Source organism: Cupressus sempervirens, chromosome 5 (assembly GCF_028749045.1).
Source record: "Cupressus sempervirens isolate cs-2001-9-10 chromosome 5, ASM2874904v1, whole genome shotgun sequence".
Lineage (NCBI taxonomy): Eukaryota > Viridiplantae > Streptophyta > Pinopsida > Cupressales > Cupressaceae > Cupressus > Cupressus sempervirens.
In genome coordinates, this window is record NC_143122.1 from 274278341 (window position 1) to 274422519 (window position 144179).

Below are 144179 nucleotides of genomic sequence, written 5' to 3' on the forward strand. Positions count from 1 at the left end.
AAGGGTGAGGAGGTTGAATGCCCACTTTGTGTAACAAATGTGAAGGCACCACAAAAACTAGAAGATCAAAAGTCTGTCAATCTGGATGAGTGAGCTAGAATTACACTCACATGTCTTCCTTTGACCACAAGCTCATAGTAACTCTAGAGAAAATATCTTTAAGGGTCCTTATGCCACATTTTAAATTTTTTTAGAGCACTAGCCTTGTGCACCTTAGCTAGGGGAACACCTTGAATAGCAAATAAAGGTGACCACCATAGATTATGCTAGTTAAAGAAAAGCCCATCTCTAAATCCATTACCAACCTAGTAAAGCCAAGGCTTAACTAATTCCCAGGCTTTCTAGATACTCTTGGCAACAAAAGTACCCTAAATTTGAATAGGTTCAGGGGTAATCAGAAGGGTTTGAAACCAAATCCCCTTCTAGGCTGGTCGATGAACTGGAAAGCCTAAAGAAATATAATGCCTTAACAAAATCTTCTAGGCTTCATTGCCAAAAAGAGCTCAAATCACCCATCTGGCACATAAAGAAAAACCTTTCTTCTAGGTGGACAACAAGCCAAGGCCACTAGACTCCTTAGGAAGATAGTAGAAATCATAGGCAACTCTATGAAAGCCCTGGTGAGAAACATCTAACGCCCAAATTAAGTCACATAAAAGGCATTCAAGTTTGAGATATGAGGCCTTTGATGGAGCCCACTAGGAAGAATAATAACCATGGGTGGCAGATAGAACTTTGGAACAAATCTAGAATTTGCCTACAAGTGAAAGAGGTTTGGTGATCCAATACTCTAGCTTCTTCTCTATTCTGGCAAGAATCAGATTCCAAAGCTCAACAATTGAGTCTTGGAAGGTGAAGGGGATACCCAAAAAATGAAAAATTTCCCCATGTTGAACCCATTTCCATTGGTATTGCTCAAGCCAAGTAGGAAAGGTAAGATTGTCTATAACAAAGGGTTTTGTGCTACTAAATAGTAGACCTTGGAGCAAGATAGAATGTGTCAAGACATTGCAAAGCAGAGGCAATATTATCTTCATCCTCAATGACACTAAGGAAAGAATCATCTAAAAAATGACCATTCACAAGCTGATCAGGGGAATCAGGAAGGGAAATACCTTAGAACCTTCTTTGGGAGATGGAATTTGTCACCAAATACACAAAACCTTCTGCTACCAAGACATATAGGAAGGGTGCTAATGGCCAGCCTTGGAAAATTGAATGATAAAGTCAAAATGCTTGAGACTAATGGCCATTAATGGAGATGTAAATAAAGGCATCTCCAAAGAGCATTTGGACTGACTTCAAAAAGCTAGGGCCAAACCCAAGAGCTTGAAGCATGGCTAGAATGAAAGGCCACTCAATCCTATCATAAGCTTTAGCAAAATCAATTTTGAGAATGATGGCATGTTTCTTGGAATGACAAGGCCATTCCATCCCTTCCCACACAACAATTATATTATCCAAGATATAACATGACTTGATAAAACTCATTTGTTCAAGGCAAATGATCTGAGGAAGAATTTGATAGATTTTGAGTAAGAGAGCCTTGGTAATGATCTTATAGGAAACATTCAACAATGTGATGGGCCTCCAATTACAGATGTCTTTAGGGTGGCCCACCTTAGGTATGAACTTAATGTTCCCTTTGTTAATAAGATTACCCAAAGAAAAGGAATCATATGCCTTGATATAAACCTTATGTAGGTTTGGACCAATCTCCTACCAAAATGCTTTGTAAAATTCACAAGGGAAACTATCACAACTAGGGGCCTTATCATCCACCATGGAGAAGATAGCTTCCTTGAGGTCCTCCAGGGTGAGCTTCTTCTCACAGAACAAGTATTGTTCTAGAGCATGTTTTTTAGGTGTCACAACCAAACTAGCCTATAATGCTTGGTCCTTGCCCACTAAGGAACCTTGAGCTATGAAAGTTTTTTCATAGTGGAAAAAAAAGGGTTGATGAATATCCAGAAGCTCACAAAAGGTATACTAAACCTTCTAAATGTACTTGATCCCTACCATAGAGTGGTGTGCCCTCAATGCATTAAAGAATTCATTGGAAGCTTGAACGCCAACCTCCAGCCAGTGAAGGTAGGCTTTGAGTTGAGCTCACAAAGCAACATAATTGTCTGCAACTTTTTTTTGATGGAAAAAGTTGGAAAGCTAAACCTAAAGATCAATATCAAACAAATTCATGGCAAGAGCTTTAGTGGCCATATGGAGATCTTTGATAGTGGCCTCATAGGATCTCTTGTAGTACATAGCCAATTACCTCCCATAAATGCAAAGAAACCTCGTAGTACAGGTGATGGCATCATTCCACCATTGGATCCACCTAGAGGATGAGTGGGGCCTAGGTTCAAGGTTCCAAGTTTGTAAAATATGGGCAGCAGTGGGTGGATGGGATAATACAGAAGTATTAAGGTAAATTTGAGTTTTACAATTATGAGGAGGGATAGAATCCTAGGTAATGGAGAAGTGGATGGGAAAATGGTCTGAAAGAGTCATGTCACGGAGTAGAGTGATAGGTAGCAGACTCATGTGAGACAAAGGAAAAAAGGACTAAGAAAAAATCATAACACAGTCCAACCTTTTAAGGATCCTGTCAACTCCATCTCGAAAGTTGGACCATGTGTACTAGATGCCATCAATCCAATGGTGATGAACATTGGGATAAAAAGACCCAACTTGCTTCACATGTAGAACCAGGCTTCTTGTACACTAACTAACCATCAAAAAGGTAGAAGGCCCACTTTATCAACAACCATCTCAACCATATTAAAATTCCAACAAAATAACCAGGTGGCAGGTGGAAAAGAATTAGCTAGCCACCTCCACAAGTGTGAGTAGTCAATTGCAACATTAGAAGCATAGATATTGACAATGCCAAAATAATGATTTTGAAAAGAAGAAAAACTAACACCATCTGGCCATACCACATGGCAAGCTGAGTTCAGAAGGAATTCAGAGACTTTAACTTCTTGCAAATACAGAACATCAATGTTTCCAAGCCTATGCTTGGTATCATGAATAAAATACTTTCTAGGGAGGTCAGTTAGCCCCACACATTCCATGAGAGAAAATTCATCATAAACTAGCTTGCATATTCTTCTAGTCCTCAAGTAAGGAAAAATTGTTATGCAAGAAAGTGGAGGGTTCAAACGAAGAGTCACCCAAAGTGATGGCTCTTCATGTATTGCCTTTAGGGTGGCACAACTTATCAAGAGATGAAGAAGAAATTATAGAAGTTTCTTGAGGTGCCCAAACCCAGGCAACTCGTACCTCCAACTTAGTTGTCCCCTATAATATAGTGTTTGAAATAGGTGGTGGTGGAACAACTAGAGGAGCCTCTGGTGTCGACGGAACAAGAGGAGCAACACTAGAACTAGGATGGATAAGTTCTTGACTAACAAGGTTTGGCTTAGCAATACCCTTGCCTTTCTTCATAAGTGTTGTCCACTCATCTTTTTTAATAGTTGAAATCAACTTGGGCTCCTACATTGCAGAGTGATTGTGCTCAAGAAGAGGATAATCCTTGATCTTTTGACTCGTAGATTGATAGCCAAAACAAGTATTCGAGAGATTCAAGTAAATAACCTTTTGAGAAAAGGTGGTAGCACCAATCTAAATTTCCACAGTCTCTTTAAGGTCCCTAGAAAGGTTGATCTCAACATAGACCCTCTGTTGAGGAAAAGCATTAAAAAAAAAAAATTGGTTCCACGCAAATGACTTTGCCCATAGTTTGGGCTATTTGAATGAGAAAAGACTAGTAAGGGATGGGCAACCTAGGGAACTCTACCCAAACTGAAACCCTAAGTTTTTGGTCATCCAAGATGCAGAAGTCTCAAGACCATCTCTGGAAATTGAGCAGAGATGTGCAAACTATCCATGGCCCATGCCTGGAAATACTATCAGCCTGGGAGGGGTTACCATAATGAAACAAGAAAAAATCCTTGGTGAGCTTTTGAATCCCTTCAAGGTGAATCCCCTGGGGAGAGCATGCTTTGGATACCCATTCACATAGTGTTCTTTTCGATGGAGTGTGACCCACAACATACTCAATAAGGGTTTGTGTTTCTAGCCATTGGCAAGAAGATTCAAAAGAAAAAATATCTAGAACCAAGTTAGGAGAGGAATTACCTCATGAAATACCTTGGGCACAAATTTGCATGGGCATTTTCTCAGTGGGGCCATTATCACATGCAGTAGAAACTTTGTCACTAGTAGTAACTACTAGGTCAGAGAGGGCCAAGGCCATTATAAGCTAAAATAAAATCCCACACTAAATTTGGAATGATAGGTAGTAATGCAGAAAGGCCTTAGACGTAGACCGTAGAAACCCTAGCAGAGCTCATTGTGCAACCAAATTCATTCTTAACTTTATTACATTATTCTAGTACTTTAATTATTAATAAATTAAACTAAAATAAAATTATTATAAAATTTAAAATAATAGATTAATTTCTTTTGACTAGAAATACTCTATCAATTAATAGAATTGGACTTGTTTATGTTATAACTTAAGTGGGTAAATTATTAATAAAAACTACAAGTTAAAACAATTAATTATTTTATTTTTTATGTTTCATTATAATTATAAATAATTATTTTATAACTTATTATCTTTAAATTAAAAATATTAATCTTAATTTAATACAATAATAATACAATTCTTCATAGTGCATTCTAGAAATCTATTGTATATCTTTAATAACTAAAATTATAAAGTAAAAGTATTAATATGTTTAATTATGTATTTTTTCTATGTTTAATAATGTTAATTTTGTTGAAAATAAAATTATTAAAAATATATATACCTCAAGATTAATTATATATTTAATTTTTAAAAATTATTAATTATATAATACTAAAAATGTAATTATAAATAAAAAGTAATCTAATTCCAATTCTCTACCACAAATGTTCTGATTAGGATCTAGGACTATTACAGAGGAACACTTAACATAATTAAATAAAGTTAATTCAAAGCATTATTTAGCAAATTAACATAACTTAAATGCTTCAATGAACAAAAAATACACTGAAATAAAGAGTGTAGAGAGATAGAAGATAAAACACAATTGATAACAGAGATTATATATAGGTAAGACTGTCATGCCCAAAAATACGAGGGCAAACACACACACAAATTTTGTTTTCTTAATAAAATTAATCGTAATAAGGTTCACTAAGATTTTAAAACTACTAATTCCAATAATTAAATGACTTCATATTTTACAAATTTCAAATTACACTTTAAATATTACATCTTTAGAACAAAAGTAAAAAACATAATTTATCATAATTTAAGTTCCATTAACTTTGATCATTTATTAATCTATTTACACAATATTAATCAATAATAAAAAAATTCACTTATTCAAAAAGAACATTTTAAAAATACAAATCTAAACGTTCGATGAAGAACTTGATAATGAGATGACGTTTATCACAAAATTTAAACAAACTTTATTAAAACCTTATTCTAATATCAATATGGTTGAATTAGGGATCTATTCTAAAGTAATAATAATATTAATGATAAAAGTAATATATTTAAAATTAAATAAACTAAAATCTAAACTAAAGTAACATGAATAAAATTTAACTAACTTAAATAAAAACTAACATAAATACCTTCTAACTATATCTAATATAACTAACTAAATTTAATACCATCTATCTACATTTAATAAAAGAAAACTAACTAAAATTAAATGATACAACTTACTAACAAAAAAAAACTTTAATAAAACAAGTAAACTAACATAAGTTTTAACTAATCATAATATATAACTATCCTTACAAAAACTTTTAAATAACAAATCAACTAACTAAATACTAACTATCCTAACATTATTACTAACCTAGCACTAATACTAGTCTAAATTAAATCAAACTAAATCTTACTAAACTAAACTTAGTTAATACCACTCATATTTTAAAAAAAACTCAAACACAAACCAACCCTACCACTTACCCCCATGTGCTTCCCAAGTGCTTGACCAAATAAGAGGCACACTGCCCAAGTGTACTAAGCACTGACATAGCCTTTCAAGAGATGTGGTGAACAAGATAAAGAGAAAGGAATTTTGAGATACATTAAATGCAATTTCCAAGGGAACTAAGGACATTGTGCTTCCTCCCATGCACTATGCTGCTCCATACTGACTATACTGTGTCAGTCTTGACCCCACCTCCTTGTCATAAGTGAGCAGACCAATGTTGGCGCTCAAGGATGAAAGGCTATGGTTTTAAAATAAACAAAATTTATTTATTTATTTATAATCCCATCCATACAGTGATGTCATGCACCCAAGTTGACAGGGAAAAGGGATGGAGTGATGTCACTCCAACATGATGAGATTTGACTTTGTTCCAAAACCTTTTAAGACATTTCCAAAAGCTGGTGCCAACTAAACGGAAGATAGTTAAATGCATAAAGTAAAGTGGATAAGAAAAGATATTAGATTTATTTTTTTTATAGAGATTTATTTATTTATTTGTTTACTTAGATATTGAAAGCAAGTTATATATTTCTTTTAAGGATAATAAAGATTGTTCAATATTCTCTGTCACGAGGGGAAGAATTTTAATTTGTTCTCCATACAAAAACCAGAGAGGTTTTTACTCCTGGGAATGCACTTTTTTTTTAAGCCAATTTTTATCTAAGTGTTGACATGTTTTTACCTCTCTCTCTCTCTCTCTCTCTCTCTCTCTCTCTATATATATATATATATATATATATATATGTATATATATATATATATATGTATGTATATATATATATATATATATATATATATGTATATATATATATATATATATATGTATATATATATATATATATATATATATATATATATATATATATATATATATATATATATATATATATATATATATATATATATATATATATATATATATATAACAAGTAGTGATTTCTACCTAGTAACAACATTAATCCCTTTTAGCAAGCATGCTAATACAAGGAAGTGTATAAGGTTATATTTTCTTTTCTCTCCTAAAATTTTATGTTTTATCAATCATCATACGACAAAGATATTTGTCCCTTTTATTCAAAATTTAAGGTGATGCAAAATTTCTTATTTGAATTTGATTTTTCCAATTATATATTTTAGCAAGGAGAGAGACAAAGTTTTTTTCCCACAAAGTGGGATTATTCATTTCCTCTTAATGCAAAAACACATTGAATTGGAACTTCACATATTCAACTTCTTTTTCTTAACATTATTGAAAGCTTGATAATTCATAGTCCGAATGCATTATCTATTGAGATATTTTCTCACATACCTATTCATAATTTGAAATCACATAAGAGCAATACAAGGAGATTTTCATAATCTTTTTCTTTCTCTATTATTCTTCCTAGTTCAAGGCTCCATCGAGAACGAACTAGTAAGAAAACTCGATGTCTTTGCCAAATACATCAAAATTTAAAATACATTTTTACAATATTACAATTCAATTGAATTTTCTCAAAGGGCTTTTTCACAAGAGAACTTTTTCAATGTCTTCAATGCATCAAGGGAACCATGGGAGAGACAAGAACCAACATGATGACAAAACAACACAATAAGATGAACAATTCAAGCATGCATTCCCAATCCGTTTTTGCACAATAGGTTCAACAGTGAACCAAAATAGGGGGGAGGTGGATTATCTCAATAGGAGATGTCAATCACCATACCATAACATAGCCTTTTTTAGGGCCAAAATTCAAGAACATTGGTTCTTCTATAATGCCCTTTCAGGGCCAATATAACAACGGTGTTCATTCCTTCCCTTCTTCAAGAATTCAATTTTTTTCATACAAGGTATGGGGTGACAAGTAGGGGCTCATACATCCTACCCTCTTTCCCTCCTCTCACCATGAGAGGAGACTCTACACTATTGAGGTCCAACTAAGGACCTTCCCCAATACATGGCCACTTCTTCCCTATCCAAGGGTGAGTGATGCCATAACCATCCCCATGAAATCCCCTCAAAACACAAAACATCAAAGTAAGCATGAGAATAACATCAAAAGAAAACAAGTTAAGATCCCTCCTAATCAACCCCAACACACAAGCAAGCAATACAAACACAACACAATGCTTTATGCATGATTCAAGCAAGATTCAAGCATGAATAAATGTAGGAAACAATTCAAAGAAGTAAAGAACTCCTACCTTCACCAAAAGAGTTATGGAAAAAATGGTGGGTTGAGAAGAGCTTTTCCTTTTCTTCCTTCAATCTTCAAACTTTCTCCAAAAACTAGAGATTAGGTAACAACCCCAAAACTACTCCAAAATGCCTCTAAGTATGATCCTTAACTCAACTACACTTCACATCAACTCAAGATGGAGTTTAAGTCACCAACACATGGAGGAGATAATCAATTTTTGCAAGCAAAAAAATAGGGTTTTTGAGTGATCCTAAAAGTCAACCTAAGAGACTAAGGGGTTGAAAAGTGTTTCCCACCCACATCCTTACCCCTAGGATACCTAAATTTAATATTTTTAGGCCTTATAGACTTAATAGAACCCAAAAAAAGCTAGGGTAATTTTAAGACCAATTAACAACCTTCCAAAGAAGACAATGCAAGATAGCACAAAATTAACAAGTAGTTCAGTTCTATCTTTCCATTGAGTTTTCTCGACTAAATTTTTTGCACACTTATTGCACACATGAGTAGATCAAGAAATCACATGCATTATGTAAATTATGTATCAGAAAAAATCACATAAATTAAAGCATCCATTTTCTAATAATCAATTGTTCATCTCATTCTATTCATTAAAATTTGAAAAATTAAGGTGTTAGTTTTTCATTCATTCACTTCATCATCATACATGTTTATAAAGCATTAAATGATGAAACAAATATCTGAAAGTAAAGCATCACACATCATAAATAGCATAATAATGTTCAGTGCATCAACTAATGTTCTAATATATCAAGTCATGAGTATCAAAATAATAATGTATCATTGATGCTAGGATGGGTCGGGGCAAGGCCTCACATCTTCCCCCATTGGGCATGAACTTTCTCTTGGAGTTGATAAAAAAGATATTGGTACTAAGATCGCATATGTATTTCATCCTCCCATGAAGTGTGACCTCATCATCAAAATGCCACTGGACTCTAACCTGGTCCAGCTCTTGACCTCAAAGTGCTAAGGTCCATCGGGCAATAATACGGATAGGCTCCAGCACTAACTGGTCGTCCGACTCCACCTGTAAGGCATCCCAATCTATAATATGAGACTCATCATGAATTTATCCCCTAAGTACTAAAATGTGAAACACATTGTGTATGCATGACAGGCTAGGTGGCAAGGCTAAATGGTAGGCAACTAGTCCTATCCTCTCTAGGATCTCAAATAGTCCAATGAACCGGGGTGCCAACTTAGAGCCCTTTTTAAAGGGGATCAGACTCTTGTGTGGCTGGACCCTCAAGAAAAATCTATCCCCAACCTGATACTCTTGATTGATCCTCTTCACATCATCATACTTCTTTTGTCGGTCATGTTCCTCTCTCAGGCGCTGCCTAATCAGAGTCACCTGCTGCTCCATCTCCTTAACTAACTAAGGACCAATAGATACTTGATCCTCGATCCTATCCCAACTCAAAGGTGTCCTGCAAGGTCTTCCATACAAGGCCTCATAAGGTGGCATACCTATGGAGGAATGGTTCCCATTGTTATAGGAAAGCTCGACAAGGTGTAGGTATTCCTCCCACTTGACATGATGGTCCATCACGTACATACGCAACATGTCCTCCAAAACTTGATTCACTCGCTCGGTCTAACCATTATTCTGAGGATTGTATGTTGTACTAAAATTGAGCCTAGTGCCCAATGTTGCCTACAACTCTCTCCAAAAGGATGAAGTGAACAGCGAGTCCCTATTAGAGATAATCTTATGGGGAACACCATGGAGTCTAATAATATCCCACAGAAACACCTAGGCTATGTTCTATGTGTAGCCTTGGTCAACATGTCAACTTTCACCAAAATGGCATCATGGCAATGAGATGACAAAGGGAGACCAATAATAAAGTCCATAGATATAACATCCCACTTCCACTCTGCAACCTCATGAGGCTAAAGGAGCCCACCAGGATGATGATGTTCTTCCTTCACCCTCTGACACTCGAGGCATCACAACTATTTTAGCAATCTGCACTCTCATGCCTAGCCAATGATATAACTATCTCAAATCTGAATGTAACTTCTTAACACCAGGGTGTGCTACATAAGGTTCTCTATGAGCCTAAAGTATAATGAGCTTGTGCAAACCCCCAATAGAAGGTACATACATACATCCTCTATGATGCAAGAGTCCATTAAACTCCAAGGAATACTCTGAATTCTTCCCTTCCAAGGGCATCTAAGCATGCACCACCTAACTCTACTAGCAAGTGCTGAAGAATTTGCTCTCTCAAATCGGTACTAGCAGTCATAGATGATAACTCATATCACCTTCTACTTAAGGCATTAGCAACTACATTCTCCTTCCCCTTGATGTAATGAACATCAAAATTGTACTCACAAAGGAACTCCATCCAACTTTGCTACCTAGCATTAAGGTTTGGCTACCTGAATATGTACTACAAGCTCTGGTGATCATAATGAAGCTCAAATCTATGACCTAGTAGGAAGTATCACCACCTCACTAAAGCATGAACCACTATTGCAAGCTCTAGATCATGAGTAGGGTAGTTGAGTTCATGAGTCTTCAATTTCCTAGACTCGAAGGAAATAGGTTGGCCATCTTGTATAAGCACTGCCCCAATAACATCCAAAGATGCGTTGTTGCACACCACAAAATTTGCAGATGGATTTGGTAGTGCAAGAGTTGGTGCACTTTTGAGGGCTCTCTTGAGCTCTTGAAAAGCTCTATCACACTTCTCTATCCACTCATACTTCTTTCCCTTCCTTTCAAGAGATGTGATGGGATGTGCCAATCTAGAGAATCCTGCAATGAAGCGTCGATAATAGCCTGCTAGTCCCATAAAGCTCCTCACCTCAGTGACACTGGTGGGTACTGACCAATCCATGATGGCCCTAATCTTTGATGGGTCTACTGATACACCATCACCTAATATGACATGACCCAAATAACATATCTCAGGTCTAAAGAATGCACACTTTGAAAAGCTACCAAACAACTGGTTCTCCCTCAACTTCTGCAATACCTATCTCAAGTGCTCTTCGGGCTCCTTCTCATCACTAGAATATATCAGGATGTCATCCAAGAAGACAACCACAAACCTATCCAAAAAGGTACAAAATACTCCATTCATGAGGCTCATGAATATAGCGAGAGCATTTGTGAGGCCAAATGGTACCACGATGAACTTGTAGTGACCATATATAGTAAGAAAAGAAGTCATAGGGATATCACTATCCACAATTCTCAATTGATGATAACCTGACTTGAGATGAATCTTTGAAAATACTCGAGTACCCTACAACTGATCAAAGAGGTCATCAATCCTAGGAAGGGGGTAACAATTCTTGATGGTTACTTTGTTCAATTGTGGATAATCAATACACAACCTAAGTGATCCATCCTTCTTCTTTATGAAGATCACTGGTGTGCCCCAAGGTGACACACTAGGTTGGATATGCCCATTCTCTAAGAATTCCTCCAACTGAAACTTTAGTTCACTAAGCTCATCAATAGTCATGTTGTAAGGTGCTCTCAACTCTGGCTCTGCCCCTAGCATAAGATCAATATGAAAATCCACTGCTCTAGGTGGAGGCCTACCAGCGAGCTCTGAAGGAAAAACATCTACAAACTCTTGCAATATAGGAAAATCATTGAGGGATGGCTCCCCCTCTGAATCTTTCTCCCTATCACTGATGGTGATAGCAAATAACTGACATCCCTTTCACATGCACCGTCTAAGCTGCATAGCAAAAATCATACAAAGGGATATGGGTCTCTTTACCCCAAGGATCACTCTATAGATATGATCACCATCCACACATTCCACCCTCTTCTATCGATAATCCATCTTGGCACTGTGGGCATAAAGCCAATCCATACCAAGAACAACATCATAAGAACCTAGAGGGGTAATGCATAGATCAGACATCATACACATGTCTCTAATCTAAATCGAGCAACTATGCACCATGGAACTAACTGACACTCTGGCTCCTGAGGCTAACTCTACCTCCCAACTGATATCCTATCTAACTACCACTAGTGTGCAATGCTCCACAAAAAAAGGAGATATCAATGAGTTAGTAGCTCTAGAACCAAATAAAATAGTAACCATGCTACCTTGTATACTACCTGTAGCCTCAATAACTGTAGCTTGATGCTCAGCCTGGTGGTTATCAACCACTGTAAAAACTCTATGGGATTTGCCTACATCACCAACTGTTAGCTCTGAAAATGCCCCTTTCTAACCACTAGAGGATTGTCCCTGAGGAAACTCTCTAGAAATATGTCTGATGGCACCACAAGTGTAACATGGTCCTCATGTATAAGATCGTGCACCCTATGATCTAGACTGTTGTGGGCCTCCTGACCTACTAGATCCACTAAAACTAGCCCTATAAGGTTGTTGAGTCTTTACTGGCTATGACTATGGGGTCTGTACTTTTTGATCCTGCCTCAGACCCTATGAATGCCACTACTTGGGCTTGGAGCCCTGATAACTCTATGAGGGTTTCGGTTGCTGTTGTTGAGGTTTCTGCTGCTGAGACTTTTGGCCCTTAGAGGACCTTTTTGTGTAGTTATGATTCCCTTTCCAAGGGGGTTTCTGCTAGGTAGAGTTTCAATTCTGAGATTGATCCCGTGACTCCTGTCTACCTCGAGTATCCTCTACAACTAGTGCAACCTCATCGACCTATTTGAAAGTAGTAGGAAAGACCATATGAACTGGACCTTGAAGGGAGAAATTTAGGCCCATGATGAATTGATGCACTCATAGTTTCTCATCCTTCATGTACTTGACATAGTGAAGGAGCTCAAGAAATTTTCTCTCATACTGAGCTACGATGAGACCTCTCTGATGTAGAGAGTGGAACTCCTCAATCTACTTCTGTCAGAAGTGCTCAAACAAGTGCCTCTCCCTGAATCTCTCTAAGAATGACTCCCATGTGAGGGTATCCATGCTCACTCCTCCTATAGTCTCCTCTTGATGACACCAATTGGAGGTGTCACCTCTTAGCTGATGGACTACAAGACGTGCCTTCAGATTACTCCCATAAGGACATAATCCAAAGCATCACTGAAGACTCTATAACTAGGCCTCTACTACTATCCCCTCTATGGAACCAATGAAGTGTGGTGGTTTGAGTCATATCAACTCTCTGATATCATCTTCTATATGCCTAGGATGTTTGTTGAGTGGTGGTCCTCTCTAATGTATCAACTCACCCTCATGCTCACACTATCCCTCAACCTGCCTAGGTGGGGGACTCCTACTCCTCTCTCTAACTCTGGCCCTACCTCCTTTGGGAACCTATTCTTCCCCTCTAGGAATTTTTTGCCTTGGTTGTACTATAGGTGCTACCCTCTGCTGGACTATGCCAATCAATACCTGCAGGGCATCCAAAATATCTTGATTTGGATTCGGTGGTGGAGGTGGTGGTGGTGGTCTATCCTCTTGTCTTCCTCTACCACCTCTCACCCTATGACCTCTATCTTGTTGGTTTCTCTAAGTAACAAGAAGCATCCTACACAATTAAAATTTTACTTAAATTCAAAAGCATAATGGTTTTAGGTTCCTAGTGTTGAAACATGAGCTCTGATACCAAAATGTCATGCCCAAAAATCCGAGGGCAAAAAAACACACAATTTTTTAAAAATAAATAAAATTAATCGTAATAAGGTTCACTAAGGTTTTAAAACTACTAATTCCAATAATTAAAAGACTTCATATTTTACAAATTTCAATTTGCACTTTAAATATTACATCTCTAGAACAAAAGTAAAAAACATAATTTATCATAATTTAAGTTCCATTAACTTTGATCATTTATTAATCTATTTAGACAATATTAATCAATAATAATAAAAATACTTATTCAAAAAAAACATTTTAAAAATACAAGTCTAAACATTCGATGAAGAACTTGATAATGAGATGACATCTATCACAACATTTAAACAAACTTTATTAAAACCTTATTCTAATATCAATATGGTTGAATTAAGGATCAATTCTAAAGTAATAATAATATTACTAATAAAAGTAATATATTTAAAATTAAATACACTAAAATTTAAACTAAATTTAATACCATCTATCTACATTTAATAAAAGAAAACTAACTAAAGTTTAACTAAACTTAAATGATACAACTTACTAACAAAAAAAAACTTTAATAAAACAAGTAAACTAACGTAAGTTTTAATTAATCATAATATATGACTATCCTTACAAAAACTTTTAAATAACAAATCAACTAACTAAATACTAACTATCCTAACATTATTACTAACCTAGCACTAATACTAATCTAAATTAAATCTAACTAAATCTTACTAAACTAAACTTAGTTAATACCACTCACATTTAAAAAAAAACACAAACACAAACCAACCCTACCACTTATCCCCATGTGCTTCCCAAGCACTTGACCAAATAAGAAGCGCGCTGCCCAAGTGTACTAAGCATTGATTCAGCCTTTCAAGAGATGTGGCGACCAAGATAAAGAAAAAGGAAGTTTGAGATACATTAAATGCAATTTCCAAGGGAACTAAGGACATTGCACTTCCTCCCATGCACTATGCTACTCCATATTGAATGTATTGCATCAGTCTTGACCCCCTCTCCTTGTCATAAGTGAGCAGACCAAATTTGGTGCTCAAGGATCAAAGGCTATGTTTTTAAAATAAACAAAATTTATTTATTTATTTTTAATCACATCCATACAGTGATGTCATGCGCCCAAGTTGAAGGGGAAAAGGGATGGGGTGATGTCACTCCAACATGATGAGATTTGACTTTGTTCCAAAACCTTTTAAGACATTTCCAAAAGCTGGAGCCAACTAAAGAGAAGATAGTTAAATGCATAAAGTAAAATGGGTAAGAAAAGATATTAAATTTATGTTTTTAATACAAATTTATTTATTTGTTTGTTTACTTAGATATTGAAAGCAAGTGATATATTTCTTTTAAGAATTTTTTATATATATATATATATATATATATATATATATATACATATATATGTATACATATCTATACATATATATATATACATATATATGTATACATATCTATACATATATATCTATACATACATATGTATACATATATATCTATACATATATATCTATACATACATATGTATAGATATATACATATATATATATATATATATATATATATCTATACATATATATATATATACATATATATATATATATATATATACATATATATCTATACATATATATATATATACATATATATATATATATATATATATATATATATATATATATATATATATATATATATATATATATATATATATATATATATATATATATATATATATTTTACAAGGAGTGATTTCTACTTAGTAACAACATTAATCCCTTTTAGCAAGCATACTAATACAAGTGTATAAGGTTCTATTTTCTTTTCTCTTCTAAAATTTTATGTTTTAGCAATCATCATATGAAAAAGATATATGTCCCTTTTGTTCAGAATTTAAGGTGATGCAAAATTTCTTATTCAAATTTGATTTTGCCAATTATATATTTTAACAAGGAGAGAGCCAAAGTTTGTTGCCCACAAAGTGGGATTATTCATTTCCTCTTAATACAAAAAAACATGGAATTGGAACTTCACATATTCAACTTCTTTTTCTTAACATGATTGAAAGCTTGAGAATTCATAGTCCAAATACATTATCTATTGAGCTATTTTCTCACATACCTATGCATAATTTGAAATCACATAAGAGCAATACAAGGAGATTTTCATTATTTTTTCTTTCTCTATTATTGTTCTTGGTTCAAGGCTCCATCAGGAAAGAACCAATAAGAAAACCTGATGTCTTTTCCAAACAGATCATAATGTAAAATACATTTTTACAATATTACAATTCAATTGAATTTTCTTGAAGGGCTTTCACAAGAGAACTTTTCCAATGTCTTCAATGCATCAAGGGAACCATGGGAGATACAAGAACCAACATGGAGGTAAAACAACACAATCAGATGAACAATTCAAGCATGCATTCCCAACCCAATTTTGTATAATATGTTGAACAATGAACCAAAATATGGGGGAGGTGGATTTTGTCAATAGGAGATGTCAATCACCATACCATAACATAGCCTGTCCGGGGCTAAAATTCAAGAACTTCCATTCTTCTATAATGCCCTTTCGGGGCAAATATAACAAGGGTGTTCATTCCTTCCCTTCTTCAAGAATTAAATTTTTTTCATACAAGGTATGGGGTGACAAGTAGGGGCCCATACACCCTACCCTGTTTCCCTCCTCTCACCATGAGATGAGACTCTACACTATTGAGGTCCAACTAAGGCCCTTCCGACATACGTGTCCACTTTTTCCCTATCCAAGGGTGAGTGATGCCAAAACCATCCCCATGCAATCCCCTCAAAATACAAAACATCAAAGAAAGCATGAGAATGACATCAAAAGAAAACAAGTTAAGATCCCTCCCAATCAACCCCAACACACAAGCAAGCAATACAAACACAACATAATGCCTTATACATGATTCAAGAAAGATTCAAGCATGAACAAATGAAGAAAACAATTCAAAGAAGTGAAGAACTCCTACCTTCACCAAAAGAGTTATGGCAAAAAATGGTGGGTTGAGAAGAGCTTTTCCTTTTCTTCCTTCAATCTTCAAACTTTCTCCAAAAATGAAAGATTGGGTAACAATCCCAAAACTACTCCAAAATGCCTCTAATTAAGATCCTTAACTCAACTAGACTTCAAGTAAACTCAAGATGGAGTTTGAGTCACCAACACATGGAGGAGACAATCAATTTTCGCAATCAACCAAAAATAGGGTTTTTGAGTGACCTTAAAAGTCAACCCAAGAGACTAAGGGGTTGGAAATTGCTCCCCACCCACATCCTTACCCTCAGGGTACTTAAATTTAATATTTTTAGGCCATAAAGACTTAATAGAACCCAACAAAATCTAGGGGAATTTTAAGATCAATTAACAACCTTCCATAGAAGACAATGCAAGATAACACAAAATTAATAAGTGGTTTAGTTCCATCTTGCCATTGAGTTTTCCTAGCTAAATATCCTAAACACTCATTGCACACATCAGTAGATCAAGAAATCACATGCATTATGTAAATTATGTATCAAAAAAAATCACATAAATTAAAGCATCCATTTTCTAATTATCAATTGTTCATCTCATTCTATTCATTAAAATTTGAAAAATCAAGGTGTTAGTTCTGCATTCATTCACTTCATCATCATACATGTTTATAAAGCATTAAATGACGAAACAAATATCTAATAGTAAAGCATCACACATCAGAAATAGCATAATAATGTTCAGTGCATCAAATAATGTTCTGACATATCAAGTCATGAGTATCAAAATAATAATGTATCATCAATGCTAGGATGGGTCGGGGTGTGGCCTCACATAGACTATGTCTTTAGGTCCTACTCCAATAGGGGGACTGATTCAATTAGCTCCAAAAATAATTGCAAGGACTAATACCTCCTTTTATATATAAAATTAGCCATAATTAGGCTAAACCAAATCATAACAAAATTAACCCCCCTAACCAACTCCAAGTTCAAAATAGTCTTGTAATATTTTATGGTTTCTAACCTCATCTCATTCAGAGAGTTTGTTTTAACCATTTTACAAATTAAAATAGGAATTGGCAAGTTGTTAATGTTTAAATTAGTAAATGTGGCCAAAAAAACCAAATGGGTAAATGGTGCAATTAATGCCTGTCATTGTAGGAGATGGGTGGTTAGGAGTTCACTCCCACCAACCAATTTTTTATATGAATCGACACCTATAAATATCAAAGGTAATTGTGAGGTTTAGCAATTAAGGTGGAAGATTATTTAAGAGGTGGATTTCAACTATAATTTTATATGAATTAAATAGTAAATTTAATTGTGAGGTTTAGTGGCTAAGGTGGAAGATTATTTAGGAGGTGTATGAGTTCAAATTTAACTACCACCTAATTTTTCGAAAAATAAGTTTCAAATTCCACATCAGCTATTCGATCACACCATCAACTGACTAGAATGATGATGTCATCATTTAAAAACCTTTTACCTTGAGTTTCAAATTCTCGTAGCTTCCACATACAGACTTCACTTTTGATGAAACAAACATTTTTGGAAAGCTCCCAACATTCTTATCAATTTGAAATCCATTGTTGACCACTTTTAAAATATTTTTTCACCATTTCACAACATTTGTACTTGGTTTGACAATCTTTGGCCAGCCATAACTTTGGCATCCAAGCTCTAATTTTTCTAATTCAAGTTGTGTTGGGGTTAGAATTGCAAACAATTTGTAGTGATGTTGATTCTTAGAGCATTGGGGATATTTCAATTTTTACTTATTTCTATCCCTCAAATCAAGCCTCACCATTAAAAAGTTTTCAAACCTCCAAAAGTTTGATTACTCAAAAAGTAGTGAAGGTATAGTTCCCTCACTTTACCAATCTCTATCTATCTTGCCTTGCTTGGATGCATCCCTATCAATCCCACTCAGACATATTCAATTGGTCCTCTTTATGAAGTTCTGACATTTCGTTCAAGAATAACATCTTCTAGAAATTTTGACGTGTACTCCGATGAAAGATCATCAATAGATGGAACATGAATATCTATGTCTTCATCCAAGATCATTGGAGGCTCATACAACTTTAGATTGTCAGCATTGAAAGTTGAGTAAATTTGCATGTATAGAGAAAAATTAAGGTGGAAGGCATTAGTACCAATCTTTTCTAAGATCTCAAAAGGACCATACAGGATAGGATTGGGTTTCCTTCCTTCACCTTGCATTCTTTCCTTTCTGATATGTAACCAGATTCTATCACCAAATTGGAAATGGTGATCGATGTGATGCTTATCATGGCAAGCCTTGTTTTTTTTTTGGCTCTATTGCAACTATTCTTCTACTATCTGGTAGATTTCTTGGACTTTCTGGATGAACCTAAAAGCTTTTTCTGCATCATGGCATCCATCTATAACATCATCCTTCCCAAAATCAAAATCCATTGGTGTCTTACACAATTATTTTGAAGCAAGTATCAAAAGGAAACCTCTTTGTAGAAGAGTGTGTCGCATAGTTGTAAGCATGTTGCACATAGTGGAGATTTTCATCCCACAACATAGGATGGTTACTGCAGTAACCTCTAAGTAGATGAACAAATTTTTTGTTTACTACCTATGTCCGTCTGTCACTTTGCAAATGGAAGGTTGTACTCTTCTTCAACTTGGTATCCATGAGTCCCCACAAAGATAATCAAAATTCCCTCAAGAATCAAGAATCTTGATCTAATAAAATAGAAGTAAGTAACCCAAAATGAACCCATACAAATTGAAAGTACAAATGAGCTATCAATTTAGTAGTGACATTCTTTTTACAAGGCAATAAAATACACATTTTGTTGAATCGATCAACTACTACATACAAATAATCATGACCCTTCCTAGACATAGATAAATGCCCCACAAAGTTCATAGATACACTTTCCCATCGATGGGATGGTATAAGAAATGGTGTGTACAAATCCAATTTCTTATTACTTGGTCTGCTAGTTGCACACATTACAAATCCTTTTATATACTTAGTGACAATTTCTTGCATATGAAACCAATAACAATATTTTTGTAATTGAGCCAATGTTTCACTTACCTCGAAATATCCCAAAATGAAAGAGGTATGTGCTTCCTAGATTATAGGTGCTTGTTCATCATTAGGAATGCATAATTTTCCCAAGTGGTAAAACAAATTACCTTGCACATAGTAATCTATATCTTGTACATGTTCTCCCTAGATTAAAGTTGCATAGATATCCTTAAAGTTCTCATCATTACCATATTGTTCCTAAAAACTTTCATGAACAAAAAAACTATTATGAAGGATTATCAAAGAATTCTTAATAGGAGGCCTAGAGAGCATATTTGCTACTTTTTTATGTGAAACCTTCCTATACTTAATTAACAAATGAAACTATTGTAGAAAACCCATCCACCTAAAGTGCCTACTTTGTTGCAACTTAGATTGTGAGTGCAAATATTGAAGTGGCTGGTGATCAATGTGGATTATAGCTTCCTTTCCCATTAAGTAGTGCTTCAAATTTTTAACACTTTGAACTAAAGCATAAAGTTCCTTATCATAAGTTGGATAGTTACTTACTACTCTTGAATACTTTTTTTTTAGAGTGTTAGTAAACTGGTTTACCTCCTTGCATTAATATAACTTTGATGGAAAGCCCACTCGCATCTATCTCAATTTTGAATAGTTGATGTAAATCAAGTCTAGCTAGAACTAGTGCAATGGTCAACTATTCCTTCAAAGTATTGATAACCTTCTATATTAGACCTCTCCACTAAAAAGTTGCCTTCATACTGGTTAAAGCATGCAACATTGATGCAATGTAAGAGAATTTTGTAATGAACTTCCTCTATTATTGAACTACAGCTAAGAAGCTCCTGACTTCTATAACTATACTTGGCTTAGGCCACTTTATAATATATTTGACCTTCAAAGGGCCTACTTTCAGTTGACCATCCCCTAAAAAATAGCCTAAGTACACTAATGATGTCTTAGCAAATTTTCATTTAGACATCTTTACATAAAGATTTTCTTTTCTCAATACATCCAAGACTCTTTTTACATGAATTACATGATCATCCCAAGACTTACTGAATACAAGGATATCATCTAAATATACTATTAGAAAATCATCAATAAAGGGATGAAAAACATTATTCATGACTCTCATAAATGTAGCAGATGTATTACAAAGCCTAAAAGGCATAACCAACCACTCAAATAGTCCCTATTTTGGCTTAAAAATAGTTTTCCAAATATCATTATCTGCAATTTGAATTTGATGATATCCACTACATAAGTATAAATTAGTGAAATAAAGTTCTTCAACTGATCAAGTAAATTATCTATTCTGGGAAGAGGATACTAGTTCTTTATCATTATCTTGTTCAGAGCCCTATAGTCAATGCACATTCTCCAAGTCCCATCTTTCTTTGGAACCAACACAATAGGAGAACCACAAGGAGCAGTACTTAGATGAATAACTCCTTTCTCAACCACCTCTTGAACCTAATTTTTAAGTTCTTCATTCTACAGAATTGATAAATGATACATGCCAATATTAGGAAGAGGCACATCCTATTGCAACTAAATTTCATGTTGAATCTCTTTCTTAGGAGGAAATCCTTTTAGTTCTTGAAACAAGTAATCATAAGTGGAAAAAATATTGACCATTTTAGATTTATGTTTAGGATCACACCCCTTGAATGGTTTAGATGTTCCATAATCTTTCACTTTTACAAGCATTAATACAAGGCTCTTACTGGAACTGATTACCCATTTCATCTGTCTAGCATTAACTAGGGCAAGATTACACTTTATCTTATGTGCTCATACAATATATTCCAACTTATCTTTGAAAAGATGGTATTTTTTCTCCCCTCTAAAAAGATAGCCTTTTGATCATATAGGTATGGACTCCCAAGCACAAGACCACAAATATCTAAAGGGACTACATCAACTTCTACCTCATCTACATAGTTTGTAGTGATAGAAAATCTCAGTTTACATTTCTTAGTTACTTGTAACTATGCATCATTACAAACCCATCCAAGAGGATATTTTTTTGAATGAGGTCTTGTAATCAAGTTAAGCTTTTTAACAACTTCTTCAGATATAAAATTAACTTTTGAGAACTCATATCAAACAACATATCAACCGTAGTATGTTTCGTAGCAACCTAAATATGAAACAATTCATTCCTTTGTTATAATAATTAGGAGAAGATCCTTTACTTATACTTGCACTTATATTTGAAGAACTTGTAGCTAGAGAAAGAGATATACCTTTTTCTTTACCTTGGATTTCAGCAACAACAATCTTTGTCTCATCTCTAGAGTTAGATCCAAGATCCTATTGAATTACAACATTAATCTTTTGTTTGCCTTTGTTTCAACCATATCTCTTTGGCCTCTTTCTTGGGTGCAGCTTCCAGCACTTAGAATCATCATGCCCTTCTTTCTTCAAATGTGAGCATGTGGGTTTTTCACCCTTTTTCTTTACTATAGTTGTCTATTTACCTTTGGATTTACCTTCAAACTTACATGGATTCTTATCAATCCTATCAATGAAAGTACCCTTACCCCTTGACTCTAAGTGTATTTCCTATACACTTACTTCATCTAGATTACATGGATTCAAAACCAAAATAGAATGTCTTAGGTAAGAATGAAGACTAGCTATGTACTTGAGCAAAGTGTCTTAGGTATGTACAATGGAACATTTAATGAGATAGTCTTTTGTGAAATTCATGGGTGTACTCTTGGACAATTTGACCTTTCCCTTGCCTAAAATGTGCTAGTTCATCATTAACTATTGCATATGGCCTAGGGGATCAAATTGCTTCATTAAAGCACTAAAAAATCTTGGCCAAGACAAACTAAACTTACCATATTGTGAAGTTTCATCACAAGTCCTACTCTTCCACTAGATTAGAGCTATACTACCTAACCGAAGAGTGATTAACTAAATTCAATCAGTATCATCTACAAGGTTTTGAGCTCTATAGTAGACTTCTACTTGGTGAATCGAGTCATCTAATTTCTCAGCATTTAGCTCCCCACAATACTTTGGCAAGTCCAACTTTACATCCAACTTGATTCAAGGCTTATGTCCACTCTTAAAAATGTTAAAAGACTCAAAATGGGTAGAAGAAGGAGAAGAGAGGTAAGAAGGAGAAGAGGGAGAAGAGGGAAGTGTGTTTGGAGGATCATTATCACCTTCTTTCTTTTTCACTTTTCCCTTACGAATTGCATGTCTTTCTATCTTTTCTTCTCTTTCCCATACCAAAACTTCTACCATTGTCTACAAATTCTAAAGAGCCTTCTAGATACTCTTATCTTTAGAAACTTGTCCATGACCTTTTTCTTCCATTTGTGATGATGGTTTAGTCCTTCATTTTTTGATCTTAGGATTGTATTCCTCAAGATTTCCTTCTCTTTTCTCAATCTAGATCTTGTTAGCATTCAAATCTACAACACTAGTCACACTAGAGCTCTAATACCAAACTTGACCTAATTAGGATCTAGGACTATTATAGAGGAATGCTTAAAATTCTTGCATAAACTTAATTCAAATCATTAATTAGAAAATTAATATAACTAAAATGCTTAAATGAACAAATAATAATAAGGTAATGACTAAAATAAAGAGAGTAGAGAGACAAAAGAAAAAACACAATTGATAACTGAGTTTTTCCATAGGTCGAACTACATCTCTAAGTCCTACTCCAATAAGGGGACCAATCTAATTAGCTCCAAAAAAAAATTACAAGTGTTTATAAGATTTTCCCTTTAAACATAATGGTAACATTATTCTCCAATGTGTAGGAATATTCAACAAGCCTTCAAGTTCATAATCTAATTCTAGTCACCTAGATGGTTTTTCAAAGAACTAATACCTCTTTTTATATATAAAATTAGCCATAATTAGGCTAAACCAAATCATAAAGTGGTGGTGGAGACAATTTGGAGTTTCCCATTTTCAAGTAGCCAATTAAATATTGGTTAGAAGGAAAATTTAGTATTTATTTGAAGCTAACTTTAAGTCTATGCCTGTAAGTGAAAAAAGTTGGAGAGGGGTGAGTACGTAGCTAGAGTAGGAAATTAGGGAAGTTTTTAAAGTAATTATTATTATGTGGTTAGTTAGGATTATTTTAGTAACTATTAATGATGTTTATTAGTTAATAAACAAGTTAGGATTTAAGTAATAAGAATTTGATGTGTTTAATAGATATTTTTTTAGAAAGGAAAGTTGACCAAAGAATGATTAGATTAATGGGTTAGAGCTAACAAAAATTAGGGTATGGTTGTTCTAGTTTAGGAATAAAGGGATTTTATTTAGTGTAGTGACATTTGTTTTTTTATTAGTATGAAAATGAAATTTTATAGTTAGGATTTTAAAATCAATAAAGCTTAAAATGGTGTGTCACATATAATTAGTATTTAATGTTCATTATTTTGTGCTTGAAATATGATTGGAATTAAGATTATTCTACTATATTAGTGTTAGTTTTTGCTAACCATTGGTCTAGTTGGCTATTATACCCACTTTTCAAAAATGTCAGCTCTTGATCTATAGGCTTGAAACAACACAATAACCTTTCCCTTGAGTTTTTGAACCTCATCTGGGCACTCTAAGGCCTCCAACAATGAGCTTGGAGATTTTTCTTAAAAATTTTCCACCAAAAATCCACAATAACTTCTCTGAAACTTAAGCTAGAGAAATGAGATTTTTATGATAGGTTTATAACACTAAAATGAACCTTCCTATAGAAAATGAGAACATTGTGAGCTTGTATGAAAAACTTACTAAAACTAGTAAGCTCTCATAACTATCAACCCCCTTTTGTACTAGTCCTTATTAAAATAGAAAAGACTAAAAATAATATATTTTTGGGTGATGCAAGATTACTCTTACAACTAGGATGCTCCTACATCAATAAACCTAGGTAGACATGTAGCTAATGAAGTTTGACTTTTGCATATTGTAATTTGCAATAAGGATTATAAATTGTGAAATTATAAATTTGTTACTTGCTTTCTCCATTAAGCATTTCATATTATATAAAATTTAAGATCCTCTTCTTCCTCCCAGTAATATTATTCAATATATCACCATAGCAAAAAGAAATAGTGAGAATAGTTCGTGAATCATTGTATACTTTAGAATGATCTAATATCATTTGTTTCCATTATTCAAATTCTTCTTCATGTCTCCAATTTACATCAAAAGTTATCAAATGCAATCAAACATGATTGTAGATAAATAGAAACAATAGAATACCTTAGGGAGGAATAATTTGAGGAAATCCCATAGAAAGCCATTCTTTCAAATACTTCATATACTACAACTAAATTTCATAAATAAATGATTTTTACTATCGCGTCCTTTTGCATTTCCGTAAACCAAGAGATTCACATAGTTAGTTGTCATACAATCATAGCTTAATGTTGGGATTGACTTGGCTTATAAAATATTTTAATATTCTCTACTAATCAAGGCCAACCATGCGAAGGTTGAAGCTCATTCCCACCTGGCTAACATATAAATTCTCTATTAACATCTAAAATTCATTCATTCTATTAATAAAATCTAACATTCATGAATTATTGCATGATAACATTCGTTAACAAAATAATTTCATTAGAACATTCACATTAACATTGAAATGTAAGATTCATTAAAACATTCACATGAACATTCAATAGAACATAAATAAAACATCTATACATAAACATGAGTCATTATCAAATAAGTTACATAAGTAGACATGAATCATTTCTTTTTTCTTTTTTCCTTTTTTCATCCTTCCCTATATTGTTGTAGAGGCATATTCATGTCATCATCAATATTTCTTGTCACCCATAGATGTGCACTCATTGTCCTTTGCAAAGTTTAGTCCCTATAGTTAAAGATAAAAGGGTTAAATTTTGAAAAATTGAGATTTTAAACAACATTGTAGCATTCTTTACCTTGTCAAACCACATCATCTTGACTGTTGGCTTGGACCTCAATACACTCATCATCTACATCCCCTGTAAGTACAATACAAAATGTTTTCTTAATCCCAACACTTATTATAGTTAAATTTATATTACTACACCAAAATCAATTAAAAATTTTTACTTGTATTGATAATTCAGAAATAAAATATTGAATATAACATGTTTACTTGTATATACATTGATATTATCCCTCATCCATCTCATGATTAGGATCATTGTCATCATTGACATTGTCACCACCACTATGATGGTCATCATCACCATCACCATCATCATCATCATCATCATCATCCTCTTCCTCCTCATCATCGTGATCAATAGCAGCATCATTTTCTTTAGGAGCATCATTTTCTTTAGGAGCATCATTGACTAACTCTCAATCATGACCACTTCTTCCTTATCCTTGGTATCTTCTTCTTCCATCATATTATCATCTTTCTCTTTAGATCATGCATAACAACAAATGACCAACTTGGTTTATGTGGAACCTCTAAGTAAAATATTTACTCACATTAGCTTGGAAGAAAATAGGTCTCATCCCCAATTGGCTCAAACAACCTTGCATTAATCATTGGAGATCCATTCTCATGCCAAATAATAGTTCTATTAGGATCATATTTATTGAGTCGTAGTCTGTACAATTTGATGATGAAGAGAAATGATTTGAAGGAATTAAAGTCACAGTCAAGTATATCAACCAAAATGCCATAGTATTGATTTTGAGATTGACAAGGACGTAAGTCATTTCTAGATGTAGTATTGGTCACCTGGAAGAGTGCACTTATCCAAAATTCACAAGTTCTCTTTGTGTCATCTAAATCTTTGATGTGAAATTTATAACCATTGCAAAACATAGTCTTGTGGTTTCTAACCTACAATAATGTCAAACATGTATAAATTATTCCATCATGAGTTGAAAAATATACGATCGATTAACAAAATTAAAATTACCTAGGGATCTCTTCAAACATATGCTAAATCTATTTACTTTTGTGTAACATTGGGATCCCCATTTTAATGAGCTTGTTTAACCATCGAAGACATGGATTCATATTTTTTCCCATGACCAAAATGTTGACATTGATCAATCCATGCCATCATCCAATCTTTGATTTTTTGCAACAAATAAATGTATTGCATCCCACTCTTTAGCAATTGTGCAAAAATAAATAGATGACTTAGAAAATATTTATTTTGAAGATTAATAATTACTTATCTACAATAACATCTCATAACTTATCTAAATAGGGATGTTCTTTGTTGTATCTATGAGTATTTCATACTTGATGGAATAAGTAAAAGAGTTCATAAATGCCACTTTATTTTTTTAAATCACTTCAAACATAAAGATAGAAAATCTTTCCCCTTCTTTCTGCGGTTTTCTTTACTTCATAGTTTAGAAGCTCATAAGAAGAAGGAGTCTAGACCCATTTTACATGAAGGGTTGATTCTTCTTATAAAGAGGTATTGTAAAAATAAACACATTGCCTCCACTCCCTCTAAGGACAAGAAGAAGAACTCCATTAAGAGTAAGAAGGGTGACTCTGTTAAGGGTAAAGATAAAGCCCTGAATTTGAAACCCTCAGCTTCTCAAAAACATGAGGATGACGAGTCTAAGACCAAGAAATCAAAAAGCCGTGAGAATATTAACCTTGAGGTTGAGGAAGATACTGATGCTAGGGATTTAAGCTCTAATTTGGACGGGTACCTAGAGACTGAAGGTAATAATGAAAAACGGAAAGAGGAAGCCAATAATGAAGGTAATTCTGAACAGAGTAAATCTGTTAATGAGGGTAACCAGGCTATATCTAGTGGGGGTGATAAAGAGGAAGATAATACTGCTGGGAACCCTATTGAGAAGAGTAAGGAGGACCATACGGCTAAGACTACTTCTCTTGTCAAGTGCATAGAGGAAGAAAAAAAGAAAGACTCTACTCACATAAAGGACTCTACCGGGGTTTGAAAGGAGGATCAAATGGAAATGGACAAAAATAATGACAATGTCCATTTCCCCCCACATGGGAGTGCTGAAGATGATAGCAACTCAATGCAGAGGGATACTATGCTCTCCTTCCTGCATTTTGCAAAGGATAAAGCTGACACCATGCTCAAAGTAGATTCTTGGATCTACAATTAAATGATGGGTTTGAAGAAAAAGGTGGAAATTCTCCAACATAACCTGGATACTATCAATGTCAAACTTAGGCAACTGGAAGGGCAGATGGGAGACATCACTAATAAACTTAACAGCTATGAGAAGAACCTCATAATGCTAATCAAGAAGAGTGGCACTAAGATGGAACAGGACACCTCCAGTATATGTGCGACCACTGCAAGCTTGGGCAAAAGGACTAATGAAGATATCACTTCGGCTGAGGGTTTAAGCAAAAGAACAAGGCAGAGCTCAAGGAAGAGTGCAATGAAAGTTGCTACTGCTTTGGCTATTGACACCATTCAAGAGACTGCTGCAATTGGTAAGGAAGTTGCTAAAATGATCTTGGAGCTGCAATAGTGGCTCTGGGTTGGGTTCCCTAGTTTAGTTTTTGTCTATTCTGGTTACTTGTTGGGGTCTCTGGTCCTAGTTTTTGGTTTCTATCATTTTGACTATTTGTGGTTCCAGGTCCCTGTAAAACTTGGTTAGTTTGTTCTTCGACTTTTCTAGTGGTTTCAAGTCCCTATAAAACTTGATTTTGATACTGTTCTACAGTTTCTTGTAGGTTTCTTTTACCTGGTTGGGCTATAATGCTTTATCTTTCTACTTTTTGTTAAAGGGTTTCGGGGTCCCTTCAAAACTTGCTTTTACTGTAATCTAAAACATCTCATAATTTATTACCTTTCAATTTACTAAATCTACCTTTCCCCACCAAGCACTCCCCTTAAATTTTTTTAGTGGAGTCGAGATCCCAAATGCAATCTATATGGCTGAGTAATCTTTAAGAAACCCCCCTCCAAAAAAGGATATAAAATATTTGTGAATCTTTCATAATTTTGAAGAAAAAAAAATCTATTCACAAATCTTTTAGAAATTTCAATAATAATAGAAATTTCATTAATCACCAAAGAATATTACAAATGAAAAATGAATATTTTTTAACTAATGGATTACTATGAGGATCATTACATTATATTTTAAATCAATAATGAAAACTAAATATTCATGATATATCCCTTAAGTAACTAATAATTATGATAATTATTGGTGAATTAATTTTAATTTCTCTAATAATATATAATATTTAGGTTAATAAAATCTAATCATATATTGAGTATTATGATGAATCTTTGAATATAAATATTTTAATAAAATAAATTATCGAGTGATTTTACACATTTTAAAGCTAAAATTTATAAAAATATGGCAATTTAGGTTTCATTAAATCTTAAATTATTATCCAAATTATGAATAAAAAATTTCTAAAATTAGCCAATTTATGAATATTAGCCACTAAAAAATACCTTGCTATATGGGTCTTTGTTGCAAGATTAGGAACATATTGAGTAATGTACACCATCATTTGGTATGGCATATATCCCTTGATCATATAACCCTCAAGACGTACTCTTTCTCAAACCAAACCCCTCAAAAAATTTAAGTGTCTCTCAACCATCCACATTGACCTAGGCTATACAAGTCCACACAATTGATTCTCCTCAACTTAGAGTATGAGGTAGTGTTCTTGTGCATTGAAAAGAGTTGAAGGTAAACACTTTTGTATTCCACACATTAGTAGAGGAATTCTTTTCTTCTAATATCTTATAACTTCTTTATGGATTTCTTTCAATGACAACCACCTACAATGGATTTAGGACACAAAAACATATAATTATGAGTCTTTACAATATATTACTTGTTTGATATATTGAAAAAATATCACTTCTTACCTCATGTATTTTCTAAGATCATATATATCACTTGTTTGATTTTATTGTCAAAGTTGTTTAGAAGTGATAGGGGCAGCACATACTACAACAATTGTCAACTAATCATTTCATTGTTTTCTAACATAATACAATGGAAATTGAATGAAATTTCATAAATATATTATATATTACTTGTTTGATATACTGAACAAATATCACTTCTTACCTCATGTATTTTCTAAGATCATATATATCACTTGTTTGATTTTATTGTCGAAGTTTTTTAGGAGTGATAGGGGCAGCACATACTGCAACAATTGTCAACTAATCATTTCATTGTTTTCTAACATAATACAATGGAAATTGAATGGAATTTCATAAATATATTATAAATACAAAAGATCATGACTTACCTTGATGAAGGTATGTCAATCATGTATTTTCATTCCTGGGCCAAATTCACTTTTCTTTGATATGAGATTGCTTATATTCATAGCAAAACTTGTAGGAAATTGAATTTTTCATATGACTTCTTTTATGGCATGACTTTTTTGGTTCAATAATAACCAAAGAAGGGCACTTGCATTAATTTGGTCTCCCTTGGTATTTGATTCAATAATATTTTTGATGACATGATTTGAATCGTGAATGTCACTATAAATTTTGGCAAGTTTTTTTTTTGTCACACCTTCCATCCAATATTTTCTACAGTGTCTCTATTACATTCTTTCCAATATGCATGACAATAAAAAAATGCACAATTTGTAGCTGCTCATAGTAGGGTAGCTCACTAAATTCTTCAGGATAACATTTTAGTCCCTTTGGAAGGTGGTCAGTACTGATGCCTTGACAACTTTGAATTATATTATATTCCAATTTCCATAGGTGAGGTGTCATTCTTTGTGGCTTTAATGTAGTCTCTTCTTTCACATTGAAAATGTGTTTTCTGGCACTTCAAAACTTATTTTTTTTGTGTGGAGGAACTTCCTATTCTCATCAAACACATGGTTATATGCACGATCATGGTCAACCAAACTATGGCCTTAAGTGGCAGTGAAAAACTAGCAAATTAGGGTTATGTCAACTTGACACATAATTTTAAAGTGGTTCTTGGGTTTATATCAAAAAGTTGTAAGAAAATAATCTATAGGAAATTGAATGTAGTTTCTAAACTACTAGGCCTTATGTGGAGACAAAAATATTTGATTGGTCAAAAGTTTGGATTTTAATGCAGTACTACAAAAATTTCAAGGCAAAAATAAGATATAGGTATATGTCGAACCACCTTAATCAAAATCAAATGATAATATTTTTTAATATAATTATAGTTATAAAAAGTAGACTCATGCCCAAATGTGACGCATATTTTGGGTGTTTTTATTTCAAATAAATAATTAAATATGAATTTTCTACTAAAACTTTTTCGAAAAAAATCTCACCTGTTTGACCACCTTAACTAATTGAAAACTTTACCAAATTAATTTTTATTTTATTTTTCCTTATACTAGGCGAAGCATAAAATGTGATGCAGCTTTTGGATTTAAAAAATGTTATAGTGTTTGAAAGTTGTAGGTATTTTTCAATTAGTATGTCAATCAACACTTTACAATTATCTTCATTGAAAATTAACTAATAAATACTTATTGAACTCCAAATTTGATAGTAATTATATCAATGGAATCTTGAGAGTGTTATAAATAAACCCTTTTTGTTTTATTCAATTTCGATGACAATAACATTGTCAAATGGCTACCCAATGTCTAAGTGTCATTAAACCTTTCTCAAACACATTTTCTAGGTTGACCAAATAGGCTTGGTGAATATCGAGCCTAATTAGATACACAAAATAAAATTAGGTATACAATCTAGAATCGAATAGTCGATATCAAATCGAGTATCCAATACCTGTGAGTTTTTCAATTGCAATTTTGGAGGAAAATTTGAGAGAAAAGATTTTCTGATTGTAATTTTGGAGGGAGGGAAATTTGAGAGAAAAGAATTTTTCCAATTGCAATTTTGGAGAGAAATTTGAGAGGGAAAGTTTAGAGGGTTTTAGAGGGAAATTTATTTGGGGGAAGTTTGGACAATTAATATTATTATTATATATGATTATGATTAGTACTATTAACAATTATTATTATATATAGTTATATGTATAATTATTATTATTAAATATAATATAGTTATAAATATAATAATAATAATTATAACTAAATATAATATAGTAATATACATGATAAATATTATTATTATTAAATTTATATATATAGCAATATTATATGACTTTATTATTATATATAATAATATATATGGTTATTATTATTATTAAATCTATAATCTAGTAACATATATTATCATTCTTGTTAGATAATCTAATAATATATTATTATTATAATAAAATACATAGTATTATGTTATTATTAATTATAATATTGTTATGAAATGCATCGAAAGGGGTCATAGGTTAACACATGATCACTTTCGGCTCATTTCATGACAACATGTGTCCCTAGGGCCCCTAGTGATCCCTTTCGATGCATTCTCAATGGGTCCCTAGGGATACATATTATCATGAAATGTGTCAAACCTATGACCCCACTTGATGCATTAGAACCAACCAAATGCATCCATAGGGGCCCTAGGACCCCTAGGTACATAGGTTGTCATGAAATGCACCAAGAGGGGAAATAAGTTAACCTATGGTCCCTCTTCATGCATTAGAACAAACCACAAGCATCCGTCAGGGTCGTAGGGCCCCTAGAAAAATACATTGTCATGAAATGTGTTGAGAGGGGTCATAGGTTAACCTATGACACCTCTTGATGCACTGAAACCAACCAAATGCATCCCTAGGGGTCTTAGGGCCCATAAGGACATACATTATTATGAAATTCCTTGAGAGGGGTCATAGGTTAACCTATGACCCCTCTCGACACATTAAAACCAACCAAATGTGTCCCTAGGGATCTTAGGGCCCCTAGGAACATACGTTGTCATGAAATGCATTGAGAGGGGTCTAGAGTTAACCTATGACCTCTCTCGATGCATTGGAACCAACCAAATGCATCCCTATGGGTCCTAGGGCCCCTACGAACATACCTTGCCATGAAATTCATTGATAGAGGTCATAGGTTAACCTATGACCCCTCTCGACACATTGGAACCAACCAAATGAATCCCTAGGGGTTGTAGAGCTGCTAGGGACATATAGTTTCATGAGGTGCATCATGATGGGTCATAGGGCCCCTGGGGACACGACCCCTCTCAATGCATTTCATGAAAATATATGCCCCTATGACCCCTCTTGATTCATTTCATGACAACGCATGTCCCTAGGGGCATTAGGGATGCATGTGGTTGGTTCCAATGCATAGAGAGGGGTCATAGGTTAACCTATGGGCATTAGGAAGGCATGTGGTTGGTTCAATTGCATCAAGAGGGGTCATAGGTTAACCTATGACCCTTATCAATCCATTGGAACCAATCACATGCATCCCTAGGGAAACTAGGGCCCATAAGGACATACGTTGTAATGAAATATGACCCCTCTCGATACATTGGAACCAATCAAATGTGTCCCTAGGGGAAGTAGGGCCCCTAGGGACATACGTTGTCATGAAATGCATCGAGAGGGGTCATAGGTTAACCTATGACCCCTCTTGACACTTTGGAACCAATCAAATGTGTCCTTAAGGGTTGTAGGGCCCCTAGGGACATACATTGTCAAGAAACACATCGAGAGGGGTCATAAATTAACCTATGACAACTCTTGATGCATTAGAACTAGCCAAATGTGTCCCTAGATGTTCTAGGGTCCCTAGGGACATACATTGTCATGAAATGCATCGAGAGGGGTCATAGGTTAACCTCTGACCACTCTCAATGAATTAGAACCAACCAAATGCAACCATAGGGGCCCTAAGACCACTAGCGACATAGGATGTAATGAAATGCACCAACAAGAGTAATAGGTTATCATGAAATGCGTCAAAAGGGGTCACAAGTTAACCTATGACCCCTCTTAACTCATTAGAACCAACCACATGCATTTTTAGGGGTTGTAGGGCCCCTAGGGACATACACTATTATGAAATACATCAAGAGGGGTTATAGGTTAACCTATGACCCCTCTCAACGTATTGGAACCAACCAAATGCATCCCTAGGGGTCCTAGGGCCCCTAGCAACATATTTTCTTGTGAAATGCATCAAGAGGGTCATAGGTTAACCTATGACCCCTCTCGATGCATTAGAAGAAATGAAATGCATCTCTAGTGGTCCTAGGGCCTCTATGGACATACGTTGTCATGACATGCATCGAGAGGGGTCATAGGTTACCCCTGTCAAAGCATTGGAACCAACCAAATGCATCCCTAGGGCTCCTAGGGCTGTCAAGGACATACATTTTCATGAAATGCATTGAGAGGTGTCATAGCTTATGTTATGACTCCTCTCGATGTAACCACATGTGTCCCTAGTAGTCCTAGCACCACTAGCAACATACATTGTCGTGAAATATTTCAAGAGGGGTCATAGGTTAACCTATGACTCCTCTCAATGCATTAGAACCAACCACATGCATTTATAGGGGTCCTAGGGCCCATAGGGACAATAGTTGTCATGAAATGTTTTGGGAGGGTTCATAGCTTAACCTATGACCCCTCTTGACATATTAGAACCAACCACATGCCTCTATAGGGGTCTTAGGGCCCCTAAGGACATACATTGTCATTAAATGCATTGAGAGGGGTCATAAGTTAACCTATGACCTCTCTCAATGTATTGGAACCAACCAAATACATACTAAGGTGTTCTAGGGCCCCTAGGGGTATATGTTGTCATGAAATGTGTTAAGAGGGGTCATAGGTTGACCTATGACCCCTCTCCATTCATTAGAACCAAACAAATGCATCCCTATGGGTCTTAGGGCCCCTAAGGACATACTTTGTCATGAAATGCATCGAGAGGGGTCATAGGTTAACCTGCAACCCCTCTCGATGCATTAGAACCAACCGCATGTGTCCTTAGGAGTCTTAGAGTCCCTAGGGACATATGTTCTGATGAAATGCATGAAGAGGGGTTATAGGTTAACCTATGACCCCTCTTGATGCATTGGAACAACCAAATGTGTCCCTAGGCATCGTAGGGCCCCTAGGGACATACGTTGTTCTGAAATGCATTGAGAGGGGTCATAGGTTAACCTATGACCCCTCTCAAGAATTAGAACCAACCACGTGCATCCCTAGGGACATACATGGTGGTGAAATGCATCAAGAGGGGTCATAGGTTAACCTATGATCCATCTCAACACATTTGAACCAACCACATGTGTCCCTTAGGGTCCTAGGGCCCCTAGGAACATATCTTGTCATGAAATGTGTCGATAGGGGTCATAGGTTAACCTATGATCCATCTTAATGCATTAGAATCAGCCAAATACATCCTTAGGGATCCTAAGGCCCCTAGGGACATACATTGTCATGAAATGTGTTGAGACGGGTCATAGGTTAACTTATGACCCCTCTCAATGCATTATAATCAACCACATGCATCCCTAGTGGTCATAGGGCCCCTAGGGACATGCATTGTGGTGAAATGCATTAAGAGGTATCATAGGTTAACCTATGACCCCTCTCGACGTATTATAACCAAACACATGCATCCCTAAGGGTCCTAGTGCCCTTAGGGACATCCGTTGTCATGAAATGTGTCAATAGGCATCATAGGTTAACCTATGACCCCTCTTGATGCATTTTAGAACCAAGCAAATGGATCATAGGTCATAATAATAGTAATAATAATAATAATAATAATAACAATAATAATATGTGTTGTTATATTTCATAGTAATAATAATAATAACATATATAATATATTACATTATTATATTTGATAATAATATAGCAAAAATAATAATAATAGAATATTAAAATATATATTATAATAATAATATATATATTACAATTATATTTATAGATTATAATAATAGATATAACATATATTATAATATTTAATAATAATATAATATAATAATCACATATAATAATAATAATAATAGGTCATAATAATATTTAATATATAACAATAATCTGAAATAATATTACTCATCATACATTCCCCTTAATTCCCTCCAAAATTTTGGCATTAGTATCAGATACTTGATCTGAGATTGGATATCTGATTTATTATCAGATATCCGATCTTAGATTGCATACTTGATTAAATTGGCATGAATTTTCCAAAATATTCCCTATCACTGTAGACCTGACAACATCAATTTTTGTGGGTCATTTTCACAGGTTTTGGGAAAACTCACGTTTTGAGGCCCAAATTATCAAAAAAGGTTTGATAATCTATCATTAGGTGTCTAATATTGTCATCTAAATGTCGAGTAGTAGTCATCGAAAGGCTAAATGCTAAAGGAAGGTATCCAATGAAGACATTGTGGCATATAGGGAAAGGGACAAGGTAAATCACTGAAGGAAAAGACAAGGTATGTTAAATGTGAGCCAAGTTGATAATGAATTGGTCGAAGGTGAAATCATAGAGTCAGATAATGAATATGTATATTTGGGGAATGAAAATATACCAATTGATAATGATAATGTCAGCATTGAAAAGTTAGAGAATGAATATTTGGAGGATGAGATACTACCAGGTCATAATGTAAATTGCATGATTGAGCATAGTAAACATGACAATGCACAAGAACCTTACATATCTCCTAATTATAATAGACATGAAGGTTCTAGAACACCAAAATGGATAATTGACATTGATGAAATAATTATTACCAAATGAAAAGAAAAAAATTAGAAAGAACAATTTTGTTACGGGCTTCGAGATTATATAAGATGTTTTTCGGCAATAAGACAATGCTGAAGCAATGTTAGCTTTTTATGCACTTATTAAAAATGAAAAAGATGAGACCTATGCTTTCCAAATTGAAGATTCATGTCAATAAAAAATTGGAAAAAGAATCATTATTGCGAAGAATTTTTTTAGTGCTCTCAATAGCATTGGGAAAAATAGTAGGGAGAAGGATAAGAGAGCTACTTGAAGGGTTATTGCAACTTCTTTGGTAAGTCATCATTTGAGAAAGGGTAGAAATATGAGACAGACTTGTATTGACTTGAACCTAAATGGTACTACTTTGAGAAGAGCACTTAGTAGACGAGAGAGAATTGATGATTCTCTTCAAAATAAAACATGGGCTTTTGGTGGGAGATTTCCACGTTCTGATAAGAAGCTATGCGATGATGTGAAGGAATAAATTACACAATTTTGGCACTCCAGCTCAAGAGTGTCACTAAATGCTAAAGATGTATTAAAGTTGAGAATTGGCATCAAAGGCTGCATGCCACATTCTAAACATTATTTGGAGGTAAGTCAAACTATGTTGTTCAAACAATTTAGAGAGAGTCATCCAAGTCTTCATATATCACAAAGGGCTTTTGAATCTTTGAAGCCATTTTATTGTGTGCCACTTAAAATTCAAAATACATATTGTTGCAAATATCATGTTGAGTTTTCTATGCACCATGAACTATTATGCTCCATCCATTCTACTTTGCATAGTAAAGAAATGTTGCAGAATTGTGGTGCTAGCGGGCTTCCAAAATCATCAAGAGACTTGCTAGATCAATTTTTATGTCATAGAGTTGATGGTTGTTTCTTTTATAGAAATGTTTTCTTAAATGAGAAGTGTTCAGAATGTGGTGGCTTATCCAAGTTTGAAACATGTTTCCATGAGCGGTTCAAAAAAGATCTTGGAAAGAAAATAGTAAAAAAAATGGCATATAAAACAATGAAATACACATTGAAGAGTGGGGGTGAGGGCTTTAGATGTGAGTTGGTTGCAAAAGAAATCAATGTGGCTAGTTTTATTTCAGATTTCAAGACAAATCTTTTCTATAGGTATACAAGACATAGTCATAGGTCTTAGTGGTTGGATCAACAATTTAGAATGTGTAAGGAGACTTTTACCATTGGCACTATTATATCAGTTTTTGACTTTGCTAAGAACTACACATTGCAACCTCAAAATGGGACACAATCTCAATATTACAACTCTATTTAGATTGCTATTTACATCCCTATAACATATAGACATGCCACTCATAGTGTAGAAGACAATCAAAAGATTATTAGAGAGTATAATTTTTATATGAGTTATGATAGATCTCACTCTCATGAGTTTGTACAACATTGTTTCAATAATTATTTTGATTTCTCATAGGAGTATGCAATTTCTATGGATAGACATATCATTTGGTCAAATAACTATACAAGTCAATTCAAGAATGCTCAGATATTTTATTGGTTGTGTAGGATGCACATAGAGAGTGGGTGCCTCATATTTGGATTTTTCTTGAGTCCATCCATGGGAAAGGGGAACATGATGGAGTAGGCACATGTGTGAAGAGAGCTCTAGTTAAGGAGAAATTTAAGATTTAAAGAGCAGATCTTCTTGATGCTCATATCATTGTTGATTGGTGTAGTTTAACATTATCACAGAGGGGGATTCTTGATTAAGTGGTATGCATGTTCTGTTGATTCGTTGAGGAAGGGTCCATAGGTGATAGATCAAATTGTGCTACAATGAGAGACTGATAAAAAATGCATTCATTCTAGATCTCCAATTCTAGTACATGGACCATTTGGACATGACAGCTAATTTAATTTTTTTCTACTTATTTTTAGTGTTATTGGGATCATTGTGAGTCAAGTGAGTGGGTGGACACATGGGCTCTAGATTATCTTAATCCATTGTCTATCATACCCTCTATCAAAAATGATGACATGGAAAGCTCACTTGAGCATAACCATCTATTAGATCTTCTTCAGTCAAGACATATATTTGCATTGGTTGCACCACAAGGGAATGATCAAAATTTTTATTATTGGTTAGCACATTGCATAAGAGGTAAACAAAAGCTTGCACAACTGATCATAAATGATGATGGATTCACATATCCTATTGGTTTAGTGGTTGTTGTTGGAACATGGCTATGGAGATACATGCTTAGAAGGAATAGAATTCCTACATTTGAAGACTATTAGAAGCACAAAATAATTCTCATATATTCACATCTTATTATATAAATAAATGTAAATTTTTTGAAGCACCAAGGAAGATAAAAAGTAAAATAACTTTTTACTATTACTAATGCTGATCATGAAGCCCTATTGGAGACCCTAAAATAGAGAGAGAACCCTACTGGAAGACTCGACTAGGTATATTTACATCTTATGTTATTTTCTTCATAATGATTCAGTGAACCAATGATTATCTTGTTTAATACAATAAGTTACTAATATTTTTTATGATATTGGAATGTAGGTACATCATGAAGAGTAGCCATGCATAAAGATAAAAAGATAAATAAAGAGCAAAATGAAAAAACTCTCTTCTATTTTTGACAATACTTTTATTGATACTATGATTTTTGGTAGTTGTGTATTGATGTAATAATTATGAAACACTTGATATATTGTAAATGTAAACTTTTTGATTTAATGTAAGAAAAAAAGATGATTTTACTTAATGCAATTTATATGGTGGGACCTAAAAAATGATGATTTTGATACATATTAACACCAAACTTGCATTGTGCCAAATGCCAAAAACTTGAGAGAGGTAAAAATAATGTTTTTTCTATTAATACTAACCCTAGTGATGCCCTTGTTTTGGCCACAGAGACCATCCTTCGTCCACAACCACCTTGTACTAAGGAGTCCATAAGGTGCTACAAGTGTGTTTCAAGTTCAATCTTCCAAGGGTCATAACTCAGAGCTCGTGAGGGCTATCGATGAAATGTAAAATTCTATAGGATAGTCATGTTGAAGCATAAAATAACCTATCTCATTTTTGAGTGATCACATTCTATTTGGATTTGGCACAGTGATCTCACTCGATGCCACAACTCATAGTGTGCCTTAGTTCATAGGTGCACCACAGTGTAACTTTGAAACCACTGAGCTTGGCATCAAATAATTAGTGCCATTATCTTTGGATGGATAGGTGAACCATAGTGACAACCTTGTTTTAGCTACAAAGACCATCCATCATTTGCAGCCACCTCGTATCGAGGATTCTCCAAGGTGCTCTAAGTGTGTTTTGAGGTCGATCTTCTAAGGGTTGTAACTTGGAGCTCATGAGGGCTATCAATACAAGATAGTGATGTTGAGGCCTAAAATAACCTATCTCATTTTTGAGAGATTGCATTCCATTTGGATTTTGCATAGCAATCTCATTCGATGCCAAAACTCACAGTGTACCTCAGTTCATAGGTGCATCACAAAGTAACTTTGGAGCCATTAATCTTGGAATTGAATCATTAGCACCATTAACTCTAGATTGGTAGGTGAACCCTAGTGGCACCCTTGTTCTAGCTACAGAGACCCTTCATCATCCATGACCACCTTGTATTGAGAAGTCTCCAAGGTGCTCTAAGTGTGTTTCAAGATAGATCTTCTAAGGTTCATAACTCAGAGCTCGTGAGGGCTATCAATGAAACATTGAATGCTAAAAGATAGTAATGTCGAGGCCTAAAATAACCTATCTCATTTTAAAGAGATCACATTCTATTTGGATTCAGCACAGGGATCTCGCTCGATGCCAAAACTCGTAGTGTGCCTCAGCTCATAAGTGCACCACAACATAACTTTGAAACCACTAATCTTGGCATCAAATTATCAGTTCCATTAGCTTTGGATGGGTCGGTGAACCCTAGTGACACCCTTGTTCCAGCCATGGACACTATCCATCATCCATGACCACCCCATACTGAGGAGTCTCCAAGCTACTCTAAGTGTGTTTGAAGGTTGATCTTTTGAGGGTCATAACTCGGAGCTCATGAGGGGTATCGATGAAATGTTGAATGCTACAAGATGGTGATGCTGAGGCTTAAAATAACCTATCTCATTTTTGAGAGATCACACTACATTTGGATTTGGATTCGACACGGTGATCTCACTCGATGCCAAAACTCGTAGCGTGCCTCAGTTCATAGGTGCACCCTAGTGTAACATTAAAACCACTAATCTTGGCATTGAATCATCAATGCCATTAGCTCTAGATGGTTGGGTGAATCTTAGTGACACCCTTGTTCAAGCCGCGAGGACCCTCCATCATCTACAACCACCCCATACTAAGAAGTCTCCAAGGTGCTCTAAGTGTGCTTTGAGGTTGATCTTTCGAGGGTCATAACTTAGAGCTTGTGAGGGCTATTGATGAAACATTGAATGCTACAAGATGGTGATGTTGAGGTCTAAATAACCTATCTCATTCTTGAGATATCACATTATGTTTGGATTTGGCACAATGATCTTGCTTGCTGCCAAAACTCATAGTGTGCCTCAGTTCATAGGTGCACCACAACATAATTTTGAAACCACTAATTTTGACATCGAATCATCAGTTTCATTAGCTCTAGATGGGCAAGTGAACCCAAGTGACACCCTTGTTCTAGCTATAGAGACCATCCATCATCTGTTTCCACCCTATACCGAGGAGTCTCCAAGGTGCTCTATGTGCGTTTCAAGGTCGATTCCAAGGGTCATAACTCGAAGCTCATGAGGGCTATTAATGAAATGTTGAGTGCTATAAGACATTGATGCTGAGGCCTAAAATAATCTATCTCATTTTCAAGAGATTACATTCCATTTGGATTCGACACATTGATCTCGCTTGATGCCAAAAATCGTAGTGTGCCTCAGTTCATAGGTGCACCACAACATAACTTTGAAACTATTGATCTTGGCATTGAATCATCAGTGCCATTAGCTCTAGATGGGAAGGTGAACCCTGGTGACACCCTTTTTCTAGCTACGAAGACCATCCATTGTCTGTGGCCACCCCATACTAAGGAGACTCCAAGGTGCTTTAAGTGTGTTTTGAGGTCCATCTTCTGAGGGTCGTAACTTGAAGCTCATGTAGGCTATCGATGAAACATAAAATTCTATATGATGATGATGCAAAGGCCTAAAATAACCCATCTCATTTTTGAGAGATCACATTTTGCTTAGATTTGGCACAACAATCTTACTCGATGCCAAAACTCACAGTGTGCCTTAGTTCATAGGTGCACCACAGTGTAACTTTGAAACCACTGATCTTGGAATTGAATCATCAAGACAATTAGCTCTAGATGGGCAAGTGAACCCTAGTGACACCCTTGTTCTGGCCATGAAGACCACCCATCGTTTGTAGGTACCTAGTACCAAGGAGACTCCAAGGTGCTCTAAGTGCATTTCAAGGTCATTCTTTCGAGGGTCGTAACTCAAACCTAGTGAATGCTATCAATAACCCCTTCCACATTTGGTGAACTCATCTAATTAAGAATTTAAAATTATAGCAAAAATTGCTCAAAATTGCAAAAGTTGCAAAAGTTACAAAATTGTAATTTTGCAACTTTTGCAACTTTTTCTTACAAAGTGAAAATGAGTGCAAAGAGTCAGTTAGGGCTTTGAGCATGACCATACAAGGTTGGAAACACCTATATAAGGTGTAAAATGATAACATGCATTAATGAAGCCAATTTTGTTAAGTGGATCAATATGGATAATCTGATCAATGTGAGAAATGTATAGATATTATTCATATGGATATGGTATTGGGGAGCCAAGTTAAAAAGGTTTGATTCAATCACATCCCTTAAGTTGGGATATTTTGAGGTTATGTTGAAATTTAAAAATTGTAGTATGAGGATAGTAACAAAGTGAAGGGCTAGTTATCAAAGATTATGAGTCTAGGAATGAGTTCATGGTTGGGAATAGAATCCATGGTTGAGGAGTGGAGTCCTTAAGTGTGCTGAGATTAGATTTGAAGCCAAGAGTTAGTTTCAAGGTTGAAGGCTGAGTTTAATTAAAATCAGATTTGTGCTTATGCGACCCTTGTCTAGGAGGTTAACAAGTGTGTTTATGTCATGATAGCACTTCAAATTAAATATTGTATCCAAATTTGATAATAAAACTTGTTAAGATGTTATTCAAAAATTATTGCATTTGAATTGAATATAAAAAACATGATCAGAATTAATGATATTCCATAAACATGAACAATACACATGATCCACGATAAATTGAACAATACTAGATACTAAATTAATATGTATATCATTGTGCACATAAATTATAGAAATATATATCAAAATACATATATCCATAGACAAATTACACAAATATATGTCAAATTTCATGTATCCATAGAAAAATTACACACACACATATATATAAATACATAGTTCCATATAAAAAATGTGGCTAATCATTATTGAGTTGTCATTGTGCACGATGCTAAACAACAAGAATTCTTTTAAATTTCTCTCTTAAAAAGCTAATATTTTGGATCAACTCCAAGGTTCTGTATTTCTCTTGCAACGTACCAAAATCTGCTTAGTTGAAGATAAATGTGATTGTTCACAAAGAGGATTTTGTTGGTTCATTTTGATTTCAGATGAGATGAAGAATCTGTATGCTATTTCAAAATAACACACAAAAGAACTAGATTTTTGTATTTTTTATGTTTTTCAATGAATGCAGTCTAACAATGCAACTAGTATGAATTCATATTCTAACAAAGGGGTTAGCAAACCAAATAACAAAAAATTGAAAACAAATAACATGAAATGAAAATTTCCAACGGACATAAGCTACATAAAACAACACACTGTGAGTTAAGCTTTCGAAAGAATTGATAGGTAACTAATGAAAAAAGGAGCAACACTTCCTAGATTCCATTGATGCAATCATTGGTGAGAAACTTTAACAATCATATGATATTTCACCTTTCATCAAATCACAAGGCCATAAAAAGTGCACTCATGCGAGATGAAAAGTTATGCAAGCGCAATTTGATAATCTCTTCTCAAGCTTGTTACATCAGCAAAATTCATAAATATGTAGCAAACACCAGAACTAAAAGATCACACAACCAGAAAAAATGCAATAAACTTTTGGTGCAATCATAATTCCATGAACAAAATTCACAAAAATATGACAAATTTAGGCAAGAATGACTACACTCAAAATGCGAGCACCAGAAGCATAATTTTATTGCATAATAACAATGGCCCTCATTACATATTACAATGGGGTATTTATAAGAAATCATCTGCTCAATTTGTGTTGAGAGTGATAGATATTCTTTATGGAATAAAATACTTTTAATTAACAAAATAAACTACAATCTTATTAGTGCAAAGAAGGACTCCATCAATATTTTAATTCATTAATTAGATGCATGAGCCTTTTACATGTTCAAAAACAAAGAAATATGAGAGAGAAAGCTTCGAGTCAAAGTGGAAGTGTTAGGAAGTGCCAAAAATAGAAGTTGATCCCTCATAGGGCATTTCTAGGAGTTAAACTACCGTCAAAATGCATTTTTCTGCATGGAAAGCTCTATTTTTGGAACTAACAATTGACTATCGGTAGAACTTTTTTGAAAATGTGCACTTGCATACCTGCATACGTGCGTACCTATGGACCTACATACCTTCAGAGCTACACACCTCAAAATGGTCCAAAATCTCAAAATTTTACGAAGTTTCAAAGTTGAAATTATGGCATTATGGTTTTGTTCTTCTTCATCCCAATGCTATGTTTCAATGTTTGCCCTTGAATTTCTCTATCATGTTAGTAATTTTAGCTGCATCTGGTAGATCTAAAGCCTCATATTTATCTTTGACCTTCTATCAATAATTTTCTACTTCAATTTAGGTATCAACAAAATCCTCGAGTTTGGTATCCAATTCTAACAATGTTTCTTTAGTTTTGAATGCTTGTCAAATGTCCTCGTCATCAACAACTTCCACAAAAATATTCTTGAAATTCTCAACCATTGTTTCTACAAGTAAGAACTTTTCTCATTCCTCATCTTCAAAACTTTCCAAGCATCCATCATTGTAGTGTCTCTCTACTTCCAAAATTCACTCTCAGGCTTGGTCCTTGAGCCAATGAATTTCCCCATGTAATGTTTCCATTACTTTATTGCTACTCGCTATTTTCTCTATCTAGTCATCAATCATATCTAATTCTTCTCTAGTATATACATCAATCAAAACCTAGTACCTTTACCCTTTTATGGCTTGCAGAGTCTGTAAATCCATACTCCAAGCCTTCACTTTTGTCCATGATACTAAATTTCTACTTCAAAATTGGTACAATCTTGTTTACATTCTCCTATGTAGCATGCAATAACTTTAAATCTCCTGTAATAATTAGCATACCTTTCTCCTCAAAACTTTCTCGCCATTGCTGATAGGCTTTCAAAAATGGATCAAGTTGTACACCTCCCCCTTCTCTAAGTATTGTATTCAAAGTTTTCTCAGGGTTCTCAGAATCTAGAGGATCAACTACTTCAACTAGATATCCCTTTAGGACCTCGACCTACTTTCTAAGTGTTTAGAGTTTGACCTCATCCTATCCCATGTTCTTCAAGACTTATTTTATCCCCATGGTCCACATTAATTGAGTTGTATCCCATGTAGGTTTCCTGAGTATGGTCTCCTTGAGCTGATGATCCTTCGGACCAAGGTGTTAGATTATGGTGACTAATCAAGAAAGTACTATACATACTTCATAATTAGTGGGGTTTAGGTCATGGCTGACATTATAGCCAACATATGGCTGACATATTGCTGACATGTTGTAACCCTAAACTAACATAAAATACTTGTATAAAAGGGTTTAGGGTTAGGTATTTTTATTATGTTGTGATGTAAAATTGCTTCTTGCGATAGTATTGAGTTGTAAGGGATTATGGATTGTAATCAGGTTGTAATCACTGGATTGTAATAATATTGGACTCGCAGTTTGGTGGATGTAGCCCACGGATTGGGTGAACCACATTAAATCTGGGTGCCTTGTGTTCATTTTTGTGTGATCTATTACTTTCTATTATTGGTTATATTTGTATGTAGTTTTTTTTATTTCTATTTGTGGTTTATCCTAACAATTGGTATCAGAGCCTAGTTGTTTTTTAGTTATCCTCTACAGGAAAGTTTCATATTTGAGTGGGAGTCTCACGGTTGAGTGGGAGCAATGGAAGATGAGATAAAACTGAGGGTTCATAGTTTCAATAAGCATAACTTCAAGTTATGGAAGATACAAATGGAAGACTATATGTATCAGAAGGATTTATGGAAACTATTGGAAGGCAAAGCCAAGAATCAAGCATCTATGTCAGATGATGAATGGGATCTTTTGGATTCAAAGGCACTCAGAAGCATTTGGTTATGTTTGGCACCATCAATGGCATTTAATATTACAAAAGCAAACATGACAAAAGAGTTGATGAAAACCCTAGCGATACTATATGAAAAGCCCTCCACTTCAAACAAGGTATTTCTCATGAAGCATTTATTTAATATGAAAATGGAAAAAGGTGGATATGTTGTAGATCATTTAAATGAGTTTAATACTATTACTAGTTAGTTATCTTTAGTGGGTATAAATTTTGATGAAGAAATTAGGGCTCTCTTGATTTTGTGTTCTTTGCGTTAAAGCTGGAATGGTTTGGTAATGGCGATGAGTAATTCTATTCCTAGATCTAGTGCCCTAAAATATGATGATGTGATTGGTGTTGTTTTGAGCAAGAAAACTCATAGGAAATCCTCAAGTGGATCTACATCAGGAAGTGCTTTAAATGCACAAAGCAGGGGCAGAACAACTAAGAAAGGAAGTAACTCTGGAAATCATGGGAAATAAAGAGGAAAGTCAAAGGGGAAGAGGTCTCAATCAAGAGGACCAAATGACTGCTGGTATTGTGGGAAACCAGAGCACAAAAAGAAAGATTGTTGGAATCAAAAGAAAAATGAAGGAGATAAATCAGATGGAGACAAGGAGGCAAATGTGGTAAGTAACAAATTCAAAGAGGATTCTTTGCTTCTATCTTTAGAAAGTGTTGATGATTCATGGGTTTTAGATTCTAGTGCTTCATTTCATGCTACACCTCATAGAGGTTATTTCATTTATTATGTCCAAGGGAATTTTGGGATTGTTTATTTGGGGGATAATGAACCCTATCAAATTGTTGGAAACGGAAAGATTAAGATTAAGTTGCAGAATGAGAATCATTGGCTACTACATGAGGTAAGACATATTCCAAGGTTGAGTAGGAATTTAATTTCAGTAGGGCAACTCAGTGATGAGGGTTGTGTAGTTACTTTTAATGATAAAAATTGGAAGGTTTCAAAAGGTTCCCTTATAGTAGTAAATGGTGTGAAAGTAGGCACCTTATATCTTTGTACAGGTCATATTGTTCCTTCTACTTTGATTGTTTTAGAGAAAAATGAATGTTCAGGAACAATTTCTGCAGTTGAGCAGGGAGAACAAATAGCTACTGTAGATTCTAATACATCACTGTGGCACAACAAACTTGGGCACATGAGTGAGAAAGGTATGAAATTACTTCATTCAAAGAAAGTTTTACCAGGTTTGAAATATGTTAATATGGATCCCTATAAAATTTGTGTGTATGGAAAACAAAAGAGAGTGAGTTTTGTAAAGACTTGGAAGGAAAAAAAAAACGAGAAATTAGAGCTTGTGCGTATAGATGTATGGGGACCAGCTCAGGTATCTTCCCTTGGTGGCTCTCATTATTATGTTACATTTATTAATGATGCAGCTAGAAAAGTATGGGTTTATTTCCTTAGATAGAAATTTGATGTATTTCAAACTTTTAAGAAATGGAAATGCTTGGTTGAAAATGAGACTGGTAAGAAGTTAAAATGTCTTAGATCTGATAATGGTGGTGAGTATTGTAGTCATCAATTTGAAAATTATTGTTGCACTAATGGTATTCATAGACAAAAAACTATTCCAAGGACTCCAAAAGAAAATGAAGTGGCTGAACGCATGAAAAGGACTATAATGGAGCGTACAAGGAGCATGAGGTTGCATGTTGGGTTGCCCTTACACATGTGGACAGAGGATGTCAATAATATAGTATATTTGATTAATAGAGGTCCCTCTACTCCTTTGGGTTGTGGTATTCTAGAGGAGGAATGGACTAGTAAGAAGGTGAGTTATTCTTTTCTCAAGACCTTTGGTCGTGAAGCTTTTTCTCATATAGACTCTGAAAATAGAACCAAGCTAGAAGCTAAATCGAAGAAATGTGTCTTTGTTGGATATGGCATTAATGAATTTGGTTATAGGCTTTGGGATTTTGAAAATCTTAAAATTGTTAGAAGTTGGGATGTCATATTCAATGAGAAAGTGTTGTACAAAGATCTGTTGCAGCAACATGAGAAGAAAGAAGATGATTATGTAGTGTTGGATGATACTCCAAAAGTTGATGTTCCAGCCATTCCTCATGATGTGCAACAACTGCAACAAAAAACACCACACATACTAGTGAATGTTAGACGATCAATAAGGAAAATTAGACCTCCATAAAGATTTTCTCCCTCTTTGTATTCTATTTTACTTACTAATGCTGGTGAACCTAAAAGTTATGATGAAGTTGTGCAAGTGAATACTATGATTCAATGGGAGTTTGCAATGAAAGATGAAATGGACTCTTTGCTGAAGAATAAGACCTGGGATCTATGCAAGTTGCCTGCAGGTAAAAAGGCTTTACAGGATAAGTGGGTTTACAAGTTGAAAGAAGAGGAAGGAGGTTAGAAAAGATTTAAGGCTAGGTTAGTTGTAAAAGGATTTGTACAGAAAAAGGGAATTGATTTTGATGAGATATTTTCTCCTGTTGTTAAAATGACTTCTATTCGTACTATTGTAAGTCTTGTGGCTATTGAAAATTTTCATTTAGAGCAGTTGGATGTTAAAATAACCTTTCTTCATGGTGATTTGGATGAAGAAATATATATGGCTCAGCCACAGGGTTTTGAGGTCAAAGGTAAGGAGAACTTAGTGTGCGAATTGAAGAAAAGTTTATATGGTTTGAAGCAAGCACCTTGGCAATGGTATCTAAAATTTGATAGTTTTATGCATGAGCATGGATATAATAGGTGTCATTTAGATTACTATGTTTATTTTAAGAGGTTTGATGATGATATGCTTGTAGCTGGGTCTAACATTGATCATATTAAGGGGCTAAAATGCCAGTTAGCACATGCATTTTCTATGAAGGATTTGGGGGCAGCAAAACAAATTCTTGGTATGAAGATTTGCAGGGATAGGAAGAATAGAACATTAACACTTTCTTAGGCTAACTATGTTGAGAAGGTGTTGCAATGTTTCTCTATGGAGAATGCTAGAGCTGTCAGCACACCTTTACCTGGTCATTTGAAATTGACTATGGAGATGTGTCCTAAGACACAAGAAGAGGAGGATAAGATACCTTAGGTACCCTATGCTTCAGCTATAGGAAGCTTCATGTATGCTATGGTATGGACTAGGCCAGATATTGCACATGCAGTGGGAGTCGTTACCAGGTATATGAGTCATCTAGGATTTGAGCATTGGAATGCTGTCAAATGGATTCTCAGATATTTGAGAGGAACATCCAATAAGTGTTTACACTTTGGGGGCTCTACTATTAATTAACAGGGCTATATTGACTCATATTTGGTAGTGGATATTGATACTAGGTGGAGTACTACAGGTTATGTCTTTACTATTGATGGGGCAGCTGTGAGCTAAGTTTCTAGGTTCCAGAAGATTAATGCTCTATCCACTACAGAGGAAGAGTATGTTGCTACTATAGAGGCAACCAAGGAGATCTTGCAAAGAATTCAGCTCTACATTCTAATACCAAAAACATACAGTTGTGGTACCATTTCATTCGGTCAATTTTGGAGGATGGATAGCTAAAGCTGGAGAAGATCCATACAAACAACAATCCAGCAGATATGTTAACAAAGGTTGTAATAAGGGAGAAGATGAACTCCTCTTCAGCTTCGGTTGGTCTTCTAGACCAAACATGAATCAAAGAATAGTAGATTCTAGGGTGGTTTAATCTAGTGGGAGCCCCATGTGGTAGTGGTATTGCTATAGGATCAATCTCCAAGTGGGAGATTGTTGTTTAGTGTGGAGCCTAATCAGTCCCCAAGTGGGAGATTGTTAGATTATAGTGACTAATCAAGAAAGTACTATACATAATTCATAATTAGTGGGTCGTGGTTGACATTGTAGCTAACATATGGTCGACATATGGCCAACATGTTGTAACCCTAAAACATCATAAAATACTTTATAAAAGGGTTTAGGGTTAGGTATTTTCATTATGTTGTGATGCAAAATTGCTTCTTGCAATAGTATTGAGCTGTAAGGAATTACGGGTTGTAATCAGGTTGTAATTACTGGATTTTAATAGTATTGGACTTGCAATTTGGTGGACGTAGCCCAGGGATTGGGTGAACCAAGTTAAATCTTGGTGCTTTGTGTTCATTTCTATGTGATCTATTATTTTCTATTATTGGTTATATTTGCATGTAGTTTTTTTATTTCTGTCCATGGTCTATCCTAACACAAGGCTTTCTACATTTGCATCTTCAGGAGGAACTACCACTTGTAGAAACAACTCCTAGTTCCATGTATTGGTGACAAAGGCCAATGGAGTTGCCTTGTGTAATGGGGACTCGGGTTTATTCAACATCTCTGCAATCTCAAAAGTATCCTTCTTAGTAGCATGAAATTGAGGTCTTGTACTCCTCATTATTTATTTTTGGAGCCATCTTGGGATGTTCTCAGTTGAAGACCTTCTTCTTGAGGATGAAGGGGTGTCTTCTACTACCTCCTTCCCCTTATCACTCCTGCTCAAAGTTGTCTCATGTTGGGGGGGGGCTCTTCTTCTATAGCTTCAATCTTAGTAGACCCTACATATTGCACCTTAGTGTCTTGGGAAGGTGGTTTAGAATATTCAACCATTTTTTCCTCCTTTGACACTTCATTAGTCACCATTTTTCCTGGTCCCTCCTCCTATGATGGTTCCTTCTGTTGGGACTAAAAATTGCATGGTCAATTTTGAGAACCATTGAAAAAATCAAGCCCTTAAATGCTTTTGAAATGCATATGTGCAAGGTTGTACCCGGCTGTCCTTTCGAGACCCCTAAGGTGTTTAATGCTTCTAATACCTTTCATTCAACATGCCTAAGAATTTCGTGAAGTTAGATTGAATTTCTGAGCCTTTCTGCGAAGTCTCGTTTTGAGCAAGTTTCAAATCTGCATTTTACCCAAGTGTCAAATAGTGATCAAAGGCCCAGTTTGCATCTGAATATTTCTTACCCAGGAATGTGTCATGACTAGCCACTTTGGGGATGTTTAGTATGTATAACAAAGAACCTATGTTTCAATTTTCAAGTCATTTCAAATCTGTTTGACTAGGTTTTGAATCCCTCAAAGTTGGTCACTTACTGTTTTCACACATTTGCAAAAGGTTCACATTTTTGGGTAGGCCTATTTGACGTGCTATAACTTTTGACCAGTTGACCAAAATGTTGAAATTCTTGTTGCATTATATTTTAGACGTCAGAGACTTGTTATGTTTCAAGTTTCAACTCTTGACGAATCTATTTGAGTGGTTTTCAAATGCGATTCCAAATGGATTTTCTAACTTTTCACTGGTGTCAGTATTTACAGATTGATTGGTAGCCCTGTTCGAGACATCATAACTCCTAATATGTGATTGGTGAGATCGAATAGATTATACCCCTGTGTTGTCCTCTGAAAATATTCCAAGTGTGTCAGTTTGCAAGCCATGACGAATCCATTTACACACTTTTTCGGGTCAATTCCATTTGCAAAAAATCGCTTTCAGTCAGTGTTCCTAATTGCAAAATTCTGAGTAGCCCACTTTGAGTGTCTGCCATTTGTGTCCTGTGATTCGTCATGAGCCCAAATTGCATATCCATAATGTCCTCATGACAGAGATTTAACGCCCCAGTTGTCGTCTTCCCATGTGCCCATCTGCCTAGTTTTCTGAGCCAAATCCAAAACCAATTTATTACTTTCTGACATGTTTTCTTGCAGATGATTCTGAGAAGGCAATTTTGATAGTGAATATCTTTTGACCTTGAATTCATCATGAGACGAAATCTGACAGGGTCAAAGTGTGCAGAACAAAGAACCAATGGGTCAGATTTCAAAGCCTAGTTAGGTGTCTGGGTCAGTTTTTAAGGCCAGTCAAAGGACCTCTTGGCACAAATTAGACAGTTTGCAGAGCAGTGATGAAATGAGTTTTAAATGATGGTTCAGTGGCCGAACATGGTTTTAATCAATTCAAGATAACTAGTGGATCAATTTGAAAATCCAGTTGTTTGGAAACAAATTTTTTTTAGCTGGACCCGCTTTGGGGCCCGGCTAAATTCCATCTGGTAAATAAAGCATCATAGAATCTTCTAAGTGGCTAAACTGGTTTACAATGAATTTATTATATTAAAGTGTCATAATGCAAAGGCGAGAAATGATAATGGTGTTGAGTGTTAGCAAGGTTGTACAACTCAAGGATGATACAAGAACAATAGAGGGATAAGCAGTTCAACACCATCATATAAAAGGGAGCAAATCACACACCTTCATAGTAGGCCATGCCATGAAAGTGGTAGTTTGCAACAGTCAGGCCACACAACACAAGGAAAGCCACGAATCATAGAAAAAATGCCAAGTCTGCATAGAAGAGCAGTTGGCCTTCATAGGGAGTTCACACCTGTTTCAAAGAAACAAAGCTAATAGCATTGCTGGGTATAATACATGAATTTAAACAAAGAAGCTTGCAGAATTCAATGTGCAACCTCAACCAAGGTGGCAAAGCAGAGGTGTAAAATCAGGTCAAAGGCAGTTTTAAAAGACAGCCGCTAAGTAGTAGAGCATGGCATCTAAAAACAAATTGCCAATGAAGAGGCAGACGTCAAGACATTAAGAGACGCCCATGCCAGTTTTGAAGCCCACGCAATGGTGCCATAACCGACTCATGAATTAAGGAGGAAGGAAATCGGCTTCATCATTTGAAGAAGACCAAAGCTGCGACATTGAAAAGATCAAGAATCCACGCAGGGGATGTGCCAAAAACTCTAAACCGCAGGTCAAAGGACAATCATTGGAGGCAGTCGACTTTTCAGAGGATCCCTATTTTTCAAAGGAAGAGCCCACGATTTTGTCGAGTTCAAGCCATAAAGGAAAGAGAAGCTATGGCTAAAAAATAGAGAACAGGCTCATGCAAGAAGGACACACCAAATATTGAAAGAAACCCTCAAACACATAAGCAAAGGCAGCTTACATGGAGAAAAATGGAGTCGGCAGCAACTTCCACGCAGAGGGGAGAAATGCCACTCTCCAGGTTCCACATGAATTGGAGAAGGAATTCGCAGCATATATTTGACTCAGACAATGAAAGGAGGAACAGGTGCATGGAGGTTATAAAGCTGATATCCCACATGGGCCGTGGGGAAGTAATTTTAAATTTTTAAATATTATGCAACACACAATGCAATGTGAATTAAGAAATGGGCCTTTGAAAGTCAAGACTGTGGCCGTGCGTGGTGGGTCCAACTCGGGTGCTGAGCTGTGAAGGTGATTGGCAATAATTTTGAACAAACTCGCGTATAAAACTTAATGACATCAGCAGGAGGTAAGTTGCCGGAAAGGTCCAAAACCCAGCGACTCGCTACCTCGCCAGCGGAAAGTGGTGAGAATTTTCGGCTAGCGAGGTAGCAAGGCCGCCGGAAAACCCCAAAATCCGGCAAGAGTTAGAATGCCAAGCGGGTCCTGCCTAGTAACAAATTGGTGAATGAGAAGGTGCCATGTGGTGGATGGTGCAGGCCTGAGCAAATCAAGAGGCGACACGTGGCATCGGTCAACAGAGGTTTGACTACAGTTTTAAGGAGCAAGGAAAATGTAAAGAGTAATAAAAAATTAAATATTTTATTATCATTTTCTCATAACATTGGCATGCAGTTTTTACTTCTTAAATAAAAGGAGTTTCATTTTGTAAAGTTTTAAACTTTATGAAATATTTAAATTTTGCGAAATTTAAATTCAAAGAAGTGCAGGCATGAACTCTTAGCAAGGGAGTCATTTTTCAAATGGCAATTTCAGGCGCTTCCGGTAACCAAAATATGAAGTGTTATATATCGCCGGAATCGAGAGAAGACGAACTTTCCAATTCAGGAGTTAGTTTTTACACAGGCATTAGTCAGTTTGAGCTACATGAAGTTTTCTATCTGGTACCTAAAGTGTAACCATATTCATACCAGGAAGTTCAGATTTGTTTTTTGTCAAGATAATGACCTGAATATTAGTAGAAGGCAATGGAAATGCAGTTAGGGTTGAATTTGTTCTGATTTACTTAGTAAAAACTCATCTTCACTGGCTTTTTCATGGGAAATCAGATATTTTGGCAAGTAAAGGGTTTTCATCATTAGGCAAGGATATTTTGCAAGTTTGTTACAGATTAATGATGAAACAAAATCAGATCAGAAGGGATGAAAGAAGAAAGAGGTTTTTCAGTTACAGAGGATTGGATTTCAAGTGGACACTTGGCAATTGCATATCAGATCCGGGAATTCATTTCTTGCTATATCTTTCTTTCTTTCTTCATTTGTAGGGGTTCCAGTTTTTGGGAAGAAAAAGTTCATTGCTGTGATACCATTGGGGATTCTAGTTTTTGCACTGTGAGAACATTGGTTCCAGTATTTTGACATGTTTCCATGACTGTGACACCATTTTCTTCAGCAGAACTCTCATGTGAACAGCATTGTAGAGATAATATAGATAGTTCTGAGATATTAGGTCGTTTCATGTTTTAATTTTATGCATCTGAATGTATAGTTTCAAGGAAAGGAATACATATGAGCAACAATTTCACTAGTTTTGTTTTGGTTCTTGTCTCCTGTCTCAGCAATCTGTAAGTCTTATGTGGTTTTGAAACAAAGATTTGAGACCCATTTGCATCCCTTTCAGGTTGTATGTTTGATGTATTTTGCTGTTGGACCAAAGGGCCAAGTAAATGCTCAATATGTTTAAACAAGGTTACTGGTTGTTTGAGAAGGATATTTTGTGAGAATGAGACCTAAATGAACATTGATGTCTAAATCACAAGGTGGTTGGATAGATCTGATGTCTGGGTATATGAGATACGCCCTGATGTCACAGATGTATGTTTTGAATTCATGGAATTGCCCAATGGAGTAGGCACTGATCAGTTATAGGATCACTGGTTATACTGTTGCATTTTTGAAGTTTTGTTGAATCAACATCTTTAATCAAATGAATTTCCATTTCATGTTGAAGAGCTCTAAACAGAATGCCCTCACTCAGCTTATGAATTTCATTGTTTTGCATCTAGCTACTGCAGATATACGTTATTTTTATAAGTTATTAGGAGAAATAAGGGTTTCTATCTGCTTTGCATTAGATTCAGTGTATGCTTTGACAACTGGTACCATATAAAGAATCTATAGGTCCACCCACCTAGGTTTTGCAGAGCCTGAAGTGCAGAAGGAGTATAGCCTTATACTTGGCCTGGTGTTTGAATGGATGTGTTGATAATGAGAGTTAGTTGCCCCTAGATGCATCTTGTTCTCATCAGGGTAATTGGAAATAGGTAACATTTTCAAACACCAAAAAAATGGCGACTCTGCTGGGGAAATAAGATGGCAATCCATTTTGTTGAAAGAACAGGAGCCTTTGATGTGAAACAGATTGGATATATCATATCAATAGCAAGATGTGTTCCTTTTCCTTGCTGAAGTTTCATGTTCCCCAGTTAAGCTTTATTCATTATCAGCAGTATGTTGAAACTGGATGAAAATTGTGTTCTATGACTATCATAGGTCTATCTTCAATCAGTTCAGTTTTTGCAAATACTGTAGAAAAAGTTTCAGAGTCAAGAATTCATTTATAAAGTATATTTTCTTTTCAAGATGTCAGTGATCTGCAAGTTTCTCCTACATTGAAGGTCTGGTTCAGATTTGTCAAGTGACAAATTATGTTTTATTTCCCACCAAGTGTGAGTGGCGACTCTCAAATCTCTGTACCAGTTTGTTCCTAGTTGATTTCATTGCAAAATTTGAAAGGACTTTCAGTTGTATGGGCAGATCTAAAGCTTTTGGTAGTTTCTTGAAAAGGAGTTTCAAATTCTTGATAAGTTTTTAAGTGCTGGTTGCAATCTACTGTTATAAATAATTGAAATATAAAAATAGATCACAGAGTGGTTATTTCATTCCTCTTGCAAAGAGGTGGCGACTCTACAAAGTTTGATCAGTGGTGTAAAGGATTTTCAGTCTTGCACCTGTGCCAAATCAGCAGATCCAAGTTCAGTATCAGCACTGGAGGTATTTTGGTTTTCATGTTTTCTTTTCATGGAAGTCAAGTGTTTAAAGAAGTTGCCTCTATTTAGTGATTTTTAGCACTTGAAAGAAGAGGTAGAAAGTTTGTTTTATGATGGAGTCAGATCTTAGATCTGAGATTAGTTCCCCGAATTCTGAGAGTTTGAAAATCGTGAATAATAACATTGCTATGTTGAATAGACTGGTTTACAAAAGGATTGTCAGTCTTATAAGAATTGAAGTAGGCATTACTCAAGGTCTAAGTGTCGAACAATGTTATTTAAGGCTTAAGTTAGTTATCAGTAAGATGCCTTTTCATTGTAGACCTGAGGAATCTTCCCTACCAAATATTTTCCTTGATGTTCTAGTACCCGATTCAGTAGATTGGCCAGCACCTATAAGGTTACAAAAAATTTTGCAAACTAAAAAATTCATTGAGGAGATGGAAAGTGGTGATTATAAATTTCATGAAATATCTCCTAATGATAATGAATGTGCTGAAAGCCAAGGTAGCAATGAATATAATGAATTCGTACAACAAGATAATCTATCTTTTGAGTGTGAAGAGGTGGATTCAAATGTTAATGAATCAGGTAACAACAATCAGCATAAAAAAGATGGATATAAAAGAGAAGATAAAGTTTGTTACAGTACATATGAAGTTGAAGAAAGTTTTAACAAAAGTAGGTCTAATGATTGCCATGATAAGAAAGAATGTTGTAATAATTCTGATTTTCCAAATTGCTACTCTAAGGATCCTGTTGTTGTAAGTTCTTCATGTTATCCAAATGACAATCACAGCCAGGAGAAGATTTGTGAGGAAGTCTTCTTGAGCTCCAGTGAAATCTCAAAATCGTTGGCTTGTGAGTTTGAAAAGCACATAAGTATCTCTAAGGATCTTCATATGTTCTCTCATAATACTTTCTCATTCAGTCAAATCAATTCCCCAAAGTTTGATGTGGAAAAAGAGGTAGAATCCGAACAATCTTTGTTAGACTTTGGAGGTGTAGATGACAGTACCTCAAATGTCTTTGCACATGATGATTTGTTGAATGCTGATTATGTTAATGAAGGGAAGGTTAATGCTGTTTCAGGTTCTTTTCATGTTGATCTTGCTGAACATTGTTTTGATTTTTCATATGATGAGGAGGAAAACAGTGAGTGTTGTCAATCCGATTATAAACTTTCTTTATATGCTGATAGGTCCTGTAAAGATGAGTTCAATGTCTATTCTGACATTCAGTCTAATGAAGAAAATGATAATGATCAGCATGGTTTGGAACAACACTTTCAGAATGAATTTTCATGTATGGTGACTAATCAATGTTTTGAATGTGAAGAGGTTACAGTGAAAGATGAATCTGATTTAGTAAATGATAAGACTGCAAGTAGGCAACAATCGGATTCCAAATACTCTTCACAGCTAGAGGCACAAGGTGAGTTACCATCGGATTCATGTAACTCGTTCAATGAAGTAGAATATCAAGCTTTTGTGTTTTCGATTGAAGGAATCCATGACTCAATCAATAGTGATCAGTTTCACTTTCAGTCTAATGTCAGTTATTATGATCACACTGATTCATATTCTCATAGTGAGCAAGGTGTAGAAAGTTTGTCTGATTTTTATATGCACTATGAAGATGGTATTAGCAGTTTTTTTTTGCCTAACGAAGTAATTGAAACTGTTGATATGATGGGTAAAAAAAAATAAGGATGAGAGTTTCAGTTTGCCTCAGGGGAACGTAAATGAAAATAAGGTGTTTGACAGAGGTAAAAAGTTCTGAAACTTTTTGGTGGCCTGCAGCCATCACTTGTACATAGTTAAGAGTAGTTTCCTGTTTTCAATAAAGTTGTTCAAGAAAGTTTTGCTGTTCAGGAGAGTTTTGAAGTTTTGTAATGGTCTGCTTCTCCCAGAGACCTGAATCCTTGCCATGCCCGCAAGGGGCATTCATCCCCAGACAGAGCCACTATTGGGACTAAAAATTGCATGGTCAATTTTGAGAACCATTGAAAAAATCAAGCCCTTAAATGCTTTTGAAATGCATATGTGCAAGGTTGTACCTGGCTGTCCTTTCGAGACCCCTAAGGTGTTTAATGCTTCTAATACCTTTCATTCAACATGCCTAAGAATTTTGTGAAGTTAGATTGAATTTCTGAGCCTTTCTGCAAAGTCTCGTTTTGAGCAAGTTTCAAATCTGCATTTTACCCAAGTGTCAAATAGTGATCAGAGGCCCAGTTTGCATCTGAATATTTCTTACCCAGGAATGTGTCATGACTAGCCACTTTGGGGATGTTTAGTATGTATAACAAAGAACCTATGTTTCAATTTTCAATTCATTTCAAATCTGTTTGACTAGGTTTTGAATCCCTCAAAGTTGGTCAGTTACTGTTTTCACACATTTGCAAAAGGTTCACATTTTTGGGTAGGCCTATTTGACGTGCTATAACTTTTGACCAGTTGACCAAAATGTTGAAATTCTTGTTGCATTATATTTTAGACGTCAGAGACTTGTTATGTTTCAAGTTTCAACTCTTGACGAATCTGTTTGAGTGGTTTTCAAATGCGATTCCAAATGGATTTTCTAACTTTTCACTGGTGTCAGTATTTACAGATTGATTGGTAGCCCTGTTCAAGACATCATAACTCCTAATCTGTGATTGGGGAGATCGAATGGATTATACCCCTGTGTTGTCCTCTGAAAATATTCCAAGTGTGTCAGTTTGCAAGCCATGACGAATCCATTTACACACTTTTTCGGGTCAATTCCATTTGCAAAAAATCGCTTTCAGTCAGTGTTCCTAATTGCAAAATTCTGAGTAGCCCACTTTGAGTGTCCGCCATTTGTGTCCTGTGATTCATCATGAGCCCAAATCACATATCCATAATGTCCTCATGACAGAGATTTAACGCCCCAGTTGTCGTCTTCCCATGTGCCCATCTGCCTAGTTTTCTGAGCCAAATCCAAAACCAGTTTATTGCTTTCTGACATGTTTTCTTGCAGATGATTCTGAGAAGGCAATTTTGACAGTGAATATATTTTGACCTTGAATTCATCATGAGACGAAATCTGACAGGGTCAAAGTGTGCAGAACAAAGAACCAATGGGTCAGATTTCAAAGCCTAGTTAGGTGTCTGGGTCAGTTTTTAAGGCCAATCAAAGGACCTCCTGGCACAAATTAGACAGTTTGCAGAGCAGTGATGAAATGAGTTTTAAATGATGGTTCAGTGGCCGAACATGGTTTTAATCAATTCAAGATAACTAGTGGATCAATTTGAAAATCCAGTTGTTTGGAAACAAATTTTTTTTAGCTGGACCCGCTTTGGGGCCCGGCTAAATTCCATCTGGTAAATAAAGCATCATAGAATCTTCTAAGTGGCTAAACTGGTTTACAATGAATTTATTATATTAAAGTGTCATAATGCAAAGGCGAGAAATGATAATGGTGTTGAGTGTTAGCAAGGTTGTACAACTCAAGGATGATACAAGAACAATAGAGGGATAAGCAGTTCAACACCATCATATAAAAGGGAGCAAATCACACACCTTCATAGTAGGCCATGCCATGAAAGTGGTAGTTTGCAATAGTCAGGCCACACAACACAAGGAAAGCCACAAATCATAGAAAAAATGCCAAGTCTACATAGAAGAGCAGTTGGCCTTCATAGGGAGTTCACACCTGTTTCAAAGAAACAAAGCTAATAGCGTTGCTGGGTATAATACATGAATTTAAACAAAGAAGCTTGCAGAATTCAATGTGCGACCTCAACCAAGGCGGCAAAGCAGAGGTGTAAAATCAGGTCAAAGGTAGTTTTAAAAGACAGCCGCTAAGTAGCAGAGCATGGCATCTAAAAACAAATTGCCAATGAAGAGGCAGACGTCAAGACATTAAGAGACGCCCATGCCAGTTTTGAAGCCCACGCAATGGTGCCATAACCGACTCATGAATTAAGGAGGAAGGAAATTGGCTTCATCATTTGAAGAAGACCAAAGCTGCGGCATTGAAAAGATCAAGAATCCACGCAAGGGATGTGCCAAAAACTCTAAACCGCAGGTCAAAGGACAATCATTGGAGGCAGTCGACTTTTCAGAGGATCCTTGTTTTTCAAAGGAAGAGCCCACGATTTTGTCGAGTTCAAGCCATAAAGGAATGAGAAGCTGCGACTAAAAAATAGAGAACAGGCTCACGCAAGAAGGACACACCAAATATTGAAAGAAACCCTCAAACACATAAGCAAAGGCAGCTTACATGGAGAAAAATGGAGTCGGCAGCAACTTCCACGCAGAGGGGGGAAATGCCACTCTCCAGGTTCCACATGAATTGGAGAAGGAATTCACAATATATATTTGACTCAGACAATGAAAGGAAAAATATGTGCATGGAGGTTATAAAGCTGATATCCCACATGGGCCGTGGGGAAGTAATTTTAAATTTTTAAATACTATGCAACACACAATGCAATGTGAATTAAGAAATGGGCCTTTGAAAGTCAAGACTGTGGCCGTGCGTGGTGGGTCCAACTCGGGTGCTGAGCTGTGAAGGTGATTGGCAATAATTTTGAACAAACTCACGTATAAAACTTAATGATGTCAGCAGGAGGTAAGTTGCCGGAATGGTCCAAAACCCAGCGACTCGCTACCTCGCCACTGAAAAGTGGTGAGAATTTCCAGCTAGCGAGGTAGCGAGGCCGTCGGAAAACCCCAAAATCCGGCAAGAGTTAGAATGCCAAGCGGGTCCTGCCTAGTAACAAATTGGTGAATGAGAAGGTGCCATGTGGCGGATGGTGCAGGCCTGAGCGAATCAAGAGGTGACACGTGGCATCGGTCAACAGAGGTTTGACTACAGTTTTAAGGAGTAAGGAAAATGTAAAGAGTAATAAAAAATTAAATATTTTATTATCATTTTCTCATAACATTGGCGTGCAGTTTTTACTTCTTAAATAAGAGGAGTTTCATTTTGTAAAGTTTTAAACTTTATGAAATATTTAAATTTTGCAAAATTTAAATTCAAAGAAGTGCAGGCATGAACTCTTAGCAGGGGAGTCATTTTTCAAATGGCAATTTCAGGTGCTTCCGTTAACCAAAATATGAAGTGTTATATATCGCCGAAATCGGGAGAAGACGAATTTTCCAATTCTAGAGTTAGTTTTTACACAGGCATTAGTCAGTTTGAGCTACACAAGGTTTTCTATCTAGTACCTAAAGTGTAACCATATTCATACCAGGAAGTTCAGATTTGTTTTTTGTCAAGATAATGACCTGAATATTAGTAGAAGGCAATGGAAATGCAGTTAGGGTTGAATTTGTTCTGATTTACTCAGTAAAAACTCATCTTCACTAGCTTTTTCATGCGAAATCAGATATTTTGGCAAGTAAAGGGTTTTCATCATTAGGCAAGGATATTTTGCAAGTTTGTTACAGATTAATGATGAAACAAAATCAGATCAGAAGGGATGAAAGAAGAAAGAGGTTTTTCAGTTACAGAGGATTGGATTTCAAGTGGACACTTGGCAATTGCATATCAGATCCAGGAATTCATTTCTTGCTATATCTTTCTTTCTTTCTTCATTTGTAGGGGTTCCAGTTTTTGGGAAGAAAAAGTTCATTGCTGTGATACCATTGGGGATTCCAGTTTTTGCACTGTGAGACCATTGGTTCCAGTATTTTGACATGTTTCCATGACTGTGACACCATTTTCTTCAGCAGAACTCTCATGTGAATAGCATTGTAGAGATAATATAGATAGTTCTGAGATATTAGGTTGTTTCATGTTTTAATTTTATGCATCTGAATGTATAGTTTCAAGGAAAGGAATACATATGAGCAACAATTTCACTAGTTTTGTTTTGGTTCTTGTCTCCTGTCTTAGCAATCTGTAAGTCTTATGTGGTTTTGGAACAAAGATTTGAGACCCATTTGCATCCCTTTCAGGTTGTATGTTTGATGTATTTTGCTGTTGGACCAAAGGGCCAAGTAAATGCTCAATATGTTTAAACAAGGTTACTGGTTGTTTGAGAAGGATATTTTGTGAGAATGAGACCTAAATGAACACTGATGTCTGAATCACAAGGTGGTTGGATAGATCTGATGTCTGGGTATATGAGATACGCCCTGATGTCACAGATGTATGTTTTGAATTCGTGGAATTGCCCAATGGAGTAGGCACTGATCAGTTATAGGATCACTGGTTATACTGTTGCATTTTTGAAGTTTTGTTGAATCAACATCTTTAATCAAATGAATTTCCCTTTCATGTTGAAGAGCTCTAAACAGAATGCCCTCACTCAGCTTATGAATTTCATTGTTTTTCATCTAGCTACTACAGATATACGTTATTTTTATAAGTTATTAGGAGAAATAAGGGTTTCTATCTGCTTTGCATTAGATTTAGTGTATGCTTTGACAACTGGTACCATATAAAGAATCTATAGGTCCACCTGCCTAGGTTTTGCAGAGCCTGAAGTACAAAAGGAGTATAGCCTTATAGTTGGCCTGGTGTCTGAATGGATGTGTTGTTAATGGGAGTTAGCTGCCCCTAGATGCATCTTGTTCTCATCAGGGTAATTGGAAATAGGTAACATTTTCAAACACCAACACCTTCTAAACCTACTCTTATTCTAAACTTTGAGGTGGAGGAGTCACCAAGCCACTATCTACCACCATAATTTGTGGTGGAGACAAGGGAGTGAGATCAAGACCTTATGTATCTAGTGACATCTATGTCCTATCTTTCTATTGAGGTTCACCTATAGGAGTGTACTTGATCTTATCCCTAATCAACTCTATACCCATGGGCATAAAATCAAAATTTGACACTGAAAAAATGTCATCACCTTCTTCACTATGATCATCCACCCACTGTTATACTTTTTCTTTCAAATAAGAGAGTTATAAGGATTTTTCTTCGGTGGATGGTGAGGTACTTATGGCACTCTTTCTTCTTTGTAGCTTTCTAGCTCCTGCTAGCTGATTTCTTCCCTATAGGGACACTTGTTCCTCTTCCTCTTTTGATTCTTCTTCCTCCTCCTCTTTATCTCACTCTGGAATGCTTGAAGGAATAGATGGGGAAGGCACCAACCTTCTATTGATTCTTTGCCTCTTTTTCATTTGGATTTTAATCCTCTTCTTTTGTTTCCTTGAGGTAGAAGGAGAACCTGGCTCTTCTTGCATGGGAGGAATGGAGATCTATGGAATCTCTCCCTCTTCTAGTTGACTAGGTACAATGGGAGGTAATTAAGGTTCATCTTGGGCTTGAGTAGCTCCAATATCCTCGGACCCTTATTCACCCTCTTCTTAGTGTTTGGAAGGAATCTATTCTTCATCCTATTCTATTTAAATTCTTTGAGGGGAATTCCTCTTCCTTTTTTCCTTCCTCTCCTCTCTAGAGGGTGATAGTATCCAACTAGGCAATCAAGTTCATATACTATCTCAGGCCTGATAGGAAACTAGGTTGTAAAGGTAGGAATTGTTACTTTCTTTCCTCTACCTCTTTCTGGGTGAGCATGGGCATGACAGATCACTATATCAAGTATTGGATCAAGTGGAAAAGGTTTCTTGATCCAATCCTTCATCATTCTTATGACATGCCTCACCCAATGATTAATATCATCGACCTCCTCCCTATCAACCTCAACATCCATAATGGGCCTTTATCCTATTTTGTCAAAGTTGAATAGGGGGTCTAGTAATTACTTGGAATCCTATTGCCTTATCTTCTCTAGGATGTTCAACTGGAGAACCTTCTCTACTAAATACAAAGTCGTCCTACAATAGTCCCTTATGTAGACATCATAGTGATTTGTTGCATTTATCCAATGATCTTCAACAACATCCTCATGATGAAATTCCTTTCCTGCTAGACATTCCACTCTCCCAATATTATCAAAATAGGGCCGAGGAGAGTTGTACTCTTCAAGGAGATAATCCTCCCACTCCCACTAAAAGGATGGAATATCTTGCTTCTGCTTCACTCGGTATGGTCCAGTTACCAAAGGCCATGCCCAACAAGGTCTTTGTTGTCTCTTTATCTTCTCATATACCAACTCAATTTTTTGGGAAATCTCTAGTCACTTGGGTACCTTGGGATCTTCTTAGGATTGACGGAGGCACTAGCTACTCGAAGATATGTGAAAATTTCAAACTAAATGAAGTAGGCTCTAAGAACTATAGTCTATGCTTTAGCTTCATTAGAAAACCTCTTCCCATAATCTCCCTCAATGAATCAAATGATCACAAAAATGAATGCATAATTCACAATTTTGTACTCCTTGCTCTACACTAAGAGCTTCTTCTTTACTAGCTAAGGGTAGACTATATATGGCCAAGCATTGGGATCCTACATACTACCTCTCCTATACAAATCATGATAGTTTTTCGCCCTTACTGCAAGTAGGTATCCTATGTAAGAAGTCATATAAAACTTCTTCTTGTCCTTTACTATCCTCAATTACTCACACAAGTTTTTTCTTAGTGTGGTGGCCTAATCGAGTTGTATCTTCGCTGCTCTAATGGTCTCAATGAAGTTAACCATGAAAGCACTGAGGTGGCCCTCTATAGGTAAACCCATGACTCTGCTCAAAAGAATAATGAAATAACTGATATCCTCCTTTCATGTATCCCCAAGTCATATCTACTTTTCCTATTATCCTTCCCCTAGGAGGCTTCTTAATGAGGTAAGAGGATTGTATGATGTCAGTTGCTTCTTGTTGGTGCTCCCTGTACCATTTTTCCACCGCTTCATAGGAGAGTCTAATGAATTGATCTACTCTCGGGAGGTGGAAGAACCTTTCAATATTTTCAAGTCATAGATCCAACACAACCTCTCTAGTGACACTCTTGATGACCCTTTCTTTAGGAACAAAATGTTGTTCTAGGGTCATCATTAATTCTATTGATTTTACTGATATGGGGTGCAATGCTATATTCACCAACCCAAAATAGATCAACAAGGATACTAGTGCAAATCTCTTGGTGGGCTTATTGCAAATTCTTAAGAATTCTCCCAAATACATGTGTCTCAGGTTAGTATATCTAATTTCTACACAATCATCATGGAATCTTGATTTCGAGGGAACACCTTAGAATTTGAAAACATTGGGTTTGAGTGTCATTCTAGATGTGGATGCCATATGATCACCTACACATCATGAGAAAAATGTTTATTAGTTCGAAGTAATAAAGACTTAGAAATAAAATGTAAAAGTGTTAAATTTAAATAATCATAAAGAAGAAAAATAAAATGCCCAATTTGGGTATTTTAATTTATTTATTATTTATTTTTTTAATTTTTTTAACATTTTATATTTTTTTTAATTTTAAAATTAAGTGGGATAAAAAAATGGATATGCGTGCACACACCTAGGGTTTGCAAGGTCGTGTAGCTGCACCTTGCTAGGGCATGCGGTTGTGGTTCAAGTGCATGGTGCTATTTTATGGTGCACAGTGCCGACTGTGGGGCATCTATGGCTTTTGGAGGTGGGTGACATCATTTGGAAGTGTGTGCAATAGAGATGGTTAGGTATGACACATGGATGGAGGCGTAGGGGGACATGGCTTTTGGTGTGCAACGAATGGGATTAATTACACATAGTGCTAGGTTCTATTGAGTGGGTCATAGTGTTAACACAATGTGTTGGTGAGTGGTGTGGTTGTGGGCGCTACTATGGTCATGGGCATGTGTGGCACTACCACAGTCATAGGCACACATGACACTACTACAATCACAGGCACATGCGGTGCTACAACAGTTGTGGGAGTGTATTTAAACAAATGCCAGAGTCTATTACCTCTTACAAAGCTTATTGGTGGAAAGGCTTGATAATGAAAAAGGAGGGTAGTGAGTTCGAGAAAAAAGGGGGGGCGAGGGCAAGGTATTATAACCCCCTTATGTGCGTGCATTAGTGTGAGGCACTCACTTGCATGTGCACATGCGTCAATTATTATATGTGTGTGTGTGTGTGTGTGTGTGTGTGTGTGTGTGTCAATTTTTGTTGTTTTTTTTTGAAATTTTTCTTTTTTTTTTTAATAATCTTTTTTGATTTTTTCAATTTTGATTTTTTTTATTTAAAATGTTTTCTCAATTTTACTTTTTTTAAAGATTTTTGACTCTAACACTTTTTCTCGAATCTTGAACTATGAATTTGGGAGTTCAAAAAAAGGCAGGGGGTCTCCATTCCTAGTAAGGAATGGGGCGTGTGTTGTGGGACCACAAAAAATAGCCCCGAAAAAAGGAAGAAATGATGAAGGCATTTCTTCATCAACAAACATTCTTTCAACATGTGCCAAACAACAACCGAACTTTGAACATCTTGAACATATTTCAAATGACTTTGCAACCAAAATCTTAGAATTCAAAACCTTCAAGCTTAGTGTTTGATTAGTGTATTCATTCCCTTTGACATCTTAGGATGCAGTTAGTCAAATTTTTCTAACAACTTTGAAACAATCTTCCACTGCCCTTGGCTCATTCATTTAGAATCTTGATGAAGGCTATTCATCGATCTTTTGCTTGACCAAATGAGAGCATCAGTACAAATGCTCTTGGTGGGGTGTCACGTTCTTTTAACTTGCTGAAAAATTTAAATAATATCTGCATGTAGTTTTTTTGAAGAAATGTTTTAGATACAAGATACTTTTCTTTGAACACATATCTTTTTGCCATTTCAGATCTTTGTAATCATTCTGTCTTAACACTGTATCTTCTTTTATTCTCTCTCTCTCTCTCTCTCTCTCTCTCTCTCTCTATTTTTTTTTCTCCTTTTTTTTTTTGTATCCTGACTACACTTAGACTGTGTAGTCAAGACATTGGTGTAATTTCTTAGATTCAATCGCTTGTGAACATCCCTTGCATTCCTCTTTTAGAACTTTTTGAAACTCTCATGCCAAATAATGATCTTACAACCTTTCAAGAAGACTCCTCTTGTTTGAACCATTTGAAGTTTGGATTGCCCTTTTTCATCTTTTACTTTAATTTAACAATACCTAAAATAATCAAATTTTAAATTTTCAAAGTGTTGAGAACTTGTTGGTCTAGACTCCTAATTTCTAGATTTAAAATCCCCTATTTCCACAAGGAATGTTCGTTGCTTGGTTGGTCTAAGACACACAATTGTCCAAATGTCTTGACAAAGAAATACCTCTTCCTAAAATTGAAACCAAAGAGTGGTTGGTAAAATATTGATAGAAAATCTCAAGTACACTTTACCCCCTAAAACTAACACAACTTTGAAAAGTAATACACCACTAAAAGAAAACATACAACATAAAAGAAAAACACACTTGAAGAAAATAAGCACACTTGTAAGAATAAAAATATAAGCTAAATGCAGAAATAAAATCTAACTAATTTTGTTTTTTTTTCTTTTAGACCTCAAAATAGTGCTTCATAAACTGCCCATTTATGGGCAAGGGAAGAAATTCCCCATATAAGGAATTGAGCCTAAAAGTGTTTTCTCCAAAAAAAATTGTGATTTGATAAGGGCCTTTCCACAAACCTTGAAACTTGGTATGACTTCTCAGCTATTCTTTTTCCTTATCCTAGAGTAGAACAAGGTCAGAAATACTAAATGATTTAATCATGGCCCTCTTTTCAAACCATTTTTTCACAATATCTTGATGTTTAGCCATGTGCTCTAGTGTAGCTATGCATTTTTCATCCATCTCCAAAAGATTCATCAATCTGATTTGTACTCTATCAGCATCTTCAACGTATCCACTCATAAACTTCAAAACAAGAATTTTGAGCTTGAGTGGAAATATTGGCTCCTTTCCATAGAAAAGTAAGTACAAAGAAGTCCCCAAAGCATTCTTAACCCTTACTTGATCCATCCATATAGCATATTTTAACTATGTATGCCAATCTCTAGGATTCTCCTTCAACAATCACTTTATTACTATGATTAGGTTTTTTTTTGTAGATTCTACTACCCCATTTCCTTGAGGGAAGTAATTTGAAGAGAATTTGATGATAACTTTATTTTTAAATGCCCATTGAGTCAAAAATATTGAGGCAAATGTGGATCCATTATTGCACACAAGCGAAAACGTCATTCCAAATCTGGTAACAATATGTTCCTCCAAGAAATCTATGACCACTTTGGCAACGCAAATTTTGTAAGTTTCTACTTTTGTCCATCTTGTACAATAATCAATTGCCATGAGAAGATAGGTGTGCCTAGTCGATGATGGTGGGTTAATTGGACCAATGAAATCTAGCCCCCACTTTGTGAAAGGATGTATCTCGTATACCAATTGTAATGGCATCACTGGATTCCTTTCTTTGTTAGCACTTGTTTGACACACATGGGAAGAGTGGATATGCTCAAAAGTGTCTTTGAATATTAAGGGACAAAAATAACCCAATCTTAAAATCATGTGAGTCATTGCTTCTACTAAATCATGTCCTATGCCATACTTGTCATGGAAATTCTCTAAGACTTCTTTTGCTTCTTCACGTCCTAGTTATTTTAAGTAGATCCCTTCATAATTCCTTTTGTACAACTTGTTGTCTTGCAGGCTCATATAAGACTCGCATTTCATTTTAAGTCCTTTGTGTTGGGAACTATTCATCCAACTAGGGCATCAATTCTGCAAGAGGTAATACACAATATCCTAGTACCAAATGTATGTCATCACACCCTGGCCAAAATTGACTTGAGATACTACCATTTTCTTCCAATCTTCATCATCTATTTCCTTCTCTAACTCAAATTTATTTTCATCACCAAGCTCGTTATTTGCTATCATCCTTGACAATCCTTGCCCTCTAATTAATTTCATAGGTTAGATCTCAAGGTCAAACTGTTGAAGTATCGTCATCCATTTACCTTGTATTTCACCAAGCTCATTTTGCATCAACAATGTCTTTACTAGTAGGTTAGGTACAATAGCATACACCTTACTTCTCAGTATGTAGTGGCAAAATTTCTTCACCACTTTAACTAGAGAAAAAGACTATTTTTTGAGATTACAATAATTCAACTCGGCATTTCTTAGTGGACAACTCATAAAAGCAATAGGTCTTTCATCTTCTTTTTCTTTCTTTTGAGTCAAGACCCCTACAAATGAATGCTCTAAAGCAAAGGAATATATCTTGAAGGGAAGGTTGTAATCTAGAATTACCAATACTGGAGCCATGAAAATGGCCACCTTAATATCCTCAAATGATTTCTTAACTTCAGGGACCCATTCTATCTTAGCTCCATTCTTGAGCAAGTTATTGAGGGGACATACAATCTCTACAAATCTGCTTATGAATTTTCAAATGAAATTTATCTTCCCAAAGAAAGACTTGAGTTTCTTCTGACTATTTGGGGGTGATAACTTCAAAATGGCTTCAACTCTATCAAGATCAATGGAGATGCTAGCTTCAAAAATGATGTAACATAGGAGTTTTCCTTTAGTGACCCCAAATGAACACTTTTTGGGATTTAGAGATATGTTGTATTTACAAAAACCTATTGAACACTTGTCTCAAGTTAGCAATGTGAGTGGCTTGATCTTTTGAAAATATAGTTAGTTCATCCATATAGATGACTATACATCTATTGATTAGCCCCTTAAATGCTTCATCCATGGCTCATTGAAATGTAACTCCTGCATTAATCAACTTGAATGACATTCTTTTGTAGGTGAAGGTTTCCCATTTAGTTGTAAAGGTTGTCTTTAGTCTATCTTTCTCTTCAACCATTACTTTATTGTAACCAAAATATCCATCCAAGAAAGAAATCATTTTTGAACCATTCACAATTTGTAAGACCTCATCCTTTTGAGATGCCAAGTTTAAATTGTGAAAATCTACGCAAAGTCAAATCTCTCTCGTCTTCTTTCATACATGATGTAGATTAGCCACCAATGTAGAGTGATGTACATGGAAGATAATCTTCACATCCAACAATTTCTTGACCTCTTTCATTATCAAAAGCTTGAGGATGGGATTAACAGGTCTCTACCTTTGTCAAAAAGGTTTAGTGTCTGGTTTAAGGGGAATATCATGTGTAATGATCTGGCGATCATAGCTCTTCAAATCTTTGTACCTCCAAGTGATGACATCCTTGTACTCTGTGAGAAATTTGAGCATGTCTTCTCTTTTCTATAAATTATATGCTTTCCAAATATTTACCACCTTGGGATCATCTTCTGTTCCTAAATTGTATAAATCACATTCGTCAGTCCCCTTCTCTTCAGGAACTCTTTTGTTGAGCACAAACTCGTATCAATCAAAGATACATTCTAATTCAACCATCCCATTTGGAATAGTATTGGTTTTTAGATTCAAGATTCCATCTTTGTCTTGAGTTGCAGTATCATCATGTTCCTCATCTGGGGTGTCATCTATTTCTTTTCCCATAAAATGAGCACTGCGCATAATAAAATCCAATATATGTTAATCATCCAAAAAAACATGGAAGTTTGTGATATTTTTTGGAATAGATAGTGTAGTGACCAACTCAACTAAGAATCATTTCAATTATGTCCCTTCAACTGGCTACAATGTGCTTGTCAAGATAGCAAGGGCCTCAGCTACCGTGTTTTTCCTTCTTGGAATAGACTTTATGTTCAAAGCTTGGAAATCATCTAACAAGTCCCATACCCTTTTTCTATAGGCGATCAATCTCTTATCATTGTAGGAGTACAATGATTTTACTTGTTGGATAACCAATTAAGAATCTCCCTTGACAATGAGAGCCTTAACTCCTTTCTCTAGGGCAAAGAGGAGTCCTTGGATTAGGGCTTTCTATTCTACAAGATTGTTAGTGCACCTAAATTGTAAATGGTATGTTGTGTAGAAAGATTTACCCTTTGGAGGGACTAGCTCGATACTTGCACTAGCTCTTGATTTTCACTTGGAACCATCAAAGAAGATAGTCCAAATTGAATTTTCTTTGGGTTTTTTGACCTTATGCTTATTTGTTCTCAATTTTTCCTTTATTTGTGCTTTAAAGGACTATATCTTGGGAACCCATTGTAATTTTTTCAGGGGTAGACTCAAAGATTCCCCATTGTGAATACTTGATATAGGAGGTGTGTGTTTTTCCTATTTATCTTGAATTTCTTCAATTTTGGGAAAAGGCCAAATGACCACTGAAGTCCATCCTTGGCCTTTTATGTACCATCTTCTCCTTTTTATTTTGATCATTCTAGGTGGAGAAGAAGACAAACCTCTACCATCTGAAAAAGTATCACTATATGATACATTCAAAACTTTAGTCTCTTCTTCAACCCTAGATAAGTTAGCATCCAGTTCTATGGAGTGGGTGCCTACTATAATGGAACTAGATTTGCTGGCATAAATTGGCTAGGTATAGTAGGTACTTTGATTGGGTATGTTGGCATTACTATGATAGGTTGAGGTAGAAGCATCAATCCTCCTCCGTTAGGATTGGCTTGCTTGGTAAAAGTTATTGCTTCTATGAAAACCTTTTCTAATGTATCGATATCTACTACAGGAAATCTTCCTAGAAAGATAGCTATAGGAGGGTCCATGGCCTTCAGATAAATTTGAATAGTTGATTCAACTGGTATAGTGTATGGAATTTCTACTTTGCGATATTCCATATGGAGGCGATGCTTGAAGGAAGAAACTATCTCAGCTAGGTCCTTTTTGATTGATATAAATTGTTGATGTATCATAACTAGGTTGATAAATGTTTTGAATTCCTCCAGGAAATTTTTTTCAAAAGTATTCCAATCTCCTATACATCTAGGTGGTAGATTGATGTACTAATTGTAAGAAACTTTACCCAAAGAGTAGGGGAATAAATGAAGGACCACATCCTCATTGGCAATATGCTTTCGGTTGCAAATTTCTTTGAATAATTTAATATGGTCTTCAACAGTTCATGTTTCACCATAGATGAATCTTGGGCAAAACTTCTCAGGATTCTTAGGGAGGTCATGGAGTACACCTCTCAAGTTTATTGGTTTGTCTACAACATTTGCAAAAAAGGCCATCGAAGGATTTGGTGGACCTAAAGGTGGTTTTTGTGGAGGTGAAAAATTTGGAGTATGTGGTCATCCACCATGTGGTTGGATTGGCTGTGGAGTTGAAGAAGATGATGAAATTTTGAATGGAAGTGGTTGAATTTAGGGCACTTCCTTATCACTACATGGTTTATAGAAGTGGGTGAGCTGAAGAAACTCATGTGCACTTGGTGAAGATTGCAGTGTTCACTAAAAAGGAGATTCTAGATTAGAACCCTCTAGCTTGCATCAATTCTAGAAAAAGTGCACCTCAGTAGAAGTACACTCTCTCACACTCTTGAATTTTGCACACCAGAGAGTTTTGTGGGGCTATGCACCTACATAGCTATAGATCTGCAAACCTTGGGAGCTACACACTTGAATTTTCCAAAAACTTAGAAAATTTTCCTTCTTTTTTCAGAGAATCTAAAGTGTGACCCTCCTAGCACCACTTCTATTGAGCTGTCATTATGCACGATGCTAAACGACATGAATTCTTGCAAATTCCTCTCTTGAAAAGCTAATCTTTTAGATCAAATCCAAGGTTCTGTATTTTTCTTATGATGTACGAATCCACATAGTTGAAGATAAATGTGATTGTTCTCAATGAGGCCTTTTTTGGTTCATTTTTATTTTGGATGAAATGAAGAATCTACATGCTACTTCAAAATAACACACAAAATAACTATGTTTTTGTATTTTTTATGTTTTTCAATGAATGCAGTCTAACAATGCAACTAGCATGAATTCCTATTCTAACAAAGGGGTTCGCAAAGAAAATAATGAAAACTTGAAAAAAAATAACATGAAATGAAAATTCCTAATGGATGTAAGCTATAGAAAACAACACACTACGAGTTAAGCTTTTGAAGGAATCGATAGGTAATCAATGAAAATAGGAGCAATGCTTCCTAGATTCTACTAATGCAATCATTGGTGAAAAAATTTAACAATCATATGATATTTCACCTTTCATCAAATCACAAGGCCATAGAAAGTGCACTCATGCAAGACAAAAAGTTATGTAAATGCAATTTGATGATCTCTTCTCAAGCTCATTACATCATTAGAATTCATAAATCTCTAGCAAACACCAAAAATAAAAGATCATACAACTAGAAACAATGCAATAAACCTTTGGCTCAATCAAAATTCCATGAACAAAATTCACAAAAATATGAAACATTTAGGAAAGAATGACTACACTACAAATTTGAGCACCAAAAGAATAATTTTATTGCATAGTAACGACAACCTTGATAACATATTACAATGGGATATTTATAAAAAATTGTCTCCTCAATTTGTGTTGAGAGTGAGAAATATTCTTCATGCAATAAAATTCATTTAATTAACAAAATAAACTAATTATATAAAAACTACAATCTTATTGGTGCAAAGAAGGACTCCATCCATATTTTAATTCATTAATTGGGGGCATGAGCCTTTTACATGTTCAAAAATAAAGAAATCTGAGAGATAAAGCTTCGAGTCAAAGTGGAAGTGTCAGGAAGTGCCAAAAATAGAAGCTAATCCTTCACAAGGCATTTGTAGATGTTAAACTACAATCAGAATGTGTTTCTATTGCATGGAAAACTCTATTTTTGGAATTGGCAGTTGACTATTGGCAGAACATTTCTCAAAATGTGCACCTATGGAGCTACATACTTGTAGACCTACACACATCAAAATGGTCCAAAATCTCAAAAATTAAATTCTGGCATCTAGGTTTTGTTCTTCTTCATCCCAAAGCTATGTTTGGATGATTACCCTTGAATTTCTCTATCATCTCAGTAATTTTAGCTACATCTGGTAGATCTAAAGCCTCATATTTATCTTTGACTTTCTATCAGTAATTGTCTACATCAATTCGGGTATTAGAAAAATCTCGAGTTTGGTATCCAATTCTAAGAATGCTTCTTCAGTTCTGAAGGCTTGTCAAATGACCTCATCATCAACAAGTTCCACAAAAATCCTCTTGAAATTCTCAACCACTATTTCTATAGGTAACAACTATTCTCATTCCTCATCTTCAAAAGTTTCCAAGCATGCATCACTGTAGTGTGTCTCTGCTTCCCATAATTCACTCTTGGGCATGGTCCTTGAGCTGATGAATCTCCCCATGTAATGTTTCCATTACTTTATTGCTATCTACTATTTTCTCTATCCAATCATCAATCATATCTAATTCTTATCTAGTATATACATCAATCAAAACCCAATACCTTTTCCCTTTTATGGCTTGCAGAGTCTGTAAATCCTTACTCCAGGCCCTCACTTTGTCCATGATACTGAAGTCCTCCTTCAAAATTACTATGATCTTATTTATGATCTCATATGTAGCATGCAATAACTTCAAATTTCCTATAATAATTAGGATACCTTTCTCCTCAAAAATTTCCTGCCATTGCTAATAGGCTTTCAAAAATGGATCAAGTTGTACACCTCCCCCTTCTTTGACTATGGTATTCAAAGTCTACTCAAGGTGCTCATAATTTAGAGGACCAACTACTTTAGCTAGATAACCGTTTAGGATCTCGACCTGCCTTTGAAGTGTTTGTAGTTTGACCTCATCCTGTCCCATGTTCTTCAAGACTTCTTTTATCCCCATGGTCAACATTAATCAATTTGTATCCCATGTAGGTTTCTAGAGCATGGTCTCCTTGAGCTGATAATCCTTGGGACCAAGGCTTTCTACATCTGCATCTTCAGGAGGAGTCGTAACTTGTGCAAACAACTCCTGGTTCCATGTACTAGTGACAAAGGCCAATGGGGTTGCCTCATGAGATGGGGACTCAGGTTTATTCAACATCTCTGCAATCTCAAAAATATCCTCCTTAGTAGCATGGAATTAAGGTCTTGTACTCCTCATTATTTCTTTCTAGAGCCATCTTGGGATGTGCTCAGTTGAAGAGCTTCTTCAGGATGAAGGGGTGTGTTCTACTACATTCTTCCCCTTATCACTCTTGCTCAGAGTTGTCTCTTGTTTGGGGGGCTCTTCTTCTATAGCTTTAGTCTTAGTAGACCCTATAGATTGCACCTTAGTGTCTTGGGAAGGTGGTTTAGAATATTCACCCATTTTTCCCTCCTTCGACACTTCATCGATGACCATTTGTCCTGGTCCTTCCTCCTATGATGGTTCCTTCTCAACCTGCTCTTACTCTAAACTATGAGGTGGAGGAGTCACCAAGCCACTATCTACCACTGTAATTTGCGGTGGAGAAAAGGGAGTAAGATTATGACCTTATGTATTTGGTGGCATTTACATCCAATCTTTCTATTGAGGTTCACTTGTAGGAGTATCCCTCATCTTATCCCCAATCAACTCTATACCCATGGGCATAAAATCAATATTTGACATTTAAAAGATGTCATCACCCCTTGTTGGGAGCAAGTATACCATGTAATAAGTCATATGAAACTTTTTCTTGTCCTTTACTATCCCCAATTTCTCACACAAGTTTTTGCTTAGTATGGTGGCCCCATTGAGTGGTATCTTCACTACTTAGATGGTCTCAATGAAATTAACCATGAAAGCACTGAGGTAGCTTGCTGTAGGTAAACCCATGACTTTGCTCAAGAGATTAATGGAATAACTAATATCCTCCTTCATGTATCCCTGAGTCATATCAAATTTTCCTATTATCCTTCCCCTAGGAGGCTTCTTAATGAGGTAAGAGGATTGTATGATGTCAGTTGCCTCTTGTATGATGAATTGGTCTGCTCTCGGGAGGTGGAAGACCCTTTCAATGTTGTTGGGTCATAGATCCAACACAACCTCTCCAATGACACTCTTGATGACCCTTTCTTCAGGAACAAAATGTTCTATGAGGGCCATGATTAATTTTTCTAATTATACTGATATAGGGTACGACTCTGTGTCCACCAACTCAAAACAGATCAATGAGGATACTAGTGTAGATCTCTTGGTGGGCTTATTACAAATTCTTAAGAATTCTCCCAAATTTGTGTGTCCCAGGTCTTTATCTTTGATTTTTGTGCAATTATTATGGAATCTTGATTTCAAGGGAATGTCTTGGAATTGGAAAATAATAGGTTTGGGTGCCATTCTAGATGTGGACTCCATTTGATCACCTATACATCATGAGAAAAATGTTTATTAGTTCAAAGTAATAAAGACTTAAAAAATAAAATGTAAAAGCTTTGAATTTCAAATAATCATAAAGAAGAAAAATGAAATGCCCAATTTGGGCATTTTTATTTATTTATTATTTTTTTTTAAAATTAATTTTTTTAATTTTTAAATTAAGTTGGGTGAAAAAATGGATGTGCATGTGCGTGCAGCTAGGCTTTTCAAGATCACGTGGTGACACCCTACTAGGGCACACAACGGTGGTTCAAGCATGTGACACCATTTTATGGTGCATGACATCGAGTGTAGGGCATCCCTAGCTTTTGGAGGTGGGTGATGCCATTTGAAAGTGCACATAGTGGAGGTGGTTAGATGTGGCATGCGGATGGAGGTGTGACGGTGACACGACTTTTGGTGTACGACGGACAAGATTAATGGCACACTGCACCAGGTTCTATTGAGCAAACTGCAGTGTTAATGTAATGTGTTGGAGAGCAGTATGATCATGGCCACTATTGTGGTTGTGGGTGCACATGGTGCTATCATAGTCATAGTCATGGGCACGTGTGGTGCTGCCATGGTTGTGGAAGTGCCTTTAAACAAATGTCAGACTTTGTTACCTCTCGTGAAGCTTGTTGGTGCAAAGGCTTAATAATGAAAATGGAGGGTAGTTTGTTGGAGAAAAAAAAGGGTAGGGGGGCAAGGTTTTATAACCCCCCCGCATAGGTGCATGCGTGCATGATGCTTACTTGCATGCACGTGCATGACAATTATTATTATTATTTTTTGTTATTTTTTTCTTTTGAAATTTTCCATTTTTTTTTGTCTTTTTCAATTTTTTTCAATTTTTTTAAGTTCTTATGGTTTTCTCTATTATTTTATTTTGAAATATTTCAGACTCTAACATTTTTTTCTCAAATCTCGAACTATGAGTTTGAGAGTTTAAGAAAAGGTAGGGGGTCGCCATTCCTAGTAAGGAATGGGGCGTGTGTTGTGGGACCACAAAAATCATGCTATCGAAATGTGTATAATATTAATGTTTCTATAAATAATGTGGCATATGCCATGTCAAAATGTCTCATGAATCATCCTAGGAAAACTATACTATCCTAGGTTGCTAGTGGATGATCAAAATGTAGCCTCTTTGCTACACTAAATGGACTGTATGCCTCCTACATAAACAAAATAGGAAAACCCAAAGTTAGACTACTAAATTTATACGATTCTTTGTATCTAATATTGAATTACTCAAATACATAATGATCTTATTTTTAATGATCTTTTCTCTTATAATAATTACCTCTCTCATTGACCACCTGTGCCAGTCAAGAGTCATCTTGTATGTGCTCAGCAATGCTTGTACCTCACTGATTGTGGCCTGTGTATGTTTAAATATGTTTGTAAGAGGAATCTACAACTTAAACTATAACATTATAATTCATAGCATACTAAATTTATAATATATTTGATCAAGAATTCAAACTACAACTTACTAGTCTAGGCTCCTCCTTAGGATATAGTGGTCGCGTCATCAAAGATACAAAACTCTCCCATCCAACCTCATTTGCACTAAGAGTTTCCAATGAGATACAAAATAGTAGTTTTTAATATCACAGAAATAAATTTTGAATTTATTTATGAAGATAAGGAAAATAAAAAATAAATGATACTTATACATACAATGGGGCTCTCAGTGCGAATGGAAATGCTTGAATGTCTATGACACAGAATTTGCATGGGCTCATTGTTAGTAGCCACACCCTATAAAATAAAGAATGTAATTAAATTTCATTACCACAAACATTTTACAAGAATCCATCAATATTTAATAAAATAGAAAGCACCTAATTACCTTTCCTTTGTCATGGGTCCTGGATTATCCCTCGCACTTTGTCCCCTAGCGACAGGTGGTACCTGCAAGATAAAAGAAAGATTAGAAACCATATGTGCTACAATATCAAATAGAAAAAATAATGACAACACAAAATAATGTATCGTAGATGTCTCAAGGCCAAATGAAATAGTCAAGAGCATGACATCATCAACCTATCTTAGCTCCTCCTCAGTCATCAACTAAACATGAATGAAGATCACACACATGTATAAGTCAATATGGCTTAAAAATTAAAATTACTCTATTATAAAAATTAACTTTAAATTTCGTATGTCATAACAAATTTTTTTATACATGTACAAACCTAGAAGGAGTCCATGCCTCTGCATGCCCCTCCTCTCTTGTATTAGGGTCTGTAGCCTCTGCACGTGCATCTAGTGTATCCTCATCTAATAGAAATTTATACTTAGGAAGATCACCTATGGGACCCAGATAAATATTCTTGCATGTAATACAAGTATGAGGCACACAAATGTGTGATGAGCTAGCCAATGATGAACTCATGCCAACATCATCAACACAGGGAGGCAAGACTAGCATAGCCTAAGATATCAATAGGCTACTCAATATATGGATGGCTCTAATGGTCTGAGAGCTAGCCTTTGCAATAATATTAGGATGTTGCACTTGAGGAGGGGGGAGACATCAGTAGGGGGACAAAAGTGCTAGCTTTCTTTCACTAGGAAGAGGGTCTATCTTGAGGAGCTCCTAGTCCTACACCCATGTTGGGCTTCATGCTCCAATAGTTCACCTTGAGTTTCAACACGAATTCTCCATACAATTTTCTAAGGAAATAAAATGGGACCTCTAAATTTCTATGTGAGGGGATGTCAAAAAAAATCCACCAACAATCCCAAAAGTTCACACATATGGCATCATTTATGCACCATTTAATGGATAGTTTGGGCTTTTTTTGGTCGACTTATAAACTAATTTTTGGGTTTGCAAAAAGGGCAACCCAATCACCTTTACTTATGTTGAGGGCCTCAACCACATCATAGTTCAACCCATCTTCAAACATCTCTTGCATTTCATCATGCCAACAAAGAGCGACATTTTGTTCCTTGGTAAGTGTTTCAATTTTATCCACTATGGTGTTTAACATGGATAACATAGGAGCCAATGTGGGTACATTATTATATGCTATTCACAAAGCCCTCAATTCGGTGAAATTTTCAAATATCAAATCCTCAATTCGAGGAGGGTTTCAAGGGGGTAAAGGATCATTTGGTGGGGGGTTATGAGGAAAAATATTCCTTGCCTCAGTATCATCATTTTGGTCAGCCATACCTATTAATTTGCAAAACATAATTTATATTATAAAAAACCTAAATTTTAACAATTTCTATCAAAAAAACCTAAATTCTAACAAATTGAACTAAAACTAATAAATTTATAATAAAATTTGATAAATTTATACTAAAACTGATTAAAAACATAAAAATAACTATTATCATGTATCCAATTACAAAACGAATATCCGAGCTCAAAAAATGCTATATCACTGTCAAAATAGCAACCCTTTGGTTGTGTTTTTTAAAAATAACAGTACAATTATTAGGTATCCAATTTGATATCAGATACTTGATATTATCAAATATATGATATTAAATCATATATTCGATAATATTGGGTATCCAGTATCAAATTGAATACTTGAGAAGGGTTGTGGGCCTACTTTCTAGGTTCAGTATCAGGATGGGTGAAAAAAAGTTAGAGCGGATTATGAAATTCTTTTAGACATTTTCAAATTCTATTTTTTTCACATCATCACTTTTTGGCACACCATGATCCTACACATACTCACATGCTTTCTTAAACTTTTAGACTAATGCGATTTAATCTTTGGACCACACATTGGACATGCATTTTTTTCCTTTTATTGAATACGAACAAGATAATGAAACAATTAGATTAAATATGTTCATTTTTTGAATTAGTATTATTGTGTACAACTAGATTACAACATAACATACCACATAAATGTGTCAATCCTGGGGCATCATGAATTGTCCACACAAGCATTGTGTGGAATTAAAATTGTTTTTGTGAAATTGTTCTAGAGATATCATGCATAGTGAAACCATTCCATAACACTAGTAACTCATCGATAAGAGGCGCAATTTGTACTTTCATATCTTTCACTTGGTACTTACCTAGTTGAATGAACAACATCAGATAATGACTATGGTCATTTCACTCCAAGACTTATAATTACATGTAGGTAAAACTAAAATTATTAAATACTTAGAATAATTATTGCCAACATAATGTGCTCCCTCTTTATTAACATCCATGGAGTAAGGTTATTGTTGATAACAAAAGTAGGCTAGACTTAGTAAATGGATCTCATCTCTCCATATAGATTCACACCATTAGTTCCTTGAGAAAGCTTAAAATTTTGAGGTTTTTATTTAAAGTGTGACCACTTTTCCTCTATGTCCTTAAATTTTGAACCATCAACAAGCATTTGAATAATGTCATCTTGACTTTGATTGTGTGCATGGTAATCCATAAATTGTGGCAAGCTAGCAAACTGAAATAATAGTTTAAGATGTGGAATAATGATGATGTAACAAAGAACCTTGTGAGGCACTTTTATGTCACTTGATCATCTTGATATTTTCTCATATGGCATTCTTTCATGCCCAAAAATTAGGAAAAAAACACACCACCATTTTTTCTCAAAGTAAGAAAGACTATATTCAATACATACTAACATCAAATGTGTTGTGAACAAATGATGTCAAGATTAGTTTCTAAGGTTTCACAATTAGTTTAAAGAGCTCAAGGGTTTCAGTCTCTGATTATTATCCTGATAAGGATAAAGGTAAGTTGTAGTACTCATAGAGTATTTCATTCTTTGCTTCAAGAGTTAGACAACAAGGGTTTTAGTCTCTGATTATTATCCTGATTAGGATAAAGGTAAGTTGTAGTACTCATAGAGTATTTCATTCTTTTCTTCAAGATTTAGATAGCAATTTGAACTTCAATTCCATTTCACAATTATATAGGGTCGGTGGCCTAACACATTGCACGGGTTCAAAACCCCAATTCCTAACACTACAAGAACACTTAGTTTGAGTTGAATGAGTTGATCGATTAAACCTTAGGTTCAAATTACAAGGGTAAAACATCAAATTCAAACTACATTTTAGGGTTTCCAAGTTCTTAAATCAACTATGATACTATCCCTTTCAACACAATACTAGATCTATCCTTAGGAGAATATAATTTTGCATTTAAAGGTTAATCTATTATAATATACTAATACTTAATTCTAGGTGTTATCATAACCAATTTGGATCTAATTAAAAACACTAAAACATTCACCATAAGTCTAATTACAACATACATTTTTTATCTTCTAACATAATCAAACTTATCCCATCAAGTTATCTAGTTAAGCTTAATCAATAGCACTTTCAAAGTATTAACATTCAATTTTCAAATTTCTAAGGCCCATATATTTAATTATTTTTTATTTTTTTAAAGTCATCCTATAATTATTAATATACCCAAAACAATTCATCAAATACAAACTTGTTACTCTACAAACTTGAAACCATGGTCTCAAGACATTTCTTATCACTATGCAATTCTAAATCATGACCCTTCTATAAATAAAACACATTTAATATATTCACTAAAAATAATAGATTTAAATTCAAATATATTATAAAATATAATTCCTAATATAACTAGATTAGGTTTACTATCTCATAGTAACTATAAAACAATATTTGAGAGTTATGGTCTTCCAAAGTTGGGCTACCTGAAATATCTAAAATAATTACCAAAGATGTATTTGGATGACTCTATATGTATTGTTAGGCTTTGTCAACCTTAGGTATTAAGGTTCATTGTCAAGTGGCATAAAATTGCCTATTTAAGAAAAGCCCAAACATTTTCTAGGACAACTTAAGGTGTAGTTTGTAGCATTGTCTTGCAAATTACTGTAATGAAGGTGCCCATATGGGTTAGAGTATTGTACTTGTGAATTATGTAATTCAGCATTTGTGGTGATAATAAGGAGTCCATTTTTTTTTGCATTTTCTATTATTTCTTTGTTTCTATAATGGGTTTATGGTACTAAGGTGAGCACTCTCCATCAAGTGGTATTAGAGCTAGAGCTATTCAGTGTGTGGATAGATTGCTGACTCTGAGTTAGTTCACTCTAGGATCATGGTTTAGGATGAGTGTGTAGATAGATTGCTAATTGTGAGGTAATCTGCACTAGGGTTTTAGTGGAAGTGCAAAAATTCCTCCATGAAGAGAGTATGGCAGAAGATCTATAGGTGTTACACCTGAGGGTTTTAGAGCCCTCCAAAGACAAATATAAGCATTGGAAGAACAAATGTGTAGAGGAATAAATCTTGCCATAAGAGATGAAAGAAAGGATGAGGAGGAAGAAGAAGAAAATGCCAAACCAAAGGTAGTTCTAGACCTGGATGAAGAGAGGATTTTTAGGGCCATTTCCAAGATTGTAAAAAGACCTATGTTTGAAGTTCCCACATTTTCAAGAAATCTTAACCTAGAGGAGCTGATCGATTAGGTCCATGAACTAGAGGAGTACTTTGAGTATGAAGATATTGATGATCTTGATAGTGTCAAGTTTTTGAAGGAAAAACTAAAGGGACATGCAAATTTATGGTGGAAAAAGTTTTAGTTGGAGAAAATTAGGAAGGGAAAGGACAAAATCACCACATGGGATCAGATGATAGCTAAACTAAAGTGGTAATTCATGTTCATGAATTATGAACTTGATTTACTGAAGAAGATGCATGGGTTTAAGCAAGCAAAAAAATATTATTAAGAGTATACTAAAGAGTTATGCCGAGTTCTCATTAGAACCAGTCATGCAGAAGCTGATAAGGAGAAAGTGGCCTGTTATCTTGATGGGTTAAGGCCAATTATTTAGGATGAGCTAAGTTTGGTTCAAATGAATAGTATTGAGGAGGCATACCATTTTTCCCTAAGAGTTGAGGATAAATTGAGAAAGATGTTTGACAATAAGAATAGTGGAAGAGGTTGAGGAGAAACTAAGAAAGAATTTTGACAATAAGAATAGTGGAAGAGGTTATAGTGGAAGATCTGGTGGATGATCTTATGATGGCCATAATGATGATCAGAAGAACAAGAATTAGGCTAGAAGTAGCAGTCACAACCAGAGGGGAAATAATTCCAATCATTTCCATGATTAGAATAATAGAGATCACAGAAGACAATTTAGAGGACAAGGATCTAGAAGAGGAGGCTTCTGTGGGAAATGTTTTCATTGCAGAGAAGAAGGGCATAGAGCATTTGAATGTTCTCAATGCCAAGGAATGACATATTAAATAATAGAAGGCTAGACCAGAGTTACACATGTTGATAAAGATGTTAGATCATCACATTCTAAAGATACTAAAAGAGGAGAAGTACTAGTTAATAGAAGAGTCCTACTGAGTGGTGAGAATGAATCTGATCAAAGAAGCATTTTTTTGGCACAAGGGGTGGATGTGAAGATAAGTGTTGTAATGTGATTATTGATGGTGAAAGTACTAATAATCTAATGTCAAAAATGATGGTCTTAGAGTTGAAGCTAAAGAGGTAGAAACACCCACATCTATATCATAGTACCTGGGTGCAAGATGACCACAAGGTCATGGACAATGAGTAGTGCTTAATGAAGTTCAAGATTGGGAGCTACTAGGATGAGGTACTATGTCATAGCATACCTATGGACATATGTCTTATGTTGTTGGGTAGGCCATGGCAATTTGATAAGCATACTATATACGATGGGCAAGAAAATAACTACACTCTAACCAAGGATGGAGCGAAGGATAAATTGAAGCCATTGAAGGAGAAAGATGAAAAGGTATATAATGCTACAAGAATATGTTTTTTTGATGAAAAGGAGTTTCTAAAAAGATATGAAGAGTGAGGATATGTGTTTTTTCTATAATTCCAAAAGATAGTAAAGAAGAAGAAGAGGAGGTACCTACAGAAGTTGCAGACATGTTGGGAGAGTTTTTTGATATTGTATTAGATAATATACCTGATGGACTACCCCAAATGAGGAAGATCAATCAAAAAATAGATTTGGTTCTAGTAGGTAGTTTTTCAAAAAAGGCAATGCACATGATGATACCAATAGAAAGTGAAGAGTTCAACAGACAAGTTCACAATTTGTTGCAAAAGGGGTTGATTCAAAAGATTTTGAGTCCATGTGTTGAACCAACAAAATTAGCACCAAAGAAGAATGGAGAATGGAGGATGTGCACAAATTCTAGTGCTATCAAAAAGATCACAATCAAGTTTAGATTTACATTGCCAATGATGGATGATATTATAGATTGTTTGAGTGGAGCTAAGTATTTCACAAAGATAGATCTGAAGAGTCATACTATGATATTCGTATTAGAGAAGGTGATGAGTGGAAGACTATTTTGAAGACAAGATAACAATTGTATAAGTGGTTAGTTATGCTTTTTGGTCTAACCAATGCACTGAGCACTTTCATGAGGCTCATGAATGAGGTATTGAAGGAGTTCCTGGGTAAGTTCGTCATTGTTTACCTAGATGATATTTTGACTTTTAGTACGGCATTGGAGGAGCATTTGATTCATATCCACAAGGTGTTTTATAAGTTGAGGGAAGAAATGCTATTGATAAACCTAAAGAAGTGCAATTTTGTAAAGAAGGAGTTGGTGTACCTAGGATTTGTAGTCTGAAAAAAAGGTCTAAAAATGGACCTAGAGAAAGTAAAGGCTATCCTTGAATGGCCTACTCCAAGGATCTTTTCATGGACTGGCTAATTTTTACAGAAGGTTCATAAGAGGTTTTATCAATATTTATCGACCCTTGGTTGAAACAATGAGAGGGGATAGGAAAGAATTTAACTAGACTATAGGAGCAAATAGAAGTTTTGATTTGTTGAAATAGATAGTTACTAAGTAGCTTGTTTTAGCAATTATTGATTTTAACAAGGTGTTTCAAGTAGACTGTGATGCTAGTGGTACTAAAATAGGATCTATTATAAGAAAAGAAAGTAGACCTATTTCTTATTTTAGTGAGAAGTTGTATGATGCAAAAAAAAAATATTCTATTTATGATCAAGAATTTTATGCAATAGTTCAAGCATTGAAGAAGTGGAGACACTATCTTCTTCATATGGATTTTTTTCTGTATAGTAATCATCGAGCTTTGTAATATTTGAATAGTCAAGGAAAATTAAACCAAAGGAATTTGAAGTGGGTTGAGTTTTTGTAGAGTTATACATTTGTTTTGAAACGCAAGAGTGGGAAGTATACCAAAGTTGTAGATGCTCTTAGTAGAAGACAAATTTTGTTGATAGAAATGTAGATAGATGTGGTTGGGTACAAGGAAATTAGTACTTTGTATCCAAATGATCCAAATTTTTTTGAAGCATGGAAGGCTTGTATAGAACTTGTTACACTTGAAAGGAAAAAATGGTTGGATTTCATGATCTAGGATAGTACGTTATTCAAAGAAAGCCAGTTGTGCACTCCCAAAAGTTCAATGAGAGAAAATCTCATCAAGGAGAAGCATAGTGGAGGATTGGCTAGACATTTTGGTAGAGATGAGACCATTTCTTTGGTTGTTGAGAATTAATACTGGGCACAGTTGTAGCAAGATCTGAAGAATTTTGTACAAATTTGCAGACAATGTCAGATGGTGAAAGGAGTATAGCAGAATACAAGTTTGTATCAACCATTACCTATATCAAAGAAGCCATGGGAGGATGTTAGAATGGATTTTGTTCTTGGATTAATAAGAAAACATCATGAGCATGTTTCTATTTTTGTGGTGGTTGATAGGTTTTCAAAGATGGAACATTTTATTCCTTGGAAGAAGACTAGTGATGTTGTTCATGTGGTAGAGTTGTTTTTCAGAGAAGTGGTGAGACTACATGGTCTCCCAAAGAGTATAGTTTCAGATATAGATACACAATTTCTTGGATATTTTTGGCATATATTGTGGAGGAAATTGTAGATGCATTTGAAGTTCAGTTGATCACATCATCCACAAACTAATGGATAGACAAAAGTTGTGAATCACAGTTTGGGAAACTTGCTAAGATGTTTGTTTGGAGACAAACTAAAAGGATGGGATATGATTTTACCACAAGTGGAAATTTCATATAATAAATCTATCAATAGGAGTATTTGTAAATTTTCATTCTAGATTGTATATGGGAGTAGTCCTAGAAATGCTCTAAATTGCAGCAATTGGATAAAGGTGAGATAAGTAGTGCTAAAGTAGAAGAATTTGTTGAACGTTTAAAGAATATCCATGAGGAGGTAAGGAATTACACCATAAAGATGAATAAACAATATAGGCTAAGGAATATGTGAAAAGGAGATATAGGGAATTTTATATTAGAGATGAAGTCATGGTTCATTTGAAAAAGGATCATTTTCTAGTGGGTACCTATAATAAGCTAAAGAAGAAGAAGTTTGGACCATGCAAGATAGTGGAAAGGCATGATTTTTGAAATGCCTATGAAGTGTAGTTGCCTATTGAATTGAATATTTCACTAGTTTTTAATATTTTGGATTTGAAAAAGTAGTATGAAGGAGGTGATAGAGATGAAGTTGCAGAAGCGTAGTGGAGTATTCTAGTAGCTAGTTTGGCTACAAAGGAGATTGAGGATATACTGGATAGTCATGTTGGAAAAAGTACAAGGAAAAAAGTTATGGGGAATACCTGGTCAAATGTAAAGGGAGGCATTCATCATGGCTAGCAAGGGAGGAGGTTAACCATCTTGGTTTTCCTCTGAACACTGGAGACATGAAAAATTCACTTCTCAAATTACCCTAGGTTTCTAATGTAGGAGCATACTGAGTGTAAGAGTAGTCTTGCATCACCCAAAAATATTTTCTTTTCAATACTTTCTATTTTAATAAGGACTAGTAGACAAGGGGGTTGCTATTTATGGAAGCTTATTATTTTTATTAAATTTTTTATATGATCTCATAATGTTCCCACTTTCTACAGCAAGGTTCATTTTAGATTTATAAGCCTACCATAAAAATAGCATTGCTCTAGCTTAAGTATCAGAGAAGTTATTGCAAATTTTTGGTGGAAAAATTGTAGAAAAATCTTTAGGATCACAATTAGAGTCCTTGGAGTGCTTGGATGAGGTCTAAAAATTGAATGGAAGGATGCTTATATGCCATTCCAAGCCTATAGATTAGGAGTTGGTGCTTCTGAGAAGTGATTATAATAGCCAATCTGAGCAACAGTTTGAGAGTTATGGACTTCCAAATTTGGACTACGCAAAATATCTAAAATAATGATCACAAATGTATTTGGCTAAATCTATATGTATTGTTAGGGTCTGTTGGCTCTAGGTATTAAGTTTCATTGTTTAGAACCTTCATGGGTGGCATAATATTGCCTATTTAAGAAAGGCTCGAACATTGTCTAGGACAACTTTGGGTGTAGTTCATAGCATTGTCTTGCAGATTACTATAATGAAGGCACCCATGTGGGTTAGCATATTATGCTTGTGAATTGTGTAAATCTGCATTTGCGGTGATAATAAGAAGTCCATATTTTGTTCTTGCATTTTTCTTTGTTTTTTTGTTTCTATTATGGGGTTTTGGTATTAAGGGGAGCATCCCTCATCATTTATATATGATATCTACTTATTTAAATTTTGAATTTTACTTTCAAAATACTTTGGTTAAATTATAATTTATAAGTGAATATTTTAGTTACTATTTCCAAATGCCAAGTTCACCTTTTCATTTTAATATTTTATGATATTTCATACTTTTCTAATGGTCAATTTGCAGGTCATTCTTCTCATTTTCTATTGTCCATGATCATTAAACATCTTGATCAGAAGAATGTGGTGCAATAACCTAAAATGCAGATTAATATCATTGAATTTTTTTTCTATCCTTGCACAACAATCAAAATCAAAATATTCTTTAATAACGGTTGGGGCCATGTATGATCTAGCAAGCCATTTTCACAAGAGCATGCGTTATACTTACGAGGCTTCCAATCTTAGTGATGATATAAACAACTGGAATAAGGCTTTTTAGGCTATAATTGAAGAGTGTCTAGTGCAATTTATAAAAAAGGTGATAAATTTAATAATTCTTTTACTTTCTTGAATGCACATGTTGTTAGACAATACATATGAAATTAGTATTAAATATCCACTAATATGTAGAGTTGGTCAATATAATGCATAATTCAACTTGTTTAGATACAATCCTAAAGAGATGCCAAAAAATTGTTTGAAATGTTGCTTCTCCTATAGATGATAGATAATTTATTCTCCACAATCCCTCTTCCTCAAATTCCTATTATGATGACACCAAATTTTCCACCAAACATATTTCAAGTCTCATAAAATTTCCATATAATCTTCTCAAAATACTCTCATCAAAATGCTTTGTAAATTTACATAGTCCTCTATATACTCATAAATCTGTCCATAGAAGCCTTCATAAATTTTCACTTTATCTTTGCTAATAGATCCACATTAATCTTGTGTGTGCTTCCTTATTCACAACCCATGCTCTTGCCAAGTTCACAATCTCTTTTATATCTTGATACCTTCATGAAAGAATGCATATTTTTTATCAATAAAAGGCTTTAACTAGTGTTTATATTATATAACTAGGGAAAAATGACAATTACAAGGATGAAATACAATTTATATGAGTAGAATATCATATTAAGCATATCTAGAGAATACTTATCTAGCCTTATCTACAAATATTATCCACAAACTCAATAAGTGATTCCTTCAAAGAATAAGAGAAGGAAGAAAATTTTCAAATAGAGGATTATCATTACCAATATTCAATAGAGTAGCAACATTTTGTACTTCAAAAATATAAAATTAAATAATATTCACTATTAGTAATAGATTTTTCCTACTAAAAATTGTGTAACAATATTATAATCATGTATGTAGTAGCCACAAAAAAGAGATAAATGTAGTTATTATCTCTATTGAAAAAAAAAATTAAATGAAAAAGAATTTGAAACAAAATAGTTTTAAAGTCACACTTTCCTCAAAATGTACACTAGAGATAGATAAATCACATTTGTAAGAGGCATGATCACTAATTGTGCTAAAAATATGATGACCATATAGCCTTGAATGAGGACACTCTATCTTTAGTATTCACATTTTGCTAGCTACATATAACGATGGGAGAAAGCTACCCATTAACTCACCATAACCAAAATGCATGTAATTTGATCACAATTTATGGGAAGAGAAATGCATGAAAAAAAAACAATATATGACCAAAACATATGAAAAAATTGATATCAATATAAATTTTAGAGCAATATCCGCACCTCCCAAAATTGCAAATGCCTCGTGGGTCCTAGAGTTTTCTTCTTGATTGTTGAATCTTAAAACTTTCTTAATGGAATTGAACTTCTTATTGTCGTTGCATATTTTGGTGTACTTATATATTTAGAACAATCATTCTACTATATATAAGAAATTTCCATAATAGAGTTGAACACACACTAAAGGATATTGATCACTAAAAAATGACTATAAAACAAAAAGATATAGAAAACTTGCCCAAACATGAAAAATGCAAAGAAATATTAGTCATAATAGAAATGAACTACACTAGCAACAGTTGATCATTTATTCTTGAAAATACAGTTACAAATAAAGGATAGCAATCAATAATATTTTGATCCCCTCCCAAACTACATTTATAGGACTTGTTTGAAAAAAAAATGTGGTTGCAGCTCTATTCTTAGATAGCATGACATGTGCAAATTTGAAAACTTTGGAGCATTGCATTTTTTTCTACTACTATAGAACCATCTTTAGTAGACCTAATGTTGTAGTTTTGAAATAAATTAGTCAAGTTTTCTAGGATTTTCTAGGTTTTTTCTCATTTCATGACTTCATATAGAAAATTAAACAATGGAACTTAGACTGAGTTGTATATAGTATGAAATCTATCTCTCTATCCACTCAAAAATGTTTAGTCAGAAACTAACTATCTCTCAATCTATGCTTTTTTTAATGAGCCTTGTTGCAACATACTAATTCAAAGATGGAATATACATGCTTGCAAAGTTCAAATCTTAACAACCACAGGGACAAACACACCAATAGAAGTTGTGACCAAAACCATATATATGAGAAAGAGGAACCTCCAAGAAAAAGACAAGCAAGGAAGAAACACATCCCCCATTGAAACACCAATAGGAAGAGTGAACACAACATTGAAAAGACCAAGGAAAGGAGCTCTAGTGACACCATCAACAACAAGAGGAGCTCAAACCATGATAGAAGCAAATGGAACCATCACAATAGGTTCTTGAATCATGTGACCTTATACATAATGTTGTGAGTTATTCAGCATGATTTTAAGATCATACTCACAATATGCTAGTATATATCATTTAGAGATGAGCAATTCTTGGAAAGCACTCGATAAAATCACATTTATAGCTCATTGATTTTAGCTGATACTTAAATGAAACTATGTATTAAATATTTTCTATTGAAGTCAGCTATTATAAAAAGATAATTAAAGAAAAATAGATTTAGAAGAAAACAATTAAAGTAGACCTTGTACAATTGAGGAGATTTACAATATTATGTAGAGCTATAGGAGAGAAAATGGAGTGTGCTTTAGAAGATATAAAAAACATTGAATGATACCACAAGGAAAAAATCTAAGGAGAAATAGATTTTACTATGTTGATGACATGTCTACATTTTTTATCATAGGTCATGAAGTTTCCTCTTTGGCCCCCTCACAGAGATTATTTTTGACATTCTTCTAATTTGTCTAATTGAAACTGCTTCTGCTCAAGCATTTCATAGATAATTTTTCATTTCCATTTCCTTTTTATATTAGTATAGATAAGAATCCCAACAATCATTATTATTTCTCCATGTAGGAAGCCATGGATTCAACATACATTTAGTGTGCAACATTAGTTTATGGAGGACTTGACATGAAAATAAGTGGACTACCACCAAATATTTCCAAGTGGCCTTTTGGTGGTGGTCCACCTATTTTCATGTCAAGTCCTCAATAAACTAATGTTGCACACAAAATGTATGTTGAATGCATGACTTTCTGCATGGAGAAATAATCAAGATGTTGGGCTTCTTATCTATAATAATATTAAAACGAAATAGAAATGCAACACTATCTATGAAATGCCTGAGCAAAAGCAGTATCAATTAAAATACTTTGAAGAATGTCAAACATAATCTCCATGAGAGGGGACAAAGAGGAAATGACATGACCTATGATAAACAACGTATGCATGTGACCAACATAGTAAAATGTATTTATAACAAAGATGAACAATTTTTTTATTGAAATATTTAAGCAAGCCATCGCAATTGCAATGGCCTAGTTTGACAGAAGGCCATTGGACCAACATTATTACCATCACATATCTATCAAACTTGTCACAGATCAATCTAATAGATAAACTTCACACCTATGGCACCGTTATGTCATACCATCACACTTGCAACAGACATTCTGGTGGATGATTATTGGTCATAGATCACGAGTGTCACTATTGCAATGACATAGTGAAACTATTAGATTTTATAATTGCGATGATTGCCTATCAAAATTATGAAAATGTTACAATGACCTCTTGGCCTTTATTTTTACCAAATTGTGACACAATGCCAAAAGTCTTATACCCATATGATGGGAGCCAATTCTTGGTCCTGTCACTTGGGTAATAGTTGGTCATCACAATTTGGTTCCAAATATAGTAGTTTGGTGTCATCATCCTCTTTAATGGAACAAGTAGTATTTAAGTACCAAGGGGCACTGAGAAAATACTAGTTTCAAGATGGGCATATTGAGATCAGAGACATAGAACTAGGCCATATAGACTGGAACATGTTCATTAGAATTTGTAACAAGCCTCAAGAACAATCTTCAATGGTGTTAGCACTTATTTAGTTAGGACTTGTTAATATTACATCACATCCAACATTTTTCCATTCCTCAAAACTCATAATAACTCTTGTAGAAAACTATGCAACCAAAGAGAAGGTCATTAGAAGTGTTATAGGAGACATAGTCCTTGACCTCTAACCCAAAAACATTAAGAAGGTATTCCATTTTCCCAGGGCTAACTAATAATTGAAGATAACCTATGATAGAGTAGACAGATGGTATTGAGAGAATGAAAAAGAAGCTAGAGAAATAATCTAATCCTCTTTCCTAATTGACCAAACACCAATAGGCCACAAATTCAAAAAAGTGGACATGACAAGGGGTTATATGAAGGATGATATTGATTATGAAATTATACTTTTGAGAAAAGACATGGCACTTCCTACATCTAGACATCTTCAAACCTAGGTGGTCCATTTTATAGAAACCATTAGGATGACAAAGATATGTATTGATTGGGCTACTATCCTTAGTGATACCTTGGATGAGAAACTTATAGCCATAAATGTTGATCCACAATTCTACATGATATCATGTATGGTGTATTTACTAGTAGAAAGAACCATAGACTACTTAGGTCTCTATAGGAAAGGAAGCATGCAGGATGTTAATGCTTGGCCCTATGTGGTATATCCATAATTGGTGAAGAAGAAAATTTTAGAATAGTGTATGGAATATAGGATGGTGAATTATGGTTTCATCTTCATAAACATCACATTCATAGAAGATGAATATGCAAAAAGGATGTCAATATAAGAAATGACCATAATCAAAAAGATCAATTCTTACTACATTTAGTTTAAAAAAACTACCTATCTTAGTGTATCTGACACTCTAGAAAACACAAAGAAGCTCCCAAGATATCCATCTGATAAGACAATCTTGCTAGAGATTGCATGCCAATTCACTTCTACATATGATAGAGTGAGAAAGCAACATAAGAATACATGGGTATGGCCCATCACAATTGGTTCTTTTGAGGCAAAGAAAAAGAAAGAAAATACCACCTTTGATTTTGAATGGGGTTGATATCCATTGGAAGAGTACAAATCCTCTTGCCCCTACTTTAACAACATAAGGATGGTACAAAACCTAGAAAGGAATCAATTCAAATAGACATAACAGTGTTTTTGTAAGTTTTAGATTTGATTGATGAAGAGGATTTGAAAAGAAGGGAGTATCAACAACAACAAAGCTTTAATTTGGTATTCTTGGAACTTAGATGTTTTTCATCTATGTTGTCATGAATTCCTATGGGCAGATTTTTATCATGAATGCAGATGGTATTCCTTTAGGGTAGTATCCTTAGAATTAGAGAGATGGAAAACATGATTGACATGTTACATTCATGATTGTGTTTACCATTTATGTCAACATAGTATTGTTTTTGTATAAGGTGACAAGGTAGAAAAAAGAGAATGAGATCATATAGACTATGTATTGATGATTAGGTCAAGCACACTTGAGGATGTATTCTATATTCTGTATTGGTTATATGGACAAGTGCACACATATGAAGTTGAAGACATACATTAGTTATTCAATATTTATAGAGGATAATGTGTGTTTGGATTATATTTCTTAATAAGTATAGAATTGTGATTAATGAAGTTATCCATTTATAGTAGACAACCTGAAGATGATGTTAGGGAGTGCACAAGGTCAGAGGTCACACATGTGAGAAGTTATGAAGACTATGAGTCAACAATTTTATGTAATTATAAAATGATTCGAATATCTCATTACTACATTTAGACTTGAATTTTGATGATAGGACATCATAATTGTGACATCTACCTATCACACAAGTGATAGAAACCATGAAGTGGCTCCCATTGTATATGAGCAATGTTAGTATGCTAATAGAAACCAAATTTAAATAAAGCTTCTACAAACTAAACAAAATTCATAAACTTCAAGATAGACTAAGATGAGCTCTCAATTGAGAATATGAGCCATTAATGGACTCTCTCAATAAGAAGCTCTCTTGTTGAGTAGCTTTATCTAAATGGATAGGATGTATGCTCAATATGCTTCCAAAGGCTTCAATGGATGATTGTGGATTTTTGGTGTGGATAGATGGCTTTAGTATGGATTTGGCTCTCAAAATAGAATTATAACTTTACTTCATGGATTGTGTTATTTTGCAAAGGGGAAGGATCCAATTTATAGGCAAGAGGCTTGAGGGATTGAGGGCTAAGATGCAAGGATGGGAAAAAGCTTATGGAGGGCTCAGATTGCATGAGAGGAGAGCACATGGATTGTGCTTCCTTATAGCCAATCAAGGAGTGACACATGTCACATGGTGAGAGGATGGAGGAAAGGGGAAGGATGAGTCAACAAAGGAGGCTCAAGGGATAAAATCTTCATAAAGACCCTCATAATGACTTGTAAGAGCAATAAAAGGGCTTGTAAGAGTCATTTATGACCTAGTGGACTTCATAAAGTTTTATGGTTGAGATATTTTGAGGGTGATGAGAGCAATTTCGACTTGGACTTGATTAGGAAAGTTTTAAGCTTGTTTAGGCTTGTGCAAATGATTAGAGAATGGATTAGGATGGTTTAGGATTAGCTTAAGGATAGGCAAGTGGATGGCATTTAATGAGGGTGGGTGAAGGAGGAGATATTTGTTAACTTTGGCTTGGGTTAGTAAGTTTTAACCCATGTTTAGGGAATGTGACAAGGTTAGGAGGGGATTAGGATTAGGTTTAAAGACATCTTCTAGAAGAGTCTAGATTTTGGATGAGGATAAAGACTTTCTAGAATAGTCTAGAATTTCCTAGGATGAGGATGAAGACTTTCTAGAAGAGTCTAGAACTTCTTAGGGTGAGGATAAATTAGATTTTTAGGAAATAAATAAAGTTTTATTTATTTCAAGGGTTTGGGTTGAGGAGATATTTATTAAAACTTTTTTAATAAACATGAGGATTAATATTTAATTTTAATTAAATATTTTGAGTTGGGGTTAGGGGTAGGAAATGATGAGATTAGCCTTTAATCGAAATTAAAGAAGGATTAGAAGATTTTGGAAGAGGTTATTGGTCATAAGGAAATTGGCCAAGTTTTGGGCAAAAAATAAATTTTTTATTTATTTTAGTATTTTTGGTCAATTTATTAATTAAATAATTAATAAATAAGAAAATAATGTTTAAATAAGATTTAAACATTTTTGGAAGGGATTCCTTAATTAAATATTTTTAATTAAGATAAAGGGATTTAATGGCATAAAAATTAATTAATTAATTAAATAATTAATTAATTAATAAATGATGATGTCATCAGGACTTTTTTAGAAAATAAAAATACTTTATTTTCTAAACGATTTTTAGGTGTCTACACCCATCACATGACCATTGAACTTTTGTTGTCATAAATTGTAACGATGAGGGTGTTTGTTGTAAGAGAGATGAATGACATTGTTGTAACTTGGAAGAAGGAAGGGACAAGAGTTCATGTTTAGGATGTCACAATGCAATAGTACACCATTCCAATTCTAATGTCATAAGCTCCCAATTGGCTGTGATGATTGTAACATCAATGTTACATCTATGCTATGGAAGTGACATTAATTTTTTGGGACTATCCATTGCAATACTGATAGCTATGTTGTGCAAGTGATGGCTATCCATTGGAAGATATCATCACAATTACAACAGCTAGTCAAATTATTAAAAAAATGTTTCTTTTAATGCTTAGGCCATCCTAATGAGTTTTTCTTAGGTACCCCTTGACCTCTTTGTGTTTTTGGTTATCAAATGTTATATGTCTGGTTGTCCACTTTCCATGTGTTTTCTATATGTATATATATCTAGTCCCCCATAAGAATGAAAATGCATATTTTGAGCTCTGAAAAGAGGATGAAGGACACCATGATGTTTTTGGTAGTGCTAACATTGTTAGTACTTTCGCTTCTAGTAGAAAGTTAAGTATGCCCGTTGAATATAAATAGGGAACTAGCTGCGCATCCATGTATATTTTGGAAATGCTTCTTAAGAGATTTTCGATATTGTTGTGAAGGGATCAACGAATTGATTAAAATCCCACACTTCTCAGCTCATTCTTTTCTCTTACCCTATAACAAAATAGTGGACACATAAATCAATTCAAGGAGTGGCTCATTGGTCATGATATCAACACCAAACTCATTGCAACTTGCGGGTGTCTGCTAAATAATAGAGTGGTTAAGAAGATACTCATTGGAATATCGAGTAATGTTTCTTCTTTTACAGTGCAAATAAAAATAGTCTCCTAATTGCATCAACTTTCATGCATTTGAGACTGAATAAGTTTTTGCAATTCACAAAGAGGTTTCCTAATGCTAGCCCCAAAATATTAATGTCTTCTGCCAAGGTACAACTATTATCCCTTCTTTTGTACAATATTGAATAGTTATGTTGAACATGGTTCTCATTAAAAATGTTTTCAATCAAGTTCAATCTATGAATTTTTCACTTACATAATGTCTAATATATATCAAGAAACATTGGTGAAGGCATTGGAAAATCACTTTGCTGCAAAATTTCTTCTATTTTATAGTAGTTGAATGGTAAAGGTAAGCATTACGACATCAACCTCTAAAACATTTTATAATCACATTTATGGCATTGGTGCTTGGGAGCTTTTGATTTAAATTCATATGTGAGCATATTGGATTCATTGGGATGTCCTTCGTTTGGTGGGTCAACTCAACTAGGTGTGCTATATTTAGGTTTTGGTGTGGTCACAATTTCCCTTTCAAGAAGGGAACATGATTCATCTTAACAACTTTGTAGTTTGATCCTTAATGTAATATTTCTTTTGTATTTACACTTTTAGATATATTTTTGTAGTGATGCTCTCAGTGTTAATATGAAATGGATCAATGAAGGATGGAGAACTATGAGGGGACATAAGTAGGAAATACAGAGACCATTGTTATGGCTAAATATCAAAATTGGGTAGTATTCAAGTCAAATTATACCCTCTCCAAAAATCTACATCAAACTTGCACACACTCAAGAGAGGTAGCTTCAACTTCTAGGCTTGATCAAAATTTCAATTTAAATATTACAATAATATTAAATTCTAATTATATTATTTTGTTTCAAATATCCATCATAGATTTGATATTTTCATCTAATTATTTCTAGTAGCTTCCCCAACTAATTTCTAAATGAGTAGTTTGTGCAAAAATAATATTTGTTCAAAATCAAGTAATGTTGTGGTTTGAGTGATAAATTTAGGAGAAGTCTAAGTGTCAATGATAGAACCTTTAACATCACATAGAATCTTCCATCATTGATTCTTAATATGACTTATAGATTACACTACAAACTTAGATACCTCAAGTTTCTCAAATTGTCGATAATGTCTAGTAGTGATAGCCTATTAAAACAATGAAGCCTATTAACATATAATCTTATTGCTATAGTATAGCCTTCTCGATGGTTTCTATTTCTTTTCCATTTTTTTCTCTACGAAAAGAATCTAAAAAGCTAGAAGGAAAGCAGTAGAAAAACATAAAACCAATCTAAATAATATTTTTGATAAAAGCACATTGGAACAACTTAAAAATAGTTTCGAGGATAGAGACTTTGAATAGATTAAAACCAATTTCTACAATAGAGAATTTGAATAGAATATGTATACCACTGTGTGTAAGCTACAATATTTATATCTAAATGGAAGGCATGATCTTCTATGATATATTTTGACCACTTCTCTATCTCTACTTGGACATGAACAAACCTTCCTACACAAACCTTAAACCACCATAATCAATCAAGTGAACCCCAATCAGAAAGTAGAAATTATAAAAAAATATTTAAACATTTTTTAAAAGACAATAATTTTAAAGAAAATGGGTATGCATCATTCAATCCCCACTCCTCTAGGCACATCTATCCTAATGTGCCCACTATGTAGTGCAGCCTACTATAACTGGACAAGAGTGTCCAATAGATTTTGTAGAGCTTTTGTAGTATTTGGATTGCATGACCTTTTTCGCAATTTATTCCATCTCCTCTATTGAAACATCTCCTACCAATCAAAGCTACTAGATTTTCTCTAAATTCTAACTTCTTCAATAAACATTCCTAGCTTTCCCTCCAAGGGTAGCATAACCTAGTAATAGACAAAGTAAATAAGAGACTAAATGTCAACATATGAAAGCCACAATGAATAGAAATATGAAGAAATGACATAGATAAAAAAGTTAGTTACAATATAGAAGGATCCACACAAGCAACAAAGAAATAAATAATATTTATAAAGTTACAACAAAGACAAATGAAATCTTCTTATGTGATTTCATAGTTCAAGCTATAATTTTTATAATCAAACAACTACCACATGAATCTTATGGAATTTTATACAATGACAAGTAATCATTATTTAAATATCATTGATAGATAAAATAACCCAAGAAAAAATTTATCCTTGCGCACAAGCGATCTTGTCCATGCAAAAATTTATGAAATAAAATTCTCTTAGTTTGGTGAGATGGAGTATATTATGTTGTAAAGTGAAATAGAGAAATAGGCATATCTTAAAATTAAGAGGCATGACTAGTGTACTTGATCGAAATTGAACCCAGGCACAAGAGTTTAGTGAAGTTCTTTTTTTATAAAAATAATACCAGTATTTTCTTGCTATAGTACATAATAATAAAAACATGCATTAAAGGTCTCCATAAATGTTGGCTATGTGGTTTAGAAATGGATTGTTTATTATAAGAGAACAAACATTTATCATTTTTGTTAGAAAAAGAGAAAGCTATGGATGATTGCAAGACTAAAGTTCTACATAGCATTGATGACTGCATCAAAAATACATCATCTTCAATAAATTCTTGAAAAAGAAATAGAAAGTGAAATTTTATGTCTAAGTTCTCCATCCTAGTTAAATCTATAACTAATTCAAATGTATAAAATGACTGAAAATCACCATTCTTTAGCCAATTTCTCATAGCCAATTTTGGAGCAGACTAAGTAGTTGCCAATGTTGGTGAGGTCTCTATCCTATAAATGAAGAACAACTTTTAGATGCATTCTATGGCAGCCAATGGAAGGTTTAGCATGTAACTGATCTTAATAATTAGAAAAGACATTCTGTTCATGGTCTCCAAGTTCTAAGATTGTGATACAATTTATGAGTGCTCATATAATTTAGAATTAGCTCTTCTATACTTGAATCTACTCACTAATTTTCAAATAATAAAAAAGAAAAAAAGTAGTAATACTAGATGTTGAAGTTTTTCTCTATAGATGGTTTTCCACAATATCAATGTTGGAGTTGGATGAAAAAAAATTGACATTCCATAGCTTATCCTCTCCAATGTTAAATTCAACAGTCTACATTAATTAGCTCTATGTCAAAGTGGTAGAAACTTGGACTCAATTTTCAAATTGTTAGATCTTTGTGCACTTCAGAACCAATATTGCACATACAAGAAAATAAATAGTGATACTTTTTAATAATAGAACAATATTGACATAAGGCTCAAATAATTTGCATACACCCAAAATACGAATAGTTTGCAAAAATATCCTAGAAATTAACTAAACTTTCTAATGAAAAATTGTAGATTTGAATGATATCATACCATTGATTTGATAAACTTGTGAATGCCACTCTGAATCGAGAATGCATGTGCAACAGCATTCTATATGCATGGACAATAAGCAGAGCAAAAAAAATGCAACACATTTACATTTATTTAATAGGTCTATTAAGTTTTTTGAATTATAGACCATCATGAACATTAGAACTCTAGCTATTATGGATGAGAGAATGTCCTCAATAAGCCAACACATAGAAAGTCTTTATTTGGTTGTATGATGAGGACGTTACCCTTGCCTATAAGAGTGAAAGTTACAATTTTCATGATGGTCTATAACATAAAATACCTAATTAAATTTCTCTAACAAAAATGCAATGATGTTGCATTTTTCATCTCCACCTACTATCATATGCATATGAATTAATATTACATATTGAACTATGTCATCCTTTTTCATTTCCTGAAACCAAGAGATTCACATAGTTAGTTGTCATGTAATCATAGGTTAATATTAACCTTTTCTTGGTTTCAAGAATATTTTAATATTCTCTACTAATTAGGATCAACCACATGAAGGTGAAAGAACATGCCTCACCACCTTTGTCTAACATCTAAATTCCCTATTAACATCTAAAATTTATTCATTCTATTAACAAAATGTAACATCCAGTAATTATGACATGATAAATCCATTAACACATAAGTTTCATTAGAACATTCACATTGATATTAAAACATAAGATTCATTAGAATCTTAACATGACAATTAAATAGAACATGAATAAAATATCTAGACAAAAAAATCATTAATTATCAAATAAGTCATATAAGTTCACTTGAATATATATATATATATATATACTTTTTTTGTCCTTCCCTATATTATTGCAAAGGCATATCCATGTCATCATCAATATTTCTTCTCACCCATGGAAGTGATCTCACTAGCTTTAACCTAAACACACTCATCATGAACCACCTCTACATCCATTACAACTACAATGCAAGATGTTTTCTTAATCCCAACACATATTATAGTTAAATTTATATTACTATACAAAATTCAATTTAAAATGTTTTTGATAAGAAAAATGAGTTTTGCAGGGATCCTGAAACCCAAAAGTTGTTACATATCAAAGGGTTGAATATAAGCAACAAAAGCTCAACCACATTACTAGGGCCAACCAAAAGGCCAAAATGAAAGATAGAAAAAGGCCAAAAAACAAAAACCAATAGAAGCCAAAAAAACCAAAAGATAGGTAATGAAAAAATGGTGTTACTCCTCTACCTTTCTTTCAAGCTCTAACATAGTTCCCGCCGCTTCATAGGCTTTCTCAGTCTCCTCAGCCATATGCTCCTATTTATTCTAACTAGTCTGATCCAAGTGGCTGAAGGTAAAGTCCATAGTCGTGTCCTCATCCATCCTATCTCTAGCTCTTTCCTTATCCTCATTTTCCTCTAGAAAGCCCTTGGCTTTTAGCTTTCCAGCAAGAGAAGAAATGTTTTCATTTACAGAATTTAGAATCAAGATCATTTGGTTTGCCATGTTATGATTTTAATTCTCTAAATTCCTCATACTTTTTTCAGCCAACCTAAGACCATCCCCCTAATATGTCAAATTCCCATACCCTACCTTCTACCCTTGGCTCTCTAGTTGTCTCATTCTATCTTTAACCTCCTCCAATCCATGGTAAAGCCATTTAACTAAAATGAAATTGTCAATCATGCTATTTCTAGCATTATTAAGCAAGTTCATGCCAACTTCCCTCACATTATTAGTGACAACCACTAGCATTGGATCAATGAGTTCCTCCATCTAAAGCTTTTCTACTTTTCCTTCTAGGATTTTGGGATTCATGGCTTCTCTCACAGTTCCCATTTTAGAGGTTCTGACATTAAAATATTTCTAGGTCATGTGCCTATCTTTAATAACCGCCTCTACACTCTCATCCTCTATTTTCTCCTTATCTTGTTCCTAAGGGGGAGTAGGGGAAAGAGGAAGGGAAGAAATCTCTGGCCCAAAATATAATTTCCCCTCTAAAGGGATGTCCTCCTCTTTAGTCCTCCTCTATTTCTTTTTGGGATTTGCAAATAGCTCATCCCTCTTAACATCCTCCTCCTCCTTATTCTCTTCATCAATATCCATGTCATCCCCTTCCTCATTATACTCTTCATCTCCCTAACTAGCAATTTTAAGCCCATTTCCCTTGGGGCTTTTCCTGCACGAGACTTTAATTGAGGTGGGTGATTTCTTATCATTTTCCTAAGCCTTCTTTCTAGACAAAGGAAAATCTTCCTCCTCCTTTGAACTTATACTCTAAACATCTTCCATATCAGATGAGAATTTAGAGCTCCCCATCTACTCGAAAGCAGCCATCGTCTGGGTTAGGGCTTTACTTATAGATTGAAAATTGAAATTCTCATAAATCAAGGGAAGTAAACCCTCATGTAGGGCTAGATTAGAAGTAGGATTTTTCTTGTGCCCAAAAATATTCTTATGCATGGAAGTATATAAATAAAAAGGAAAAGAAACCTTAACCCCATAACGAAAATGATTGAGCAGAACAAAATGATGGGTTCTAACACTATGAAATCTCATATCTAAAGAAATATACCCAATAATGGCACTCAACACATACCTCTAGAGCTTCTTAATTGAGTCCATCTGATTGTAGGTTTTTCTTTTGACCGGTTCCTTTTTCTCTTCTATATTCTTAGCAAAATCCTTCACCGCATTCACAAACATCTTCTTTTCTCTGTAAAACTTCAATCCCTCATCAGGAATTTTAGTAACATGAGAAATGATTTCAACAGTGGCCTGATATGAAGCCCCATCAAATTTGACCCTTCCATCCTTCCAAAAATTTACCATAAGGTTGGTTATCACTAGGTCATATCCATGGAGCTTAGCAATGTAGTTGGAAATTGTTGGAAATATTCAAGATATGACAAGTTACTGAGAGGGGAGGGGTGAATTAGTAACTTTTAAAATTTCAAACAATAAAACTACATACTGATATATTCACCATTCATCCAAGTAACCTACTATAAGCATGAAACAAAATCATTTGCAACACTTGAACACACAGATTTGGTGACCCAGAAACCTTCCAAATAGAAAGTAAAATTGGGGTGGGGATGAAACCCACAAAGCTTCGTTACTGCAGTATGAAGTTGGCCAGTTAAGGCTTACAATGACCACTTCTGGTGATCTACCCTGTTAGGAGCACAAAGTATTGCTAGATCCACCTTGTTAGAGGATTTACAAACATACAATAAAGTATGCACTCTGTTAGGAGATTTACAAAAGACTGTTAAGTCTACCTTGTTAAAAGATTTACAAAAACTGATTCACCTGTTAGAATGAAACAATGGATCTGATTACAACTGATTGCTGATAAGATCCGCTATTCTCTGATTCACCTTGATGTGATAGATACAACTTTTCTGCTCCAAAACTTGACCTTGCTGAATACCTTCACAACTCAGCACACATACTTTCGCTCACATGTATTTCTTTCGCACTTTCACATTTTCATTCATTACCATTACATTTGAATGATACAATACATTGCATATATATACCATCCAAATAAATAATACATGCAAGGTCGGCCAAAACAACAAGTGCAAATTTCTATACAAAGTCGGCCCAAGGTAAAAACTCGGGTTCACTGAACTGACTCGGTGTCCTTCTGATACTCGGCATCCACTACGTTACTCGACATCGTCATGCACTCGGTAGAAGTGAAGGCACGGTCCATACTAAACACTTCGAGTAGTTCTAAACTCAGTAACCACTAGAGACTCGGTAGAAGAGATGTCACTCGGTAAACACTGACTTCTTTGTTCACCTCGATCACTCGGTAAACACTGAGAACTAGGTAAATCTTGGCTTACAAAGGAATGTCCGGTGAGAGCTCGGTAAGCATTCAGAATCCAATAAGTGTTGTAACTAATGAAAAAAATATATCATAATGCCAACAATCTCCCCCTTTGGCATTAGTGACAAAAACACTTATGAGACAAAATTTATCTGACATGCTGATGACTGATTCTGAATATACATAGCTTATTTATATACAACTCCCCCATAGAATGTACATACAGTATTTACATGAGCTGTATATCTCTTCCTTTGTACAATTTCTCCAAAAACACTTATTCACCCATAGTATACATATCCAACAATAATCTCCCCCTTTTTGACAATAATGCCAAAGAATAAAAGAATATATATACTTATATAGAAACACCAAAATGAGAGATGAACTCTGAATGTACCTGAAGAATAAGTTGGAGAGTCTTATCCCAATTCTCTTGCAAAATTTTGCAGGTGGAAAGAGCTACTTGAACTTCAGCCGAAAGTTCAATCACATGGTCTGTAATGGAGAAGTTATTATCATGGATTAATGTCTTTGAATGTGCAATGTGCTTCTGCATTGAATCCATGATGGGAAGGATCATGTTTTGGATATCTATCAATGTAGATCGGATCCTTGCCTCTTCTCTCAACAGCTCTGCCTGCTTCTCTGACAAAAATTTGATCCTGAGGTGATGAGATGAGCTTGAACTAGGATCAAGCTTCAAGTTCTGTGTGCTCACCTTCAGATCCTCATCAATTTTATTTAGTTTCTCTCTTATTCCCTTAGTGTACTCGGTAACATCACAAAGCTTAGCAAAAAGAGATGTTACATTATTAAAAGAATTTTCCATATCTGCCAAAACTGAGGTTAATGCAACCTGATTTATTGCAATGTTCTAGGCAATGTACCCCAACACCTTATTATCAAATTTCTTTGTTGCACGCTCAATCATCTTTTCTTGTCTGGAGGCATCTTCATTGAATTTATTAACTGCCTCTTCCAATTGAATCAAAATATGTTGAGAAGTATCAACATCAACACCTATAGCCTCAGTAATTATGTTCCGGGCATCCTTAATTATCCTGTATTCCTTATCCCTTTCTGATCTTAACTACATCTGAGTAGCCTTTTTCTCAATAAGTTGACTAGCATACCTCATTTCTTCAATGGTAGCATTATCAAAGTCAATCTTTGGAATTACTATCTCTGTGTCCAAGTCAATGTCTTCAGGAATTTCCTTTCCAGTGATCATAAGTCTTAATGGTTGCTTTTGTTTGACTTCTGAGATGACTGGTTTGACCTTTGGAATAGACACAACAGTAGAGATAGAAGGACTAGCAGTAAAAACTGGGATGCTTGAGGGTTGAGTGCCAATAGGAGTATGTACAGGGTCAAAAATTTGAGTACTGGCCAAAAATGGTGATACACTCGGTAATATAGTATCTAAGCTCACTGTGCCTGAAGTAGATGGCGAAAAAATTGTAGAACAAATTGGAGTAGTCAAAATTGGAGAACTCACAGCAATACCAACTGATGATGATGGAGTCGAGGAGGCCAACTCGGTAGATGAAGAGGGGTGCAGCTCGATAGATGAAGTGGTAGTCACTTCCACTAATGATACCTGGAGCTGAGATATGGTAGGTGTAGATGGTAAATCTAGTGTAGATGAACCTGCTGAAGCTGACTCCAACCCTGATGATGTCACAGGTTTAGCTGGGGAGTGAGGAAGGGATGCAATAATTGCTTCTGCAATTTTTACCGGATCATCCTCCTTATCTTCCTCTTTAGCTTCTTCCTCTTTGTCTTCTTCCTCTTTCTCTTCCATCATTGCATGCAACTCTTCTGGTGTAACTGTGATGGATGGAGCGCTATCTGATTCATCACTACTGCTGCTGCTGTCATCATCCTTTATTTCTACTGGGTCTACACTGGGCTTATGTAGATGATAGATGTTTTTTCACATGTTTGTAGCATCATTTACAACATGCTCTATATCTTTGATCAAAATCAAACAAGTGTGGAATCTGATCATCATTTTACCTTCATAGGTTTTCAATTCAGATTTTACCTCTACTCCAGTGAGACTAGGCTGAAGATTCTTCAGGGATTGCTCATATATATCTTTTACCGTCTTGGTGGCTAACTCCCATCTTGACTGTACTCTCTCCAGTAGTTCTTTAGAGATATGAGGAGCAATCTGGTCCGGGGAGTATTTCCATTTTCCCATTTTGTTAAGTACCAGTTCCTCAATCTGCATTTTCTCTGCATCAGTCCTTGTCTCAAATTTCAATGCCTTGAAATTTTTGATGCCAGCTCCTTCTTCCAATGATTTGAGCCTTTGCTCAAATGTAGGTGCAGGCTTGACCAATACAGGTTCCTGAATACCTTTTCTTGTCCTTCGAGTAAATACTGTAGTAGGCTGCTTCTTGGGCTTGGTAATGATTACCTTGCCTTTCTTCTTTGCCAGTTGTTCTTCTTCTGATTCTTCTTCTCCTTCTTCTTCTTCTTCACTTTCTTTATCTTCACCTTTTCCCTCGGTGAGCATAAGAGGACCCATTGCAGTTTTCAGTTTGGCCACTTTCCTCTTACCTTTGCTGATGGCCTGTGGAATTTTGATTTCCAGTTCAATTCTGGCCTTTGCTTCACCATAAGTACCAAAAATCCGTTGCCTTGGGTCTACTGGCTCATTTACCAGTGCTTCAATGATATCCCTTGTTTCATCAATATTTACCTCATATGGAAGAGGTTTCACCCATGCAACTCGGGGTCTAACTGCCTGTATGTACACCTTGTCACGGTCAACCATAAAACATACATCATCTTTATATTCTTCAACAAGCCTAGGAGGAATTCTGAATCGGTTATTCATCCTCTCCTTAAAGTCTTCAAAATAGTTATCCATGATACTATCAAAATTTTCTCCCATCTCTGCTATAACCTCTTTAATCTGATACAAAATTGGGACATCTTTTTTCCATTCTACGGTTCCCTTTGATGGAAAGAATTTTTGTACATAAAATAGTAAACATATTAACAGAGATCCAAATTTATAGGGGTTATTCTTCAATGTCCTTATACTATCCATGTTCTTGTTTAACTGCTTCAACATTACTTCTGACAGATCAAACTCAAGATTCTTCTTTACAATTTTCAGGGCCAAATCCACAGCTTCACACGGTACACTATTTAACCTGCTGGAACTATATAACTTATATGCAATAATATGTATGCCAAATCTTAGTTCCGGATCTATTACAGTGTTAACCTTCAAACCTCTACTGTCCCACTCGGCTAGGGTTTTCCTCTATAACTCATCTCGTCCTAGGGTTTTGGCTTTGCTGAGCATCGGGAGACCCGTGATTTTGTGAATCATCTTCTTGGTTATCAAAACGGGTTGTTCCAACCACAACTGACCATTATGCACTCGACTCAAGATATACCTAATCCATTTGGTTTGGAAGTTTCTAGGCATATGCGCGATGTGAGTCAAACCTTTAGTTTCCAAATGCTTGTGCTTGATTTTGAGAGAACCATTTACACATAACTCCACTAGGGCATTATCCATGTCCAATGTCCTTATTTCTTGAATAGCACACTTAAAATGAGTGCGAATGTCGTTCATGAGGAGTACCTTGGGTGGAATTTGTGATTGAGCTCCATTGGGATCGAGCGATTCAGCGATGGCAGGAACGAGCTTGAATGTAGGTGCCTTCCATTCTGTTCCCTTCACAAGCATTTCAGAACCCTTCTTCACCTTGCTGCTGCTGGTGCTTGCGGATGCCATTTTTGCTCGGTGAGTGAAAAGGTTTCATAAGAATACTTCGCTGGAAAATCTCTTCAAATCACTTGAACTCGCTTGAAAGCCTTTTTTTTTTGTAAATCTCGAATTCACGGTGAAAAATGAGGTCGAAATCTGCCCTTTTGATGAAAAATTCGCCATTAATGTTCAGTACGGAGGTAGCTACGATCGACAGACTGTCATCCACTAGCTCAGATTAAACTTCGCAACTCGGTGACCAAAAGAAAATAGGTTAAACCGACCTTAACTCGGTAAGAGAAGAACCAACCATGCTCAGTAAGTGCAACTTGGTGAAAGAAGCCTTATTGCACCCAACTGAGCTCGGTAAGGTCATGTACTGACCATGATCCTGATGTATCTGAAATACTGATTTGATCATATTTTCATTCTAGGACTGCTTAGGATATTGCTTTGTAGATACAGTCCTGGTCTTATCTTGATGAGTCTTAATTGGAAATCGTAGAGTCACTCACTTCTTGAGTGACCATTCCATCACTTGAATTATCTGGCTCGGTAGACTTAGGAATCCATTGCTACTTCATTTGCTTTCGAATATTGTCTACTTTGATTTTCTTCTCATCCTCAACTTTCTTTATGTTCATGCAGTTTTTAGATATATGACCAAGTTCTGTACATGTATAACATCTTACAGTGGTATCCCTTTTTCTTAGGTGATGCCTTGCACAGTTTATGCCAGTATGACCATATTCTCCATAATAATGACATCTGCACCAAGTGTTGTAGTCCCAACCAAATATTGCTTTGACAAGTTGTTCAGCTGGATTAAATGATTTGGATTTGCATTGTGATGCCTTATGACCTTGCTTTTGGCATTTGTGACATTTACCTTCAAATTTCGGTTTCTCTTTGCATTCATTGGCTTTGTGTCCATGCTGATTGCAATTGTAGCACTTTCCATTAAATTTGCCTTTTCCATTGCTCCAACATCTATTAGATGTATGACCTAACTTACCAAAGTGGCTGCAAGTAGGTCTTTCATTCTTTTGAGTACCCTGTTTGGAGGATTCACCTTCTTCCTTGTATCCAACGCCTGCTTTACCATTTTGTTTATGAAATTTTTCTTCATTTTGCAGATTCAATTGATCCATGTCCTTTTGAGATTTTACCATTCTCTCATTGACTTGTTTTTCAGAGATTAGATCACTTTGTAAGCTTGCATTGATTTGCCTTTCAGTAATTAAGTCATTTCTCAAATTCTCATTCTCAGATCTTAGATTCATAATTTCTTCATTTGCATTAGATAATTGAGTTACAAGATTTTCAAGCTGAGAGGATTGATTATTCCTTACCTCTAAGTCTTCAGCTACCTTGTTCCTTTGCTCCAAGATTTCATATAGCCTGATGGACTGGATTTCTTGTTCCCTTTTGAGCTTTCTTACTTCTTCCTGCAGAGATCCATTCTTTTCTAAAAGTTCTTTGATTGCTTTGTCAGCTTCATCTGAACTACTTGATGGTGAGAGATCTTCAATCTTTTCTTCAACATACTGATGGTCATTCATTTGCCTTGCAAGTTATTTTCTTCTTTTCAAGGATTGTGAAAGATGCTCTTTTTCTTCATTGAGTTGAGCCATGGCCATTTTTAGATCTAGCTTTTCATTCTCAGTAGATTTGTCAAGTCTGAATATCTCCATTGTCCTTGATCTTTGCTCAAGCTGTGAAACTTTTATCTTGAGAACCTTATTGCTCTGATACCAATTGTTGGAAATATTCAAGATATGACAAGTTACTGAGAGGGGAGGGGTGAATCAGTAACTTTTAAAATTTCAAACAATAAAACTGCATACTGATATATTCACCATTCATCCAAGTAACCTACTATAAGCATGAAACAAAATCATTTGCAACACTTGAACACACAGATTTGGTGACCCAGAAAACTTCCAAATAGAAAGTAAAACTAGGGTGGGGATAAAACCCACAAAGCTTCGTTACTGCAGTATGAAGTTGGCCGGTTAAGGCTTACAATGACCACTTCTGGTGATCTGCCCTGTTAGGAGCACAAAGGATTGCTAGATCCACCTTGTTAGAGGATTTACAAACATACAATAAAGTATGCACTCTGTTAGGAGATTTACAAAAGATTGTTAAGTCTACCTTGTTAAAGGATTTACAAAAACTGATTCACCTGTTAGAATGAAACAGTGGATCTGATTACAACTGATTGCTGATAAGATCCGCTATGCTCTGATTCACCTTGATGTGATAGATAAAACTTTTCTGCTCCAAAACTTGACCTTGCTGAATACCTTCACAACTCAGCACACATACTTTCGCTCACATGTATTTCTTTCACACTTTCACATTTTCATTCATTACCATTACATTTGAATGATACAATACATTGCATATATATACCATCCAAATAAACAATACATGCAAGGTCGGCCAAAACAACAAGTGCAAATCTCTATACAAAGTCGGCCCAAGGTAGAAACTCGGGTTCACTGAACTGACTCAGTGTCCTTCTGATACTCGGCGTCCACTGCGTTACTCGGCATCATCATGCACTCGGTAGAAGTGAAGGCATGGTCCATAATAAACACTTCGAGTAGTTCTGAACTCGGTAACCACTGGAGACTCGGTAGAAGAGATGTCACTCAGTAAACACTGACTTCTTTGTTCACCTCGATCACTCGGTAAACACTGAGAACTAGGTAAAGCTTGGCTTACAAAGGAATGTCCGGTGAGAGCTCGGTAAGCATTCATAATCCAATAAGTGTTGTAACTAATGACAAAAATGTATCATAATGCCAACAGGAAATTCCACTCTTTTCTAACTTCTCACACACTCTAGTTCTTTGCTTCCATTTCTTTGCCTCACCTACTAGTTCTTTCCTACTTCTTTCACCCACCATCTCTATATTCCTAATGCTTACTATTCTCATAAACTTTGTCCTTTGTTTCCCTTCCTCAACCTGTTGTATACTCTGATGGAATCCACTTTGGTTTTCACCGATTTGTCTTTCAATACCACAAAGGAAATAATCAACCCATAAAACATATCAATTTGACACTGAAAACATCATCCACCTATTCCATCCATAATTACCATAATTGTATTTACTTACACTCTTACTTTTATTTATCTCCATAATTATCTTTGGATTTCACTCGTACCTCCCTAGATTTTTTCTAGATTAATTAGGCTTTTAGAACCTACCAAAATATTTCCATCAGTATTCCAAATCGTCACCGTATCTATCTTTACTACTTTGTTGGAAAACCAATCAGCCACCAAGTTTGCCTCCATGTACTCATGAGTAATGTGGATGCTATCAAATTTTCAAAGTCTTATATGGATTTCTTCTATGATATTAGCTATCATCGATGTTGGTTGGAGAGCCCCATTGATACATCTAATGATGTTACTTGAGCCCCACTCCAACCATAATGTTTTAACTCCCGCATCCAAAGCTAATTTCATTATGTGGAGAGCTGTATTGGCTTTAGCATAATGGTTTGTCTAATAGCCCAAGGGGTAGGAAAGAGCAGCTATCCCTCCTCCATAGTAGTTTCTAATAATACCTCAACATCCCAAAGGACTAGGATTCCCTTTAGCCATGCCATCAAAATTTTCTTTCTGTCATCCCTCAGGTGGGAGCTTCCATTTCACCTCCTATATTTTAGTTCTCCTATCCTTTTCCTCTTCCTTATTCTTACCACCATCTTCAATGTCTCCCCCCTTTCGTATCTAGAAGTTTACCTTCATATTACTATTGATTTTATCTGCCAGAACATAAGCAGGTCCCTCCCTATCTCTAAACATAGAATTGTTTCTTTCCTTCCAAACTCCCCAATAGAAGTGGGGCAAGGACCAAGTGCTTAAAAGTCTGAATATTTGTGCCTTTATACATACTATCCCATTGACAAAATAAATCCAACACATTACCTAGCTTACACCAACTGACCCCAAAATTCTTTGTAAGAAGATCCCAAACTTCCCTAGAATATGGACAATGGATAAACATATGACTAACTGACTCCACTTGATGCTTGCATAGAATACATCCATGTGGGATATACTATCCTCTCTTAATCAAGTTTTCTAGAGTGAAAATTTTATGTTGTAATACCAACCAAAAAAAAATACTAATCTTAGGAGTAAGGTCAGGAAACTAGGCCTTTTCCCAAGGAGGTTTCTCATTCAAGATCAAAACATAATTATATCCTAAAGCAACTAAGCAACATCCATTAGGATTATCTTCCCATATTAATTCTTCCCTCTTATTATTTAGAATCATTGGGTTCGGCATCATCATTATTGGCTTAAGATCATTCAAGATGAAAGATGGGTCTCTCCATCCCTAGTCAATTCTATAGTCTCTAACTTTCAATCCAAATTTCCTAATACAAATATTTTCCCAGTTTCCATATATAGGACTCTTAATTAGAGGACCCTGAATGAACCAGTTATCATGCCATAAGAGGATGTCTTCACCATTACCCACATTCCACTTAGTCTTAGCATTGGCCAAGTCTCTTGCCTTAAGAATACCATTCCAAATGACTGAATCATTTGGGATGTCAAAATCATTGAGAAAAAACTTTAGAGAAGGCCTTCTAATATACTTCTCTGCTAAAATTTCTCTCGATTCTCTTGTGCTATTGAAAATGAGCCAAATTTGTTTAGCTAGAAGAGTCTTATGGAGATGTTTTAATTTCCTAATACCAAGACCTCCATAACTCTTAGGAAGGAAAACATTATCCCAAGCCACTAGAGGATATCTTTTATGTTCTTCAAGACCAGACCAAAAAGAATCTCTCAGATCTTTTCCATTTTATCAACAATTTTGATTAGTATCCCAAAGAGGCTCAGGGCATACATCGAGAGATTCTAAAGAGTGGATTTGACCAAAAGACATTTACCAGCCTAGCTTAGAGTGGAACCTTTCCACCCAACCAAATTCTTACTAAACCTATCAAGAATCCCATTCCAGAAAGAATCAGGAGGCTTAGTTCCCATTGAGAGACCAAGATAGCTTGTAGGAAGCTTACCAACCCCACACCCAAGAATCCTAGCAATATTGCTTTATCTTTCAATGGGAGTATTGATAAAGAAAACTAAGCACTTATCCCAATTAACTAGTTGGCCTGATTCTCTAATATACACATTCAGAAGATCCTTCATCACTTTAGCCTCCTTAATTGAAGATTTCTCTCCCATAATAGTGTCATCTACGAACTGTTGATGAGTAAAAGAAACATTCCAAGAAGAAGGCCTTATTCCTCTTAATCTCTATTCCCATCTTTTCTTCTCAATAAACAAGGAAGATTCAATTTAAAATGTTTACTTGCATTAATAATTCAGAATTAAAAAAATTGAATAGAAAATATATACCTTTAGTACTATGATCCAAATTCAAATCGATGCCTCCATGGTGCTCGGCTGGTGTATCAAGATTGGTAGGCTACAATCCAGTGTAAATAATTAGTGCATTTGTCAACAATATATACATATAAATACAAGATAAATAGTGATAAATGTTAATCATTCATTTTAACACATATAAATATATTCACTTTAAATTTAAAAAACATATACAATCATTGTTTCCTTACTTAAAATAAATATAATGAATTATATTTTTGGAACTTAATATCAAATATAATAATTGCTAAATTATTCAATTTGAAATAAAAATCAATTAACTTATTTACCTCATTGATAGATCGAGTAGAAGAACCTTGCATACTCATTGCTTAGAGTCATTCAGCCATAGCTATATAGCCTTGTCTATAGGCTAATTTCTTGTCCTCTTTAGAAGTTTTTAAAAACTCAATGGCCTACCTTTTTTCTCAGTATCATGAATTATTTTTTTAATCAATTTCATCAAAGACCAAATTGTTACAATTTATAAATATTTTTATATAATTTTTCATTTACTTATACTTACAATTCATGCAACAAGTTTTGAATATCCACTTGAGTCAAGCTTATGCTGGCCATGCTTTTGTTTTCTTGCTTTAGTTGCCTTTGATGTGTAAGGAAACTTATGTGAATTTTGAAATATATTAGGTCACATAAGTATTAAGATTAATTAATACATAATTTCATTCTTAATATTATGACATACCTTCTTTCCTCATGTGGCACTATTTCTCCACCATGTATTATTTATTTCTCAATGACATATTTTTAAGATTCTCCTACTCAGTAATAGGAATACAAGGGGTCCACTCACAACAAGGGTTGTTTTTTATTTGGCTCTTGTAGTTGTACCCAATATACTTCAAATCTTGGCCCACTTTCTCAAGGATCCCAAGTCTTTGAAATGCACTGGGTCTAAAAAGTGTTGTCATGAAATCAATGAGTTTATCCTTTAACTCTATAGTTTGGAAATTCCACTTTTTAAGAAAAAGGAATGTTCAACTCATAAATGAAATGAAGCTACCTTTTAATTTACTTGAAAATTTTTATCAAAGGAAACATGATCTAGCAATGAAACCAAAATATGATACCTTGTGCATATGGTTGGCCCAAACATACGCAAACATTCATCATTAGGTTTTTTCATAAAATAGATTATTCCCTATAAAATAATAATGGGATTAGTAGCTATTGCAAGGGACTACACGGGAGGTTAGTGCATATGATTGTGAGTATAAGATTGTATAGTAAAAGAAATGATCAATCTTTAAAGTATCTAGAAGTTGGGCTACTCTCAGGGGAAGACCATCTTTATTTCTCACGAGAAATTGATCATAATTAGTTAGTGTTTTTGTACATCTAACATGGGTACACCTAGGAAAGTTCTCATTGCCTCCTACATAAAATAAATCCAATATTACAAAATTCCCCCTCAAAAATAATATATCAAGTAAAATAAACACATGAAAGATGAGAGCGAAAAAGAGGAATCTAGTTACCAATAGGTCCTACCATGGCATCTACGGCCATGCTATTTGTTGCAAAATTTATAATTGATATTACCTCTTTGGTTCTATTCCTTGTAGAAAGTGGCATAGTGAACATAGGATCAATGGTAGGAGCTAAAAAATGAGATTGTTAGAGCAGAATAAAATAAGATTTTTAGAGCTATTAAAAAAATATTGTTCAAGAAAAACAAAAGTGTAGGATAGAGTATGTGATGTGCTTGACCATCTAAAGCATCATCCTCTAGGGCATCCCCCTTGAACCTCTTCAACATACTTTGTAGAAAATAATACATATGCATTTTATTTAATGACATAAATAAAAGAATATACTATAAAAATTATTATTGAACTTTTGTTATAATTCAAAATTACATTAATACTTACTATATATGCCTCAACAAGGTGCATCAACTCATCCTCGGTCTATTGTATTTTAGGAGTTTAAGGTCAAGTTGATATCAATTGCTTTAAACTTCTTGGTAAACCAAAACACACCTTTTTCGCTGTAGCCATATGATTAGTGGATGACACAAAATCAATCATGAATTCATCTTTCTCATGTTGTGGCTCCTCATGGACTACTTATTCCTTTCCCTTTTCATGATCAATGCTCATTTATGAGAGCAATATTATTAGCACTCTATTTAAAATCAATCCAAAATAGTATTGAATAATAAAACATAATAAAATATAGTCATTAACATATTTCTCGTATCTAATTTGTACAACAACAATGAGTTTTACCTATCAAGTAGAAGAAGCCTCGTGAGAACCATCACTACCGTGTGTATCCTGTAACTATCAATCTATAATGTAGCCCTATATTTCAAAATAAAGTCATTGAGACATGTTAAAACACATGTGTTATTATTCTATGTTACCAAAAAAATAAAAAATAAATTTAATGGTGTGTTGGATTCAATGCTTGGAGTTAATTTTAAATATGCATAATACGTACCACCTTTCCCATGCAATGGCTTTGTTTATGTCCATTTGATTCAAATTTTAATCAATAAGAAGCTCTTTGCCTCCACATATTGATTTTATTGCACATAAAAATTCATGATTTCCCTCACGTGCCTCAAATATACAATTGGGTCACTTCTTATTTGATATAGGTCATGTACTATTTATAGAATATGTAATATTCCCCAATGCTTTTGACCATCCATCAATGCATATAACTATTGTTTTACTCTGTTCACTAAATTTTTGTCGTATATAATTTTCTGCGAGCACATACCTACACATACTTTTTTATATCTAAGAATTTGCATCCAACTATTGTAATCATAGGAAGGTTAGACATACTCCATCAAATCAACAACCTTGTTGTAAGAGAGATTTATGTCATCCATGGAAAATAGGCCCAAACCATGTAATGAGGATGGTGCTATGCGATATATCCTCTCTCTAATAGAAAAATTAGTGTTTATTGGAAGAATTTCATTGAGGACCCATTGTTTTTGTAGATGTTTGTACCTAAAGGGAACATTAGAGTTACCTTCACTCTCATCATCATAAGCACATGAACCCCCTTGAGAAAGGAAAAATTTCACGTTCTTATTGAATTTATTTTTGATATTTTGACCTCTAGTCAATCTCCTTGATTTAAACATACTGAATGTATCACTTTCTTATTCTATTCCTACATATTCCTCACTTGAGAAAGATAAATCTAAAAAATACCAAATTGTTGGTATCCACACTCCACAAAATAAGAGGCATAAGTGGCAAGGAGAGAGATATTTTACAAATGTAAAAGATATTAATTAATATGGGGTGTATTTACTTATAAGTAATGATCCATGAGACTATGTGGGATGCTTTTGAAATGCCTTGGGGTTTCTTCATATTAAAATCTATTGTTTGATGTTACCTAAAAATTCATGATACATATACTCAAAATTACATCAAATATTAGCATCACATATGAATTGTTAATAGTGAAAGGCACATGACAATTTAATTAAATTAATCATTGATCTATCAAGAACTAAATATTGAACATCATAGGCATTGATCACATAACTGTACATTTAATTCTTTTCATTGATAATAAAACACCCTCCAATGTTATCTAATCAAACCCCCATCATAGATATTATTCTTCATCCATCTCATCATGAAAATCATCATCATCATCATCATCATTGTCATCATTTTCAGCATTTTGTCATCATCATCATCTTCCTCCTCCTCCTCATCATCATCATCGTGATTAGTATAAGCATCACATTGTGATCAGCAGCAACGTCATTTGCATCAACAACATTATTAAGTAACTCTTGATCATGATCCACCTCTTCCTCTACCTTGGTATCTTCTTCTTCCAACATATTATAATTTATCAATCTTCCTCTAACAAAAAATGACCAACCTATTTTATGTGGAACCTTTGAGGAAATACCTTCTTAGATTGGCTTGGAAGAAAATAAGGCTCATCATGAAATGGCTCAAACAGCCTTGTATTAATCATTTGAAATCCATTATCATGCTCAATGATAATTCTATTAGGCTCATTTTTATTGAGTCATAGTCTATACCATTTGATGACAAAGAGAACTAATTTTAAGGAATTAAAGTCATAGTCAAGTATATCAACCAAAATGCCATATTGTCAATTTTGAGATTCTCAAGGATGTAAGCAATTTCTTGATGAAACATTGGACAACTAGAAGAATGTACTTATCCTAGATTCAAAAGTTTTCTTAAAGTCATCAAAATCTTTGATAAAAAATTTATAACCATTGCATAACATAGTCTTGTGGTGTTTCACTTACGATAATGTCAAACATGTATGAATTATTTGATCATGAGTTCAAAAACATACAGTTGATTAACACATTTGTGAGTACCTAGATATCTCTTAAACCATATGATAAATTTATTTCCTTTAATGTAACATTGGGATCTCCATTACACTGAGCTTTTCTAACCAATGAAGACACAGATTCCTATTTTAATCTATGACTAGAATGTTGACATCATTCAATCAATACCATCATCCAATCTTTGATTGTTTGTAATAAACAAATATATTGCTTCACACTCTTTAGAAGTTGTACAAAAGTAAATAGATGACATAAAAATAATTATTTTGAAGATTAAGAATTAATTAACTACAATATCATTTCATAATTTATTATCTTTCACTTTCCTAAATCTATCATTCCCCACCAAGTACTCCCCTTCAAATTTTTTAATGGAGTCAAGATCCCAAATGCAATATATATGGATCTTTGCTACAAGATTAGGAAGATATTAAGTAACATACACCATCATCTAGTATACCATATATCCCCCAATCATAGAACCCTTTGGATGTGATCTTTCTTGAACAAAACCCTTCAAAAATTTCAAGTTTCTCTCAACCATCCACATTGACCTAGGCTATACAGGTTCACACAATTCGAACTCCTCAACTTGGTGTATGAGGTAGTGTTCTTGTGCATTAAAATTTTTTGAAGGTAAATTTTTTTGCATTTCACCCATTAATAGATGAATTATTTTCTTCCAATATTTTATATCTTCATTAGTGAATTTCTTTAGATAACAACCACCTATAAGGGATTCAAGACATAAAAACATATAAATATGAGACTCTGCAATATATTACTTGTTTGATATATTGAACAAATAGCATTGCTTACCTCATATATTTTCCAAAATCATATATCACTTATTTGATATTATTGTTGAAGTTGTTTGGGACCGATAGGGGTAGCACATATTGCAACAATTGCTAACTTGTCATTTCATTCTTTTCTAATGCAATACAATAAAATTTGAATACAATTTCACAAATATATTTTAAATACAAAGACCGTGACTTACTTTGATGAAGGTATGTCAATCATGCATTTTCAGCCCTATCCAAAATTCACTTTTCTTTGATATGAGATTGCTTATATTCATAGAAAATCTTGTAGGAAATCAAAAATTTTGTATGACTTATTTTATGGCATTACTTTGTTGCTCCGTTAATAACCAAGGACACTTGCATTAATCCGCTCTCCATTTCTATTTGATCCCTTGATATTTTTCATTGCATGATTGGGATCATGAATGTCACAAGTATTTCTTTGTCACACCTTCCATCCAATAATGTCCACAATTTCTCTATTGCATTCTTTCCAAAAATCATAGTATTAAACAAATACACAATTCGTAGCTACTCATAGTAGGGCAGTCTAGTAAAATCTTTGGGATAACATTTTATTCCCTTTGGAAGGTGGCCAATGATGCCTTGACAACCTTCATGATCATTAATTACATAATTAGCCAAAAAAACACAATCAAAATATAGAATTTCCAAACATAAACCATTAGGTGGAGCAATACTACCTCAAATTATATTATATTCCAATTGCCACAAGTGAAGTGTCATTCTTCATGGCTTTGATGTAGTCTCTTCTTTCCCATTGACAAGATGTTTTTTCACACTTTGATACTTATGATTTCTATGGAGGAACTACCTATTCTCATCAAACAACTACTTTCTTAAACTTTTGAAATGAAGAAATTTCAACTTTGGACCACACATTGGACATGCAAATTTTCCCTATGTTTGAAGACCTCTAATGTAATGATACAATTGGATTAAATATGTTCATTTTTGGAATTAGTATTATTGCATACAACTAGATTTCAGCATAACATACCATAGAAATGTGTCAATCTTGGGGTATCATGAATTTTCCACACAAGTATTACATGGAATTGAAATTATTTTTGTCCAATTGGTCTAGATATATCATACATAGTGGAACCATTCTATAACACCAGCAACTTGTTGATAAGAGGCACAATATATACAATCATATATTTCATGTGATATTTACCTAGTTGAATGAACAACATCAGATAATTATTATAGTTATTTCACTCCAAGACTTATAATTACATGTACATAACATTAAAATAATAAAAAACCTAGAACAATCATTTCCAATATAATGTGCTTCCTCTTTATTGAAATCTATGGAGGAAGGTTATTGTTGATAACAAAAACATGCCACATCGAGTAAACAGATCTCATCTCTCCAAATTGATTTACACCATCAATTGCTAGTGAAATTCTGAGATTTCAATGTTCATCTTTAAAGTGTAGCCACTTTTCCTCTATGTCCATAAATGGTGAACCATTTACAGGCATTCAAATAATGTCATCTTGAATTCTATTACATGCATGGTAATCCATAAAATGTGCTAAGCTACTGTACATGAATAATCATTTAAGACATCTAGAATAATAGGGATATAATGAATATCCTTGTAAGACACCTTTTCTATCACTTGATAATCTCAGTATATTCTCATATGGAATTCAAGGCATTCTATTACACTTTTGTGTTATTTATGATAAATGGCATGAGCTTCAAGACAAGCATCTATTACTTGATACTCCATTCCAATAATTTCATAGTGGCACATAATTCTTGATACAAGTGAGGGAAAACATTTGATGGTGATAGAAAATAGTCACCTGTCAATCTATAGCAAAAAAATATAATTTGTTAGTATAAACAATCTTAATGGTACACATTTTACCTTTTATAGACTAGAATGATGTATATGACAAACCTTAGCATACATGATATTGTTATGTTGGATAAACCATTCATAACCTTCAAATTCACCAAAAACAACACAATAGAGAGAATAGTTGTTTGAGATACTTTGTAAAGGGCAATATTTTCCTTCTCAAGTAGAGGTATATCATGGATGGCCTCAGTGTCATCCTTATCATTATAGTCATCATCATCAACAAAAACAACAAAAACAATACCAAATCTGTCATGGATCAATACATTCATACCATCATCTTCAAATGTCTTTTCTAGCACATGATTGTCATCTTCCATGGGATCATGATCTTCTCCTTCAATACTCACACCTCCATGTTCCTCCATATTCACACCTCCATGTTCCTCTGAGATGTGGTGATCTATATCATGTACTATCCTAGGGAGATCAACCTATAGAAAAATGATGATAATTAAATCCCCATTTGATGGTTCATATGTATATTAATTATGAAAACAATATAGTAAACAACTTACTAATGGATGATAATCAAACCCCCCTTCAATGTGAGAATTCTCCCTACAATGTCTCTTAGCTATTTTGAGTTTTATTATTCTTTTCTTTAGGCCACTACAACTCTTGCAAGGACAATAACCTTTGTCATCACCTTTTCTTTGAAAGTTAGACAAGAATCTAGTGGTTGCTTTCTATTTTGATCAAATTCCGTTGTATTATTATTTGACATGATCCTTCTTCATAGGAATAACTTATTCTTGCACCTTATTGAGTTAGTTGTACTTAATGTTTATATCTACACATATGGTTTTAAAAGAAAATTTTGGTTTAATTAATGTGTATATTAGGAAAATTTTGGACATGTTGTACTTAATGTTTATATATTTGCATATATAGTTTTGAAAGAATTTTTTTGTGTTATTAATGTGTATATCTACAAAAATATTGGACATGTTGTACTTAATGTTTATATCTACACATATGGTTTTGAAATAAAATTTGGTGTAATTAATATATATATCAGCAAAAATATTGGGCATGTTGTACTTAATGTTTATATATACACATATGGTTTTGAAAGAAAAATTTGATGTAATTAATGTGTATATCTAAAAAAATATTGGACATGTTGTACTTAATGTTTATATCTATACATATGGTTTTGAATGAAAAATTTGTTCACCTCACTCAAATTGACCATTATTCCTTTTCAACATCTCACCTTTGTATTTCAACCCTATTCATCACATTTATCATGCAATGATCAGCCCATCTCACCCCTGTAAATATACTCCATTTACATCTCCATCTACCACATTAGCATAACTCCCATTTCATATTAATTACTTATTTGGACTATCTATTTCCCATTGATAATTTTTTATAGTAGTAGAGGACTAACTATCTTAATTTTTGATGAGAACCAATAGACATTATTGTCAAGCTTAGGGACATAATGGGAAGATATTGGTGCAATGAAGGAAATGTCATAATTTGTCTCTCATATATGCCTCTTCATTTTGATTTTGTTTAGGGGAATCCCCTCAATGCCAATAGAAAACAATAATGTATTTTATAAGAGTTTACAATTGTTCAAAAAAATTAATATTTTACAAGAAAATGCCCTGAAGAACTTTTAGCTCAAAAGAAAGAACATGTTAAAACAATATAGAAAGTGCTTGGCATGAGATGTCTATTGGGGGTGTTGACCAATCTTGAAAACTTGAATGTTGAATTAAAAGCTATTGAGGATCAAAAACCTATGCTAGAGTTACAACACAATATGAAGTTTGTTTTAGATAGGAAAGAGGTAGATGTTTAGAAGTTTGATCAAAATTTAAGGCACAAAAGAGAGTCTCTGGAAATATACCAAAAGGAGAAGGAGTGGCTTTAGAAAGAGACTACATGGAAAAAATAATAGCTAAACAACATAGAGGATATTATGGGAGAACTAGATAGAATCCAAGAAGGGTTGTGGCATGTATTATGACATTGGAATCACTTTCAAGTGTCCTTGAGAATTTACAGTCCAAATATCAGGACTACAAGTTGTGCAATTTGTCATGTATTGTATCTACATTTGCTCCGTCATTTCTTATAAGAGTGTTTCAAGGTTGGGAACCAATTCAACATCCTTTGCATGGTTTAGAGGAAATGTCATTATGGTAGAGGCTTCTACAATGGAATGAGCCTCGTGATCATAACATTTATACAGAGGTAAAATTTCTATGAATTTTGCCCATTTTTCATGGTCTACATTATTTGTTTGTAGTATTTTGAGGCAAGTCACTTAGAAAGGGTTGAGTGAGTTTTATTATTTTATTATTTGGATTATGGAATATGTATGCACCTAGATCAATTTTTTTTTTCTGTTAAGATGTAATAAGCACCTCAAAAAAGATCTCTCTCTATATATAAAGAGATACATGTTTAGAAGAAAATATAAAGAGATACATGTTTAGAAGAAAAATAAAAGAACATTTACATAGGTTCAAATTTTCCCCTTGAAGAGAATCATAGATCAAGGTCATAGAGATCATAAGAGCACAAAAAGATAATGAAATCATAGAGCAAGGGCACAAAAGCAAAATGCATAGATCACAAGGACATGACAAATAAATACAATGATCACAAGGGCACATCAAAGAAATCTCCACTAATATCCACCATCATTTCAAGCTCTCCACCCTTATTTGGAGCTCTCCACCCTCATTTGGAGCTCTCCACCCTCTTTTGCATGCAACTCTCCACAATTGATCAAAAAAAATGTGGAATGATTAATGTTATGTTTTATTTTTTCATTTATAATCACACCAATGTCACCATTATGACACCAACATCAGTATTCTGATGACGTTGAAGATGATTGAAAAAACAAAACATAAAAATCACCCATTAATTACATTGTTGTGGCAAATCACTATTGCAATTTGATCCCAAATGTTGTAGTGTCTAAATGTGGTCCTATTATGATTAATTGTAAAAGTCACAAGGCCAACTCAAGGAATTATTTTAAGGATATGGTATAAAGGAATGATATTTTTCTTGTAATAAAGTGTGATGCAAGCAAATGATTGTGTGATATGCGAAGAACTTGGTAAATGTGAGTAAGCAATCCAAGGGATTATTGGATACGAGTTTGAAAATTTGTTATTGATATCTAAAGAGGCCTAGTTTCATAAAGAAGATAGAGAAGGAGCTGAAGTTATTTCATTCTATTATTCTACAAGGAATAATACAAGATTAGTTAGAAAATGAATTCAATGATCTTATCCCTGAAGTTATTTGGATTGTGGGTCCTTTTTCCTTCTACGACTTTTAATAGGGTTGGCACAAATCCTAATAGGGACTGATATGTACTAAATGTATTTCATTGGCTTCTAATAGAGTCCATCCTCTTATGAGGAACTTTTATATTAGTGCATCATTTTGTGGGTTCCATCCCCACGAAGATTTTCCCTCTGAACAAGGGTTTCCCTAGTTAACATATCTAGTATTATTATGTATGTGTATCTTCTTATGAGTGTTGATTGTATTTCTCACATGGTTAAGGAATAATAAGGTTGATAATATTTTAATTATTGGATAACTTATTTACCCCCTCCCCTCTCATTTATCTTGGTGGATTTTACTTTCTAACAATTTTTGTATGGAGAATGCCAAAGATGTCAACACACCTTTTTCTATTCATTTGAAATTGACTAAAGAGATATGTCAAATATGTCAGAAGATGAGGATGTCCAAGGTGCCCTATGCTTCAACTATAGGAAGTTTATTGTATCTTATAGTCATTACTAGGCCATTTCTTGCACACGCAGTGGGATTCGTTAGAAGGTACATGAGTCATCCTAAGATTAAGCAAATGAATTCCTAGATATTTGTGAGGTACATCCAGTAAATGTTTATATTTTGTAGGCTCTACGATTGATTTAAAAGGCTATATCAACTCATTGGTAGATGATCTAAATGCTAGGAAGAGTACCATAGAATATGTATTTACTATTGGTAGCACAATAACGAGTTGGGTTTCTCAATAAAGGTAGAGTATATTGTTGCTACATAGGCATCAAAGGAGAAGATATGGATTTAGTTATTCGTGGAATAATTGGGACACCTAAATAGGGACAATTATTTGTATATAGATAGGTAGAGTGTCATTCATCTTGCCAAGAATTATGCTTTAAACTCAAAGATAAAACACATACAACTACGATACACTTTTCCTTTGGTCAATTTTGGATGATGGATAGTTAAAGCTGAAAAAGATACATATAGATGATAATATAGGGTAAAAGCACAAACTTGTGTCACCCTTTTATAAAGGAAAAGGCTAAAAAAAGTATAATTGTTCATCTTCAATGACATAAAAATGGTACTATTATTTAGAATTTGATAATGAAGTAAACTAATGAAATGTGTAAAAATGGATGAATTTTAGGATTATAATTTTTAATAATTATTTGGGCTAAGAATTGATATATTTTTCTAATTTTTAAAGACAATTATTTACTTATTGAAAAACACTAAAAATTAGGAGTCTAGTTCCCACCACAAAATAATGTGGAAATAAATTTATTTCCCTTTGATCTTAGATTATGTTATAGATAAAATATATAGATAGAACAATCAAAAATAAAAATTGGCTTTAGACCTATATTTTATCTTTTATAATGATTAAAAATTAACTCATCTAAAATCAATAGTTTCATCTCTCACCACATTTTTTAAGAGGACTCTCTCCTCTAGAACATAATATGATTTTTAATTTTTTTTGATATAATTTAATATTCTTTCCTTTCTCAACCTTGACATCTTCTAAAGTGTTAAAATATGCAGTTGTGGAATTTTTTAATTACAATATATTATATCTAATTAAAATACTATAAACTCTATAAAAATTTATTTATATGTTATTAAAAAAAATCATAAAAAATAGTAAGAGTTATTGAAATGTTAGTTTTCAGAAATAAATTTATTTTTTTAGTAATTGGATACAAACTAATATAAAACATGCATATAATAAACATTTCCAATTGGAAAAGTGTGAGACCATATATAGCTTATCTAGAAAGAATTTGTCTAGATCATATGCTTGAATAAAATTTATTTTTAGATAGAAATACTCAAATTTAGTTGTTCTGATAAGTTAGCCTAAAAGGTGACACAACTTTGTACTTTTACCCTACAATAGATATGTTTAGAAAGGAAGTGACAAGCGAGAAGCTAAAATCCTCTCAAGCTTCAATTGGTCTTCTAGACTAAACAAGAATAAAATAACAATAGATTCTAAGGTGGTATAATCTAATGGGAGCTGCATAGGGTAGTGGTATTTCAACTAGTAAATTTTGACCCATTTTTGATGAAATTTGTCAAAATTTCAACCCATGTTGGTCAAAATTGCGACCAAGTTGTGCATCACAATTTTTGTCATCAATATCTTGACAAACCCTCCAATTGGTTAGAATTTTGACCAATCTTCGTTAAAAGTTCCAGCAAATAAAGGTCAAACTATTGGTCTAATTTTCAACTAATCTTGGTTGACATGGCTAGCAAACAATCATCTAGTTATTGGTCAAAATTTTGACCAATATTAGTCAAAATGGTCACCAAAGTGTGGTCAAAATTTTGATCAATTCTGGTATATCAATAGCTAGGATGCCATACCCACAACCAATGATAGGGACACAACCCAAGAACAGAATGGACACAATAGAAAAGGGAAATTGTATTAACTAAGAAAATAAGCTAGTACAAATAGTACAGAGAAAAAAAACTTCAAAACATGCCCTAAGGGCTTACAATAGCATAAATCTGGAGATAATTTCTCCTTTTAGTAACTCCTCTCAAACTCCACTCCGAAATGGTTTTTACAATACCAGAAATCTCCTTAAATAGACCCTGGAGGGTTAAGGACTAGGAGTACATTCTAGAAAGTGCTAGTAGGCATCCACTGACCAAATAGAAGGTTCCAAAAGCTGTGTTAGAAGTTGGTGCAAATCTAGAAGAATCCAAAAATGGTAACCGAACTTCTGGGAGGCATAACTTTTGAACCGTAGCTCTGATTGACAAACCGTTTACATTTTTAGAAAGCTCTCGAAGTGCTCTATAGCCCTATTAACTAGCTTCACTTTTCCCCCATTTTTTGACCCTTTTTGAGGTCATTTAATGTCCCTATCTTGACTTTGAAGCATTCTTAGGAGGTCTCCAAAACCCAAAAAACTACAATAACTTTCAAACCGTGGGGCCTTTTGACCTGATTCTTTTTTTGGAATGCTCTAAATCACAATTACATTCATCTAGCCAATTCACACCTTCTAGGTCACCAAAATGATGGCCAAATTACATACTCCTATTTTTTCAAGATTTTCTAGCACACTGATAGTTGAACTGTGAGAGTTGGAACCTTTATTTGACCCAAATGGGTGTCCAAAAATGAAAACACATGAAACAGAAAATAAGTCTAAGTACATTTTTTTGGGTGACATAGGTTTGCCCTCATACCTCTCGATGCTCCTGAATCAGACACCCAAGGTAGATTGAAAAGTGACTCTGTCACTTTATGAATGGTAGAGGAAATCCCAAATGGGAAACCTCAGCTGCTAAAATCCAAGTTGAATCCTCGATCGTTCGTCCTTTCCATTTGACCAAATACTCTTCATACTGCCTATTTCTGGTACTCCTACCCACACGATGATCTAGAATGTCTTCTATCTCCTCCTTCTTAGAAGTAGGAATTGGACATGGCTCTAACACCAGCTCCTCATCTGCACCATCATCATGATACTCTGTTAAATCTACAATGTTGAAAATGGGAGAAATGTGAATACCATCTTGCAACTCCACCTCATATGCATTTCCTGAGTCACATTTTTTCAAAACTTTGCAGGGACCAAATTTCTTCATTTTCAGCTTGTTGTAAGTATCGACTGGAAATCTTTCTTTTCGTAAGTGCACCATGACTAGATCCCCTACATGGAATTCCTTATGTCTTCTCCTTTGATCAGCTCTAGATTTATACTCTTGATTCATCTTGGTAATGTGTGCTTGAACCTCCTCATGTAGATGCTTGATATGTTCAGCAAATTCTTCCACTCCAACACTTGTCCTCTCCCCTTGCTCTATCTTCCTCAATTCTGGTGCAGTCCTTGGGCTATTTCCATATACAATTTGGAATGGTGATTTTCCAGTACTCCTATTTATAGAGTTATTGTAAGCAAACTCTTCTTGTGGTAGAATCAAATCCCATCCCTTGGTCTTATCTCCAACTAAACATCTCAGCAAATTGCCCAAACTTCTATTTACCGCTTCTATTTGGCCGTCAGTCTGCGGGTGATGCATGGAACTGAATTTTAGGTCTGTTCTCAACTTCTTCCACAATGTCCTCCAAAAATACCCCACAAATTTAGTATCTCAGTTAGAAACTATACTCCTTAGAAGACCATGTAGTCTTACCACCTCTTTCAAAAACAAGTCTGCAATATGGACAACATCATGAGTTTTGTGGCATGGAATGAAATGTGCCATTTTGGAGAACCTATCAACCACCACGAATACTGACTCATTACCCCTTTGTGTCCTTGGCAATCCAAGAATAAGATCCATACTTATGTCCTCCCATGGCCTTGATGGAACAAGCAATGGCTGATATAGGCCAGTATTGTGACTAAACCCCTTGGCAACTTGACAAACCTGGCAACTCTATACAAACTTCTTCACATCCTATGAAATTTGAGGCCAAAAATAATGTTCTCTAAGAATGGCAATGGTCTTATCTCAACCAAAATGTCCTACCATCCCTCCACTGTGTTTCTCCTTAATCAAATTTTCCCTCATGGAACTCCTTGGAATGCACAATTGACTTCCTTTGAACAACATGCCATCCTGAATCAAATAGTCTAACCACTTGGTTCTATCTACAACAACAGGTTCTTTACAAGCTTTCCATGCTTCAACAAAATTAGGATCCTCAGGGTACAATTTCTTGAGTTCATCAAACCCAACTACTTCAACCTGCATTACTATAAGCAACAACTGTCTCCTACTTAGTGCATCTGCAACCCTGTTAGATTTTCCACTTCTGTGCTTCAACACAAATGTATAACTCTGCAAGAACTCTACCCACTTCATATGCCTCTGATTCAATTTACCTTGGCTATTTAGGTACTGTAATGCTTGATGATCAGTATACAAAACAAATTCCTTTGGCAATAAATAATGCCTCCATTTCTTTAAGGCTTGAACTATTGCATAGAACTCTTGATCATAAATAGAATACTTCTTCTTTGCATCATTCAATTTTTCACTAAAATATGCAATAGGGTTACCTTCTTGGCTTAATACAACCCCAATAGCGCTACCACTGGCATCACAATCCACCTGGAAAACCTTTCTAAAATCTAGAAGTGCCAACACAGGCTATTCTATTACCTTCTTCTTCAGCAATTCAAAACTTCTTGCAACTGCTACAGTCCATTTGAACTCTTATCTATCCCCTCTTATTGTATCAGTTAGGGGTACACATATGCCATTGAAATTCTTAATAAACTTCTTGTAAAAACTAACCGGACCATGAAATGATCTTACCTTAGTAGCAGACCTTGGAGTAGGCCATTCCAAGATTTCTTTTACCTTCTCTGGATGCATTTTGAGACCTTCAGGTGATATAACAAACCCCAAATAGACTAACTCCCTTTTTACAAAGTTACACTTCTTTAGATTAATTAATAGTTTCTCTTCCCTTAGCCTTTCAAGGACACTACGAATATGTAGTAAATGTTCTTCCAAAGTCTTGCTGAAAATTAGAATATCATCCAAATAAAAAATAACAAATTTTCCCAAGAACTTCTTAAGTACCTCATTCATGAGCTGCATGAAGGTGCTTGGGGCATTCGTCAATCCAAAGGGCATGACTAACCACTCATAAAGACCCTCCTTGGTCTTGAAGGTTGTTTTCCACTCATCTCCTTCTTGAATCTGTATCTGGTGATAACCACTCTTCAGATCTATCTTTGTGAAGTATTGAGCTCCACTCAAGCAGTCCATAAGATCATCCATCCTTGGCAAAGGAAACTATTACTAGATGGTTATCCTATTTATAGCTCGATAATCTGTACACATCCTCCACTTTCCATCCTTCTTTGGTGCGAGTACTGCAAGTACTACACATGGACTCAGGCTCTCTCGAATCAAGCCCTTCCTCAACAGCTCCTAAACCTGTCTATTTAGCTCCTCTGTTTCAGTAGGAGTCATCCTGTGAGCAGACTTGTTAGGCAAACTATCTCTTGGAATCAGATCTATCTGATGACTGATTTGCCTTACTGGTGGCAATCCATCTGGAACATTATCAAATATATTATCTCCAAACTCCCCTAGTAAATTTGAAACTTCAAGTGGCATTTCACTACTACCTTCTTTATCTTTCCTAGGAATCAAAGCATAGCACATATGCTGATGTTTCATGCCATCTAAAAACTTCCTTTCATCAACAAGACAAATCCTAGCACTGCTACATACCTTTTCACCTTCCTTTTTCATGGGCTTCAATTTGTGGTGAACTCCATCCTTTGTCAAAGAGTATGTGTTTGTGTGTCCATCATGTACTGCATGTCTATCAAACTGCCATGGTCTATCCAACAATAGATAGCAAACATCCATCGAAATAACATCATAGAGAACTTCATCATGGTAACTCCCAATTTTGAATTTCACTAAACATTGTTCACTTACCAGGACCTTATGATCATCTTTTACCCAAGCAATCCGATAGGGCTAGGGATGTTTCTCCCTCTTGAGCTTCAGCTTAGAGACCATCTCTTCTGATACCAAGTTATCAGTGCTACCACCATCAATGATCATGTCACAAAATTTATCCTCACACTTGCATCTGGTACAGAACAAACTCCTCCGTTTTCATGGTTCAATCTCACCACTTAGTAGGACTCTTTCATTTACCAAGGTCTCTCCTCTTTATGCATCCTTTTAATGTGATGAGTGTGCATCCTCATCCATATGAGCAACCCTAGCTTGGCCCTCAGCTCTCCTATCTGTCCTTCCTTGTCGTTGAGGGCATTCAAAGGCACGATGACCTTCTTCATTGCAATGGAAATAGGTACAATGAAAACCTCCTCTTCCTTGTCCATGTCCTCTACTTCTTCCTCTCTGATTTTCAAAGTCTTGATCATGGGAGCAGTTGAAGCCCTCATTCATCTGGTTCCTACTAGTACCCACATCTTAATTTTTCTTTTGGGTTTCATTGCAGCCTCCAAATGATCTACTGCTTCCCCTTCCTCCTTGACTGTGCCCTCTTTTTCTTCCTTCAAACCTTTTATTCAGCTTCTCTTCAACTCGTAGGGCAAACTGGTATGCCTCTTCAACGCTGGTCATTCTTACCAGACTTAATTCCTCCTGGATGCTACGTCGCAACCCACTAATATAACGAGCAACCTTCTCCTTATTTGCTTTTGCATGTCTCGCTCTAATCAAGAGTCAATAAAATTCCTTTGTATATTCTTGGACTAATCTTCTTGCTTTCTTTAACCCATGCATCTTCTTAAACAAATCAAGCTCATAGTTCATAGGAATGAACTACTTCTTCAATTTGTCTACCATGCGATCCCATCTTGTGATCTTCTCCTTTCCTCTTCTATTTCTTTCCAATTGAACCTCTTGCCACCAGATTTTGGCATGGCCTTTTAGTTTGGCCTTTGCAAACTTAACCCTATCTGGGTCCCTGATATCCTCATACTCAAAGTATTCTTCCAGTTCATTGATCCAATCGATCAACTCATCTAGTTTTAGATTTCTTGAAAATACACCCACTTCAATTGTGGGTCTTTTCCCAAACTTAGTAATGGCCCTAAAAAGCCTTTCCTTTGCATGATTCAAAACTTCCCTGTCAAATTCCCCTTTTGGTCCCATAACTTCTTCTTCATTGTCATTGTCACTGTCATCACCAGCGGCAACATTTGCTCCTCTATGTAGCTCCTCTTGCAATGCTTGTACCTACCTTTGGAGGGCTCTAACCTCCTTAGGATTAATAGCTCTAGCCCTTCCACCATGCTCTCTTCATGGAGGCATCTTCTAACTCAAACCCAAAACCACACAGTCCTAGTGCAAACTACCTCATAGTCAGCGCTCTATCTACACACTCAGGAAAACTAGCTCTGATACCACTTGATGGGGACACAACCCAAGAACAGAATGGACACAACAAAAAAGGGAAATTGTATTAACTGAGAAAATAAGCTAGTACAAACAGTACTAAGAAAATAAACTTCAAAACATGCCCTAAGGGCTTACAATAGCATAAATCTAGAGATAATTTCTCCTTTCAGTACCTCCTCTCAAACTCCACTCCGAACTACTTTTTACAATGCCAAAAATCTCCTTAAATAGACCTCGAAGGGTTAAGGACTAGGAATACATTCTAGAAAGTGCTAGTAGGCATCCACCGACCAAATAGAAGGTTCCACAAGCTACGTTAGGAGTCGGTGCAAATCTAGAAGAATCCAGAAACGGTAACCAAACTTTCAGGAGGCATAACTTTTGAACCATAGCTCTGATTGACGAACCGTTTACATTTTCAGAAAACTCTCAAAGCGCTCTATAGCCCTATGGACCAGCTTTGCTCATCCCCCATTTTTCGACCCTTTTTGAAGTCATTTAATGCCCCTATCCTAACTTTGAAGCATTCTTAGGAGGTCTCCAAAACCTGAAAAACTACAATAACTTTCAAACCGTGGGGCCTTTTAACCTAATTCTTTTTCTGGAATGCTCTAAATCACAATTACATTCATCTTGCCAATTCACACCTTCTAGGTCACCAAAATGATGGCCAAATTGCATGCTCCTATTTTTTTGGGATTTTCTAGCACACTGATAGTTGAACTGTGAGAGTTGGAACCTTTATTTGACCCAAATGTGTGTCCAAAAATGAAAACACATGAAACAAAAACTAAGTCTAAGTATATTTTTTTGGGTGACACAGGATTTCCCTTATACCTCTGGATGCTCCTGCATCAACCAATGAGTTGGTAAAAAATTTGACCAATTCTGGTCTTTGATCGACCACCATGCCATACTCATGACCAAAGCATTGGTCAAAATTTAAACCAATATTAGGTGGAAATTCCTTCCAAGATTGGTCAAAATTTCAAGCAATCTAGTTTCTTTATAAAAAAATAGTGTGAGATAAATGCCCAAAGTAATCACTAGCCTTGTTAGTGATTAGTTTGGATATTTGTCTTCAAGTCTTTGGTTGGTCTACCACCACCTTGAGATGATATTTCACAAACCTATATTGATGGAACTTTAAGTCACTATAGATGGATGAGGTTCTCATATTGTTTGTATATATAAGTCTAAATGTGATTGTACCTTGATCATTGTCTACATATGGAGTTAGGGGTGGAGTTCTTAATCAAAGATGTGCTAGGTTAGGAGTTTGCAATGAAGGAAGTATCTAATAAGACAACCTTCCTTATAAAAATATAAACAACATTATAATTTTTAACATATATTATCCACTGAATGGACCCAAAACTAGGGCTTAAAATCTTGCTAGACCCAGGAAAATTTTTGGCTAAATCAATTTCAATATAGACTATGGGGTGAACTTTCAAGCTATCCCGTTTGTTAGAGTAAGTGCTACACTAAATGATTCCCTAGATGTGAAAGAATATTATGAAGAAAGGGGTGAAATGCCGGTTTAAGTAGTGGTAAATAAATCCACATGAGATATTTAATTTACAAAATCATTCTAGATGAAAATTGTCATGAGTCTTTGAAGATAACAAATCTAGCCACAAATTAGACCTATATTGTTGACTATATGTAAATATTAAATCAAAAAAAACATCATAATATTTGTATTAGATTACTACTAGATAGTTATGTGTACAAAACTAGTACATAAAAAGCGAAGTAAATTTTTATGTGGATTTGAACATAAGGTTGAATAATTTAAGGTAGAGAGTTTCAATCATAAAGATTATACTCATAAGCTTAGTCAGTATCATTTGAAACATAATGAAGAAACTAAATATGCTCTATAAATGATATAACTACTACCTCTAATACACCAACACATTCCCATACTCATGGCCTAAGGCTCTATAAATTCTACTAGTCCAACCACCCTTCTACTTTGCTCCTAGTACTACTACTCTACTCATATTCATATAATCATCATAGTTTATTAGATAAGTCATGTCGCATCTATATTCATTATTAGCACTCAAGCACAATAGGCTTTGAATGAGGGGGCATGATAGGTTGGCTCAAGAGAAGATTTTATACGACTTTTACCCCCAAATGGAATAGACATTGTGATTAGACTTCCATCAAGGGATGGCTTACCTAGTGGGATACTCATCTCTACCCTCCCTATTCATGTATCTATATTCATCATCTTATGACTATGATTTCTCTAGCAATTAGCTAGTGTGGGGATGAAAAGGAAATTGTAATATTGTAGTAGGAAACCCTCCTATCTAAACCCACAAGTAGACTTTATACTCACTTGGCCCTAAGTGGAAGGTACATTGGACATTTTTCATTGGGTGGTCTATTTAGATAGTGATCTCATATATGCTCCCCTTTCTTTTATTTCATTCTTTTCTCTACATTATTTCCTGGCAGGCTATAATTAGATTAATGTTTTAGGGCATGCATTTCATATTATCCAACAATAATTATTGGTTTTATTATTTCATACCACTACACTTGTAGAATATATAAGATTATTGCATGTTATGTGGTTTCAGTCTACTGATGTAAATTAAATAGATCTAACTTGATGTCATTTTTATTTTGAAAGATGATTTTTTCCCTTTGAAGAAGTACATATGCTAATTGATTCTGTGTGTGTGTGTGTGTGTATGTGTGTGTGTGTGTGTGTGTGTGTGTGTGTGTGTGTGTGTGTGTGTGTGTGTGTGTGTGTGTGTGTGTGTGTGTGTGTGTGTGTGTGTGTGTGTGTGTGTGTGTGTGTGTGATTGATAAAAAGTGTTATGTTCTCTTATGAAGAGAATAGAATGCTACTACATGAAATGAATATTCTGATCTTGTTTGATCTATGTGTAAAATCATTGATATCAAGTAAATTGATCTTTTTCTTATTTATTTATTGATTACTAATTTAAGTACCTTCATATTATTCATTAATTAATGTTTAAAATAATTTAAATGTTGTTTCTTTGCCTTTATACCAATCATGGCTCCAATTAGGACCATAGTTTATAATATATTGCTACACTTTAATTGTTGTATTTTTCATAATCATTGTTCATTATTATCCTTGGTTAATCATTTTCTTGTCCATCTTATAATCTTAGGCTTCATATAGAAAATCATTAATTCTTAGAACCAAGAAGATTCACTTGGTCTTCAATTTCTTCTCTATGGTGTGCCATGACATATTTTCTAATTCAAGGCATATTAAATATTTGGTTTTTTAATAGATTAATATTCTTTATTTTCAATTTTTTCTTGGTTCTTCAGTTAGAAGAATAGTAAGAAACAACTAGATACCTTGTGGATATATGGTTTTCCTAAAGCCACTACCAATCCCTATTCCATTTAGTACAACAACAAGACTAATTTTGCAAGGATCTAGTAACTTAGAATGGAGAGTTGTATCCAAGGATTTCAAAGTCAAAATTGTGTAAAGAGTTGTTTAAAACATTGTATTTTTTGACAATTATTTCATCTTGTTCAACTATGATATACAAACAAGGGTAAGTTTCTAGAATGGAGGATTCTAAAAAAAAATGATTTTTCCAATAGTTATTATATGTTACAACTTGATAAATGTTTATGTTGACTTTATTATATTGTTAACATTTGTCATGTTAGGTAGTGCATGTTATCGAGTTGTTGTGGGTAGTTGGACTATAAGTTATGTCTCAAATAGTTTCTATATTTTTGGCTTAAGGGAGATGATATATGATAGGTCCTCCCTATACTAGTAAGTATTATATTGAATTGTGAGCATCAATGACAAAATAAAAGCATAATTCTATATGTTCTCTAGGTAATTGTTCCTCACTATGAACTATGATTACAATCATCTTTTGTACTACAACTTGTGGTTTGATAGTGTAGATTTTATAGAACTACATGCCTTAGTCATTTTAGACCTATTGTAAATGAGATCCACAAATTGCAATCATAGTAATTCACTCAAGAAAACAATATAGTTTTCAATGTTGTCTTATCTGCCATGTTTATTATTAAGGCCCATCAAATTAAATAAAATTAACTGTCAATTGCTTAGGAATATTTTTAAAATAGGGGGAATATAGAGAGGGGGGGGGTGGGGGGGGGTGTGGGGGTTGTGAATTAGAAGTAACGCATTTTATCCTTTTCTAAATCCTTTAAAACAAATAACTGAAAGTAAACTAGTTGCATGTAAATATATCAAATAAACATGAAGTAAACGCATGCAAGTAAACACATGAAACTAGAATTTGGTACCCCAGAAACCCTTTAGGAATAAGAAGGTAAAACTGGGGTGGGGATGATACCCACAAAATCACTGCAGCGATAATTGTTTGACCACTTCTGATGGTTTGCCCTATGAAAGGCATGCCCTATTAAAGGCTTTACATTGTTTCAATGGTGACCTGGTTAAAGGATTTACAAACACTTTACATGAAGTGTCACCCTATTAAAGCATTTAGTCACCTCTTCAAAGGATCTACAAAATAGTTGTTAAGCTAATCTATGAACATAGGGTTTTCACTTATCTAATACAATTGCTAGAGAGTATTAGAAACCTTTGACCTGATTGCTTACAATCTTTAATTGATGATTTTAGGTACTTGATCTTCTCACTCTTATGCAATCTTTGATTGATCTGATATTTCTTCATAGCCCTTGTTATGTTCTAATCAACTAGATATGTAATTACTACTCAATTCACTAAGTCTTTGAAGCCCCTATTATTTGCCATGTTCAACAATTTTGCTATCTGCTTAGCAACTTTCTTAACTTCTATTCAGCTACATAAAATTGTGGGATCTAAGACTTCTTATAAAGACTTTGTAGACTTAGGGTTAGATATGGATCTATGATCCATATTGAATCTTGAATTCTCAATCATTCCTTGCATTTTTTTCATTGGTTGCAAACCTTCTCCATCTTTCTTATTGGCTACATATTGATTACATAGGAAATATAAAGAATTCCTTCTTATCCTTATTACCCTTCGAAATCCTTCTATGTTAGCTCAAAAAATGGTTTACATCTAAGTTTGTGAAGGCACAAACTCATATGTTGATTCTATGTTACTCAGCACATACTGGACTACTAGTGCTTGACACATGCTTGATCCTAGTTTGCTTGACACCTATTACATTCTATCTTGCTCAACGTTAACTATGAATTTTCACCTATATATCACTTAGCACCTGTATAATTCTTGGCACTTGAAGTCACTCGGCACCTATTGGAATTCTAGCTCGACACAGACTGTAGCTCAGCATACATAATGTACTTCAGCTTCTATGTAGAAAGTGGTTAAGTGTGTTGACACTCAAATGTCAAAACCAAATTGAGACCAACATATATCTTAGTCATTAGTGTTATTATTAGAATGTGTTAGAGAATAATTACTTGGAAAATAAAATGCATGTGAAAACCTCCAAAAATGGCACAGAATAATTTAAAACATAGCATTGCTCTCATCTTCAAAGTGAATGTCTTAGCATCATATGGATTTGCCTTCATATTAGTAATGAGATCAGGGAATGATTCAAGGATTGTTAATCCTACTCGAATTTCTTCATTGTTTTCCTACAAGAGAATCTGGTATGTGTTTCTTCTCATTCTCTACAAAATGCCACATGCTCTAGGTTTATATACAAATAAGTGTAGAATTTTCAAAATGCCACATGCTCTAGGTTTCTAAAAAAGTCTTAAAGCAACTAGAGATGCATTGATGTAGCTGTTCGGCTTAAGTAATTTGTGAGGACATATTGTAATGATCTGGAGGGAATCATTTCATGATATGTTAAGAAGAGTTTAAGAATTTCCCTTTGTAGTCTTAAGGTAAGTTAGCTTAATTATTAGGTTTTGAAAGAGAATTATAATAGGTCTTCCATATAATATTTGAGAAGTTCTCTTGACTCTAGGATGTATGCATGTATTGGTAGACAATATTTTGATTTCTCATGATATATCAAACATGATTTTTCTATCATGTTCAAATATTGTCCAAAACAGTTCCATGTACCATTTGGAATGGTAAATATATGGAAGTAACCTAGTTTTCAAACAAACTGTCACAAATAATTAGCCAAAATAAATCACAAATTAAAAATTTGGCATACTTATAAATAAAGCATGTGGTTTAAATTTTTTGTAGGAATAAATACCTTGTATGGTGCTTTTCTTGTGCATGCATCATTTTCACTAAAAATTGAAACTACACGCAACTCTAGCAAAGGACCTATAGTTTCACTCAATTATTTTTTGAACTCTAAATCATTGAATTTAATATCAGTTACAATAAGTTGGGATGATGAAACATCTAGCTGGGTGATAGCAAGACATACTTTAATTTGTGTAATGTTTTGAAAAAAATTCTCTTTCCTATTTATCTCCTAAGAAAGTATATTGAGTATTATAAATATGGCAATCATAAATAAGATTAACTTGATATTGTAAACCTTACTAAATAGACTATCATACAAAGCCACCAGACTACTTTTCCCAACAATAGCACATAGTTTTCCATCAAGTTCCACCTGTGGTTTCTGGAGATCTGCAAACCTGTTCAATATTGTAGACATTAATGTCAATATAATAGAGTATTATCAACTCATGGATAATAGAGATGCCAACACAACCACATTAAATAAGAGTATGAGCATTATATAGGAAAGAAAAGCATGCTAAATAAGGTCAACCATGTATTTCAACACACATTCAAACATTTGTTTGAACATGTAAGAAGACTTGCTCACTATTGATCAAAACATTGTTTCAACCAAGTAAATACACTTTTATCTCTATCACAAATAGTATCAGTCTATCTTGATAAGTTATCTAATCTTATTCAAATAAAAAAAACTAAAATTTGGTTTTAAATCTATGCACTATCTTTTTGAGGTGACTGTAGAGAATTATAAACAAATACCATTCTAGAACATCTCCCCTCTTTCCCTGGTGATGTGTTGAACATCCAACATAAACTTGCCACACTGCTTGTAGTGATCATTGAAATAGTTGTTATTATCAAGTAGTGTCTATTGACATTATGGTCAAGTTTTTTTATTAATGAATCACACTTAGTCAAATGGTTAGTAGCTACCAAGCTTATCTTGCACTTTATAGTGTTAATCAAGTAATTTTTGTTCTACCAAGTTTTATAGTTTCTACCAAATTCTAGATTCATTATTCAGTTTACGAGGAGCAATATCTATTGAGTTGATGTGTAAGAATGCAAATTGAGCTTTATAGCAGTTCCTAAGTTGCATAATGTCAACTGTAGTTTCTAGTATTTTTTGAGTTCATAGCATCAGTGATGTGAATCAAGTTTGACCAAGCCAAAAATTGTCAACCAAGTGATTTAGTTTACCAAGCTCACAATGTAAGTGTTGATCATTTCTTGTAGCATCAACCAAGTGATTTAGTTTATATGTCAAGTTTTCTAGTGTTCATTGAGTCACTCGTGTTGACCAGGTTTAGACTACTTGGAAGTGATTAGTATGAACTAAGTTTCTACATCTATTGAGAGCATTATGATGCTGAGTGTTGAAAATCATTGCTAGGTATCAGAACCTCACATAGTTTTTCTTTATAACCTTAGTACTAGTAGTTATGCTTCATCTTCAGCTTACTATATGTTCCAACCAAAAATCTTCCTTTCTTGAAATGAACCATCACCTCATCACCAACTTCAAAAACATGATGCCTTCTAGACATATTAGCATTTTATTTTCTATTTTTTATTCAAATTTTAGATGATAAAAAAAATTCCATGTGAAACATTTATTTATATTAATAATAACTAGTTCAAAAATAGTTCCTGGAGAAAAGAAGTAGAAAAGAAAAAATCAGGTCATTGCCTAATACAAAAAAATGCAGAAGAAGAAAGGCTACATCAAGAGAGAGTATCTAACAACACTAATTAATCTTGTCCTTGAGATCCCCAAATCAAGAATATTGTGATTGTAAAGAGCCCAAAATTCATATGAATACAATTTATTATTTAGTGTCAGAGACAAAACCAAGATCCAATTCAAAAGTTATCATAAAAGTTTCCATCATTAACCTACATCCAAAACTCCAATTGAGACTGTGATATTAGCAAGCATTATACCATCTAATGCAAGTCCAATCCAAGACCCAAAATTGCATACAATATCTCAAAATTAAAAAATGAGATCCACAAAAGTAAAAACATGTGAAATCACAAAGAAATAGCAATTTACTATCAAATAAAATATGACTAAACATTATTCTAAACATATTCTTTTGTCATAATATTAACCAAGTTGGTAAATCAATGACATTAAGTGGGGAAAGTAAAGAGTTAATATAAACCCCATCACTAGCCAAATTAACTAGACAATCAGCTAAAAGAATTCCTTCTCTATAAGCATGCATGATGTTACATTCAGAGAATGAATCAAGAAGAGACCATGCTTGATGTAATATATATTGTATGGACCAATTATATACATGACATTTAATACATGCATTAATAATAATGGTTGAATCCCCTTCAACATGTAATATAGGTATACATAGTGCTTTTGCAAGTTCCAAACCAAAAAGCAAGGCCAATGCCACATCTTTTTTATTAGTACATGGAAAGAGAGGACATGATTTTATTGTAATCACATGACCTTTAAAGTCTCTAATGACTATGACATAGCTAGAGTTGTCTAGATTTCCTCTAGAGGCCCCATCAAAATTGGGTTTGAAATAACCCTCACTTGGAGGAACACACTTGGTTTGTGCTCAGTTAAGAGGAATCTTAGATGGACACAAGAGAGCAGGAAGATCAGAAAAATTAAACCCTTCCACCAATGAATAACACAGCCATCCTAAGGAGAAAAAACATGTTTACCCTTATATTTACTTACTGAAGCATTAACATGCTCAACAATTGATCTCTCTAATCCTTTTAGATATTGAGGGATTGGAGATGATATCTATCTATAAGCTCTCTTATTTCTTTACCACCAAATTTCCCATACTATAGATGCAGGGATGCACTTCCAAAGACATGAAAACATTGATTCATAATATAAGATTGGCCATACCTAGAATAAATCTAACAAAGTGTTAGGTAATGACATATGGAAATTAAGCTTATTAAGACCAAAATCCCAACAATCTTGGGAAAATGGATAGTTTCAGATGCTATATTGCTTTTATATAAATATACATTATTTGAAAAAAAACTTATGAGCTTATATAGGCCTGGTTTTAGACTTGATGTTAATTTTTTTAAAGGTTTCAAATTTTATCACACATATTATACTATTCTACATATATTATATAAGTAAAAAATTTTGTAACTTTTTTTTTATTGTAGCATATTACATAAGTAATTTATTGAGTTATTATATTTGTATATACTTTTGATACTATAGGCAATGAGCAATTTTTAACTGATAATAAAAATATACCATTCCAAACAATCAAATTTTATCAAATTTTCCAATTTAGCTACCATTATGAACCCCTTTAGAGACCAAATTAAACTAACAATTTTTTTACATTATATTATGGTAATTACTATTTTAACTTTTTAAAGATTGATTTAGTACTATGGACCCACCCTCAATATGATTCTTTGTAAAGTTAATCTTTTAACCTTTTTTTGGTGAAACATTTTATTTATATTAATGATAATAACTGGTTCATAAATAGCTCCCAGAGGAAAGAACTAGAAAAGAAAAACTCCAGTCATTGCTTGTTACCAAAAGGATGCAAAAGAAGAAATACTACATCAAGAGAGAGTATCTAACAACACTAATGAATCATGTCCTTATGATTCTCAAATTGAGAATATTGTGATTATAAAGAGCCCAAAACTCATATTAATACAATTCATTATTTGGTGTTAGAACAAACTCAAGAGCCAAGCCAAAAAAATTTATAAAAGTTTCCATCAGTGATCTACATCCAAAACTCCAATTGAGAACATGATATTAGAAAGGCATCTGATGCAAGTACAATCCAACACCATGAACTACATACAATATCTCAAAAGAACAAGTGATATTCTTAATAGTAAAAACATGTGAAATTGTAGAAGAGCGGTGATTTACTATCAAATAATATATGAGAAGGGCTCAAAATTATTATAAACATATTCTTTTGTCATAAAATTAACCAAGTTGGGGAATTCAAGGAGGTTAAGTGGGGAAAGTAAAGAGTTAATATAAACCCCATTAGTACCCAAATTAGTCAGACAATTAGCTAAAGGATTGTCTTCTCTATAAGTATTCATGATGTAACATTCAGAGAATGAATCAAGAAGAGACCATACTTGATGCAATATATACTATATGGACCAATGATATACATGACATTTAATACATGGATTAATAAAAATGGTTGAATCCCCTTCAATATGTAACATGGATATAGATAATTATTTTGTAAGTTCCAAACCAAAAAGCAAGGCCAAGGCCTTAGCTTTGTTATTAGTACATGGAGGGAGAGGAGATGATTTTTCTACAACCACATAACCTTTAAAGTCTCTAATGATTATGCCATAGCCAGAGTTCCCTGGATTTCCTCTAGAGGGCCCATCAAAATTGAGTTAGAAATAAGCCTCACTTGGAGGAATACACTTGGTTTATGCTCATATAAGAGGAATATATGATGGACACAATGGGTTAGGAAGATAAGGAAAAAGTAAACCCTTCCATTGATGGATAACATAGCCATTTCAAGGAGTAAAAACATGTTTACCCTTATATTTACTTACTGAAGCTTTAACAAGCTCAAAAATTGATCTCTCTAATCCTTCCATAAATTGAGGGATTGTAGATGATGTCTATCTAAAAAATCTTGTTTCTTTCCCACCAAATTTCCCATACTACAGAGACCGGGATGCACTTCCAAAGATATGAAAACATTGATTCAAAATATATGATTGGCCATGCTTGGAATAAATCCCATAGAGAGTTAGGTAATGGCATATGAAAATTAAGCTTATTAAGAGAAAAATGCCAATAGCCTTGGGAAAAAGGGCAATTTAAGTCAAGGCGATCTATTGTTTCTATAACTTTTAGACAATGCACATAGTTAAAGGGATTAGAAATGTTCAATCTATGAAGTCAATCACTAGTTAAAATTTAATTATTTAATGCAAGTCATGCAAAGCATCCCTCTTTTGGGAAAATTGAGCTATTCTAACAAAATTTAAAAGAATGATATATGGTCTAATTAAAATAGTTTTTTTGGAGAGCTAAGTATCCTTGTTTAACAAAGTACTTACCATCTTTAGCCAGAACCTTGTCTAGTTGATTAGACATAAAAAAATTCCTTCCAGCTAATACTTGTTTGAAAGAAGTAGTCTAATTGTGGGATATAGGAAGATTTAAAGGGTCTTTCCAAATTACTAGCCCTATGAATCTATCTATAGTCAAGACATAATTAGAAAAAGATGTCCCCCAAGCTTGAATCACTATGTTTGAGAAATCCTTTAAAGAATCAATAGTGGCAAGGGGAGGAACCCATTCCATGAATCAAACAAAAAATTAACACTATCCCCATTGTTCACTTCCCATGATATGAATGAAGTAATAACTTCTTGAGAAGTCATCATGAAATCCCAAATGACAGAGCCCTTTGGCAGGTCTAGGACAGTAAGAACTCTAGAAGGTTCCAAGTTATCTAAATATTTCTCTTGTAAAAGGTGACACCATTTGGAAAAGGATTTTTCATACATTTTCCAATCAATTTTAGCACCCAAATACCTATTCCTATTAGTAATGTTGGGAAGCCTGGCACCTCCTATTCTGAAAGAGGTTGACATGACATGAATACAAATTAGAGGTATTTTGTCTATCCATTCATATTGTCTAACCATAGAAAGGTGTAGATTAAAGTTTTAATTTGAAAGATGATATCTTTGGGAGCTTGTAGAATGGAGAAGTAATAATTAAGAATGGTAGAGAGAACAATTTTGATAAGAAAAATTCTACTCGAGAGGGATAACCAGTGAACCTCCCAAGCACTAATTCTACTTTTGATATGATACATCATAGATTTCCAATAAGAGTGTTTGTTTAATCCTGTAAAAAAGGGAACATCAAGATAAGTAGAAGGTAAATTATCAAGGGGAAAACCAAGAAGATGGTATTCTTAGAGCAACCAATTGGGATGTATTAAAAACATAAATTTTAGATATAGTTGCATTGATACATTGTCTTGCAAATTGTGCATACAAATCATTGGTTTTCTTCATACTTTCTACTTCTTGATATGTAGATGACCCAAAGAGTAAAGTATTGTCAACAAAAAGAGAATAGGTTATGGAAAAAAATGTACCCACAATATCGATACCTTTCCACAACCCTTTTTTTAATTAAAAGAGTTAATAAGTCTGCTAAAAGCCTCCTCCATAATGATAAACAATGATGGAGAAAGAGGGTCACCTTGACAAACTCCTAGGAAAGATGCAAATAAACCTATAAGTTGATCTTTTAGTTTTTGTGGTACCTCCCAATTTGTTACACAAGCTTTGTAATTACTCATCTTGCCCATGGTGAAAATATTGGAAGTGGTATCCTACCACTCCTATGACTAGTTACAAGCCCAAGTTGGGGTATTGGTGGCTAGTGCCCCATCTTTATATGGTTGATACTCTCAATAAATTTTGACATTTGCTTTCTTCCTATAAGACTTGGAGTAATAGATTTACCACTGTCTAGCATTCTATTACAAAGCCAAAGATTGCTCACTTTTCCTTGTGCCTCCTCTTCCAGGGCTTGCCTTTAGGTCCTTAGCTCTAACAGCTAGGAGTCCTATATCCTAGATGCCTTTTTTGTGGCTAGCCTAAGAGCTTCCTACACACCTTCTAGTTTTACATAAGATCCTAGAAGTATTGGCTTTGGATCCATGATTTTTTCAAGCCTTATCATCTAGAGGATTTCACTTGGCATATGGTTGTGCTGGGAGATCCACACAGGCTTCCTTTTAGATATGCCCTAATTTGGCATGATTTTAGAATGAAGATTTTGTTTACTATTTGAAAGGATCACAATGTTGTATTATTCTCTCATAGCTTTCTTGATATTCATGTTGCTATGTACTCTAAAGCATGTATCTATAATAATGTCATGATGCAGATTCAAGTACAAACTAACAAAGTTGTGTTGTAGGTGGCTCACCTATAGGAGTTATTAGCTCATTGGGGAAATGTGTCATGTATGGTTGCTCACATGCCTTTGGATGCTTTATCCAGTGATTTCACTCCTCCTTGTGATCATCGTCAAGGCCAGAGAAGATTTACACACTACTCAGATACTCCTCGATCTTAGCCTCATTACCACTCTCCCAGTGGTTTTGTTGGTCATCACTACTTGACCTAGCCCCCATGGAGGTTTGGTATGGGTTGGTCCCTGGTGGCTCCTCCTGCTACCTTAATGTAGGTTATCCATTTGCACAACATGAATCCAAATGGGCTTTCCCTTAGTTGGACTTAGCCATTTCTTAGCCTAAACAGGAGGGAGATAAAGATGTTAATGTTGTTGCTAATGACAATTGGGCTCCC